This window comes from Malus domestica, chromosome 08 (assembly GCF_042453785.1).
Source record: "Malus domestica chromosome 08, GDT2T_hap1".
NCBI lineage: Eukaryota > Viridiplantae > Streptophyta > Magnoliopsida > Rosales > Rosaceae > Malus > Malus domestica.
In genome coordinates this window covers 4,212,510-4,347,527 of record NC_091668.1, presented here as the reverse complement: position 1 = coordinate 4,347,527, position 135,018 = coordinate 4,212,510, and the positions used below count along the sequence as shown (strand labels likewise).

Sequence of the window (135,018 nt, the reverse complement as noted above, 5' to 3'; positions counted from 1 at the left end):
TGACTCCAAGCATTACGACGTTTTATTTAGGTACTAACCCCTTCGAGCGCTTTTTCACTTATGTCGATTGGTTTTATCAAGTTGTCTCTTATGTAAATTGTAATCGTTTTTGTTCAATTATTTAAATGTTAGTAATTTACTCTTTTATGTGACTTTTTATTGATTATTAAATTATATTAAATTTACCTTTTATTATATCGAATTCCGCTTCTAAATTTTTTGAAGTTTCACCAAAATTTTATAAGTATATAATATGTATCTTGGTCTTAAAAAAATGATGTCCACCAACCTTCCATAACTTATTTAAATAGGATGGTACCTCAAATTTCAAAACTTTGTCATATGTATGATTCAAAGTTGTCGTATATATAACCTACATAGCCAATCTATACAAATGGTTGCAATCTTTGTATACAAAGACTATGGTGTTTTCAATGTGCTTATGAGTTCTAATTAATCATTGGATCATACAATAATTATGGTGAGAGCGAGTCATGGCGCAGCAGAAATGTTACTTTTTTGTGACCGAAAAATCACAGATTCGAGTCGTGAAGACACTTTTTTTGCAAAATAAGGATAAGCCGTGTACGGTAGACGTTCCCTCTTCTCAAACTCTCGCAAAGCGAGAAACCTTGTTAGTTTAGAATCATCATTTTTTATGCGATAATCAAGGTCTAAAGACTTCAAGATAGTTAAAGCAAAAGAAAGACTTGTAATTTTTCCATGGTTTTCTTCCACGTTGTAATGTCATACAAAAACAGTAATATATAGGATGATTGCATCAATACTATTCGACTTTTCATCTCTTCCTCCCTCTACCAAACGCTATAAGATCACGATGAGGATCGCCACACGGATATTATTCATCTAATAACCTATAATATTATATTATCAACTTGAAATATAGGACTACAAAGACTAACACACAGTAGCAGAAAAAAAAAATTCGAAAAGCAATAACATTAGTGTGGATGTAAATTTCTTCCTCTTGTTTTTTAACAAAATTACACCTACAAAACAAATAACACCTTAGGTCAAGGCCAATAGCCTCACGCGCCCACGATGAATGTGTGGGGGGGGGGGGGGAGGGGGGGCTTTGGCCGAAGAACCTCCGATGCCAAAGTTAGAATTTTGAAGGAAAAGTGTTTGGAGAATTTTGAGTATTTGGCAAGAGTGTAGACCTAGGTTTTTAGAGAAAATGGGGTAGTATATATAGGGCATGGCGGGCCTCCTTGGGGGAGAAGGTGGCCGGCCCTTTGTGGTGTTTTTGAGTGTATTTTGTAGTTAATTGGTAATTTAATTAGCCATTAATAGATTAATTAGGTAATAAATCTATTAATTAGCTAATTAACATAATTTAAAAGGAATGTTTTGGGGGTTACCTTGTGGAGAAGATGGATGAAATAGGTTTTGAATAAATACCTATTTTGGGCACTTTTGACTTGATTGTGGGATGATTGTCCATTGCTCGCGCATGGGAATTCTGGTGCTCATCAAGGGTAATTTTATCTTTTCTACCCAAAAATTCACGTGTCGTCTCTTGATTATTTTTGGCTCCACAAATGCCCCCACACCTGCTGGGCTGCTCGCGGGAAAGGGCAGCAAGTGTAGAGATCTCCAATTTTGATGCAGATTCTCTCTTGGACTTGGAATTAGATTCTTCTAGGAAAGGGAAATAAATCGCCTCCAAAGCCTATTTAAGCCTACCTTAAGTAGGGGATTAAATCAACTTCGGAGGGCAATTACTTATCCCTACAAGAAAGAAAGAAAACTAGAGGATATTTGTTCCCCCTCTCCTAGCACTCTTCTTTGCTTGCCCGTGCAAATAACTGTCTTCTGTTGATTTCTTTGTCTTCTTCGTGCCGCACCGATGTAAGAAAAACTTAATTCTCCTTGTCTTCTTCTTGGGAGATGCCGCCACGGGGCAGCCGTTGGGGTGGTGCAGCACGTCGGCTGGCAGGGGCTAGGAGTCGGCTTGGCATGAGCCAAGAAGGTGGTGTGTCAAGGGCCATTGCTTGTGCTGCTCGGCTTGATTAAAGCCAATGATTGGCTCGGCATGGGATGAGGAAGTGGCGTGGAATGGGCAACGGTATGGGCTGCTTGCCAAAAATAAGGAGCTTGAGTTTGATTTCTCAGCTGCCGTAGATGGGGCAGTCAATGGTGGAGCTGCCAAGATCGAAGCTGTTGAAGATGAAGTGTCAGATGAGCGAACTGTTAAGTGCAAAAGTGACTGTTGCCCTATAACCATTTGCTGCCTGGTTGATCTTTAAACATTCGATCTTTTGAGCTATGTGGCATTCTCACACTGGAAAGCTTACCTAGATGGGTGTTGGGGAATTAGTTTACCCTCTCACACTGGAGAGCAATTAGTTTACCCTCTCGCACTAAAGAGCAATTAGTTTACCCTCTCGCACTAAAGAGCAATTAGTTTACCCTCTCGCACTAGAGAGCAATTAGTTTATCCTCTCGCACCGGAGAGCAAACCCATATAGGTGTCGGGGAATTAGTTCTCGCACTGGAGAACAATTAGTTTATCCTCTCGCACTGGATAGCAAACCCATATGGGTGTCGGGGAATTGGTTTACCCTCTCGCACTGGAAAACAATTAGTTATCCTCTTGCACTGGAGAGCAAACCTATATGGGTGTCGGGAAATTTATTTACTTTCTCGCACTGGAGAACAATTAGTTTATCCTATCGCACTGGATAGCAGACCCATATGGGTGTCGGGGGAATTGGTTTACCCTCTCGCACTGGAAAGCAATTAGTTTATCCTCTCGCAATGGATAGCAGACCTATATGGGTGTTGGGGAATTGGTTTACCCTCTCGCACTGGAGAGCAATTAGTTTATCATCTCGCACTGGAGAGCATACCAATAAATGGTTTTGAGCAGCTGTTGTGGACAGCAGTTGAGGAAAGCGGACAACTGAAATAATCCTCAGCCTGCGAGGTCTTGTTTGGGGAACTGCTTGAGACTTCGAACTGTTTGTGGAACCCACGTAAGGGTGTAAGTGCAGCGAGCTGCTTCCAGAATTATTGTGCCATCATTAGGTGTTTCATTGTGTGTGTTTTTGAGACTTGGTTGACACAAGCAACATGGCAAAATCAGCACGGGTGGGAGTCGTGGTGCAAGATTAGCACATTTATGAGCCATGGTAATAGGTCAATGGCTGCCGGGAGCCGTGGAGCAGGTAGGCACGGTTGTGAAAGCAGGGCTTGGGCCAGGTTGTGCGCAGCAGAAGGAATTGGACCACTAGGTCTGTGATGCTCGGCTACTTATGATGTTCTGCTTCAGTATTTAATCATTTGGAGTGTTGAGAACAAGGCCTGCCCCCAGTTCTTGGTAGTTGGGCTGGTGTGTCATTCTGGTACTTGTTTGCCCCCGGTGTGCCATTAGGCTGAGCTGTTGCGTTTGTCGGAACAGAATTAGTCTTTGTATCCGGCAATCTATATGGGGTAGTGTTGTCTGCTCGATCTGTCATTGAAAGATAACTCGCTTATGTTGGTCATGTCTCATCAGAGCACCTTGTCAATAGCTTCGTTGCGTGGGAAATCACGCAATCGCTCAGTCATGAGCCTTTCTACTTCTTCATGAATTTTCCTTTGTTGGGGATGCCAAGTTCTCGGCCGCCCCCAGTCGTGACCTGCTGGTTTAGGCTGCTCATCCATGTGTTTAGCTCATCTACGACTCGGCTGCGGTGCATGTGGTATGTTTCTAACAGACGAGCAGGTAACTTGCAGGCTGCTGGTTGAACTTAAGCCGAATTGAGTGATTGCTTCTCTTCATCCGATGTGCTGCCTACTTTGATGTGAGGTGGATGTTGCTCTTTGCAGGCCTTGCCGCGAATGAACACTTCTCCTGGAATGTTGCTCATGTTGATTATTGAAGTGTGGCCCCAACCATGAGTGTATGTTTGTCTGTGGGCCTAACTGAGAATGCACGCTCCTCCACGCGTTAAAACGAGAGTATACGTTATCTCGGGGGCCCAATCAGGAGTATAATTCGTTAGAACGCTCAGTTCGTGACTGGTCAAGTGGCTGCTTGCTGGGATGTTGCTGGAAAGATTCTTTGTCTACCCTTGTCCTATTTCGAGACACCTCGTCAAGGGCACATTGCATCTCGGTGTGCTGCAAGAGTTGATTCACCAAGGTCGTCTGCTATGCGAGGGTGCTCGTCAACTCTATAACTTGTCAAGACAAGTGTTGTTCTCCATTTGGGTTGGAAGAGCTTGGAAGGAATGTATCTCATTGAGCAGTGGAAGTGTGGTAGACTCCGAGCGTGAGATTTGAGTTGGGAAATGTCAAATCGATGGTAGTGGGCTGCTCGGCGGAAGCAGGCTGCTCCGCGAGAGTGGGCTGTTCGGCGGAAGCAGGCTGGGCCGTGAGAGTCGGCTGCTCGGTAGGAGCAGGCTGGGCCACGGGAGCAGGCTGGGATGCAAGAGCAGGTTGGGTTCAGCTTGACAACGCGTTGGGCATATAGTGACTTGGCTTGGGCCGTGACCTTGGTGTCGTTGGCCTTGGATGGCACAGCTCAGGCCATGGTAGTGACACCATGAACCTCGTCGCTGGTGGCTACCGTGGTGGTGCCGTTTCACTTATTATCATATTTAGCCTCATGGATCGCCACGGTCCCATCTCTTGAATATTGGAATTTTCACTTTTTGAATTTTCTAAATTTCTAGCCATTGTACTTCTTTTTTACATTTTATCAAATAATTTTTGCAAATAAAAAATTCTAATAATAAAAACGTACAAAAAGTCTACAAATGGACAAGAAAAATAGAAAAACCTTGGATGCGAGAGTCTTCTACGAGTGTGGGACTCAACTCTCAATGAAAGTACCAATTTGTGGATGCAAATTTCTTCCTCCTTGTTCTTGGACAAAATTGCACCTACAAAACAAATAACACCTTAGGTCAAGGCCAATAGCCTCACACACCCACGATGAATGGGGGGAGGGGGGGCTTTGGCCGAAGAACCTCCGATGCCAAAGTTAGAATTTTGAGGGCAAAGTGTTTGGAGAATTTTGAGTATTTGGTAAGAGTGTAGACCTAGGTTTTTGCAGAAAATTGGGTAGTATATAAAGGGCATAAAGGGCATGGCAGGCCTCCTTGGGGGAGAAGGTGGCCGGCCCTTTGTGGTGTTTTTGAGTGTATTTTGTAGTTAATTGGTAATTTAATTAGCCATTAATAGATTAATTAGGTAATAAATCTATTAATTAGCTAATTAACATACGTTAAAAGGAATGTTTTGGGGGTTACCTTGTGGAGAAGATGGATGAAATAGGTTTTGAGTAAATACCTATTTTGGGCACTTTTGACTTGATTGTGGGATGTTTGTCTACTACTCGTGCGTGGGAATTATGGTGCTCCTCAAGGGTAATTTTGTTATTTATGCCTAAAAATCCACATGCCGTCTCTTAATTATTTTTTACTCCACAACTAGGTGGCCGACAAACACACTACCACACAACTTGGGTTCATGTACACTTCTTTGCTTTATAGGACATAAATATTTCCGTTCTTCTTTATTCGTCACTTTTAAGTAGTTTGTAGCTAATGTAAGAAAGCACAAATAGCTTTTACATATTCGTATACTTTGAGAAAAATCATGTGGTTATATGTAACTTTTGCTGGTTAAATACTCTTGAGTTAGGTCACCAATAGCAGGTGAGCCACTACACATTACCTATCTTGACTTATAGTTTTTGACCCAAAAAAATCTTGGCTAAGTGGACTCATCAACTTATTAGAACATGAATTTGGGCCTTGGTACGGAGTGATTTTTCAGTGTACCTATAATACGGTCCAGTACAATATAATACAGTTGATTAGAAATTTGAAAAAGAAAATTCCAACAAATTATATTATGATACTTGGTATACATGGTCATGTTTTCAACATATTGAAATTTTTTTCCTCGGTGTGGATACATCACACCCCTCATCTTGATCATATTCAATACAAGTTGGGGAGTAACTAAAAGGGACTTGGCTTTTCTGCCCTCCCACTTCCCATACACTTCCATCCCCTCATATTTGTGCGGTCACAGTTAAGTCATGTCAACATTTTATATTACTATTACTTTTTGTCTTATTATCTCTATAAAAAATTAATATAAAATGTTGACGTGACTTAACTGTGACCACACAAAATAGAAGAGGATGAGAGTGTATGGGAAGTGGAAAGACAGGGACAAGGACTGTCTGCTCTCCACTTCCAGTGCCCTCCCCGTACTCTCCTGTTTTGTGTGGTCACGGTTAAGCCACGTCAACATTTTATATTGTTTTTTTATAGATATAATAAGACAAAAATAAATAGTAATATAAAATATTGCGTGGCTTAACCGTGACCACACAAACAAGAGAGCACGAAGAGGGCACCGAAAATGAAGGGTAGACAATCCTTGTCCGAAAGACAGAGAAGCCGGGTCAAACTAAAAGTCCAGTGGAGATCATTGTAAGCATGTTCGATTACAAAGAATGGAGTGACAAGACGTGTCATTCTTATTTATTTGTTTATTAACAACTAAAAACATGAAAAATTGTAGGAGTCCTATAGAATTTGGGTATGACGTATCTAAAAAATTGGAGTATGGCTTGTTCATCTCATACCTATTTTTTCATACTTACTCTTCCTTGTCTCCATACCATGTATAGAGCTCTTCTATACATTTTGGATGCGCTTGTTGTACATGATTTTTTTTGAATTGGACTAGCTTTAAGAATTAAGTTGGATTGACTTGGTATGAACTCACTTCAGAGACTAAATCATTAAAAAAAGAGTCCAACCACCAACTCACGAGGACATGAGCTGTCAACATTTTCAGTTTCTGGCAACCTAATTTTGTCAACCAGTTCACACTTGAATGCATGTAATGTATATTTACCCCGATTTCAAGTCATGGTCGAGTTGGGTCAAATATTGATATATCTTTTTCAGAAATGTAGATATATCCAAAAATATCGAGGCAAACTTTATTAATTATTGACTTTATGGATTTATCAAAAGCTATATGTAATTAACTACATAAAATTTGACCTTTCCAAGATATTGATATATCTTTTTCAGAAATGTACATATCCAAAAATATCAAGGCAAACTTTATTAATTATTGACTTTACGGATTTTATCAAAAGCCATATGTAATTAACTACATAAAAATTGACCTTTCCAAGTTATTAATTAATTAATTACAGTATTGTCACAGTTGAAGACATTTTCACACTTGCAAGTATCAAATGGATTTTCCTGCATTTCACACTGGGGGGTTAATTTCAATTAGTCATAAACCTTGTCCAAAAATTAATTTGCAAATATAAAAACACGATAAAATATATATGATTTATTTTTAGCTATGCTCATATACTCGCACAAAATCTCACTTGCTTCTTTGTATTTTATTAACTTTTTAGTCAAAATGATTTGTAAAATTAGCATAACTCAGGTGAATGATATGAATATCGTGGGGGGAGGATGGTATTTATCATGGTGAAATATTTATGTCTTCTTAAAAAAATATAGGACCATGTAATGGTGAAATGGTGACCGCGTCTTAGATTGATATAGTTATATTTTTGAACTTATTATTATAATTATATTGAAATGTAATTTTTAGTTGAATAAAATATTTTAATTTTAACTTTTTTGTAATGGGGCGGGGCAGGGAATCCGTTCTCCATTGGGGACGGGGATGGAGATCCCCTCATTTAAAAATTACGGGGTTGAACAATCAATATTATCTACACTAAAATAAGAATGTGAGTTTAACCCTACAATGAGGTAATGTGGTTCAAATTCGTCTTTGACGAGAATCGAACTTAAGACCTCTCACTTACCAGAGAAGAGGAATATAACTAAATTGTAATACTAAGTCACATGAAGGGGGAATACTTAACGAGGGCATATATTGTAATGGCATACTCATTGCTGCTTCAACACATTGCCATCAGAGGCGAATATGATGAAGGGTAAGGGGACATGTGACCTAGCTCTCAGTTTTTTTAGGTAAAGTTTATACTTTAAAGTTCATCATTTTCTCTTAAAACAATAGGTCTTGGACTCGAATCTCGTGGATAATGAATTTGATACCAAATTAGGTTGTCCATTGTGTGGCTTAGCCAAACTCCCCCTCCCCTTAGTGTAAAATTATATCAATATACTAAAATAAATAAATAAATAAAAGGCTAACCCTCTCCTTCCAATCATTTTATAATTTTGAGCTTTCGGCCCTATATATATATATATTACCCTTTGTTTGACCTATAACAATATTGACCTAAGGAATGCTAGGGAAACCATCTTTTATAAATCATGTGGCAGTTGATGGTTGGACTCATTTTTAATGATTTAAAGAAGAAGTACAACCATCGATCACCATATCATGTGGTTTACAGAATATGATTTGAAAATTTGGTCTCTCTAGCATCACCCTTAACCTAAAGACAAATTTATAAGAGCACTAAAAAAAAGGATGTACATTAAGGGTACGTTTATTGCATCGAACTATCTCAGACTAAACTTGTCACATCCCGGTCCGGGCCGCCACCACATCCAGGGCTCGACTCCGTTATAGCACGATATTGTCCGTTTTGGGCCCCGACCATGCCCTCACGGTTTTGTTTATGGGAACTCACACGAGAACTTCCCAATAACAAAACCGTGAGGGCGTGGTCAGGGCCCAAAGCGGACAATATCGTGTTAAGGCGGAGTCGAGCCCGGAATGTGGTGGGGGCCCGGGCCAGGATCTGACAATTTGGTATCAAAGCTAATCCCTGGTCGGAAGTGTGCCGAAGAGAACGTCGAGCCCCGAAGGGGGGTGGATTGTAAAATCACATCGCCCAAGGGTGAGGATCCTAATATGTATATTCTCATCTTTACTTAGCACGATGCCTTTTGGGAGCTCACCGACTTCGAGTTCCATCAGAACTCTGAAATTAAGCGAGTTCGTGCGAGAGCAATCCTAGGATGGGTGACCCATTGGGAAGTTCTGCTCGCGTGAGTTTCCAGAAATAAAACTATAAGGGCGTGGTCGGGGCCTAAAACGGACAATATCGTGCTACGGCGAAGTCGAGCCCGGGATGCGGTGGGGGCCCGGGCCGGGATGTGACAAAACTAGCTTTAAAGACTAAGCTAGACTGGCTTAGAATATATTAAGTTGGACTGACTTAATGAAGCGCTTGGTAAGTATTGAACTAAAAAATAGGATAATAAATTATTTTTTTTTAATAACAATTGATACTATATACACTAAGGGGGTGGGGGATGGGGCTATGGCTCACAATGGGCTATCGCTAATATGGTTCAAATTCGCCTTTGACAAGAATTAATATCTCTCACTTACAATAAAAAATGAATACCACTATACCATAGTTTTAAGATAATAAAAATGATTTCAATGAAAATGCCTTCAACAATTTCGTCACAATTCCTCAACTAATTATACGGCTTCACTTAGAAAAGATTATAAATTCAATGAAAACACCTTCAACAATTTCCTCCCACAATGACAAAATCCCATATGTGCAAACACAAGCCACTGCATCATCGTATTCCGGTGGAACCCAATCAATTTTCACAATTCCAGCATCCTCATGCACCTAAAGAAAAAAAAAAATTACACACTTGAAGAGGGCCGATCTGTGCCCACAACCAAACATAAATATATAAAAAAATGAGTAAACGGAGAATACAAGGACAAAAGGACCGAGAATCTGACGAGAATGTTAGCTTAATGATCATTGCAGAAAATAGTGCAGTTACCTGGCGCTTGTGGCTTGACATTTCTAAGTTGAACCGTCTGAGTCGTTGACGTGTGCTCGGGCGGCGAACTCGAAATGATACCATCGCCCAGCCTCGCTCATCTCGATGACCAATTCCATCCACTCATCTTTGGCCCGATCGGAACTCAAATGACGAGTCGCTTCTAAGGAATATTTTTCAATCAACCCCTCAATCGTCTTGTCCCTTATTTCTCGTCGATAAGTTGTGGTTCAAACGCTTCATTGTATGGAGCCAAAGGAAGCTCGTCATACAATACCTTTGGCTGGAGTAGTTCCAAGAAGAAGGCCGATATGTGCCCATGATGGTTAGATGCAATGGAGGTATATGGGTCTTGTCGGAGATGGAAGAGGCAAAAGATGGTAGAGAAGGAAGACGAAATAGGCAAAAAGGGGTTTGAGACTTAAACTAGGCGGAATAAGGTAGCGAAGTAAGACAGAAGAGGTAGAAGAAGGTCTGGGACTTAGACGAGGTAGAAGTAGGGCTGGGCATGGGCCGGGCTGGGCCCAAATTTGGAGGAATCAGACCTACCCGTTTTAAAATGTAACGGGGTGGGCTGGGCCGGGTAGAAGGATTTTAAGTTTGGAAACCAAACCTAACCCAACTTGTTTCAAACGAGCCGGTTCGGGATGGGTCCACGGGTCCAATTACTTCTTTTTTTTCGGTTTTGATACAGAGCTCTAGAACGTTCCAGATTGCTCCTACAGCCGCAACAGTTCTTCCCAATCAACCAAAACTGATTTCCCAAATCAACGCCACAACTCCCACCAAGCAGCACCGTAAAGATGAAATGAAGTGATACCCCGTCTCCCAGCCATGAACACCACACCAGTCTCGGCTAGAAATTGAAAGAAGCATGTGGAGTTCAGTGAATGTCTGAGGTGACGAAGGTGAATCGATGATAGTTTGAGTTTGGTGACGTCGTCGAGGAGAGATAGGAAATTAAGAAACATGATAGGAGTGGGAAAAGATGAGTCGGCGATGGTGATGGTCGTGACAGCAGTGATATGGTGAATCGGTGGTGGTCTGCGTTTGGTGATGTCAGCAATGAGAAATAGGAGTGGGAATAGATGAGTTGAGTGGGAAAGGTAGTGGTCCCCGTCTCTCTTGCTCATCTCTCCCAATCCCAAATCAAGTTCTCTGTCTCTCGACTCTGATAATGCCTAAACCAGAGATCTCGATGCCGGTGATGGGGTAGTCGTCATTGTTGCGGTGGCGATGGGTTGAAGATGGATTAGTCTTTTGGGTTTTCGGTGATATCGTCGAGGGAGATAGATAATAGTGGGAAAGATGAGATGAGTGTCGGTACTATAGGACTCAGGATGGAGAGAGATTGGGAGAAGGATAATCAAGAAGATGGGTCATCGTGGTGGTCGCCAGACTTGCTACGGCGATGATGTTCTGGATGGTGGAGAAGGTGACTGACGGAGACTGTGGGTGGAAGGGAGGGGACGCAAGAAAAAGTAGAGTTTGAAACCAGAAAGACTTGGGTTTGATTGAGACCTAGAGTAAAAACTGACGTTTAAGATTGGATGATATTATCTTCTTCAATCTCATATGTCCATTGCAATTACAAACGAGCCAGTCTGGGACCCCGTTTTTCTATACATCTGGAATCGCCCCGCCTCTAAAATTTCATTGCCCCGCCCTACCCCTTTTCTCTTATTAAAAATTGGAACTGACCCGTACCTGCCTTGAACCTTGATTACCCGCCCCAACCCACAGTTCTTATACTCGTTTGCCCACCCCTAGGTGGAAGTGGAGAGATTTTTTAGTGTGACCAGTATACGAGGTGGTACACCATGTGTCACTATACAAATGGTGGGATATGTGTGTTAAAAGTTAACAACTTAAAAAATAAAATTTCCCACCACTTATATAAAAACACGTGGTGTACCCCCGTGTTCCAGTCAATGAAAAATTTCTCGTGGAAATTCGTTCTTAGCAATCCCTTTCTTTTCGAGGGCTCTCGCTAAGAATTTCTAGCGAGTGCCTTTTAATTTCATTAAATTTAGTTCCAATATGAAACAAACACTGGACTGCACTAGTAGGTAGTCCAGTCTAATCCAGTGAGAGTTAATGAGGCCTAAAAACACACCCTAAGTATATAATGGTATGGGTCGACCAAGTGCTCGACGAAATGCTTCATCGAAAACATTGAATTTTTTTTTTGGCACTACATGTGCTATTGTTTAATGGAACAAGGTAATCCTGTATCTGCCATTGCTTAGTTGTGCCCTCAGTGAATTTGCTATTTAGCTTTGCCATGATTGTCATCCCTAATGAAAATAATCATCTAGCAATAAACCATTGTTCCATAACTGCAATAAACTTTGTATGCCGACAAATATACAAATGGTTAATCTTCCTAAAGGGGGCACCTAGAAATTAATTCAAAAGCTGTGGTCCGTGAAGATATGAACAGATAAAAAGTCCAAGGTTTGTTGAAAGTTGGAAGGAGCTAAGCAAGCACACAAGTTGACAACGTAATTTCAAAACCGTGTTGCGCCGTACAGCGTGTGTAAGCTGTGCCTTTCTCGAATCTAGATCTTCGGTCAATGTTGACAGACAAGAACAAACCAAAGCTAAGTAATCATCTTTATAAAAAGGAATTGTTATTAGCATTTTAAAATTTTCATTTTATATTTCTCACAAGTGTATTTTTTTTTTATAATTATAGAAAATTTGAAGTGCTGAATAAGATTTTTAAAGTGTTAATAATAATTTTCTTATAAAAACCTAACTACTCTAAGAGTAACTCTTTATTTTAGTCATAATTCGGTTACATGACATTATTTTTAACTGAAATTGTGTTATATAATTTTTGTTTGTATTTAATTATATTACTTATTTTTTTAATATAATACATAAAATAATATATTACGTAATTTGTGTTGTAAATAGATATAAAACTTCTCCTCATCTGCAACTACCTACAAGGAGTGCCAAACATGCCTACTTATATATAATTAATATCTTATCTAGCAAAGTCGGAGCCTTGACCTTGACCATCAGGAATTTCAAGGCCGACATGGCTTTTAGCCTTCCTCCTCCATAGTCCATCCCCATATATCTCTCGCTACATGTATAAAATAACAATTTCTAGATAGATGAAGATAAATCATGAGACGTGACAATCTTAAGAAAATACCTTGAATATCTGCTCTCTCCCATCGTGCTATTTCCTCGCACTTTCCTTCCCGGTATATTCCTTATTATTTGTCTTCGCTCTCCTTATAGCTATATATGCATTGGGCAGCTCCCGAGTCCTGAGAAGTTTTACTTTCAATACTGAAACTTCACAAAGATTATTAATTTCTGCAAATTGCAAGCCTTTTGTTCTTGATCAACAATGGACTCAACGTGGGTGAACACTTCTCTCGGCCTTAATCTTGTTCCGTTTTGCCGTGCCAATGATAGTCGAGCTCCTGCCACTGTGAGTAGTTTTATAATTCAAGCTTTTTGTTGTTGTTGTTGTTAATATCATTCTTTGATGCCTTGTTTCTTCTGGGTTTGACCTTATTTTCTTGGTAATTAAGTTATACACATTGGAACATCTACTTAATCTCCTAAATAATCTACTTTGAAATCAGATGCAACAAGAGTTTGAAGGGGGTTATGCTCAACTCCAAGGCAATGCATTGGTGAAAGAAGAGGTGAGTTAATTTTGTTCAACATGGTAATGAAACTATGGGTATATATTTTTGCACGTTGTTTTTTCACCTTCTGCACGTCCTTCTTAGTTTTGGCCATTAATTTCGCTTTGATTTGTCACCTTGTGTACATCCTTCTTAATTTTGGCCATTAATTTGGCTTTAATTTGTTTAATCCAATGATTGAAAAAGAGAGAGTGCAACAGGTGAAAAACCGTGTGCATAAATTATCTTTCTGAAACTATTTGTCACCTATAATTTTTTAATGAAACTTATTAACTTGGTCTTCTTAATTTGATTTTAACGGATAGCAGGCAGCTAGTCATCATGATGTGTTGGCTGAAGAGTTGAATAGGGTAAGTGTGGAGAACAAGAAGCTGACTGAGATGCTAACTGCCCTCTGCGAGAATTACAACACTTTGCAATCCCAAGTGGGGGAATTGATGACCACCCAGCAGCAGCAAAACAAAACATCTGATATTTATAGGAAGCGAAAGGCAGACAGTGAAGATTACAACAACGTGATTGGATTAATTAGTACCGGGACTAATACTGACACCAGTTCCATCAGTGATGATAAAGAGTATTCATGCAAGAGGCTAAAGGAGAACACCAACTTAAAGATTTCCAGGGTTTATGTTCACACCGATGCATCCGATACAGGCCTCGTAAGTCCTATTCATCAATTTAACCCTATAGCCCACTGCATCTGTTGAGATTTCTAGGGATTTTTTTCTTCATAAACTATGAACTTCCATTAGTAATTTATTTGATTCTAATTTAATGCAGATTGTGAATGATGGATACCAATGGAGGAAATATGGTCAGAAGGTCACAAGAGATAACCCATCTCCTAGGGCTTACTACAAGTGCTCCTTTGCCCCAAGTTGCCCTGTTAAAAAGAAGGTATTAATTACGTGAACCCAATCTCCTTCTTACCAACATGAAATTCCAGAAAAATAGAAAAGAGAAGTGAGAGTTTTTTTATACAACTATATTGTATTGGGGGTGTGGGGTTTGGTGACCCGATCTATGATTAGGTATCAAACTCATGGAAGTTGGATTTCAGATTTTTCACTTACAAAATAAAAAGAAATACTACTAGATAGTATTGGGGGTGTGAGATTATGTACTGACATTCTTACTAAAATTCTCAGGTGCAAAAAAGTGCTGAAAATCCATGCCTACTGGTGGCTACATATGAAGGAGAACACAACCACATGTATCCTGAGAAGCGAGCTGAAGTTACACTAATAGCCCCGGTATCTCCAAAACAGAACCAGCAGCTTATTACTAGTCCAATTTCCGTTTTACCATCCGTGGCAAAGATATCTCCGGCTCCAACTTTTTTAAGTGACGATAATCGAATAAGTCCCAATAGTGCCATGTGCCCCCCAGAAACTCAAGCTCCGACGTTCCAACAGTTTTTGGTACAACAAATGGCTTCTTCCCTGACCAAAGATCCCAATTTCACATCTGCTCTTGCTGCTGCCATTTCAGGAAGAATTTCAGGCCACACTATGGCCCGAAATGGTGAAAAGTGAAAACCCTAATTAGAGCTACCTTGTTATCACTTAGAGAGAGAGAGACTGAATTTGCAAACTAAATGATGTGTCACTAATAGGAATGAACATGTTTATCAACGCTTAAGTAATATACCAATTATCAACTTCCAAGTCATTTAGTTTCCAAAATTTAGTCTACAAATTGAGTAGGCATTATCCTTTCTTTTCTTATTTACATTACATATGATTTGAGAGTTGTAATTAAAGTGTAGGGATGTAAATAGAATTTGAAATCGATGAACCAAAATCTTGTTGTTCTTTGTTACCATTTATTCACTCATATATATAATATTTATGTGACTTGTGTAAGAATCTGAACTTACCACATATTGAGAAGTTAACGAATCTTGTTTATAACCCATTTCCAATTGGTTTTAAGATTGAACCTTAACTTTTTTATGGTACTGGGCGTGCTTCATCTCTACTAATTATCTCGACTAATTAATAAAACACTTATTGTCAACCAAAATCCTATGAAATTACCAGTTTAACCCTCTAATTAAAACAAAACATGAACAAGAAATATGAGGCAGAAATGTAATTTCACACAATCAAATTTTACTGTTTTTTTTTCAAAGCCTCACCTACATGTAATCTTAACATATCTCTAATTAAAAAAAAAATTAAAAAAAAACTTATCACTCCCACATTCTTTATCACTCTCTTCGTCTCTCCTTTTATTTCAAAAACAAAAATTAAAAAAAAATTCTCACACACTTTGTGTGTGCCCATATGCTAGTATATATTAAAGGCAACTCCCCACATACGACAATTGATTTTTGAAAACCTCAACTTCCTTCAGAGCTCTAATAAGGATATTGTTAGGTAGACTAATTTTTTAGACTAAATTTGTAAACCATGTGATGTGTCACTAATAGGAAATAAGCACGTTAATCAATACTTAAGTAATTATCAAGTCATCAAGAACCACGTCATATAATTTACAACATATGTTTTAAATAGAAGGTCTCCCTAACATCAAGGGGTTCACTTGTGGGAATAATTAATAGAAAACTAGATTTTAATCCTCAAATAAGATGAAGTCTAGAAAAATATCTTATACAAGATTAAAATTTGATTTTAGTCTCTAAACTCTATTTAATACCAACATATGTATTCAATTTCTCTCTTTTTTATTTATAATTTCATAAATTAAATTTTATGAAAATATTATACATTTTAATTCTCATTATGGTAAGTATCTTATATAAGAAAATATTTTCGTAGAGATTTTTCGGTACACTTATGTTTTTGTATATTTTCTTATGTGCCACTAATTTATTACAATATATTTAGGTACGAACATTTCGGTACACTACATAGTATAATAAGTTTAGGTACGGACATTTCGGTACACTAGTTTAATATAATATATTTAGGTACCAACATTTCAGTACACTAGTTTAGTATCATATATTTGGGTACGGAATTTCCGGTACATTTATATTTTTACATATTTTCTTATGTGCCACTAATTCACTACAATATATTTAGGTATGGATATTTCAGTACACTAATTTAGTAAAATATATTATGATATGGACGTTTAGGTACACTAATTAGAGTAAGTTCAATAAAATTAATGAATTAAAATGTGTATAATAAATTAAAATTTAATGTTATGACATTAAATAAAATATCTATTTTTGTTTTATAATATGAATTTGAATTAAGTACAAGGACTAAAATTAATATTCAATCTAACATCAGATTTTTATTCAATTTTAATCTTCTCAAGATTAAAGTTGAAAAACTCCAATAATTAATCTCATAAACACAACTATTTTTGTCGCTTAGAAAGATCAACAGAAATAAAAATTGAATTTCAAGGAAATATACAGAAACCCAACTAATAAGACTTTATACGGAACGACTTGAAGGTGCGGGTCGTGTCAGGAAAAAAAAAAGAGTCCAATAATATTAAGGCCGGAATGTTGGACAAAACGAATTGGAAGCAACTATATTAATAAGTTCATCACATCACTTGGAGTAGCTTATAAGGCATAAGAAAGCAGCTGCATGATCAACATCATGGACAGGACAGGATGGAAAATTGACAAGAAAATAATGCCCTTCAAAAATTTAACTAGTGGAACGTATAGTCGTGATGCAGCCGTATAAATTGACTAATTAAATAACTACTAGTGCATACTCTTCAATTTATTTTTTCAACAAACTAAAATCCTATATATATATATATATATATATATATATATGGAATTTTAGTCTAAGAAGGGCCTAAATGTGTCAATCTGAAATGCTCTCCTAATCTTACAAAAAATCTCTACCGTATGTTGAGCAACTAACCAATGCCATTTGGTTTGGTATGGTGCTGTCCTCATCACCCTCTTCCTTAAACCTAAACCCCAAGACTCTTTGACTTTCTTCCTCTCTCTTTCTCCCTCCACTGAACATCAGACCAAAGCCCTCTTCAAAGCTCATAAATAATGGATTGCCTGAACTCGCATAAGAGTCACCAACATCAAATTAAACTCGATGAAAAAAAATTAAAGTAAATAAGTCGGATTGGACCCTATGCACTGTTCTAAAAATCGGCCTAGGTGAGTGTCTAGGTTGCGCATAGGAGCTAAGCGGTTGAGGACCGATGCGATTTAGGTCAAAACGTAGAGGAAAATCAAGTAGGGACTATGCGGTCTAAGCGGTCTAGCCAGACTAGGCGGACTAGATGAGCTAGGCGGCTTAGGCGGTTCAAGGTTTAGGATTCCATTATTATTATTATTATTTTTAAAAGTACCCATATTATTTCTTTCGCTGTTTCGTGTTTCTCTTCTCCCTATCTCTCCGCACAGACGCTTTCTCTCTCTTTGTGTCTGCACAGACGAGTGTGATGATGTTAGTGCCATAATGGCTTAAGCTTTAACCTTCCCAAATTCTCAATACAAGTATATTTTTTTTAGAATGTAAGTAAGCATAACTTTAAAAATCATAAACATAACACTAAATTTTCGTATATGAAAAGAATTCAGAATGGACCTGAGACTATCTTGGTCCCTTCATAACTCGGCTTGGGACCACGGTCCCACCAATGTACAACTGGTGCTACAGGCCCATTTGCACTCTCGCTAATGAGTTAAGAAATTGAATTATAAGGGACAATCATTCAATTAAGTCTTGGAATGTGACTATTGATATGTGTCGCGTATTGGCTTCTAGGTCTTCTTTCTTTATGACCAGAGAAAGTCTTCCCGCGTGAAAACGACTTATAGTTTGTTAGTGGAGCTTTTTAGTAGTACATGGGGACAAGTCGTAGCTAGTACGTGCTAACTATTAGTACATACTAACTATTGTCCCGCTAGTATGTGATATTTTTTTACTTACAAGACTTGTGAGTAGACCTGTAAACGGATCGGGTTTATTGGGTTTGGGTCGGGTTCAACCCGACCCGTTAAGTTAACGGGTCATCCGAACCCAACCCGTTAAGCTAACAGGTCACCCGAACCCGACCCGTTAAGCTAACGGGTCACCCGTTAAGCTAACGGGTCACCCGTTTCACCCATTATCACCCGTTAACAATTATTATTATTATTTTTTTGCATAAAGTTTATTTTTTGTTATCAAGACTTTACTAAAATTACTAAAATATCCTCAACTAACGGGTGTTAACGGGTCCTAACGGGTCTAACGGGTCCTAACGGGTCTAACGGGTTGACCCAAAGTGACCCGTTATTTAACGGGTTGTTAACGGGTTCACCCGTTAGCGACCCGACCCGTTAAGCATCCACCCAAATACAAATATTAACGGGTTGGGTCGGGCCGGGTTAACGGGTTGGGTCCAAAATGCCAGGCCTACTTGTGAGTCTCATGATCAGTATGCTTGGTGAAATTCTGGAATATGGATGACCTTGAATATGTGATCTTTTGAAATTTAAAGGCATTTTTTTTTAAATCAAACTCTGGAATTTAGCTTAAACATATAGTATATACAGCAATGCAGATACATATATGTATACGATTTCCACTAATTAACATAACTTGTTAATTACTTTTTTACTTGGACTTTAACTGAAAAGTTTTTTTAGTTTTTATTTTGTCAAATAGAGAAAGATTAGGCGAGATTAGGTCTTTGGCAATTGTCACGTGCGAGACACCTACCATCTTCCAAATAGATGAGGACCATTACATACACCCAGAAACCCTCCGCCCTTTCCTCATCCACCAATTGTTGATAATTATTTTCAGTCGCACAAAGATGTAACTTTCATAGCATTACTCTTATTTATGTGGAAAAAATATAACGTTGGCATAAGCTTTAATGTAAAGAAAATGATTTTGTTACTGCACACTCTTGCTCAATTGTGAGTAACGTGTCAATTTACTCTAGCTATTTCATGATTTAATTTGTTTATTTCAATTCAAAAAATAAAAATAAACATATAACATTGTAAAAATAAAAAATAAAAAGTATCGTGTGAAAAACACTTTTTAAAATGTAGTACTAAATTAGTAATAGAGTTAGTGATCTATAAATATAATACCAGAATTAATTATAGGCAAAAGTATATGAGAAGTTTTCAAAATACCCAATATTCAAACAGATACTTCAGATATCATAAAATAAATAACGAAACACGAAAAAATAAATTATGTCCGTTACTTATATTATAATATGTGAAGTACTCCTTGAATACATGATACTTAAAATAATCTCTCATGATATATCACAAAGGAAGAGTGAAGCGAGTCATGTGATGAAGTGGGCGCTGGTGGGGAGGTTTCGTGCATGGACTGATCAGCATCTCCTTGTTGGTTAGTCAATTGTCACTTTGTATGTGGACATTTTTTAGCCCTTACATAATTGACTTCAACGACGACCTCTGAATATGAAAAAAAATGGACAAAGATTATCTGCCCTCCCACTTTTGGTACCCTCCCGTGTCCTTCTGTTTGTGTGGTCACAGTTAAATCACATCAACATTTTATATTACTATTCATTTTTGTCTTATTATATCTATAAAAAAAACAATATAAAATGTTGACATGCCTTAACCGTGACGACACAAAACAGGAAGGCACGGAAGGGCACCGGAAGTGGGAGGGCAGACAATCCTTGTCCGAAAAAAATACAAAGATTTTTTGGTTAGGTGGCTTTGCCGTACGCTTACATTCTTTATTTGTTCACTATTTCGCGGAGAAATGATCAGTGTGCCCAGAATATGAGACGAAGAACCACATATTATGGAGGGACACTTAAAAAGAATTATTTTTTTGTCAAATAAGTCCCTAAATTCATTAAAATTGCTAATTTCATCCTACTATATATTCAATATTATTTTATCCAACTTTTCGTCAACTTAAGTCACTTGACACACTTTAGAGTGTATTACCATCATTTTCTCGCCTATAAGCCCTTAGCATTTCATATAGGTTGCGAATCTAACGTCTAATTTACCCTCCAAAGTTAACTCCATACGCTATTTGTTTATGAAAAATTACCAATCTATCCTCCAATGTGTATCATATGCAAGTAACGTGACTTAAATTGACGAAAAATTGAATATAATAGCTTCGAATATAATATTAAAGATGTAATAGGTAGATTTTTATAATTCAATGACTGATTTTTTTGAAGAAAAAAAATTATTTAGGGACCTAATTTTCACTTACATAATAATTCAGAGACTAAAATTGGTAGTTCACCCTTTTTTTAATTTTTATTTTCATAGGTATTAGTGAGTTAAATTGGTTATGAGAATTGAACTCACACCAAAGTGCATAAACATTATTGTTTTCCATCACTGCAGCAAATCGCCATCTTCTTCAATTCCATCTTTGATTACCACAATAAGTAGCTAGCCATATGAAAGTAAAGGTTAATTACTCAGGGTAAATAATTAGGGGCTTAATTAGAGAGAAGACTCGTCTATAATTATAAGCTGTTAACATTGTGAAAACTATTTTCCAATACGTTTTATGTAGTGTTAAGTTGAAATATACATAATCAAAGATGTTTATGTACCAACTGGCAGGGACAGAGCACCAGAGCGGCTTGACATGGCCCTTACAACCTACACCATATTGTTAGAGAACAATTCATAAAATAAATAAAATAACAGAAATTGAAATACTAATTCTTTATTAATGAAATATACTTGCAATACAAAATTAAATAACAAAAATAAATACAGAAATTAAATTGATACTAACTTGATTGAATCACAGATAGAGGCTAGCGCAAAAGCTATGTCATTCGAACAGTATTTCTGTCCCACTCTTGTGCTTGTGGTTCTACGACGTCTCTGCTCGACCAGGATACAACTGTCTAATTCTACAACCCGCGCTAGATTATAGAATTTTGGCGAATTGCTTTGAGTGTTTATTCTCTGTAAGGTTTTGTATGGGAGAAATGGGAAAAAGAAAAGATAATATACAATAGAACTAAGACTTCAATTATATAGACTTTTTCATACCGCTTCAAATACATTTTGGATGTATCTAAAACCACACAACTCTTTTTAAACATTTATGTCTATTAATCAAAACGTTTTTAATTAATTTAATTAAAAACTTAATTCAAAATTGAAATTAAAATTAATTAATTTAATTAAAAACTTAATTCAAAATTGAAATTAAAATTAATTACTTAGGCCCCAAGCGCCCTTTGGACTTTGTCTTGATTAATTAATATTAATATTATAGTATAATCATCAAGCTTAATTCACACAATTAATGAAAACCTCAATCCTCATTTCAAATGGTACAATACCTCACTAGTACAAAAACATGTTTGCGCGACGGAAACTTGCGCGACGCAGACAATTGCGTCGCGCAAAGTATGTTTGCGCGACGAAATGCACAAGACGTTGCGCAAGTAGTCTTTGCACGACGGCACTTTGCGCGACGAAGCAGTGAGTCGCGCAAAGATATTTTGCGCGACGAAGGTACAACTACGTCGCGCAAAGCTGTTTTGCGCGACGCACTCCTTCGTCGCGCAAAGTGCCGTCGTGCAAAGACTACTTGCGCAACGTCTTGTGCGTCGCGCAAGAGTTTGGCGCCAAACCACGTTTATTTACCGCTTTTTTCCAACTTTGCGCGACGCCTGCGTTCGTCGCGCAAAGAAAAAATTGATAAGTTTCTATCTATAAATATCAAAAAGTTCAGCCACATATTTGCTATAAATATTGGAATGGCACACTATTACAACCAGTCTTGTAACTAGTTTAGTTCGATATATGAAACAAGAAGGGTAGACAAACAGGACACTCTTCGGAAATTTATGAACAATCCTTTCATCTTTACAGTTTATAACATATCATATCATGCTCTCTATGAAGATTTACTGAATCTATTAATGGTGCAAAGGAGCTTTTAATCCTCATGGATAGGAATTTTTTAAAATTAGCATAAAAAATAAAAGCAAAATTTTAAGGAAGATTGTAAAATTAGTATTTTTTCTTTTCTTTCATTACCTTTTTCTTTTTTAAGTAAGATGTGTTAAGCTCGACTATTGTAGATGACCAATTGGAACTTTTTCACGTCATTGAAATGTTACTCTTTCAAGTAGCGTCATCTCAAATCTTAGCCTCTCCTCTATTTCCTCCCTGAAGAGGTTCTTATTCCATACCTTTGTTTGATCGGCCTTCACAAACCTCCTGACATTCCACTCCAATCACCAAACAGTATTATTGTAATAACGAAAACTTGAATCGGATACACTACTAATTAAGGCAATCTCCAACTATGGAGGGCTACATAGGCCTAAAAAAATTATAATTTTTTAAGGAATAATAACAAACTAAATTTATATATTTTCAAACACAAAATATATTCAACATAAAGTATATAACACAAAATCTTCAAAAACAAAATAAAGTATTTATTTTGTACACTCATAAGCCCAAAAAAAAAAAAAAAAAAAAAAACTTTGCGCGACGTAGGTACATGCGTCGCGCGAAGCTATTTTGCGCAACGCAGGTGCATCTACGTTTTTGAAGATATTTTGCGCGACGGATGTACCTACGTCGCGCAAGTTTTTTTTTTTTTTTTTTTTTTTTTTGGCTTATGAGTACAAAATAAATACTTTATTTTGTTTTTGAAGATTTTGTGTTATATAATTTATGTTGAATTTATTCTGGTATATGAAATCTACTTGCAAATATTTGTTTTAAGTAAGATGTGTTAAGCTCGACTCTTGTAGATAACCAATTGGAACTTTTTCACGTCATCGAAATGTTACTATTTCAAGTAGCATCATCTCAAATCTCTTAGCCTCTCCTCTATTTCCTCCTTCAAGAGGTTCTTATTCCATACCTTTGTTTGACCGGCCTTCACAAACCTCCTGACATTCTACTCCAACCACTATACAGTATTACTAATAACGAAAACTTGAATCGGATACACTACTAATTAAGGCAATCTCCAACTATGGAGTGCTACATAGGCCTAAAAAAAATATAATTTTTTAAGGAATAATAACAAACTAAATTTATATATTTTCAAACACAAAATATATTCAACATAAAGTAAATAACACAAAATCTTCAAAAACAAAATAAAGTATTTATTTTGTACTCATAAGCCCAAAAAAAAAAAAAAAAAAAAAAAACTGTGCGCGACGTAGGTACATGCGTCGCGCGAAGCTATTTTGCGCAACGCAGGTGCATCTACGTTGCGCAAGTTTTTTTTTTTTTTTTGGCTTATGAGTACAAAATAAATACTTTATTTTGTTTTTGAAGATTTTGTGTTATATACTTTATGTTGAATTAGTTTATGGACGATCGAATTAGTTTATTGTATTCATATAGGATTAAGGAGTGTAGCTATAAAAAATCATCAAAATCGGAGTTAAATTAACCGTTAAATCGTGCTTTTTCGTTTATAATCGTCGAAAAGTTTTGTCCCGTTACTTGATCTCTATATGTTTTTTTTTTGAGATTTTTGGCGTACATGATCTCGAAGCATATACAAACAACTTTGACGGTTGGATCATTGAAACTAGTTTCGTACAATGCGTATCACATCAAAACATTAGATTCACTAAATTTGAAGTTTATTTATATTGTCATTAAGTATAACATAAGATATTGTGGTATCCACTTGTGTCAATATTTTAAATTGACGATCGAATTAGTTTATTATATTCATATAGGATTAAGGAGTGTAGCTGTAAAAAATCATCAAAATCGGAGTTAAATTAACCGTTAAATCGTGCTTTTTTGTTTATAATCGTCGAAAACTTTTGTCCCGTTACTTGATCTCTATATGTTTTTTTTTTGCGATTTTTGGCGTACATGATCTCGAAGCATATACAAACAACTTTGACGGTTGGATCGTTGAAACTAGTTTCGTACAATGCGTATCACATCAAAACATTAGATTCACTAAATTTGAAGTTTATTTATATTGTCATTAAGTATAACATAAGATATTGTGGTATCCACTTGTGTCAATATTTTAAATTGACGATCGAATTAGTTTATTGTATTCATATAGGATTAAGGAGTGTAGCTGTAAAAAATCATCAAAATCGGAGTTAAATTAACCGTTAAATCGTGCTTTTTCGTTTATAATCGTCGAAAAGTTTTGTCCCGTTACTTGATCGCTATATGTTTTTTTTTGCGATTTTTGGCGTACATGATCTCGAAGCATATACAAACAACTTTGACGGTTGGATCGTTGAAACTAGTTTCGTACAATGCGTATCACATCAAAACATTAGATTCACTAAATTTGAAGTTTATTTATATTGTCATTAAGTATAACATAAGATATTGTGGTATCCACTTGTGTCAATATTTTAAATTGACGATCGAATTAGTTTATTGTATTCATATAGGATTAAGGAGTGTAGCTGTAAAAAATCATCAAAATCGGAGTTAAATTAACCGTTAAATCGTGCTTTTTCGTTTATAATCGTCAAAAAGTTTTGTCCCGTTACTTGATCTCTATATGTTTTTCTTGTGATTTTTGGCGTACATGATCTCGAAGCATATACAAACAACTTTGACGGTTGGATCGTTGAAACTAGTTTCGTACAATGCGTATCACATCAAAACATTAGATTCACTAAATTTGAAGTTTATTTATATTGTCATTAAGTATAACATAAGATATTGTGGTATCCACTTGTGTCAATATTTTAAATTGACGATCGAATTAGTTTATTGTATTCATATAGGATTAAGGAGTGTAGCTGTAAAAAATCATCAAAATCGGAGTTAAATTAACCGTTAAATCGTGTTTTTTCGTTTATAATCGTCGAAAAGTTTTGTCCCGTTACTTGATCTCTATATGTTTTTTTTTGCAATTTTTGGCGTACATGATCTCGAAGCATATACAAACAACTTTGACGGTTGGATCGTTGAAACTAGTTTCGTACAATGCGTATCACATCAAAACATTAGATTCACTAACATTTGAAGTTTATTTATATTGTCATTAAGTATAACATAAGATATTGTGGTATCCACTTGTGTCAATATTTTAAATTGACGATCGAATTAGTTTATTGTATTCATATAGGATTAAGGAGTGTAGCTGTAAAAAATAATCAAAATCGGAGTTAAATTAACCGTTAAATCGTGTTTTTTCGTTTATATTCGTCGAAAAGTTTTGTCCCGTTACTTGATCTCTATATGTTTGTTTTTTGCGATTTTTGGCTGATGCGATCTCAAAGCATATACAAACAAGTTTGACGGTTGGATCTTTGAAACTAGTTAATTTCATACGATGCTTTTCCCATGAAGTTCAACGGTATATATATTTACTAAGTATATTTTAATTTATTTATTTCGTACTTATAATACTTAAGAAATTGACTGATAAATATGAAAAAAATAATTTATTGTGGGTTTTTGTTAGAAAAATATATTATTGTGGGGGATGTTAAAAAAATTTGAATTTGAAAGGAGGAAAGTCACATTTTCAGTAATTTTTATAATAATTGTTTTTTCCAAATAAATACTTTGCGTGACGCCTTAGTAAGATCGTCGTGCAAAACCACTTTGCGCGACGTCTAATTATACACCTACGTCGCGCAAGGTCTGATAATTTTGGCGGTACAATAATGAAAAATAGGCACTTTTTTTTCAATTTTTCCAAATTTTTTCAGTTTGCCGTTCTTCATCTTTCTCTTGAACACAGAAACCTCCTACTTCTATTCGAACCTAACCCAACCGTCCCTCTTTATCTTCCTCTCTCCTCTTCACAAATCTTGAACCCCAAATCTTTTCTCTTCACAATCTCGAACCCAAACGACAGACCTTCACGCAAATCTCGAAGCCGACGCGAATCAAGTCCCAAAATCAAGGTAAGGGTTTCTAACTTTCGATGGGTTTTTGTTATTTAGGGTTTAGGCTCAAATTGCATGTTGATTTTTGAGTATTTTGATGATGTATGTGTGTTTTGTGATTCTCTTCCTCCGCTGACAAGTTTGTGAAATCGCACGGGTTGGAACGCCGCTATTGGTGTTTAGGGTTTAGGGCCGCTGAGAAGTTGATTCTCTTCCTCCATATAAAGATTATCAGTGATCAATTTCTGTCATGGAAATGTTATAACTGCTACTTTTGTTCATCGATGCACCAAATTGTTTTCAATGTATATTGTGTGTTGATATGCAAATGCTTTGCAAGTGATTTGGCCTCGATCGTTGGGTTTCACATTGTTTTATTTAGTCGGAGGGCTGAATACTGAATCACGGATTCAGCTTGTGCTCCATATCTATCTTTATTTAAGAGAGTAAGGTTTTTAGTTTGCATACAGGGAGCTTTTGTAGTTGAATCTGGAATTTCCCTTGTGTAGCGATAACCCTTTGGTATTATGAGCGAGTGTTCTGATGATTAGAATTGGATCATGTGTTGTAGTTGATTGCATTTGAGTTCTGTAGATTTCATTCTCTCTTTGCACGCCGATATCTTAAGCTGCTCTGTACGAAGTGTATGGTGCTGATTAACGTTGTGTGTTGTCATTTTCGTCTATCCTTAACATACTGCACTTGCGATCCTTGTTACTCGGGCAAGTACCGGAATAAATCTTGCAACCTTTGTGTAGGAATGTCTCTCAAATTGCATTGGATTGGCATCTTGTTCTTGATGAATTCAGGTTTTCTGTTTCTGTTAAAGAGCTTTGAGATTTACAGGCAACTGCGATACAATATTTTGTTTGCAGATTTTATGGTTTCGTTGCGACAGTCCTTCCTGCATGTAACTAATCATTTGCCGGATTTATGTGTTTACCTACTTGCTGGTGGGTTTTAGATCTCTTCGTAAATTTAGAGTAATTTAGGATATCGTTGTACCAAAAAATAAATGTCCTTCCATTCAATCAATCTCTCTCTGTGGTGTTTCGTGTGTGAGGACACATGCTTATTCTCAGTGGTATTCTAATTTGTTTAGTTGGCTATAGAATAAGTTCTTTTTTAATCAATTATCCTGAAATTAACTGTCCAACAAGTGATGTATGAAAAGAATTGGTGTATTATTTTATATGGAATGACATGAAGACTGAATTGGAGTTATGTAATTTGTGATTTTTGTTGTTCGTCTTGCTGAGATTTTTGTTAATTTTGTACCACTCTGTGTTGCAGCGGTATCACGATTGCCACCCAACAGACCCAATTGGCTGTAATTCAATTACTGTTCTTGGAAGGAGGTAAAGCTATTATCTTTTTGTACAAAGTGTTGGTTTTTTTTATTTGGCTGATATATTTTGTGTTTTTATATCTGTTGGTTTAGCCTATGTCGAATTCCGCTATGTCTTAATGTTCACGTATGCCTTATAAGTGGTGATTTGTTCAGTGTGACTGTCTATAACATTACATGGTGTTCACACGCCATCATTTTGTTATTGGTATTGTGTATTCGTTGTTGGGTTTCATTCCGCTTTGATAGTGTTTAATAGATAACACTAAAATTCTGCCAATTATGTTGGTTCACCATAAGTTCTATGCTTTACAATAAACTGAACACTTGCAGTAAAAATGTTGATTATCTTACATAATTGTAGTGGATTCATGGGTATGCATTGTGTGTGTTCAATACAGAGAGTTTGTTTCTTTTTTGTTTTTCTTTGAGGCACAAAAAAGGCAATCTGCTTTGCCTTTTTTTTTCTTTTTTCTTTTCTCTTTCACTTTTTATTGGTTCAAATAATAAAGTTACGATTGAAAATACCTTATTTTGATTATTCTTCATCAAACTTAACCATGTCAACCCCTCTATTGCTTTTACAATATAAGGTACGTTAGTAGAAGGAGTTTTGCCCTCTTTTCTCATTTTTAAACACGTAAGAAGATAATGTCTTTGTGTTTTTTCTTTTTTTCATTAGCTTTGCACTGAATGGTGTATTTTCTTTTTTTTACTTTGTTTTGCACTCAAAGGAAAAGAGTGGCTCAGTGATTTGGTTAGCGTTTGAACGCTTATAGGGATCAAATATAGAGTCAAGGGATTTCAATGCAGTGTTTTGGTTTGCTATTAGGTTTAGTTGAAATAGTATTTCTCTTTATCACTGCTGTTTTCTCATTTAGCTACCAGTCTGTTTCTGTTTATCCCAATTTTAATATGTATTTAGAATTGTTGGATTAAAAGGGGTTTCTGATTTGTTAAAAAACATGAATCAAATGACTCCAATTTGTTAAAGTTTTCTGGTTTTGGTTTCTATTGAAAACATGAAAAACTGAGAGGGAAATTTCGATATAAAGTATTAAGTTTAATTGTGATTTAAATTTTTTTTTATGCTGTTGGTGGATGAACCCATGTGTTGGTCGAATTGATGGATGTAAAAAATAAATATGGCAAGGTGTAAATAGTTGAGGTCATGGCCTACTTAGAAGGGACCTTAGCAAGCCGGTACAAAAATTGGAAGAACAATTTTCACAATCATTTTAAGATATGAGATAATCTGGAGATTGCTCGCTTACATGTTCCAAGCGAATTGAATGACCGGCCAGAGGATTGGGAGTGGTTCTGCAAGCATTTTACGAACCCAGACTTTGTGGTATGTGCATAATATTTTAATAAAAATTTATTATTGTTTTAGTAATTTTTAAAGCTTTTTTTATTAATTTATTTCAAATAGTTGCACTAACATGTATATTGTGTGTTTAACAGAAGAAATCTGTTGCTGGCCAGATAGCTCGAGAGTCAAAGACACTTCTCCACCATTCTGGTTCGAAGCCCTTTTCGTCAGGTAATACTATATTAACTTTGAAATTTTATACAATTTATTTATTATTATTAATAAAATTTTCTTAATGTTTTTTTTCTTCAGGAGGGTTCTAAGTTCCCAGAGATCGACATGTTCAAGGACGTTTACGTTCGACCTGGTAATGAAATCGCTGGGCAGTTTTATGTAAGTATATGTAATTATTATTATTCTTATATGTATGAATCATTCAAATATTATTTATATTTTGTTATTAAACATTATATGTTTTTTCTTTATTATTACAGGATACTATGGTGGAAAAGAGCACTGCTGTTCTCCAAGAAGCAGCATCGCAGCTTCCCCCGGAGACTTCGATCGAGGATGTCATGGTACCAGAGGATGTAGGTTTTCAGATCATGACTGAAGTCCTGGATGAGAACCTTGGTTGTCGTCATGGCCAGGTTGTTCGGGGTATGGGGAAATCACGGGTTCGTGAGACGGGTGCCTCTTTTTCCAGATTGAACACATCATTGATGGATGAAGTGACAACCTTAAGGGGTAAGCTTGCGATCCAGGAAGAGCAGATGAGGGTCCAGGGCGAGCAGATGAAGGAGGAGATGAGGGCCCAGGGCGAGCAGATGGAAGCGCAGCTGAGGGTCCAGAGCGAGGAGGTGAGGACCTATGCTGAAACGGTGAGAGACCTTGTACGAGCCATACAGACGGCCGGCCTACAAGTCTCGCTACCAGCACCTCATCTTGATCCACCTTCGATCTCAGAGCCACCTCACCCTCCCGATACTCAGTAGCTTGATGTTTTAAACCTAGTTCACTTGTACTTTTTTCTTTTTTGTTTGGACATCTTGTATGTATACATTTTTATATATTTTATAATTAAATACTTTTGCTTGGTTAATTAATTATTCTTTACAATATTTATCAAAAATTAAAAAAAAAAAAATTAGTTTTGACCAAAACATTTAGAAAAAAAAAAAAAGGGTTTGCGCGACGTAGGTCGCGTCCCGCAAGGAAACTTTGCACGACATAGGCCCTGAGTTGCGCAAGGCCACTTTGCTCGACGTAGGCCCTGCGTCGTGCAAAGTTGCCTTGCGCGACGCAGGACCTACGTCGAGCAAAGTTGCCTTGCGCAACTCAGGGCCTATGTCGTGCAAAGTTTCCTTGCGGGACGCGACCTACGTCGTGCAAAGTTGCCTTGCGCGACGCAGGACCTACGTCGAGCAAAGTGGCCTTGCGCGACGCAGGACCTACGTCGTGTAAAGTTTCCTTGCGTGACGCAGGTTATACCTTGGTCGAGCAAACTCTAGCGTTACCGACTTGGCGCGACGGGTTTTGCACGACGAAGGTACGTCGTGCAAACCCTTGCGCAACGACTTTGGACTTTGCACGACGAAGGTACCTACGTCGCGCAAAGTGTTTTTTCTACTAGTGCCTGTTCACCGATATGGGTGACTAACCCTAAATAAAGGCCTCTAGGGAACTTGAGTTCCCTGATGTGGGACTAAAGGAGGCACAAAACTCCTACACATATGAGATCTCCCTGAGATGGAAAAGCTCTTGCCTTCTGCCTCCAACGTCGAAAAGAGAAGCCATAGCTGATTGCTTATAGCCTAAGGCGAGGAAGAAAACTTCATGCCTACATATTTAAATATTTTTTTTCTCTTTTTAAATTGATTTAAATACAACCACTACTCCTAAGGAAAGAAAATTCTAAATATAACATTCACCAAATTTTTGGTTTGTAACCTTTTCCTATAGGGTTCGTGTTCGGCCCGTTCTTCTCGAAGTTCTTGGTTTCGTCATTGCCGGTTAGCTTTTAGTTTGGTTGTCTTTTTTTTTTTTTTTTTTTCTGATGGTGACAAGATTCTTCGTTTGAATCTTGAATCCTATTGTTCAAAAAAAGTTGTTAGGTGATGAATATATATACATAATGGATACTTAAGTAATGGAATAAATTTTTTTTGTCCAATTCGATTATTAGTTCCCATAGTGATAGAAAGGTCGAAAGAAAGATGTTGTGCATAAAAAAAATTAGGTTTTAAATCTATGTGGTGAAGTCTATAAGGATTTAGCTCTAAAATTATAAATTTCGTCAACTCGTTATTAATTGCTAGCATGTGAGCCACACATTTGCTATTAAAACGGAATTCTGCATTAATTGTTAGCATGTGAATCTTACGTGCTAACGATTAACGAAGAGTTGACGGAACTTTTAATTTTGGGTCTAAATTTTAACAGATTTCATTATGGGAATTTAAATCCAATTTGTTTTACGACAAGAACAATCTTCTGACTACCTTATCACTACGGAACTATTATTCTAATTAAGTTTTTTTATGTAATAATTAGGTACTTACAACAACAATAACGTTTCAAATACACCCTAAAAGCAAATCCCAACAAGCCACGTTTCGTTTTCTTTCTTTGCTTTTATACAATCTTAGAAAATTAAAAGGCAAAAGAGTGAAACAAAGTGACGTGTCGAAGACCATAACATAAGCAAGCGTCAAGATTCAAAAGGCTCCTCGAACAAACATGTCGGACTAATACTAAACTTACGTCGTTTCCCATGATGACGTGCATGTGGTGACGTCGTTGCATGTTACGTGTAATCAGAGCGTCACTAGTGGTCATATCATATATTTCTCCAACACGTTCCTTATATTACCCAATATTTCAATGCAAATTCTCAGCCATGCCAGGAATCAAAGCCACTAAACATTCGTTGAATCAATTGTGAAAGTTCCTTGAATTTGACAGCAAGATTCAAGACCCCCAACAAATACCCTAAACCTATAGCTATATATATGCGTGCGTCTGTGTGTGTGTATATATATATTGCTACTTCATCGGATTATATATTGTTCTTCTCCCTAGCTTGTTAACATTATAGTTATATCAGCAATCTGCAGGTTCTTGAATCTTTACATCAACTTATCCGAATCTATAAACATGGATGCTCATACCCTTAACAAGCAAAAGGTACTGAATTTGATCTATAAACGCGATTTTGATTTATGGGTTTAACGGAGGGAATTAAACTCTGAACTTAGCATAATCCTTACGCATTTCTACACGCACTCTCACCACTTTCCTTGGACGTAGCATAATCCTATCTCATTTCTGCATGCACCATCACCGCTTGAGTTAACCCCCACGGACTCTTCATGACCTAGGGTTGAATAATTTATGAGATTGTTTGATGATTTTTCTTTTGTATTATGGTTGATGATCGTGACCAGGTTGTAGACAGTGTTCCAGAAGACTTGCAACGTTTGAGGAAAGAGAATGAAACCCTAAGATTCCTGCTTCAAGTTATGACCGCCAAGTGCTCAACACTTGAGCAGCAGCAACTGCGCCAAATGCATATCCAACAACAACCGTGTGATCATCGACATATCATGACCACGAATATCAACAGTGCGATTATGAGCAAGAGACAGAGAACTGATGAGCATCGCTATCAGTTTCCGGCATCCCACGATAAGACATCACAGTTCCTAGTGAAAACCGATTCTAAAGACAACAGCCTTGTAAGTCAAGTCCTCCCTTATAATGTAGAAAATTAGATATAAACCTAAAAGCATTAGGTTTATTTATTAATATTAATTGTGAATTTAATTGAACGAAATTAATTAGATTGTGAAAGATGGATATCAATGGAGGAAATATGGACAGAAGGTCACCAAAGACAACCCTTCATCCCCTCGAGCTTATTTCAGGTGTTCCTTCGCTCCTCGATGCCCTGTCAAAAAGAAGGTACGTATAAATGAACCATTTGCCCAAAGAAATTAAGTTTTTTTTTATTAATTTGCAAATGAATTCAACTAATATTTTTTCTTTTAGCTAAACTTGTTTATCCTGTGTTTTCCGCTGCCTGAATTTTAGGTACAGAGGTGCATAGAGGATGATTCCATCCTCGTGGCGACATACGAAGGAGAGCACAACCACGACGCCATCAATGATTCTGCACTATTTGGACAATTTTCATGTTCACATAAGAACATAATTGTGCCCGTTAATTTTCCTTCAAGTGGTATCGGGACTAATAATGACGTGATTAATATAAGTCCCTCTCCGCCGGAGCCTGTAACGCTCGATCTCAGTCTCTCGGGATCCAGTAATCAAGAAAATGGAGGATTGGGAAGCCCTCAAAGCATGGTTAGCTCCAGAAGAGTTGAGGATTACGTTGCTTCGTTAACCAAGGATCCTGATTTCACACAAACTTTAGTTGCTGCAGTTGCACGTTCGATTGCAAGACCTGCAAATAGACCAAATTCATAGATTGGAGCGGATAACTCCTTATAGTCAAGATACGTAGGAGAAAGAAATGAAGCAAATTTGTCAAACTTGACGGTCGAAGACGGATAACACATTAAGAAAGCTTATCATTCAAAATTCCCACGAAATGATGAGTTTCCTTCGTGTCTTATCCCCTTCGATCACCACAAAATGAAAAATCATTCACCTTTACTTTTCAACATACATTGTATTTTGTAAGTTATCCGCTGCAATTCAACATAATTATTAGATAAATGAGTAGTATTAATATTCAAAAGCTTGCAATTTAAGTGGTTGAGTATTTATTCATTCATCCGAAATCATGTCTTCAATTCCGCACTTTCCCGAGAGTCTCAAACTTGAACACGTGTGCCCAAAGTGACATGAGAGTGGTTGGTGCTATACGTCATGGAAATTTTGACTAGGGATTTGATTATGTCACATGACTAACCATTTTCACCATGTCATTATCCATTTAGTTGAATAATAATACCAACCCAAAGTTGTAGACAATAAGCACAACTGACTAGAGCTTCAAGACAAAGACCAAAACCTACCAAAAAATCATAGCTCCGGTCTTTGTCCTTTCCTCTATACCAAGAGCCCTTGGGAGGGAGAGCAAATAGTTGGTTTTCTGCATCCCATTAAATTGTCTTTGTCGTATGAGATTTTCTAGGATGTTTCGGTGTATCCTATTCATTGAAATTTTAGTCGTTAAATCTAATGGTAAAAATCCTAACATTATAAGATACGTCAGGGCATATACTACGATGTTCGTCATTCTTATGGCCCATTCTCAAAAAAAATAGATTATATTGCCTTTTTCTATTCCCTTGTATCAAAGATTTACATCCCTACAACTAAAATTAGGGATGGGAAAAGCCGAAAAGGAAACCTAAAAAGCTAGCTACTGTGTATATTTATACAACAAAATTCTTCATTCGTATGGTACAAGTCGCTTGTTGAACCGGACTCCGTATACACTCCAGCATCTCTGCTCCAGAAAACATTAAACTGAATTAACGAAAACAACAAAGAATCACAAGAGACGGATCAGAAGTTCCGAAAACAAAATGAGAGGATGAAATGGGCTTACTACTTAAGGTGACCTCTTCCTTCTGTATACCACCACCGGCTTTACTTTAAAATGAAGACGAAAACGTTCTTCTGCACGTCACCAGAATTGGATGTCTCAGCTGTATTTGTGTTCACGATCCTCTGAACCTTTCGACGAACTTCATCCACGGAGTGAAAAAATATATCCACCGGAGAACAGCTTTGGTTGTGAAAGGGAACAACGGTGATATATATCATTACGACTTAATGCTGGCACTCATACTGATTCTGTATCAAGAGCTCGGAGTCTTTTTTGGAAAGATTTCCCGCTTTCATCTTCCCATTTTCCGCCTCCTTGAGTGCTTTCTTCTTTTCAAATTCAAGCTGCTTACAGTTTTCCTCATGCGCTCGGACAAACAACTTCACAAAGTTGAACAGAGTAGATACAACTGCACGACAAATTTCAAAAATCAATACGAAAATACGATAATGCAGTTAAAGAGTAAATATTGTCCGTGAAATCACATTACTTCATTCTTAGCATCTAGTAAGAGGATCAATAAACAGTTTGCATGTTCCTAAGAATGCGCAACACTCAACGCAGAGGGTATAGACCAAGACTACTTCTGAATCGTCACAGAATATTTATGGATGAAAAGAATTACCCATGGTTCATAGAAAATCAGAAACACAACAAAGTTAGAAAAAATGTACCTTGCTCAAACGGGCAACGAGCAGGATCTTCCCCAAAATAAAGAGCTAATGCATCTGCATTTCTCCCCTGAAGACAACCACGATGAAGGTAAGTTTAACAATGTTTCTCTTAAGATGTCACAAGCAAACCCAACAGCTTAAAAAAATTGAGACATACCACAGTAGAATAAAGTGATGCCAGCGACCTCACTTCGGCTTCAGCATGACCGAGAAACTCCTTTAGCGTCTGAACATTTATCAGTAGATAAATTAAATTAGCATCAAAATAGATATGCCAAAAACAGGATGAAATCACAAGCACATTATGATCTTTGTATAACAACTTGAATGAGAGGCAGTTGTTGAACTTTGCTATTGGTGATCAAGTGTTTATTATGATGGTCTTTAAGTTTTATATGTGAGCCAATTGCGTCATCTAATATAGTTTCTGCAAGCCAAATGTGCCAAATAGTTTATGCATGTCACCTTGCAAAACGTTTCTGACACAGGACCATCATTTTCGGAGGCAGTCAACTCTTGCACAACCTTCTCTAGCCCTTTACTAATGGCTTGCATTTCCTCTGCCAAATATTTCAATTGTACCTACATCGTAATTAAAATTTAGCTCAGTCTGCACCCAATGTATAAAAGTTCACTTTACCTACAAGAATTAGGGGAGAAAAAAAAAAAGGGAGACATAATACCTTTGTTGAAGCCTCCAAACTAACTAGGTCTTTCGGAAAATCAAGAAGTTCTGGCAGCTTCTCTGCAAGCACCTGTGGTTTGTTGGAGAGGAATTTTATAGAATTGTCAAAGTTAAAAATTATACACTAATAGAACAACTCCATCAATAAGATCAGTTTGGGACGTAACCAAATAAACGTTTTCTATATGCTTAAACTTCTCCAGATCAATATGCACCAAGTGAAGGAGAAAAGTTCCACAAAAGATTAAAAGAATGGACTAAAAGGCTTTAAAGAAATCACCTTACAGAGGTAATGCATGAGAGTCATCTTGTTATTACGGGCTCGTGTATCAGTGAGCTTAAGGAGACTATCCAATCGAAATCCAATAGCAGAACCTACAGGTATAATTAAAAAGACTACGAACAAAATTAATCAATGCAAAACAAGGACAAATTAGCTTATTTACAACATTTTGCAACAATTACAAATCTGCCCAACCCTAACTTGCAACTTTGTTTCATTTTTATCACACCATAGTCAATGTATGCAGTGATTCACCATGTGTTCAAACCATATACATCATGATGATGTATTAACACAAAATGGTAACCAACAAAATCCACTCACCTCTTGCAGTCCCATGATTCAAGGCATTACCCAAAGAAAGAATGGTTTGCATGATCCTTTTCAGCTTTTCCGAACTTCTGATCTGATAAGCACGTTAGTGGAAATAGATTAAGAGGTGAACTTATCAATGACAAATGAAAACATAAGTACTCAAAAATGAAAAGTTGCTTGCCTCATCAGCCACTGAATTGACGGTGTTCAAATTCCTTCTGAGGTCGAAAACCTGACAAATTGCAACACCATGGACAAGTGAATAACATGAAGCACAACAGAAACAGAACGCATTGGGAATAATACAGTCCCCTCACCTGGGTATGGAATTGTATTTTAAATGAGAAAACTCTGAGCTTGGGCTCTACCCGTGGAACTTTCATTAGTTCAAGGAAAAACTGTCATAAAATGCACAAAGCAATTAATTAAAGCATAAAATGTAGAGAGAGACACTGGGAGAAGGGAGTTAAGATTCTTATCAATGTGATTTCTCCCAAAGAGTTCGGTACTAAAACAAAACTAAGACTAAATTCAAGAGCATCTAGAGTTATACAGTTGACACCAAAATATATTTTATTCAGCCGAACGGCAAGCAACAAGAAGCTAGCATATAATTAAAATGCGCAGAATTATAAAGTCAGCACTTGCCTTGCTGTCAACAAAATGAATTCTCAATTGAAAAGAAAGGAGAGGTAAGGGAAAGAGGGAAAACGAAAAATCCACTCACCTGTTCACATTTTCCCAAGTTTTCCTTGTCTCCATTGTAACCCTGAGCACCAAAGCATGATTTGTTACTCAGAAAACAGAAGCCTTGTATACTCATTGTAAGCAATTTAAAATAAAAATAACAAGGGAATATTTCTAGAAGCTCTCACAGTGGCATGAAGCAGAAGATTACAACGAGATAAAAGTACCTTGAGTAATTCCATCTCTTCTTTTGTTGGACAAAATTTTATGAGGTTCTCAACCTGATCAATATCTAATGCAGAATCGTCCAAGGCAAGCACTGAACTCTGAAAGATGTCAGTAGGAAAGAAAAGGAACAAATTAGACAAGCTATCGTTAATGTAGGAACTTTTCTGTACCAAGATCATTGCACCCAACATCCAAAAATCAGAACACAAGTTGATATCATGCATCTTTTCAGCAAAGAAACAGCCACTACTTGCTAGTATTTGAAGTTTTGAAATTGTAACTTAATCAGTATTTAACTCCCATTTCTTTGTTTATAGAACCACAGACTAACTCAAACTGTTGAGGATATACAAGAAAACTTGTCCATTTAGGTTTAGCTTACCATCAAATCAGGCAAAGGGATTTTTACTTTAGTAAGCATTATTTCGCAATTATATGCCCGTCTTAGCTCAATCTGCAAGAGCCAGTAAATTTCTCATTAGAATTGAGGTGGCAAAGGAAGACTATATTCAATTAATTCAATACAACAACAAAAAGGTAAAACCAAAAACACGCTAGACAGATCCTCATTTCAAGCCAGTTAACTAGCAATAACACATTTACCAGATTTTTCCAATATGCAAAAAAAGGAGAGCTCGTGCAAGAAATAATAGACTCTATGACCAAGCACAATTGCTATTGGTTCTGTGGAAAAAAAAAAAAGGAGAGTGCTAACTTTATAATTCTGCGCACTTTAATTCATTGCTAGCTTGTTGTTGCTTACCTGACCTAGTATATTGCATACTGATGTATACTGGGTCAGGTAAGCCCACCCTGTATTACAGATCGACACAACTCTAGTTACCCACAAATGAAGTAAAACCAGTATGCAATGCAAATTACCAGCTGAACTTTTTCAGATTTAGGTCCTTTGGCATGGCCACCAGATTTTCCAACTGTATTCCCATTGTCTGAATTTGGAGCAGCCGCAGAAAAAAGACTCTCGAGTTCTTTCATGTCAAACTCTGGAGGCCTGGAGCAGAGCAACAGATTCAGAATAATAGGGAGCCAATTGTATGAATTTATAAAAACTAATAAATTATTTACAAAAATGGCATACTTGGTTGCTTCATCAGCTTTTTGTGCTTCAGCCCATAAGCTTCCGTGCATCGCTCTTGTTAATTTTAGCCAATGATATGGCTTTAGATTGGCCTTTTTAGGTTGAGGCTGATTTCTAGAACTTGGACGCGTTAGGCCCCGTCCCTTCAGACTAAATGGAACACCAGAAGGTGGTCCAGGAATTGAAGGAATATTACCATTACTATCCCTGGAGTTGGATGTGGGGGAACCACCAGATTTTGATACCCCATTGGGAAGAGGAGGAGGTGGTACAGGTGGCACATGTGCAGCATTCTGGGATAAGGACTCCTTCGGTGCCAAAGCTGGAGGAGGGGGCGGTGGTGGTGCAGAAGGTGTTACAGTTGAAGTTGAGGCAGGGCCTAAACGTGGAGGAGGTGGAGGAGGTGGAGTGGGGCTAGACGTGACTGCGGAAGAAGCAGAACCAAGGGGTGGAGGGGGAGGGGGAGCTTCAGTGGAGGGGTTCTTGACTGTGGATGACGGTGGCCTTCCTGAAAATGGAGGTGGAGGAGGGGGAGGTGGGGTTGAAACTGAGATCTTGACAGAGGATGACATTCCCTGGAAGGAAGGGGGAGGTGGAGGGGGAGTGGGGGGTGAGACTGATTTCTTGACAGAGGATGATGTTCCTAGAAAGGATGAAGGAGGGGGAGGAGCAAGGGGAGCTGAACTTGAGTGCTTGAGAGAGGATGATGGAGATTCCTCCAAGGATGAAGGGAGCAGAGGAGGAGGAGGGGGCGATGAAATTAAATTCTTGACAGAGAGAGATGGAGATGACCCTGAAAAAGATGGGGGTGGAGGTGGGGGAGGGGGAGCTGAAATTGAGTTCTTGACAGGGGAAGATGGAGATGCCCCTGAAAAATGAGGAGGTGCAGGGGGAGGGGGAATTGAAACTGAGCCCTTGCTGTCAGAGGATGAAGATGTCACTGACTGACTACGATGTGGAGGTGGAGGTGGAGGTGGAGGGGGAAGAGGAACAGATGCTAACTGACCTTTACCCTGTAATGTAGTTTTAGTGTGCTCGTTAAGCAAAGACTCTGGGGAATTTGAAGTTTGTTGTAGAAGTTCTAGTGGCAGAGGAGAAGGTGGAGTAGCAACAGAAACCTTTTCTACAGTTGCAAGCCCAGAAAACTGCAACGAAGAAGGTGGTGGTGCGGGAAAATACAACTTACCAGGTTGGACAGATTTAGGTAGAGACCGTAGAGTTAAATCAGGAGCTAATGTGGCATGCAATGGGGGAGATACAGTTTCAGGCTGTCGGATTTGGTCTTCCCTATTATATGTAGCATGATCCTGCAACAGAGCTGTAATGCCAAGAGCTGAGGGTGCACTTTGATATCTTGATATCGGCACAGGCGATCCTTGCAAGGAATTACAAAATGAAACTGGTGCAGATAGGGAACCTTGACGTGCTCTCTGAGATATGATTTTAGAATGGGTAGGGTGTAGGAGAGCAGCTTGTAGGTCTTGGGGTTCAATCTTTTTTCTGATTAAACCGCTGTCTAGAGACGGTTGAATGTTGGTGATAGATAGTTTCCCAAGAGCCATATATGGAGGACTCTTGATACTATTTTCTGATGCCCTTGGTTCTGTTTTGCGGCATTCGGGAAGTGATTCTACCAACACGTTGGCTGTCTCTGTAGCATGAGCAGAAGCACTATCATGTCTCCCCTGAGCCATAGATGTGGTACTCTTGATATCAGTTGCTGATGAGTTCACTTCTGATTTATTAACATTTTCTGATGCCTTTGGTTCTGATTTAACTTTTCCATGAAGTGATTCTAACAGTAAGTTGCCTGTCTCTGTGGTATGAGCAGAAGCACCATCATGCGTTCCCTGAGCCACAGATGTGAGACTCCTGACATCATTTTCTATTGATTTATCTTCTGAATGAAGTTTTTCAGGAATTGATTCAAGCGAAAACCTCCCTGTCTCTGTAGTATAACCAGAAGCACTATCATGTTTCCCCTGAGCCATGAATGTGGGACTATTGATATCATTTTCTGATGACTTCACTTCTGATTTAAGTTTTTCAGGAGTTGAGTCCAGCAACAAGCTGCCCGTTTCTACATTATGCAAAGAAGCACTATCCAGTTTATGAAGAACGCCTGACGAGGCAATCTTCTGGAGCACATGCGTTACATCTGCCTTTGGATCTAGCCAATCTACGTTGCTAAAAATCTCCTGAACTTTTGCAAAAGCTTCCACAGGAAGGCCATCTTTCTCCTCCATACCAGGCAAATCAATAGATATAAGAGAAGAAGCAGCATCCATCTCCGAGAAAAGAACCTTCATCCAGATAAAATTATTAACAGTAGTGATAATGACTACCATGTGCTCCTAAACATGAAGTTGAAATTTCACTAAACAAAAAGGAGAACACAAAGGGTAGATGAGTACCTCTGCTCTGAAATTCTTGGGAAATTGATCCTTAACATTCCATAAGATGTCTATGTCCTCACGATTAAGCATCAAAATATTGGACCTTATAAAGGCCGTATTGAACATTATCCGAAACATCATCTCTTCGCGTTCCAGATCACTATCCAGACTAATACACTCTAGAACCACATCACCTTGGATATGGCAATGTATATCAATTTTAACTAGTTCACAATCTGCCTGCACCAAGAAGTTAAGAATTAAAATGAAGTTCAAAGCAAAGCATCAACATATAGATAAAAGAAACCATGACATGCAACTATCCAACTTAAGATAATAGCACATGAGAACAGATTTCCAAAAACTTCCAATAGGGCAGTTAAGAACTTAAGAGTACAGTTGGAAGGGTAACAATCCAAGCACATGAGAACAAATTACCAACAAAAAGCTCTTCCTTGTTCAGGAAGAGAAAAATGCAATCTACAATTACCAAAAGAAAAAACATATAAATGAGAGTAAAATGACTTCAACCACCTGCTTGTAATGTCGTACTAATTTGCTCCTTTTTGGAGTTGAGAACAAAACTTTAGGAGTTCGATCAGCAGCCATAAAAGGGTCCTGTCCATATATTCTAAATATTGGACGGCAACCTCCCTCTCCATCCATATTAGGAATAAATCTAATGATGATGCAGTCCAACGTAAGCGCCCTATCCAGTGGAGGCCATTCTGATCCCACATTTCTTCTTGTTATATACTGCAAATACCTCAGTTGCGAAGGCATGGGATTCAACGGTGACATTAACTGCAAAAGTTCCCTAGGTGCTTGCTTGTAAATCATGTCCAACGTCTTGTGCTCCTCAGTGTACTGCTTCCTGTAAATCAAGAGTGCAGCCAGCATGAATGCCAATACCAACCAACCACCTCGTTCACAATGCATCAAGAGCACATTATGTTGCCCAAGTGAAAGCCAGCTTTCACTTGACCTCAGGAAGTGGTGGATCGCTTCCATTGTGAGTAGTGCGCAACCTTCGTAGTGGCGAGGATAGTCCATTATTGTCATGTCATACTCAGACAATATGCTGCAAAGCAGGCTTTGGTTTTCTCCATCTCGAAAGTTAAAGACCATGAATGACGCATCAGGAAACTGATCACGCAGTTGTCCTGCTATGCCTCCTATGTAGACTTTATATTCATCTTCTTCCAAAACGTCGGTGGTAAAACAGCAATCAAAAACTACACGTGTATAGAAAATAATTACCAACAAGTAAATATACATAATTTAGATTCTTCTGCAGCGTAAGGGCATAACCATACACAGAACACGTGAACAAGCCAGCAAATACAAAACAAATTGTTTCCTTCTGAAACATTCATCAGCGTTCAACTGTTGAAGGATATACATATTAGGAAGTACATAAAGAACACACAAAAATTGATAAATTCCACATTCATGCGTACTTTGTATCTGTGCGAAATTTGTATATCACCACACCAAAATAAAGTTTCACAATAAGTAGCGACTTTAGTTTCTTTTCTTCTTTCAACTTTAGAACACAATAGTTAATTGCCAGATAAAAAATTCTAGGGCTATACGGGAACTTTAAACTTGTCCGGCGTGTGCCCACAAATCAAGCCTAAACCCTATTCCCAGGACATATTAAACAGAGCCTCCCCAATGTCTGTATCGGTCAAACTAATGCAGTTCCATTCATGCAGATTCTGTCCAACTAATGCAGTTCACTTCATTCTTAGGAACGCCAGAAGGCACAGTAAATATGCATCTCCAAATATAGACATCTTCCCAAATTGCAAACAAGCAGCACTTAGTTGAGTTTCTAACAACGCACGAAAAAAAAGGAACAAAAAGAAGGAAAAATACCAGTAACACAACCCACATTCAAGCGATTGCCCAAATTTAACAAACATCATCTTCAATAAACCAAATTTGAAAGAAAATAAAGCCCAGAAAAGCATACCATAAACCCTCTCAGATATCTCCAAAAGCCCATCCGGCGGCTTCCGGTAGAAGAACTTCCTAAACAACGCCATTGTTTCTCAAGATCCAAAAACGATACCTAAAACCCCTCCAATTCAACCCACATTGCTCCGAAACGCAAAACCCATCTCAGCTCGAATGCCCAAATCACAGAATCCCCAGAGGAATTAAATAACCAAGCCCCGCGAGAGAGAGAGAGAGAGAGTGAATGTTGAGGAACCAGAAGGAATGGATTTTGCTGGGTTTCTACGGAAAGTGCTTCTGAGAGACTTAGCTTTCACTTTCAAACTTACACTTTCACACTTATTTGTTGTGTGCATCAGAGGGAGAGAGAGAGGGAGAGATAGAAAGACTTAGCTTTCAATCAACAATGGGGTATCTTCTTCTTCCTACATTGTATCAGAAAAATGTAGAGAGAGAAAGAGGGCCGAAGAGAGGAGAGGAGAGAGAAAGAAGTCGGATATGGCGTTAATTTTTTTTGGTTGAGGAAAGAGGGGGATCTGGGTTTTGTGTCTGTCTCTGTCTCTCTGCGCGTCTGCGTCTAACGGGTTTAGGAGAGAGAAAGGACGCGATTACAAAATAATGATGATTATGACTTGTCTGTCTTTGATTTTTATTTCTTTTTATTTTTAAATATTTATTTTGATTGCTTTGATGGCACATCATCGCACGTGTGTTGTCGACACTAGTCACATTGCTCATCGTTGGTCTCTGAATGGTACTTATCTTTGGATTTGGATCCTTTCATGAGCTAATGGAGATGATCCTCCTCGTCAATTATCTTGGACAGTTGGATTTTTATTCAACGGCTATAATTATTATAACTTTAAGGGGACCCTCTCTGTTTGTAGTTGTTAGATAAAAATCAAACAGTCCACGATGATTGGTCAGGAGGATCCTCTACATTAGGCTCAGAAAATGATCCAAATCTCTTATCTTTGTGCACCAAACTCTCAAGTGTCTCAATGGTAACATTTTCAATTTTTTTTTTGCTTTTGAAAATCCAACGGTCCAAATTATTAATGGTCCTCAAAACGCCACGTGTCCAAGCCGTTGGAAATCAAGGGAAGAGCCCACCAAATCTTAGGAATCCGAAGATCCGGACACTTGAAATTTAATCCAACGGGTACAATTATTATAACTTTTAGAGAGACCCCCTGTTTGTAGCTATTGGATCAAATTTCAAAAACCCGAATCTTCGGATCCCTAGGATTTGGTGGGAGAGATCCGGAGATGATCTATTCACGGAAATCATAAGTGGCATGCTGCAACGAAGCCCACCGCTAAATCAATGTATTAATTTCGAACTCTCCTCCCTCTCCTTAAAAAAATGACAAAAAATTAAGTCATTGAACTTTACTAGCATGCCTCTATTTTATTTTGCTAATGAATGAATATCTTATGTTCCTTGATTATGTAGTAATGCAAAGTACTTATAATCGAGGTGTACATTACATGCAATATAGATGAGCATTATCAATTTGGATTGGTTTATTTTCTTATTTCAAATGACAGAAGATGAAAAAAAATGCTAGCAATCTTCTCATTTGAATCTTCTCGACTTTTATTTTATCTTATAATGTTGTTTGATGATCATAATTATCTATTTTCTAGAACATCATTTAAAGATCATTTATACAAAATATTAACTAAATCATAAATCGTTTAGTCATTTAATTGATATCGAATAAATAGACAAACCATGTTTATCATTAAACACTGAAGTTTTGACAATGCTAATTGAACAATTAAAATGATTCTAAGTTGGTTTGTTTTTTGCTTAATTGATCTTTAAAAGGTTATCTAGAAAGTAGACTGTTTAGATTATCAAGCAGCGTTACAAAATGAGTAAGAAAGCCAAGAAGGTAAAACAATAAGTTATGTTTATGCACAAAATCGGGTTGATCTTGAACCAATGTAAATCCGACCATGAATCACACAAATGCACAAGAACACAAAGATATATTGTGGTTCACCTCAAGTTGAGGCTACGTCCACACTGGTGTTGATTCTGTTTCACTATGTAAATGAATGTTGAATATACATGGAGGCTATAGAGGCAATGTTTGCTCTCTCTACTATTCTATTTGCTCTCCTGTTTCCCCTCTGTCTGTTTTCCTTTTCCTCTCGTCGAGTCTCTCTTTTCTTTTCCTCCTTAAGTGAGTGTGAGGGAACCCTTTTATAAAAATAAGGGTTTCTTCCCCTCTTACATGAATCATGGGCTAAGTAATGAAGCACAAATACTGAGGCCCAAATATATGGTATAACATGAGTACATTATTATTAATGGTTTATCACATGACTATTTCCCATAACTCGTGGCATGGTCTGACCAAATTAGGTATCCTCATTATTTGAATGATAATATATTGTATATTTCACTAGTGACCTACATATTTAGGCAATTACTTATGCAATATTTATTCATGGTCTAGTGATATTGTGATTGCATTTAACTATGTCACTTATGCAACATGTGATTTACCAGACAACTTAATAAATTATTTATTTGTAGTAGGCACATGGTACAATATTTTGCCTGACCAAACTTTGTTAATTTGATTTATTCATTATACATTCATACTTATACTGTCATTTATTGTCAGGAATTATTGAGCAGCTAGCTCTATTGATCAACATTGTCACTGATTAAAGAAGTCTACCAACTTATAGACTAATGAGCCATATTCTTATGGTGATAAAGATTTAGTCTGAACAGTAATCTCTTGTCTGACTAGACACCCACTTGCTTAGACACTCGCTTATTTGGACACATATGTGCTTGGACACCCACGAGCTTGGACACCCATTCATTCGGGCACTTACGAGATTGGACATCATTGAGCTCGAACCCCGACTCACGGACCCAATTTATGAACCAAACTCACGGACCTTACGGATAGCCCTAACTCAAAGACCCGACTTATGGACCTAACTCACGGACCCTACGGATGGCCCCAACTCAAAGACCCGACCTATGGACCCAATTCGTGGACCCGCCACATAGATTTAATATGCGAACCCGACAAGTGGACTCGAGTCATGTTGAGAGTTAACTCATATTGAATGCACGCTGACGTTGAGTGCATACTCGCAATGAAGAATGCCACAACAAGCACAGCCTCCAGCCGAGCAACCATCTCGCCACGAGCATTGCCTCTAGTCGAGCAGCCTCGCAACGTGTGCTACCTCTAGTTGAGTATTGTTTCACGTTAAGCATCCTCTCATGTTGAGTACTAGTTCTAGACAACATCTAGTCACTTCGACTTGCACATGGATTGGTTTTGAAGTCTTTAGCCAAAAGATTCACCCGACACATAGACCCATATACAAACCTGACAAGCGGATCCGAGTCATATTGAGAATTAACTCATAATGAGCTCATGCTGACGTCGAGTGCATACTCGCAATGAAAAACGCCACAAGCCGAGCCGCCTTGCAACGAGCACCGCCTCCAGCCGAGCAACTGCTTAGCCGCGAACATTGCCTCTAGCTGAGCAGTCTCGCACGTGTGCTACCTCTAGCTGAGTATTGATTCACGTTAAGCACCGTCTCATGTCGAGTACTAGTTCTGGACAACATCTAGTCACTTCGGCCCGTACATGGATTGGATTTGAAGTATCCAGCTAAAAGACTTTCTTGACTGAAGATTTGGGGGACTCATGTTATACCATATATTGGGCCTCAGTATTTGGGCTTCATTACTTAGCCCATGATTCATGTAAGAGGGGAGGAAACCCTTATTCTATAAAAGGGCTCCCTCACACTCACTTAAGGAGGAAGAGAAAAGAGAGACTCGACGACGAGAGGAAAAGGAAAACAGACAGAGGGGAAACAAGAGAGCAAATAGAATAGCAGATAGAGTAAACACTGCCTCTATAGCCTCCATGTATATTCAACATTCATTTACATAGTGAAACGAAATTAACACCAGTGTAGACGTAGCCTCAACTTGAGGTGAACCACAATATATCTTTATGTTCTTGTGCGTTTGTGTGATTCACGATCGGATTTACGTTAGTCCAAGATCAACCCGATTTTGTGCATGAACAAGTTATAAGTAGAAAATTGCTAGCATTCCTAATGCCGAACAATGAAGATTTTTTATACCATACTTAGGACCTCCGTATTTAGACTTCGTATAAATACTCGGGGGACTTAAATGTAATTATGTAATAAAGGAAGGGGCAAATATGTAATAAGTGAGGAGCCTTCACAATTAGGGAGGCCATTTCTTAGGCCATGGGAAGAGTTTTCTCACCCTCAGAAGCTATCTTCCTCACTCCCCTTACTTCTCAGAGAAATACAATATCAGTGTGGACATAGCCCAAACCTTGGGGCAAACAACTATATATCTTGTGTTATTTACTTTCTTGCAGATTCACGATCGGATTTACGTTGTTCCAAGACCTCCGGTTTTGTGCATCAACATTTGGCGCCGTCTGTGGGAAACGACACAAAAAATCATGTCGGTTCTCTTTCATTTTTTTTCATCTCACCACCGTGAATCGGCAAAAACACCAAACCAAAATCCCAGTCCCATCTTTCTCTCTCTAGAAATCCAAAAATGGGTAAGCAAAACAGACGGTCTTGTTTATACCATATTTAGGGCCTCATATTTATACCTCGTATAAATACTCGAGGAACTTTAATGTAATTATGTAATAAAGGAAAGGATAAATATGTAATTAGGGGAGGAGCCCTTATTCTATAAAAATGGCCTCCTCACCCTCACAAACAAAAAGGTTTTCCTATCTAGAGCAAAGCTTTCACACTCTTTCCCTCACAAATACTCTCAAAGAAATATAATCAGTGTGGACGTAGCACAAACCTTGGGGTGAACCACTATACATCTTGTGTTATTTACATTTCATGCAGATTTACGGTCGGACTTACGTTGTTCCAAGACCTCCGATTTTGTACATCAACATTTGACGCTGTCTATGGGAAACGACACGAAAAGCTATGTCGATTCTCTTTCATTTTTTTTCACTTTCACCGTGAACCTGTAGAAACCCAAGAAATCAAAAGCACCCAACCAGTCAATTTTGAGAAAACCTAATTTCTCTCCATCTCCATCTGCAATTTTCGGCGTCGAAGCCCATCGAGCTGTATCCACCTGGCCAATTAGATCCATCCACCTTGACCGCAAGCTCTCCGTCATCAACGACGATGACTACAACAAGAACAACAACATCAGCAGTAATTATAACAATAATAATAATAAGAGCAACGTCTCCGCAAGGAACTGCTCGTCTTCGCTTCCGGAGTTTGTGGCCAGTGGGGGAGGGACTGTGATCTTCAAAGTCCTGATTCGGGCGACAGTCCATCCGAACCGATCGACGAGGCTGAAAGTGAGGCCCCACCCATCGAGGGAAACTCAGATAAGGTGCTTCTTGCAGACAATGGTGAGCACCGCGTCCCAATCGTGGGTTGGGACGGAGTGCGCCGTTAGGGGTTGGAACTTGAGCGATCTGTACTCGACGGCAGGACAAGGCGAATCAGGGGATGAGGAGGCGGTGCCGTATAGGGAGTCGGTATGCACATCGACTGTGATATGCTTGGTTGGGGATGAGGGGAATAAGGTGGGGTGGAGTGGGCATATGGATGGAATGATCAAGTATTGGAAGATGGATTCGGCTCCTACTCCGACGAATCCGTTTAAGGAGAGCTTATCTTGGCAGGCTCACAGAGGCCCCGTTCTTTCAATTGTCATCTCATGCTATGGGGATCTATGGTCAGGCTTAGAGGGTGGTTCCATCAAGATATGGCCACGGGAAGCTCTTGAAAAAGCTCTCTCCCTAACAGCCGAAGAAAGGCACACGTCTTCTTTGTTGGTCGAGAGATCTTACATTGAACCATGGACCTAAATTGCCGTCAATGGTTTCACTAACATATTAACTTCAGATGTTCGCTACTTATTATCTGATCGTTCTGGAGCCAAGCCCTGGACTGCTGGTTATCTCTCATTTGTATTGTGGCGGAGAGATCAAGAAAAAAAAGTGTTGTCACTTTAAAGAAAAGGAATACAGAAAGCAAAAGCAAGGAGCGGAGAGACAGAAAGGAAAGCAAAAAAGGAAAGAAAAAGCAAAAAGAAAACAAACAAATGACAGCATAACGTGCAACTTCTCGACACTTTGTCACTCTTGGAGTTTAGAGTAGGTGGAGACGGGACCTAAGGTGGTGAAGGGGACCCTGCCGACAGAAAAATCAGAGAATGGGCAAGGGGAGCACATGGGAAACAAAAACAAAAGCAATAAAAGTGCAGTAGAAAAACACAAGCAAAAGCAAGGAATAAACATCCGCACTGCAAAAGTAAGGAATAAACACCCCACCAGAGTGATATGGTTTACTTTTCTTGTTTTTGTATGATATAATTTATTTTTCTTATCTTTCGGAGATATCTGTATAAACCCCATCAGAGGGTTAAAAAAAAAAAAAACGGCAAAGCCCAAAATAAATGTGCAGGCATGGTGTGGAGAGCGAAGGCCCATACGCCTAAAATAGCACCAACCAGGTTATCAAAAGTACGCCCAGTACTCCACAATTATTCGGCAACCTGCCACTATTACCACCAACCAGGTGATCAAAAGTACGCCCAGTACTCCAAAAGTATTCGGCAACCTGCCGCTATTACCACCAACCAGGTGATGAAATGTACAACCCGTACTTTAATATCATTTGGCAACTAACCATTCATGCCACCAACCAGGTGATGAAATGTACAACCCGTACTCTAATATCATTTGGCAACTAGCCATTCATGCTACCAACTCGGTGATGAAATGTACAACCCGTACTCTAATATCATTTGGCAACTTGCCACTCATACCACCAACCTAGTGATAAAATGTACAACCCGTACTCTAATAGCATGAGCACTACTCATGTCAATCATACATAAAACATTCATGAGCATCACTCATATCAATCATACATAAACATTCATGAGCATCACTCATGTCAACATTCATGAGCATCACTCATGACAACATCCATGAGCATCACTCATGTCAATCAACATAAACATTCATGAGCATCACTCATGTCAATCAGCTTCAAAAGTTTCATTTACAAAAGCTCTAGCTTCAAAAACTTCATTTACAGAGCTCCAGCTTCAAAGCTTCACGTGCAAAGCTTCACCTACAAAGCTTCAGTGCAAGGTATACAAATACCACCTCCGAACAACCACCATTTCGGCCCATACATGGATTCAATTTGAAGTTTCCAGCCAACAGACTCTATTGACTGAAGACTTAGTGGACTACATTATGTACCATATATTGGGCCTCAACTGGGCCTCATGAAAAATACTTAGGGGACTCTAGCCTATCATTCATGTATTGAGGAGCGATCCCTTATTTTATAAAAGAGACTCCCTCACTACCATTAGAGAGCATCAACTCTAGCTCATATTTATGTATTGAGGAGCGAACCCTTATTCTATAAAAGGGACTCCCTCACCATCATTAGAGAGCATCTCCGCCTACTGAGCAACCGTCTTGCCGCGAGCATCAACTCTAGCCCATCATTTATGTATTGAGGAGCGAGCCCTTATTCTATAAAAGAGACTCCCTCACCGTCAAACGCCACAAGCCGAGCCAACCAAGGCAACATAAGCCACGAGCTCGCAGCATTTGCTACTTCTAGTTTAGCATCATTTCAGATTGAACACCGCCTCATATCGAACATCAGTTCAAAACAACATCTAGTTACTTTGGCCCACACATGGACTGAATTTCAAGTCTCCAACTAAAAGACTCTCTTGACTGAAGACTTAAGGGACTACTGTTTATACCATATTTAGGGCCTCGTATTTAGACATCGTATAAATACTCGGGGGACTTAAATGTAATTATGTAATAAAGGAATGGGTAAATATGTAATAAGTGAAGAGTCCTTATTCTATAAAAGGACCCATCACCCTCACAATTTGGAGAGGCCAATTCCTAAGGCTCATCACCCCTCTCCAAGCTCTCACTCTCAGAGCTCTCTCTACCTCAGATAAATACATATTCAATGTGGATGTAGCCCAAACCTTGGGGTGAACCACGATACATCTTGTGTTATTTACATTTCATGCAGATTCACGGTCAGATTTACGTTGTTCCAAGACCTCTAGTTTTGTGCATCAACATTTGGCGCCGTCTGTGGGAAAAAGGGCATCATCACCCTCATAAACAAAAAGGCTCTCCTATCTAGAGCAAAGCTCTCACTCTTTCCCTCACAAATACTCTTAGAGAAATATAATTAGTGTGGACGTAACCCAAACCTTGGAGTGAACCACGATACATCTTGTGTTATTTACATTTCATGCAGATTCACGGTCGGATTTACATTGTTCTAAGACCTCCGGTTTTGTGCATCAACAAGTCTTTCTCTATCTAATTACACAGTTCCAAGTTCCAACAGTCCTACCAAATCTCCATATCTTCCCTAAATCCAAAAGCAAAGCTCAAAGATCTGAGCTTTCTGAGCTAATCCAATCCCTCAGCCTGAACCCGGAAACCCATTGCGAAACATCCACCAATTTCCGATGGGTTTCGATGCTAAAACCGTCGACGAAAATTCTGAGGTCAGCCTCCTGCTCCCCACTGTAACCGCCGCCATACCTAATAAAATCCTAAATGACTCATTCCACCTGGCCTATATCATCTACTTCACACTAAGTCTCGGCTACCTCCTCCCATGGAACGCTTTCATCACAGCGTCGATTACTTCGCCTACCTCTACCCAGATGACAACCCAGATGCCAGCGTCAACCATATATTCTCCATTGCGTACATGGTGGTGGGCCTTTTCTGCCTTATCTTGATAATCTTCTACTCTCACAAGTCCGAAGCCCATGTCCGGATCAATGTGGGCCTCGGCCTCTTCATCGTTTCGCTGCTAGTCGTTCCCCTCATGGATGTGTTTTACATCAAGGGTCGGGTCGGGTCTATTCTCCGTCGTTTCGCTGCTACCATTGCTAGTAATGAACACAGTTCTTCGGTGGCTCTGCTAAAGAACATGGCAAGATTTGTGCTCCAAGTGATGGGTGCCAATATCAATTCCCACACTTTCGACGAGAACCCTGATGGGTGTCATGAGGAAATGTCTAGAGGGAGAAGAATCTCAATAACCCAGTTCAAATCAGGAACAGAGGAAGAACAGAGTGTTGCGTCTGTCTCTGCGGGTTGACTCCGTCGCCATCCACAGTGTCCAGGCCGCCGGCGGTGCCAGCAGCGAAGACCCCGAGCTGGCTCTGCTCGCCAAACGGACAGCAACAACTCAAAAATATACTTTTGATCGCCGAGAGCTTCGTCGAGGCCGCTGGGATCAGAGCTATTCAGGTTGTGTCGCGTGCGGCTTATTTCATAGCCATTGAAGAATTCAATTCAAGTACAAACAACACTTGGGAAATCGATTTACAATTACATTGAGATTCTGAAGATACCATCAAAGAATGCGCAAGCGCCTTGGGAAAGCAGGGATTTATTAACTACTTTGGTTTACAACGATTTAGAAGCGGTTATATTCCAACTCACCTAATTGGAGCTTCACTACTCAGATGAAAGTGGAAATCTACTATAAGCATGTTCCGTGATCCAAGAGAAGGGGAAAAGAATGTGATTACAAAGGCACAAGAATATTACAAGGAAACTAATGATATTGATGGGACCTTGAGGAAATTAACGCGACATCTGGTTTCTGAAAGAGCTATATTGCAATGTCTGAAGAAATGTCCTGGATACTACTTGCAGGCGTTGAAAGATATTCCTATAACTTTGAGGATGATGGAATATCAAAGGGGGGATATGGGTTGTCGAATCAGTGAGGACTTTATCAAAAAGTTTTCAAGTCAGAGTCTCTGGCATGACATGTGCTGCTTGCTCGAATTCTGTGGAAGATGCTCTGCACATCATCTTCACTTTTGGCTGAATGATGGGCTAAACGTGGGTCTTGCACATGGGTCCTGCAAGTGAAGGCATGCTTTTCACTAGAGGATGGGCTAAACATGGGCTGAACTATGATGTTGTCGAGAGAATATTTCAAGAAAAGAAAAAAGTAAAAGAAAAGGCAGAAAGCAAAAGGGAGGAAAATTCCTCTGCGATAGCACATGGGGACACCGCAAAAGTAAGGAATAAACACCCCACCATAATGATGTGATTTACTTTCCTTACTTTAAATGATGTAATTTATTTTTCTTATCTTTCGGAGACATCTGTATTAACCCCATCAGAAAGTAATAATAATAATAAAATAAAAAACGACAAAGCCCAAAATAAATGGGCTGGAATGTTGTGTGGAGGGCGAAGGCCCATAAGCCCAAAATAGCACCAACCAGGTGATCAAAAGTACGCCCAGTACTCCAAAATTATTAAGCAACCTGCCGCTATTACCACCAACCAGGTGATCAAAAGTATGCCCAATACTTCAAATTATACATGAGCATTATTCATGTCAATCGTACATTAACATTCATGAGCATTACTCATGTCAATCATACATAAACATTCATGAGCATCACTCATGTCAACATTCATGAGCATCACTTATGTCAACATCCATGAGCATCACTCATGTCAATCAGCTTTAAAAGTTTCATTTACAAAAACTCTAGCTTCAAAGATTTCATTTACAGAGCTCTAGCTTCAAAAGCTTCATTTACAAAAGCTCTAGCTTCAAAAGCTTTATTTACAAAAACTCTAGCTTTAAAAGCTTCATTTACAGAGCTCCAGCTTCAAAAGCTTCATTTACAAAAGCTCTAGCTTCAAAAACTTCATTTACAGAGCTCTAGCTTCAAAAAGTTTCATTTACAAAAGCTCTAGTTTCAAAAGCTTCATTTACAGAGCTCCAGCTTCAAAGCTTCACTTGCAAAGCTTCACATACAAAGCTTCAGTACAGGGTATACAAATACCGCCTCCAAACAAACCGCCACTTTGGCCCATACATGAATTCAATTTGAAGTCTCCAGCCAACAGACTCTATTGACCGAAGACTTGGGGGACTACAATATACACCATATATTGGGCCTCAACTGGGCCTCATAAAAAAATACTTAGAGAACTCTAGCCCATTATTTATGTATTGAGGAGCAAACCCTTATTTTATAAAAGGGACTCTCTCACTATCATTAGAGATCATCAACTCTAGCCCATTATTCATGTATTGAGGAGCGAGCCATTATTCTATACAAAAGACTCCCTCACCATCATTAGAGAGCATCGTCGCCTACTGAGCAACCGCCTCGCCGCGAGCATCAACTCTATCCCATCATTTATGTATCGATGAGCGAGCCCTTATTCTATAAAAAGGACTCCCTCACCTTCAAACGCCATAAGCCAAGCCAACCAAGGTAACATAAGCCACAAGCAGGGCAGCCTCACAACATGTGCTACTTCTAGTTGAGCATCATTTCAGATTGGGCACCGCCTCATATCGAGTATTAGTTCTAGACGACATCTAGTTACTTCGACCCACACATGGACTGAATTTCAAGTCTCCAGCCAAAAGACTCTCTTGACTGAAGACTTGGGGGACTACTGTTTATACCATACTTAGAGCCTTCGTATTTAGACCTCGTATAAATACTTGGGGAACTTAATGTAATTATGTAATAAAGGAATTGGCAAATATGTAATAATTGATGAGCCCTTATTCTATAAAAGGACCCCTCACCCTCACAATTAGAGAGGCCTCACATCCCCTCTCATATTCAGATAAGCTCATCCTCACATAAGGAAGCTCTCTCTCCCTCTCTCCCCGTTCAACATCTCAGAGAAATACAATAATCAGTGTGGACGTAGCCCAAACATTAGGGTGAACCACGATACATCTTGTGTTATTTACATTTCTGCATATTCACGGTCGGATTTACGTTGTTCCAAGGCCCTTCCGGTTTTGTGCATCAACAAAGATCATACATTCTAAATCTGCAATTTGTTTTTTATAACAAAGTATTTATATTAGCTTAATTTCATAGTGAATAGTAATCACATTTTCTAATCGGAGCATATGTATCTTCGTTTTACGTGTCAAAATCATTTTACTCGGTTTCTTTTCGTCTTATCTTCCATTGTGATCAGTCTTACTTTACCTTGAAAATCATTGCCTACCTTAATCATTTTTCTTTTAACTACAACTAATTGTCATTGACCAACAAAAAAAAAACACGAAATTTTTGACGAATAAAAAAAACGGTTTTGGACAATTGGACGTCCACATTCCGATCAGAATCCGTAAATTTGCATATAGATTCTTAGAACTTTACGGTGACCGATTCCAGTGGGAGTTTGTATATTGTCCTTACTGATTGGAATTTAAATAAACAAAACTAAGACAAGTAACCAAATAATAGAGGGGCACTGTTTATTATTTCCATTATTATTGGTTGGTCGTGTGTCGGTATCACGACGAACGGCGCAATAGTCAACCAATTATTTGTATTTTTCAACATGTCGTCATTTGTCACTCAGTACTACGGTATGGTGATATTCTTCTTCACTTGAAAGTGAGAGGTTTTATGTTCGAATTTCGTTGATGGCGAATTTGATACCAAATTAGATCACTTATTGTGTGGCTTAACCAAACTCCTCATCTCCTTAGTGTAAAAATATGTCGATGTACTAAAAAAAAAAACATGTAGTCATTTTCCTTCATTTCTTTTGTTCTAAGTGGTTTATGAGGTGTTATGTCATCAGGTGTGCAGTATATTCACGAAGAAAATACTTATGTGAAACGGGAACGTTGAAGTAACGGTGTCCAAAATGATTCACGTGATGTATTGTGAAAAAATTAAAATATGTGGTGTCGTGTTATTTATCCAATATGCTACATTGGCGGCCCAAAACATAGGTGAATTCTTCTTCTAAACCCTAAATCTAATGTGGTAGATTTTGCACTACTAAACTTTTATTTTAGTTATACTTATTTCCTAATATTTGACACCAACTTGAAACAATTTGACAAAAAAAAAAAAGAAGGATTTTATAGTATTCAGTTTTCAAAATTGAGGATGATTGTTTGAGACTGTTTTTGTAAGCATTGAAAAATGCTTATTGACAATTAAAAGTGTTTATCGCCATGTTTTGTAGAAAAAAAAAATTAAAAGTATTTATGAGTTATAAAAACATATAGAATCACCTAATAATTTCGGGAGCATTTTTGTTCACCACCATTTAGTGTGGTGTATGCTCACCGCCCTAATTATCCCGTTAGATGAGTTTGAATTTCAAGATTCGTGTAGTAAATAAGCACAAATCTCAATATTCAAATTCATTTAACAATGATAAATAGGGTAGTGAGCAAAAATGCACTCAATAATTTCTTGTTCACAAAGTACTTTTATGAAGCACTTAAAACTTTATGGCTCGTTTGAAAGTCCTTATAAAATAAATTAAAGTTTTTTTTTTGTGAAAATATTTTTGAAACAAATTCTTAATAAAAATGTAAGTAAATTTTGGAAAAAACACTTTAAATATTTTTTGAACCCAAATATATTTTCTCTAAAAACGCTTCCAGTCATTTTAAAAGCATTTTCTAACGAATCGACGTGCTTCCACTATTTATATATATATAAAACACTTGTTGAATAGAATTGCTTCTATATCAAGAAAGTATCGTGATTGAGACGTGGATGAATTGGTTGTGGAGGCTGTATCATATGGTTAATTAACTAAATGTTTCCAATCATGAGGTGGATTTTGTACTTTTGGAATTGTTTTCAAAGGAAAGGGATTATCTTCGGATCCTTTCCTCATAATCCACTAAATCAGTGTATTAGTGTCATTGAAATTTGATCAAACAGTTGAAGTTGTTATAACTTTTAAAGTAGACCATATTTGTTATAATCGTTAGATCAAATTTTAATAGTACGGATTCACTGATTTTGTGGATTAAGAGGAAGAGATCCGAGAGAATCATTTCTGATTTCAAACGTGGGAAGCATCATTTCATGTTGTTTAATCACAATAATTCCAATTAACTTCAAAAAAAAAAAAGCACAATTCAAATTTCAGTTTCCCAATTTCATAATTCCCGAAATTACCAATTTTATTATCGGAATTGGAAATTTCATAAACCCTAGGGATTTGTGCAGCCTCCTGACGCTCCCAGGCGCCATTGATGAGCTTCCCTCCCTTTTTTCCCACAATTTGAATCTCTCTCTCTCTCTCTCTCTCTCTCTCTCTCTCTCCTCACTTTCTCTCTCTACACACTGTCACCGGCTCATCACATTTAACTCCGATGAGGAAGAAGAAGAAGGACGATCGCGATCCCTTCTTTAAAACACTAAACATTCTCTCCCCTTTCCGTTGCTCCAAGGCCCGCCACATCCGCATCGCCGACATACTCGTTGATGAAGAATTGGGATCCGAAACCGACGGCTACGATTGCTCCGGAGACTTCAATATGGAGAGAGACCCACACCGCCTCCCCGAGGACGACGGATTCATGGCCTTACAGTGCTCGTCCCCGCTTTATATTATTTCCCGATGGTTGTCGACTCTGAAACGAGGCAAACGGAGGCGATGCGGCGTCGTACGGAGCCAGAAGAGACCGAAAGAGGTCGCGAAGACGGAGAGGGAGACTGGCGACGACGAGTCAACGCACGCCACCGGTTCGACGAAGGGATTGAACGGCGGTGGCGGGGAAACAGAATCAAGTAAGCAAATCAAAAAATCGAATCTCTTGAATTAAATTATCGAATTTTTGAAGATTTTTGTACTAATTATTGAATTTTGTAAAATCCAGGACAGATTGTGAAGGATACGAGCTCATTCAATTTGGGAGTTGCGTGCGGTTTGGTGTATCTGATCGTCGCCGGTAAAAATGAACTTGCAAAGACGGCGGAGTTGCGGGCGGAGATGGAGCAGTTGCTTCAAAATGCAAAAGAGGAACTGCAGAGCAAGAATTCGCGTTTCGGTTCCAGGCCGGTGGAGTCGAATGAGATGAATTTTGCTTCTTCCACCACCGATCTCCAACAGGCTTCGAGTTCGAGCTCTGAGAGCCGGTTTTCACTTCAATCTGGCCTGGTCCGTGAAGTGTGCTCGGAATTTGTTAGAAATGGAAGAGGACAAGGAGAAAGGGATGAATGCGTGGAGGGAATGGATCAACTCGAGGCGGAGCTTGAATCGGAGTTGGAACGATTGCAGCTGCATTTGGAATTGGATTCGGAAAATCATTCATCCAATTCTAACTACACGCAGCAGCAAAGATTAAACGTATGGAGAGGTTTTAATTTTAATTTTGTTTAAACTCATGTTTTGATTGATTAATCTTGTGAAATGAACACTTGAATGTGAAAAATGGCAGGCTGTCCAAGACACAGCTCATGGGACAGGCGACGATACCTCAGATTTTGGAGAAGAAATCGACGCACATGGAGCAGAACCAGCAGATTATAACGAAATCCCCTGCGACTACGGAGTTCCTGCACTCGAACTGGAGAGAAGGCTGCACGAACTGCTGGAAGCGAGGCAGGAAGAACGGATAAAGGAGCTTGAAGTTGCATTGGAGTACACGAAGCGCAAGCTTCATGAGAAGGAAATGGAGGTTTCGTGGTGGAGACAAAATGCGTCTGCAGCACTCACATCGCACCGCCATCAAGATCCTTCATCCTCCGGTGCTTCCCAGCACAGTTCGGAGAGTACATTTCACTTGTTTAGGTGACAAAACCAAGCTGTACAGTGGCTTCAGACAAGCTTCGTGAATGTAACGTCACTTTTATTTTCTGTGTAATTTGACGGGGTACATTATCTATCTGTGATTAAACCGTAATCCCAATCAATTGCTTCCAGAAACAGTAAGGATATCGAGAGCATTAGTAGCAAAGGGTGAGGTTGAATAAAATGGTTTGTGATTACCATTACATGTGAGTCTTCTTAGCGACAGCGGAAACACCAAATGGTGATTTGAGGCTTACCACGGATGAAGAATCGCTCAGCCAGGTGAGACCAAGAGGCTGTGTTTAGATTTAGTTCCTGAAAGTCTTCATTTGGCCCGAAAACTACTTTTTCTCGGCACATTTCTTCGGACACAAGCAATCGACTTTGTGCTTTTTGTGTGATTCTGTTAAAGATGGGTTTGCAGAGGACATGGGGCTATACCTCTTCTCTACTTGCTGCTTCAGCAGGCATCAGTCCTCCTTTGAAGTAGTTGCTTGGGCTGCAAGTGTTCTAAAAGTCTCCCCCTAGCGCTGCTTAGGGCTCGCCTGGGGGGTGTCTAGACCTGCTTAGGCTCTCGCCTAGATTGCGTAGATCCGTTGAGGTTGCGACGCTCAACTAGAGAGAAAATAAATAACTTCCATATTGCATTTCATTTTTTCAATAAATTGTAAGAGATTTGTTGAATACTTTGATGAACAATTATTATATGTTTGTTTCTTATATTTTGAATATGTTCTAATACTTTATGGGCGTGTTTGATTGGCTTCTCTTAGTTTCATTGGACTGGCTAGGATACTTAGCCCATGTTTAGTGCAAGCAGGGATTGTGTTTAATGAGACTAAGCCAGACTTGCTGGGATTAAGTGCTTCGCTATGAGGCCTTAGCGAGACCCCCCGAAAAGAAGAGGGTTGCTAATCCAGTCTTCTACACTTGCTTTGCTTTATCTCAGGCTCGTCCAGGACTCCAGTATGCTTTGCAATGTCCTCGTAGCCGTCCAACGATCGACGACGGACCTGCATCGTTGTCGAAACCTAAATCCCTAAAAGACGAGATATTTGAAAGAACGATGCCGGAGGAGCACTGCTGCAAGCGAAACGAGGGCCAAAAGTGTCCCCAATCCCCGCTTTAATGACGGTGCTGCAAGCACAAACCACCAATTCAATGAGGTTAGACCCAAAATCGAACAGATCTATGCCAACCAAGCTCGCCCATTCAGGATTTCATGCCCACCGAACAAAAACATGAAAAACCAAGCTCAATTCTTCGTTTTGCAGAAGAAATTTTTTTTGGCAATTAATCGGAAAAAAGAGGGAAGGGAATGAGAGCATGGGATGAAGAGAATGAGGGAGATAAAAGGGAGAAAAAAGATGGACTGATGGAGGCTTCCAGAGGGAGGGAGAGTCTTTTTAAAATAAAAAATGTAGAATTAATTAATTTAATATTATTATATATGAATTAAAATAATATAATATTATAGTTTGGTATTATCCTTCTTTTTAGTCCGACACTGTACCAAATGCTTCATTAAGTCAATCCAACTTAGTGTAGTCTAAACCAGTCTAGCTTAGTCCCTGAAGTTAGTCCAATCCGAGATAGTCCGGTGCAACAAACGCAGTCTATAATTTATATGTCATTCTATTTTGCAATTATGTATCCCAATAAAATTTTGTATTTTTTTAAGTATAAATAGACACTTGTTTAAATGATATATAACAAAATTAATTAAAACTAAAAAAACTGCCTAGGCTCTGGGCCCTTCCGGCCTCCTGGTTAGCGCTTGTACCTTTTTTAACCTTAATTTTATGTATATGCGCTCTTAATTATTTAAGCTACAAATTCTTGCGAACACAATATAATATTAGAACCAGGATTTCTCCAATGAGTAATCAATTTTACTGGATATGAGTAGTCAATGGATCGTACAACCGGTTAACAAATCACTCACATCACGTAACTCTGAAGATTTATCTCGCATTGAAGAATTTGTATATTCGAAACACTAGAAGGTCATTTGAAAAAAATTAAAAAATTAGAGCCCACTTGATGTCATATATGCCATGACATAGACTTAGTCTTTGTTTATCTCGGATTCACATTAGAGAACCTTTAGCAGTTGGAAGAACATGGATTTAAAATGTGACTTAGCACATAAGCAAACGACACATGTTCGTAACACTTTCCCTATCTAATATTAAGTTTATGGTGGTACAATAATTGGATGATTTCCTTTAGAAGCTTCTCCATATAGCTATTTTATTATATAAAAAATGGATTAGCTCGTGGCGAAGTCACAATAGTCCACTATTTAGGAGGCCGAGAAGACTCACAGAGGCATTTCAACCTCTCTTTAGCCACCGTCGTATTATTCACTAACACCAGGAATCAAACCTAAGATGAGCCGTGTAGAATATGGATCTGATTTCATCCCAACAACTGAGTCATCCTGTGGTGATTTCCTCATATAGGCTATAGCTATTAGGTTTTATCAATAATTATTTTTGATAAGATTCGAATTCAGAAGTTGTCTGAAAGATAATGACTTTTATGGCATTTTTATACCGCTATTTTAGCGTCTCGTACAATGGTACATTTTTATATAAGGAAAACTAATGAAAATGACTTGAAAATTTTGAATTTTAATGATAATGACAAAATAAATGGTAAAGTGAATAGTACAAGGATTGACTTTTTAGTGTAAAAATATGATTTTTCATTAAAGTAAACAGTACCGGGAATTTTTCGTTAAAGTTCTCTTTTATATAGGGAAATGTTATTGACACTCCAAAAATCTCATTATACAATTCTCACAAGTGTATTTTTCTTTCCAAATATAGAAAGTTTGGAGTGTAGAATGTGATTTTTAAGTGCCAATAACAATTCCCTATATATATATAGGGAATATTACTGACACAAGCCATTATTACGATATACATGTTATGTAAATTGCTCTCCGCCCTGAACACTAACAGAGCCACGCTAAGGGCTGCCATGGGCTATAGCCCAAGTAGTTTTCAATGAAAAATAAAATTTTACATGTAATTTTTATTGATTTTCGAATGTAAATCACCATATATTTAGTCACTAATTTAAATTCTCTTAGTTTAATTATATAAAATTATATAATACAATTTATAAACCATTTCTTTTTCTTACATCATTTTTCTCACCGCTTCTTGTACATGTACAAGGTTGGATTTGTTTGAGTTTTAACACGTATTTGTTTAATAAAGAAAATTTTTGGCTCACCTTATGAAATTTTTTTAAGCTAGTTGATACTTTGAAAATACAATATTAAGTTTCTTTATTTATAAAAATTAAAATTTTTAGGGTAGCCCACCCAGCAAAAAATTCTTTACTCCACTAGACTTTTTTTTTATGACCGGAATATAAATGATACATCACGTATTTTTATATAAATGTTGACAAATTTTATTTGGCCCTGAAACAATCATTGTGTTCCTGTTTTTATTTTATATTGACTATTCAGATTTCTTGTTAACTCTACATATTCAATGGCTATGAGAGACGGACCGTGTCTTGACGTAGACGGTTAAAATTAGACGAACCCCGCCGAAATATGGATAGAATTTTTGCTCATCACGTGGTGTATATTTATCATTATTTATTATCATCGTTAGATGAGTTTGAATTTTAAAACTCGTGTAGTAAATAAATTTAAATATACACCACCAACAAAAATGCACTCTTAAATATGCTGGTCCCCACTCACGAAAAGCCGCCGTGTAATCTTGTCGACACACGCACACACGTCACCGTGTGCCACGTGGACCCACACCCCCTGCTGCTCTGTTTTATCCGTCCGCTTATAAAACCCCCCACCACCGTCCCCCTCCCATTCCCACCAAGCAAAGAATCCAGTTCTTCCTTCCTTCCCACTCTTTCTAACTTTCTGTTTGTTTCCCGAGAAAATCACCAGAGAAAACAAAAAAATAGGGGGCAGTCCTCAATTTCCTTACGTTTTATACACATACATTGAAATGGCAGCGGATGCGAACTCCAAGAGCGATACTTTGACGCTTGAGAAAGTGAGAGAGGCGTTGATTAAACAAGAAGATGCCATAATTTACCGGCTGATTCAGAGAGCAAACTTCCCTTTGAATTCTCCGGCGTACGACGAGAAAACGTTTCCATCGTTTTCTGGTTCTCTGCTTCAATTCTTTGTTAAGGAAACCGAAGCCCTCCAATCCAAGGTAACTATACTTATTAATAACCAGTAATTGGTAATTGCATTTCGATAATCTTTTTCTCGAGATGAATTTTCGAGGAACTTGGGATGTTACTGTGACGGTATTCCAATTCTATCGGCATGTCGTGTGATAAAACTAGCAATGGTGCGTGATTGGATGAAATATCGTTACTTTGACTTGACATTCAAGTTGTATGTCTCTAACATTGTCTGTTGATTAACAGGTTGGTAGGTATGAAAATCCCGAAGAACTTCCGTTTTCCCCGGAAAGTTTACCGCCTTCATTGCTGCCGCCACCGGAAAATCCACCGGTAATTGGTTGGATTTACCCAGAAAGTTTTAACTCTTTCCTTTTGAATTTGTCACTAGAAAAATTTTGAACTCTTTATTTTTTTGGAAAATAATTGGTTAAATTTTGTATAGGTATTGCATCCTGCTGCAGCTTCGATCAACATAAACGGAAAGATATGGGATTTCTATTTCGACGAATTGCTTCCTCTGTTTGCAGCCCCCGGTGACGATGGAAGCTATGCGTCAACTGCTTCTAATGATCTTGATTGCTTGCAGGTGAAGTTAACTTTTAATTATTTTATTTTTTTTGGTCATTACTATTGCGGTTGGTGGAAGTGTTCATGCCGCCAGTAAAAGAACTTTCGTTAAAAGTACTTTATTATAAATATGCCTTAAGTCCTTGTCCATTGTAATCCAAAAACACGCTTGTACTTTATCCGCCAAACTCATAAGCGCTTTTGTAAAAGCATTTTTCAAACTCTTATGTTACTTATTGTGAGATGTGTTTAAGAAGGCATCTAGAAAGAAGCACTTGTTGCTTCAAGTTATCAATTTAGATGAATTGATCGCTCATGTATTCCCGTTGAACTGAATGTTGTTTCATCTACAGGCCATCTCTAAACGGATTCATTACGGATATTATGTTGCCGAGGTTAAGTTTAAGGATTCCCCTCAAGACTACGAGCCTGCAATTCGCGCTCAGGTTCGTGATTACCATTTTCCTTGTAATTCCATTTGGGGAAGTCTGGTTGATCAGAAAATTAATGAAATTAGGGTTTGAATTTTTCAGGATAGGGAGGGTCTGATGAAATTGTTGACTTTTGTGGACGTAGAAGAGAAGGTGAAGAAAAGAGTTGAGAAGAAGGCAATGGTGTTTGGGCAAGAAGTGAGCCTGGTTGACAATGCCAACACTAAAATTGACCAACACAATGTAAGTGAACCATACAAGGTTGATCCGTTGATAGTTTCTCGCCTCTACGGAGAATGGATAATGCCGCTCACGAAGCTTGTTCAGGTTGAGTATCTCCTTCGCCGACTTGACTAGATTCACGTCGGCCTAAATTTTCCGTGTTCAAAATTCTTGTAGTGACGAAAGGTTCACATTTGAACCGTTTATTGTTTACAACGTCATTCAGCTTCGAAATTGATGATGCGATTAGATAATTATACTAAAGTTGTTAAATGTATTCTTGTATGTTTGGAGATGTGTATTTACCATTCTGGCTAGCGGGAATTTTGTTACAATTGAGAGAATCAAATTCGTACTTTACCAATTATACTAATCCATCGGTACTCTGCGAGAAAGCTAAGTATTAATGTGGAAGGAAATACAAGTAATGACTCATCTCTTTTCCATCATATCTTTTGCCAAAAACGAGCGCATTTTTCCATCTATACAAGGCACTATTGTACCTAATTTTCCATCTATACAAGGCATTGTTGTACCTAATTATTTTTGTCTCTCCTTATATTATATAAAAAAAAAAAATTCGATACACCGTTTTTCTCATTTTGTATAACCTATTTATTTGTATACTTAAGTTTTTCTCGATTTATTCAATCTCTAAGCCAAAGATAATTAGAGATAGAGGTGGGCATAAAAATCGGTAGTGGGCGTAAAAATGGCCGCAATGAAAAACCTAATTGAATCGTTTAAAAAATCATAAAAAACCGTGTTGATCGAAAAATTCAAAACCGGTCCAAAAAACAAACCGCACCGGTCTGTTCCAGTTTCCTTTCTTACTTCTAAAAAAAAACTGGTTAAAACTGAACCGGACAGACTTAAACCGGCTTAAAATTAAATTACTTGACAGGGTTGGCATTTGCTTTTGTAAATCTTAGGTTGCTACTCCCAACTTCTAACTAGCCCATTTTCCACAGCCTGTTATTACAAAGCCCAAAGCCCAAACCATTTCCAACAGAACAAATACGACGTCGTAATTGCCAAAAAAGAAAATACTACAATTACCATAAATAACGATCTGATACAGGAATTTTTTTTATTGTGACCGAAATACGTGTGATATACCACTTATTTTTATATCAGTGGTGAAATTTTTTATTTCTAAAGTTATTAATTCTTTAACACACATATCCCACAATTTATATAATGACACGTAATGCACCTGTATTTCGTTTACACTAAAAATAAACGTCTCTCGCGAGGAGATGCTCACTTGAACGAGAAGATATCTTCTCTGGATCTCTTCTACTAAGGTCATAGGATCAAGTGATCTAGGTCTTTGAAATTTTCAATGGTCCATTTGTTTTGACATTTTAAAATTATAATAATTTTTAACAGTTTGATGAAATTTTAAAAGTTAGGATCACTTAACGCGCGGCTTGGGGGAAGAGATCCGGAGAATCTCTTCTCGACTGGAACGTCACAATCCAAAAGTCCTCTCTCCTTCTCTCTCTCTCTCTCCCTCAAAAGCTACGGCCCATTTTTCTCTTCTCAACGCAGTGAGAGTGAGGACCGAAAAAATCCCCTAAAATCTCACATGCATTGCTTGTAAACCCTAATTTCGGAGGTTTCGAAGCCAACATTTCTACGGTCTGGGATTTTAGGGTTCCTTTTTCACTCCGATCGAGCTCACTGTAAGTCTGTATTCATCTATCTGTTTTTATAATTTTTATTTATTTATGTATTAATTTTTTTTTTCGCCCATGTGTTTCTTTTAGGAGCAGAGCTTTTTTGATGATAAATTTGTAAACTTTTCTGTTTTATTTTTTGATTTCGAAATTTTATGGAGGGATTCTGGTTTTAAATGTGTTTGTTTAGGTAGGGTTTTAGCTTTGGGTTGGAAGTGTTTTTAATTTTCCTGATTTTTCTGTGAAATAGGTGCTGGAAAATTGTGTTTATGTAAAATATTGTGTTTCCTTATACTGTGTAGTGGAGAAGGGAAAGAGTAGTTCAAACCAAACTGGAAAAACCCTAATGGAAATATGTGATATTCCAGAATAAATGAGGGTTGAGTTTGAAATTTGAATACCAAAGCATTTAATTAAGGTGTATATGAAATTATGAATACACAATTTCCGCATTGTTGCGGGTGGTGTTTTCCAACTCAAAGTTGGAAGTGCCATTAAGAAATATGAAGATTTGCATAGAAAGTGTGACATGTATACGGGGGCATTGCTATACTTATTTCTTTTGTTGTTGTTTTTGAAACAAAATTGATAATCGGTATCTGCACAATTGAATTCGAGGCTTTTTAGACAACAAAAATGGGTTGCTGAATAAGATAGTTCATATCTAACATGTATATCTTGTTCTATTAAGGTTAACATTTAAGAGTTTAAGAAGTTGCGCTTTATATGTTGTCTTCAAAGAATTGATTGTCCTTCTTCTATGTTGATTTTGCCGTGTTCTTATTAAATAGTGCTAATGTTGTTTGGGATCAAGAGATGTAAAATTCATTCCCATTTTCTTTTACTATTGGTTTTTCTGCAACCAACTGTGGTAATATTTTAATAATTGGATGGCTAATTTGATATTATATTTGTTGTTTATCTTCTTATCCTTTGCTTAATTGACAGATTTTGAATCCAATGGGGGCATCATCGGATGCCAAGGGAGATATCGGTATGAGCAGCAAGGGAGAAAGTTTTACAAATGGTGTTGACATGGACATCGACGATAGTGATTATGATGATGAGTATGATTACTCAACTAGCTTGCAAGATCTTGGGGAAGGATTTCTGAAGAATTTCTGTAAGGAGGCGGCAACATCATTCTTCAACGAGTATGGCCTCATTAGTCATCAAATCAACTCATATAATGACTTCATACAAAATGGCATACAAAGAGTCTTCAGTTCTTTTGGCGAGATTATAGTGGAGCCTGGCTATGACCCGTCAAAGAAGGGAGACAATGAATGGCGCTATGCTTTAGTGAAGTTTGGGAAGGTTACTCTTGGTAGGCCAAGTTTTTGGGGTGGTTCTGACAATGATAAGGAATATAATATGTTGCCTAGGCATGCTCGACTTCAGAACATGACATACTGCGCTAAGATGAAAGTGAATATCACTGTTGAGGTAAATGAATTTGATAATTAAGTTCAGTAGATGCATGAAATTTTAGTGCAGTTCTGCTGTCTCATTTTGACATTTTTTTTATGCTGTAGATAGTCCGACTTATCTAGTTATGATTTTCAAGATCTAATTCGCAAAAGCATTCAACATATATTTATTTGACATGATTCTTTAGTAGTACTGCTATAGTTACAAATCATGATACCGTAGTTTGATTTATAATCCAGCTATATCATATATGGTGGGTGTCTTGTTTGTGTAGTTTCTATGTTGGTTGACAACCAATTTGGACGATAATAATCTTTAAATATTTCTTTTTATCTCCCCATTACATAATGTCTTATAATATGTGGATATTTGTAATCTGCCAGGTATATAATCAACGACTTGTCAGCAGCGATAAGTTTAAGACTGGAAAAGAACGGTTCCTTGACAAGGAAATTTTAAGTACGGATACCAGAGACATTACGATTGGTAGTGTCCCTGTAATGGTGAAGTCTGATTTATGCTGGATGAGGGACGTTGAGAAAGGTGACTGTGATTTTGACCATGGAGGCTATTTTATTATCAAGGGTGCAGAGAAGGTGAGCCCAAAACTTAATTTAATTTCTGACATGCAGATAACTCATTATTATGATTGCAAATGAAGTTTGCAGATGATCGATGTGTAGAAATGTCAGTTTATCACTTTTCTAGATTTTTGTTTGTTCAAACCTACTTGATGCCTTTAAAATTGTTTAACGGGACTCTGCCATGCAATGTAACGTTTCTTTTCCCATGCAGTTCTAATGACATTTGTATAATGTATAATGCAGACATTTATTGCACAAGAACAGAGCTGTCTGAAGAAACTTCTCATTACAAATAATCAGGGTCTGACAGTAGCATATAGGTCAGAGGTGAAGAGGCATAGGTTAATAATTAGACTAGTTGGGATTTCTAAACTTGAAAACATTGAAGGAGTAGAGAAAGTCCTTACCGTTTACTTCATGTCGACAGAAATCCCTGTGTGGGTATGGTTTTTTGCCCTTGGTGTTTCATCGGATAAAGAAGTTATTGATCTGATTGATTATGGCAGTGAAGATGCCAGCATTTTGAACATACTTTTTGCCTCAATTCGCGATGCCGATAAAGCTACTGAAAAAGTGGATGGAGGCTTCCGTAGGGGGAAGAATGCCCTCAAATATGTGGATGATGTGATAAAGAAAACTGCATTTCCACCTGGGGAAAGCATGGAAGAGTGCATCAGCTTGTATCTTTTCCCCAATCTCAGAGGTCTAAAGCAAAAGGCTCGCTTTCTTGGGTATATGGTGAAGTCCCTGTTACAAGCCTCTGCTGGTCGCAGGAAATGTGACAATAGGGATGATTTTAGGAACAAGAGGTTGGACTTGGCGGGTGAGCTTCTCGAACGAGAGCTTAAGGCGCATATTGGACATGCAAGGCGGCGCATGGCAAAGGCCTTGCAGAGAGACCTTTATGGTGATCGGGTTGTGCGTCCAATTGAACACTACCTAGATGCCTCCATAGTTACTAATGGCATTTCAAGAGCATTCTCAACTGGAGCATGGTGTCATCCCTTCAAGAAAATGGAGAGGATGTCTGGTGTAGTGGCAACAGTTGGGCGAGCAAATCCGCTGCAGACAATGATTGATATGCGGAAGACAAGGCAGCAGGTTCAATATACAGGGAAGGTTGGAGATGCCAGATACCCGTGAGTAAATTTTAACTTATTTCAACTTATGTTTCCTGCTGTCGTGCAATAGCTTTATCCTAGTCGGTGGTTCAAAGAATATAGCTTTAGCTTAAAAATGCTTTGCTCTTAGATATTTCTTGTTTTTTTTTTTTTCAGTTGAAAGTTCTTCCTTACACTATTAGAACCTTTGTCATCTCATTCCATATATCAACACCAAAAACACAATAAATTAGTTTCAGTTGTAAATGAGTTTAGGTTTCATTGGAATGAATTATGTACTGTAAGTTGTTTGCCATTCTCTTACTAACTGCATGCTCTATAAAATATCTGCTGCATTAAATCCTTTGGGTTTTTACTGTTTTTTATTTGTGAGATATTTGGACAAATTGAAAGTGTGGCTTACAGAACCTTGTGGATGCAGGCATCCTTCCCACTGGGGCAAAGTATGTTTTCTCTCAACTCCGGATGGTGAGAATTGTGGGCTTGTAAAAAATTTGGCTACCACTACAATAGTAAGTACAAATATATTGGAGTCTCTACTACCTGAATTGTCACTCTGTGGAATGGAAAAATTGGTGGATGATACTTCTACCTCACTGCAAGGGAAGTTCAAAGTTTTTCTGAATGGGGATTGGGTTGGAGTTTGTGAAGATTCCCTCTCATTTGTCTCAGAACTCAGGAGGATGCGACGTAGGAAAAAGTTGCCACCTCAGGTTTTCTATTGTTCAATCCCATTGATGAGTTTCAAATTTCAAATTGCTTTGGTCTTGTTATGATGGCCATAATTTCTTTGTGCTTCAGTTTAGGGAGACATTTTGAATTACGATGCGTAAAGATTAATCTTATATTACAGCTTTAGGAGCATTGTTTATCACAGTATTTCGTGTTCTAGTATAACCTTTTTCTTTTTTAGTTGGTCTCTTGATTTCCATGGGTATACTTCATAATTCTATATTATTTGATTCCCAAGAAGCTAGCTATTGTTGGATGCTTTCCTGATCTATTTACATTTGCTTTATTGAGTTGGTTTTTCTTTCCTGCCTGTTTGATGCTTCTGTCTTTTAATTAGGGATTCTAATTTGCTCATTCTTTGCTTATAAGCAATCAACCTTTATGTAGTCCTCAAAGTTTTAATTTACCTGCTAATTCTATAATATTTTTCATTAGTAGTAAGTAAATAGATGATGGACGTCTGCATTGCTTGGAAAAATTTAGGTCAACTGCTCTTCATACAATGGTTTTCTAGTAAGCCAGTAGCATGTACTTATGATGCATATCTCAGTTATTAGAATCAGTTCATATCACCTGCTATTTATACAGTTATTTTCCTTCACTAATAAGCAATTAGCTTGCATTTTTATGATGGATACCTAATTATGGTCTATTTTCTCTTAGGTGGAAATCAAAAGAGATGAAAAGCAAGGAGAAGTACGAGTATATTCTGATGCTGGAAGGATCCTACGCCCTCTCTTGGTGGTTGAGAATTTGAACAAGATAAAAGCATTGAAAGGGGAAAAGCATCCATTCAAGTATTTGCTTAACAAAGGAATAATCGAGCTTATTGGAGCTGAAGAAGAGGAAGACTGTAGTACTGCATGGGGCATTAAATATCTGTTCATGGAAGAAAAGGGAAAATCAGCTGTAAAGTACACACATTGTGAGCTGGACATGTCATTCCTGTTGGGTTTGAGCTGTAGCATTATCCCATTTGCGAATCATGACCATGCAAGGAGGGTCCTCTACCAAGCACAGAAGCACTCGTCGCAGGCTATTGGGTTTTCTACCACAAATCCTAACCTTCGAGTGGATACACTGTCTCACCAACTGCACTACCCCCAGAGGTCACTTTTTCAGACAATGACGTCTGACTGCCTTGGCAAACCAGGACACCAACTGGGTAAAAACAGAGTTTTGCCGAAGCCCGAATTGTACAATGGTCAGAACGCGATTGTGGCAGTCAATGTTCACTTGGGGTTCAACCAAGAAGATAGCATAGTAATGAATCGGGCATCACTGGAACGTGGTATGTTCCGATCTGAACATATCAGAAGTTACAAGGCTGAGGTTGACAACAAGCACTCCCTGGAGAAAAGGCGGAAGCCTGATGATTGTGTCAATTTTGGCAAGATGCAGAGCAAGTTTGGTCGGGTTGACAATCTCGATGAAGACGGCTTTCCCTACGTTGGTGCAAACTTGCAGAGTGGTGATATCATCATTGGGAGGTGCAGTGAATCAGGAGCTGATCATAGCATCAAACTGAAGCACACCGAAAGGGGAATGGTTCAGAAGGTTGTGCTTTCTTCTAATGATGATGGAAAGAACTTTGCTGTTGTTTCTATGAGACAGGTAAATCTGACTGAAATAATATTTTTTAAAGGCATGCCTATTGTTTTTAATAAGTCCAGTTTAAGAATTTCCATTCACTAATTACATTTGTCACTTTTTGAATAGGTTCGCTCACCGTGTCTTGGAGACAAGTTCTCCAGCATGCATGGGCAAAAGGGTGTTCTAGGTTTTCTGGAGTCTCAAGAGAACTTCCCTTTCACAGTACAGGGGATAGTTCCAGATATTGTGATAAATCCCCATGCATTTCCGTCAAGACAAACTCCTGGTCAACTCTTAGAAGCTGCTTTAGGAAAGGGAATCGCCTCTGGTGGTTCAAAGAAATATGCCACCCCGTTCTCTACTCTCTCTGTCGATGACATCGCAGAACAACTGCATAGGTAACTCTGTCATTCTAATTCATGGCCTGTATACTTCAACTTGCACTGCCGTAAAACAGTCCATTTTAATTTCACATTCCACCCTGGCATAATTTTACTTCTCAGACTCTCAGCCATGGCATTTTCTATTGAAATTTCTCTCTGGATATTCAACATGCAATTTGATACGCGGCTTGTTAAATTAGTCTGAATTTTTACTGAATGTTTGTTGCTATATAAAAGAATGGTAAAAGCTTTCTTCACTGTGTTGTCCTGAGTATGTGCCATGGTACCCTGCATAAATTCACCGCGTATAACCGAATGTGGTTTTTTTCCCTTGAAGGTTTCTGAGCACAATCATTTTGACCTTCGCTTCGGTTCCTTTACAACTTAGATGTTATTAGTTAGTAGACTGCATAAAACTTTTAAAGCGGAAGTCACATGTCTGAATTGTTCTGGCATATAAGCAGATGTTCTTTTCTATTTCCCCCGTTGAATGAATTAGAGTTTTCATGTATCGTTTAATATGCATCTCAGGGCTGGATTTTCAAGATGCGGAAAAGAGAGAGTATACAATGGTGGAACCGGTAAAATGGCTCGTTCCCTCATATTCATGGGCCCAACCTTTTACCAGCGCCTGATTCACATGTCTGAAGACAAAGTAAAGTTCAGGAACACCGGGCCAGTCCACCCTCTCACCCGTCAACCAGTGGCAGATCGGAAGCGATTTGGAGGGATCAAGTTTGGAGAAATGGAACGTGACTGCCTAATAGCCCACGGAGCTTCTGCAAACTTACATGAGCGCCTTTTCACTCTCAGCGACTCCTCCCAGGTGTATATCTGCCAGAAATGCGAACATGTAGCTAATGTGATCCAACGCTCAGTTGAAGGTGGACGCAAGATCAGGGGTCCTTACTGCCGGAATTGCAATTCTGCAGATGATCTTGTCAAGGCAAACGTCCCGTACGGAGCGAAGTTACTGTGCCAGGAGCTGTTCAGCATGGGCATCAGTTTGAAGTTCGAGACTCGGTTCGCTTAGAGTGAAGGAATAGTTGTGGAATGGGGGAACCCTTAATCTGACTTATGAATATTTTGTTTAGTACCAATCTGCAGCTTTTGTATATTTTCTTGCTACGACTTGTTATTAGGACATCTAACTTGTTGTGTACCACTTATGTTTCCCTTCATAAGATTGTAGGTCTGACGAGGATAGTGTGCCCGCCCTCTTGCATCCAGATTCAAATCTCTCGCCCCATAAATTTAAGGTTTCACTTGTTTGTTTGGATCACTTTACATTTGTTTTTAAACAATCCAAACTGCGTCGTTTTTAGCTCTCAAAAATCATCTTTACGAAAAATCACCAAAACTGATAGTTATATGATCGTTGAATTAAATGGTGATTATTTAGAGTTAATGCCGTAATGATTCTAGATTTGTTTAATTTCTTGCAAGTTTGATCTATGATGATTTAAAATATAAGCGGTTTGAATCGTAGAAAAAAATTCGGGCCTTGCATATAATTTCTTAAGAAGAAAAAAAGAAGTAAAACATATAACTCATCTGGATGTGAACCAAAAACCACACAAGGACAAGTTCATGGTTGTCTGAGAAAGTGAAGACAAAGCTTTATATGCATTCTTTGACCAACAAAAAATAACAAGTCCTCCAGAAGCCATTAGCAACTAAAAGCCTCTACCTTCAGATGATACAACTCTATTACAAACGAACTCTAACTACTCTCGACGAAACAGGCGACGAAACAGGCGTTGCAGAAGCTCCGAATCATTTTTTGGGTGAATCCGTCTCTTGCATAAATGGCTCTCGCAATGCTGTCGGCAGCTTCAGCTCCGGCTCAACTTCAGGAAGTGGTGAAAAATAGCAATCAACCATGTCTTTGGAAACATCTTTGAAACTAGGGGGGTTCCACTGCAGAATTGGGATGGAAATCAATCATACGATCGCAGCTTGAGAAAAGATTTATGAAAAAATTGTAGTTTTCTCAGGACTAACCTTGGGCGCGAAGTCCTTGTCTACCAATCTTGCTCGAACGCCCTACAGATGGATAGAAATGGGCCAATGTAATAGCGGATTAACGACGTTCACTCCATTGTTAACCCAAAAACAAAAAAGACATTCACTCCGTTAAACTTTGAGAACCACATACCTCAGAGAAGTCACTAGAGACCCGGTTGGAAATTGCAGCAAGAGATATACGATATTCACGAGCCAGACACTGATCCAGAGATTGAAATCTACCCTCGCGTATCTGAATGAAAAAATGAAAGTCAGGTAGAGAGTATAAAGCAATACAGGTCCAACTCCATAACGTGCTAGGGAGTGGTAACTCACCGATCGTAAAGAAACTATCAAACTCAAAGGGGAGGCTTCTTTTATTTTCTTGAGGACTGTTTTGCACCATTCATCATAAGAGTCAGCAGCTTCCTTCTCCTGTACAATTTATTTCCTTTTCAAAGTTATTCGCTAAAGCATTTGACAAAATCATAGTATATTCGAAAACATTTGGTTATGCTTATCTTGGCTAGCATTTTCGTGTTATCTTTTCTATCCAGGCCTTCCAAAAAGACTTTTCTTCACATTCCTAGACCCCCTTCAACACATTCCTAGACCTAACACTAATAGGCTACTGACGAATAATGGTATTATTAAGTCGATGAACAGATGGTACTATAAGTTCTTTTTGGTTTAGAACAATTATCTCATACTTACCAATGCATCAGTAATTTCCTCAATTGTGTCATGGCTGAAACATCTATCAATAATGTCGAGCCTGAGTTGACATAAGAAAATGGAGATAAATCAAGTCAGACAGACAAATCGATGATACTAGAACTAAATTCTATGGAACTGATAAATCTTAGTATTACCGAGAAATATGTGATAGAAAATTACTTAGAAAGTATACTCCTCCTGTCTAGATAAACAAGGTCACCATATTGTGCAAGAGCTGTTTCTATTACAGAAGGTTCATCAGTAACTAAATTTCCGAGGCGTTCTTCAACCATAGCAAGTCTCTGGCAGGATGAGTTTTGATGACTATTAGAAGCAGATTAATGATAAATTACAGAAGCAAGAATAAATATGTGCAGTGCAAACAAACCGCATTTAACGCATAGTGCGTAGCAAGGCGACAGGCAATCATCTCCACACCATTAAGCTTGTCTCCTGTAAGAGCTAAGTATTCTCCTACAAAAAAAGAAAAAAAAATGAAAACATAATTCTTTTAGATATATGTAGAACTTGAAATTGTGATAAAGGCTGGACATCTTAAATTTACGCAGGTAATGTTACCTAGGTAGCCAGGTAGACGAGACAGATAAAAGGAAGCCCCTGCATCAGGATGGAAACCTATCTGGGCCTCTGGATTGGAAAATATCTGCAAAAATCCAGCACAGTTGAAAAGAATACAAATTCTGCACTTCATTTAAGACAGAGTCACACAGGTAGAAAAGAAAAAGGAAGAGTTATTTTCTTTTTCAGAAGACTGGAAGATGCATCACTCAAAGTGTAAACAAGCAATAATTTATCTTCAAACTTGAAAATGATTCCAGAGTAAAAAAACATTTACATTTTCTTGTATAGCAATAATTTATCTTGATTGACAAAATATGTTGCACTATGCATGCATTATAAAACTTGCACTTTAGAATGTTCAGCATTTTAAACTCTCGAGTATATCTGAACCAATCAAGCATCTCCTCCTCCCCCCATAGACATATCTTCAACAAGGTTGAATGTTTTAATTTCAAGTCGCACAAGACAAGGTTTGGGGTAAAAATCTTATTCGTTTATGATGTTAGGAGATAAATCAGCCTTCAAACAAAAAACACAAGACCAAAATCTGGTGAAACCAATTGGTAAGTAAGCAGCAGCCACATACAGTCTTATCAGTCACCACACGAAACATTCCTGGGATTGAAATTCCAGCCCCAGCTCCCATGGTGATACCATCCATGATAGCTACCTGCACAAATATGATAAAGCGATCATCAAAGCCACATTTATATTTTGACAAGGACTTGAAAGCACATTTCTATGCATAAACAGATCTTTATACTTTAGGAAATCAAAACGTATGTACAACTGTAGTCTGCCACATGCCTACAACCCTACTCAGGTTGTGCAATAGAAGCAGTGCTAGTTTATTAAAATTATATCATACAATTATAGTATAAAGCACATAGGTATAGAAAAGGTAAATACTCACATGTGGCTTCAAGTACGTTCCTTGAATATACACAAACTTATACAATGTCTCGAAAAACTTTTTACATTCATCAAGATTCCCTGCACATTATTAAAGAATTTGAAAAGAAAACAAACAATGCCATGTGAGTATCCAACAGTTAAGACTAGAAAAAGAAAACGGCAGCAAACAGGCGCGGAAATGTGCACTAAAAGTGTCACAAGCAAAACCTCAAGGAGGTATGTCTAATCACAATGATGTATCTAAAATCAGCATAAAAGATAAACAAGTAACACTGAAGAAAAGATTCAATACGAGAAAGTACAAATGGCATTCCCAAACAGTTGGATCGCCGGCGATCAAATTTTCAAGTACATCATTATGTGTACCAAAAGTACAATATTGAAGAATTTGTTCTCATTATGTTAATGAAGATGGAAAAAAATTAGATGCACACGGTTATAAAACAAAATTAGTCTTGAGTTTATAACCGATACCTTGAACTAAACAACGTGTAAAAAAAATTAGCAAAACAAAATGATTGGGTTACCTTCATTCACTAGTTGATAAAGGCTAATAGCATCTGCACCGGCGCAGAAAGCCCTCCCACTACCCTTCAAACAGCAGAAAATCAAATAGCACCTCAGACAAAGTCTTTCAAAATAGTTCTCAGCACATTGCAAAAAGTTAAAAAATCCGATAAACGAAACAAAGCATGATGCCATTAAACCCGAAGACTGTTTTCTCATGGGAACAACGCAATACCTTCATCAAGACAAATCCAATGTCCGGGTTATCCTCCCATGATTCATACAGTCTCTTCAGTCGAGCTGCCTATAAAACCCAACAACGAAAACATCAAAAGATCCGAAATTTATCCGAATTAAGCAACACCACCATAACAAAAACTCTAAGGAAGCAACACAAATGAAGAAACAGCAACAGCACAAACCATGGAACTGTTGAGAGCATTGAGTGCAGATGGCCTGTTGAGAATTGCCGCTCTCGATTTGGCTCTTCCCTCCACCGTAACCTGAGTTTTTTACGTTCACAAACAAATGAATCAATGCAGAAAAAAACCCAAAAACCCAAATCGAATTAATAAAAAAAAGAAAGATTGGTGCTTCTCTAGAAATGAAATGGTTAGAGAGAGAGAGAGAGAGAGAGACCAGGTCCTGGACGTCGTCGTATTGGGCATAGCTTGGTTGGGCAGAAAAGGCTCTGTGATGAGAGAGAGAGCTGCTTCTTCCTCTCTGAACCGCACACCTCCTCAGAGCTTCAATGGCTTTTGCTCTCTGCATCTCTCTCTGCTATTCTTCCAGCGCTCTCACAAGCAGTCTCCAGTCTCAGCTAACTAGGGACTAAAGCTAAAACCCTGGTACAATACGCACCGTTTCAACGTAAATGCATCAATCATACTCCCTCAGCCGTTGGATTGTCTATGATTAAGGTTCTTTGATCAATGACTTCTATTGGGTCGGGGCTTTGTGATTGGGTCCAACTTGAACTGGATCGACTCACTGAGAGCCCAAGGAGCACTCGGGCCCAGAGGATCATAACTCAACTTTCACGATACCATACCTCAAGGTGGAGAAATTTTTAACGGATGAATCACGTCACTAATCCGGCCATATTCACAAAAAAGGGGATCTCTTGTGTGAATCTCACAAACTTATTTCACACCAATACAAGAGATCTCACCTTGACATAGTACGTAGCCCTTTTGGATAAAACCGTAGCAAAACCGATCATAAATAAAATTTCAAATGCTTAACTAATCAAAATTAAATAACGGTGAAGTGCGGAAAAGGAAAGCGATTAGATATCGATGACATACAAGAAGTAGCACTTAACCAGAAACGCAGATCATTTTTCAAGTGGAACCAAAAGATGTTAGACAAGGCACCCAGATAAAACGGATTACATTTTAGCTACATTTTAACTACAGTAAACTCCTTTTGAGATAATATGATCACCAGCTACAACAAATTCTACTCCTTTGTACACTTGCAGTGGAATTCTCCAAACTCGTTCAATTCCGGTCAGCCCTGAAACCCCGATTTAGGAGATGGAATGCCTCCGGTGTCTTGAAACCGACTTTGAATCGCCAGGAACATTCGAAGTTGGACTATGAGAACTCCCGGATGTCTCCGAGCTCTTGTTCTCTACATGTCCCTTCCCCACAGACCACAATTTGTCGAAGATTCTCCTTGACCTAGATGGCAGCAACTGCGAACCACTTGCGCTGTTTTTGCTGCTCTTCTTGCCAAGTTTCACGTTCTTCTGGAACTCTTCTGTTACCTTCATTTGGCTCATCTGTTTTCCCGGAGGCTTGCAGTTTTCTTCTGCTGTCTTGTCGTGTTCTTCGTCCAAATTTGTCGTGGAAAGTGAAGTGTCGCTGGGATGGTTGTTAAGGGCTCGAACGCTAGCTGCAGACCTAACCTGCTCAAAGAAGAGAACTTGAACAACAACTCGGAGTGGGAGCTGCTCGTTCTGTGCAGCATCCATGGATGCCTCCACTGTAAGTTTCTTGACATCCATCAATCCGCATATTCTTTTCCTTTCAGCCTTTGTTAAACTAGGGTGCTCCTGGAGAAACGGAACTAATCATCACTCAAATCTCAGAAACATGACAAGGCAACTGTAATGAGAAGCAAAAACCATGAAGGAGTAAAATCAAAAGAAAAAATAAACCAAGCGGACATGGCTTAAACGCATACCTTCAGGTAGATGTCGATGGCCTTGTACAACCCATCGTGAATTGGCCTTGCTGACTCGGGAATTGATTGTGACAACTCTACGAAACTACTGAGGTTAAGATTTGGGTCATGTGCAATTTCTGCAATATACCCATCAACCAGTCTACCAACACTCAACAACGTAAAAGTCTCAGTCCCCTTTTCATTCTTCTCGACAACATCCAAATCCCACTTATACTTTTCATGCATCACATACTGATTCACAACAGACTGAACCAACTCAACATCATATATAGTAATTTGAGGAGATCGAGCGGGGATCAATAAGTCATCGACACAAGCTTCATGCAACTTCAAACTGATCCTCTTCACCAGCTCCTCCCTCAACGACTCGTCTGCTCCCACCAAAATAGAAACTTTCAAAAGTTTCAGCAAGAAACTTGATGAACAACCCATGCCTTTGTCAGACGGCAATAAGCAAATAATTGTTTCTACCAGAGATTTGTTCCTCAAAGCGTGTTCATCTGAAACCAGTGCATCAACAGAATCTGGCAACCATCTAACTGCATAAGTCTTCAGAGCCTCCCCAATAACAGTGCCGTCCATTCTTCCCTTCGATTTCACAGCAATCATAACTCGCTTGTAGAGATCAATATCCAACTCACATATGTCTTCAACCCACCAATCCCTTGGAACTTTTTCAATTTTGTCTCGATAATTCATCCCTTCTTCAATAATTTTATCAGGCTCTGCTAGTTTTCGGTTATACGTATAGGACCAGGTGATGTTAGTAGGGTCTACAGACGTTTTAGATGCAATTGAATCTATGCATCTTCCGACGATCTTCAGATCATCAGACCATGACAGAAGAGATTTGGTGGTTTGTAGAACAATAATGGAATCCTTCCAGCTGCGGAAGATGCTTGAGTTAAGGAACACCTCAATTTTGTATATTAGGTTACTGCGATCAACATCCTCGGTCATCTCCAGATACTCAGCAGCACAACGAGCAGCCACAACATTGTAAGCGTTCAGAGTAACAGTCATTCCATAGCAAAATTTTGCACAAATTTCAAAGGATTTTGGCCCACCAGGAAAATCAACCATGTCAACTTCTTCAGAATCATCGTTGGGTTTAGATACTAGTTTTTGCAGGCGATTGCTCTTGGACAAGAGAGGGAACTAGAAAAACAGATATAATCAACAATATGAAACAGAGCTCGCTTCAGCAGAGAAAGTAGCAGTAATTCTAGTAACAAATGTACCACTCAATAATAATCACCAACATTTCAGATTCACCGCTATTTTATGTTCATCGGAACATAAATCGCAAAAAACATTCATATGCACATATGAACACGAAACAAATCAATGCTATTATAGTAAAAAAATTATGTAAATTGATGAAAACGGGTGGCAAGGAAAAAAATACCTTGTGAAGGTAAAACTTCACTTCCCCAACATTAATAACGACATCTGTTTGCAAGTCAGATGACACATATCTGCATGAACATACGAAAACCAGTTAAATCGCCTAGACACGAGGATCATAGAAACTACAAGAAGGCACGCATTTACAAAATATTTGGATCCGTACGAGGCAAACAGTTACAAAAAAAAATTCAAATATAAAAAATCGGGCTTAAGCACTATGAGAAGGTGGTTTGCGGAAAACTCCACAACCGATGTCAGATTATAGACTTCAAATTCGAGCTGTAGTTGAAACTAAAATGTCATAAGGAAACTAGACATGCAAGAATTAAGCGAGTTTCAATCAGTTTCATATTTATTCAGATGACGGCAAAACAATCCACAGGAAGAAAGACACATCCGCTAATTTGTTTAAAGACTAAAAAAATTGCAGATGAGAGAAAATCAGTTAAGGTGGTTTGGACAAGTGAACCGACCTACAAATGCTCTGGTTAGAACATGCGAATACGAGATAGAGGCTTAAAGAAAAAGAGGTAGAGGAAGACCTGGAAAAAGACTCTAAGAAAAGACATAAGAGTACTTAGAGCAAACGGAATACTTTATGCAAAACTGGAGTAGTGGCGTTCTAGGATTCATACTGCCGACCCCACTTAATAGGATAAGACTTTGTTGTTATCGTTGATTGATTGAACCGATGTCATCGTTCACCGGAAGAATTTCACAGGTGTGATGATTACAGATCTTGGGGCTACTCCATATGACTTCTACCACATTTGGACCACAAAACTCGATAAAATAGTGACATTCCAAATGCAGGACCACATCCTGAAAGACAACTGCCACACCACAACTCCCTATAACCCTACACTCTCCTAAATTTAAATAGGCAATACTTTTAAGGGGAGAAAGAATAACAATGATACGAACAGCACAAAACGCCCATGTGCTTTCTTCCTTCCCCTACCTTTGTTTTCTTGTTTATTTATCTCCTCAAAAGTTTCTTGTAATATCCTATCCCAAAAATAAAGGGTTTTGTTCTGGAGAGGTGGTAGCTAATCTTTCACGTTTTTTTCAGTATTTTAAGGTAAATAATTCACCACCTAGTAGTAAATTAGTAATTTCACCCTTTTCTTTCACCATTCAACGGCAGCATTTCACCAGCTCTGTACAGAAACAGAGCATACTTGCAGAAAGAAAGAATAACTCAAAAACATGTTTTTTGTCAAGCAAAAGTTAACAATTTTAATTCTAGAGAGAGAAAAGGGACCCCATTTACTTAAAATTTCACGATTCTAGAGAGAGAAGAAAACCCAAAATTCAGAATCTAAGAGAAGTTCATCAAGTTCATAGCATTGACAGGAGAGGCAAAGAAAATTTAAAAAAAAAACCAACACTGGAAAATATAAAAAGGGAATTTAGGATTTTTGAGAGAACAAATGAAAAGCATTTTACCTGATAGACTTGCCATCGGCCTGAAATGCATCAGGCTTGGACCCCAGCTTCATAAACTTCATTTTTGTGCCAAAATACCCTTCTTAGCCACCAGAAATTACAGCACCAAACACCTACAAACGAAGTCCAACTCCTCAGATTATAGACTCCGTTCCGTTTCTGCTCAAGCTGCGTCAATGCCAACTTTCTCTCTCCTCCCTCTCTCTCAAATGGCGGGTCCTGAGGAACTCTCAGCCGAACAGAGAGACAAAACCCCTCTCCTTCCCTCTCCCTCCTGTCCCTCTCTCCAAGACACGCAACCAGCAGACCATAAACGTTTTGGAACGAGACAAGCACTGTCCCTGCCCTTATCGCAAAAGCCTCGACCTTTACGCCCTCCCCATTCGTTTCCCAACCCTTTGTGATGACACTGATGACGCTTCTTACACAAAACCCACAACTATTTCCGCCCAATCGCAAAAACCCACAACCCAAAAAATTAAAAAAAATGGACAAAGTATTGAATTTTCAGAGGATTTTATGAATAAACCATGCGCTGTCTCTCTTGTTTTTCTCTCTAACCCACAACCCGAAAAATCCAAAAATGCAGAAAGAATCGATTTTTCAGAGGATTTTAATGAATAAACCAAACCCCACCCTCTCTCTCCTCCCTCTCCTCCCTCTTCTCCCTCTCTCTGCTTTCTCTCTCTAACAGTCTGCAAGCACAGAGGGAATAATAAATTGTCGCCGCCTTTGCTTTAAATCACTTCCTGATACAGATCTTCCCCTCTCGTCGTTTCTTAATGATTTTTTTTCCCACGGCGCGAATCTCGACGACGACCCGATGATGTTTGATATGTAATCTGACGCGGCTGTCTCCTCCTCCCTCTGAAATTTGCAGCGAAAGAGAAAAAAAATGGAGAGAGAGGGGGGGAAAGTTAGAGAGAGAAAGTGGTGGTGGTGGAGTGAGGTTCGGGTCTAGTGAGAGAGTGCGTGGGTGTGTATAGAGAGTAGGGGACTGTTTAACAGAGTATCTCAGAGGACTTTTAAGAAGCTTTTATGCCGTTAAAGCACGCCACCCTTTCATGGACGCTTTTGCCCTCGGTATTTGGTGTTTTATGCCCGATGTGTCCCTTCTCGTCGTCTTTGCTTCGCGGGAGATCTTGTGTTACGCGCCGGGGAAGGAGAGTGGGCGGGGTTGGTGGGGCCTCGTGCCGGGTGGATGTTCCTGGCGTTTGACGCGTAGCTAAGACGAGGAACTTTTGACTTTGGACGTCTCAGTCTATATTTAACTTAAGAACATTAGCGTTAAAAAAGAAAACTTAAGAACATTGTTCTAAAAATCCATGCCTAATGCCGCCTAGGTCCAACCTAGTCTCATCTAGGCCTCGTTTAGGGGTTAGGCCGGCTACCGTTTTAATTAATGTCTAAACGTTTGAAAATTAATAAATGACGCTTATACCTGCAAAGGTACCCGCTTAGGTCGTGACTCATTTAAACAAAAAAATAGATAACTTTCATTTTGCATTTTATTTTTTTTAATAAATTATAAGAGATTTGTTGCATACTTAAATGAACACACATTATATCATTGTTCCTCATGTTTTCATTATGTTCCAACACTTCATAATATATATGTTATTCTATTTTGTAGTTTATGATGAAATTATATATATTTAAATTATATGCAAACACTTATTTACATGAAATATAATAGATTTAATGTCTAACTTCTTTTAAAACCTTGCTTAAGAATGAGAATTGGATAAAGATTGTTCGTCTAGGAAAATAAATTATATGACACGGATATACTGACATTATAACTTTATGTTAAAACAAGGCAAATGACTTGTATCACTTATCAAGTAGGATTTTCTTCCCTTTAAATTTCTTTATTCTCCTTCTCTTTTATAGAGCAAATTGTAACATGAATATGATGACACTATAACATTCATGTTAAAGGGGCTCAATCGTGACCTTTCAAATAGAAAGAGATTGAAAAAAGATAATTTGAAAAGGAAGATAATCAAAATTATACATTACAATAGAGAAGGCCGAAATAAAACTTATCGTAATCTTAATTCATTAGTTCACTTTCTTGAAGTACATTGATAATCACTGAGATCATGTCACGACTCATAAACCTAGAATGTAAGATCAATACATAAGCTCCAATCTTACAGCTTAAGCGAATTTGTAACTGTTACATTAAAAAATCACTCATTGATTAAGTAAAACAAGTGTTTACATATTTATGATCAATTCTTCAGCTGATGAGTTTATCGACATCCCTATTGTAATTTTCAAAATAATTTGTTCAAACTATTATATAATCTATGCACAGTGCATTCAACTTAAAGTTAATTGGATTGAGATCCTTTCAGGATAAAAGACTTCAAAATCTAAGCCGTCTAAGAGAAATAAAGAGATTCGTACATTTTAAGTTTTTGAGATTCTATGGAATGGGCCAGTAGAATGAGTCAATGAAGATTGCAGGATTGAAACTAAGTTGGCTAAGATTCGGAGTCCAAACACCGAAATCCAGAGTGCATATGACAATATGAATCCAAGTTAATCCACCAACTATTACCCTTTCACATTTATTATTATCCATGGCAGGAACCAAATCTATTTTATGCAGTAAATTCAAAAACAACATGCAATCAATTGGTCAAACAGACCAAATTTCAAACACCTAATTTTTCCTTTTCCTTCGTTTAATTTAAATCTTTTTTTTTTGTTTCTTTTAATAATACAGCCCTAAAGCTTCGGTTTTAAGCTTCAAACTTCATGCACATGGTTGTACGTGTGTGACATTTAGGATCCTAGGCAATGGTTCATTTTGGCAAACGTGGAAATTTGACCATCCACTCTTTGACTTTTACCAGCCCGATTTAGACTCCAGAGTTTAGTTCATACTCGTTAAATGATTCTAGTTCATACTCAATAATTTTATTATATTTTCGCATGAATGTAGGATTGAATATGCGACTAAAGATTCAATAATCAAGATCAAACAGATGAATAATTCTGGTATATATTATTTACCAGTGCATATTAAAAAGCCGCTTATGTACTTTGCTTCAAGTCAAAAGCCAGTAGAGTAGGCAGTACTTAATTTAACGAGTAAAAAAATATTACTTGAATTGCCCAACTTCCATTAGAAAAGACTATTATAGTCAATTACAGAATGCTCCTTTGGGCAATACGATTTTCGTGAGTAATATGCGAAGCAGCTGAGCGATAGGTCTCTTTGATCGTTATATTCTTGCAATAGCAAAGACATAGTTCATTCTTTAAGAGAGAGTAGATGCGAAAATTCGGATCGAAAATCTTCACTTGGGCTGTCTCGTGAAGTTTGGCACTCGAAGGCTTGAGGAGCAGTTGAATTGCCTAACCTCCACTACATTAGACTATTATAGTCAATTAGAGAAACCTCTTACATGCATGAAACGTATGTGATAATTAGTTCAATGGTTGTCGGACGCTAATTCAACGTAGTCCTGATTATTTGAACAGTATTTATCAGTTAGTACAAGGTAGTTAAACTAGAAAATGAATGTATAATCTTTGACAAAACCAACCAAGAAAACTACTACTTCGTAAGTGAACGTAATTAGGGTTCGAATCTAAATTAGGGCTTATGTCGGCTTCACATGCAGTATGATTGAGTTTACTGTTACGTGGTTTTTTACTTTAATAATATAATATCGTATGGTGAAATTTTTTAATAGAATATTATATTACTTGATCAGAACATCACAATAGCGGTAAATTTATTTCATAAACAAAATTTTCCTTGTAGGGAGAGAGGAACAATATTTGGCTACTCAAGAATGAGTATGAATTTCTATTCAAAACTTTTAGTGTTCGAATCACATAATTTTGTGCTTATGATAAGAACCGATCATATTATGAATCACTCTGTAAATATCATCTATGCAAAATATGAATTAAAACTAAGGTCGTTTAGTCAATCTATATTGTAGTAAATACATAGACGGTTCGTGATGCTTTTACCAATTCCGTTCATTTGTTTTTATACAGTTCAATGACGAAACGACCTTAGTTTTAATTGATTTATTTCCAGAAACGATCTTTACGTAGTGATTTATCATATGAATGATTATGATCATAAACACGATTCTTTATGAACCGGCAATGAACATTTTGAGTTGAAACTCCTACTCATTCTTTAAGTAACCAAGTATTATTCGAGATAGAAATGACAAGCAACTGTGCAGGACGAGTGAGAAATATGTGTGTTGGTGAAGTTGAACCATGTTTTCCCGGTCGACTTAATATCAGGTGGTCCAATAATATTAATAGTTAGCTGAGCTACTATTGGTACCTTGAGGCATAGAGCCTCAGGGTTTATTCAAGAAAGAAATGACAAGCAACTATGCAGGACAAGTGAGATGTATGTGTGTTGATGAAGTTGGACCATGATTTCCCTGTCAACTTAATATCAATTGGTCCAATAATTTTAATAGTTAGCAGAGCTACGATTGGTCCCTTGAGCCATAGGGCCTCAGGGTTATGTACAAAGTGTAATCGATCCCCTTAAATGTTTGCTTATTTTCTTGGGCAAGAGAACCTTTCAGAGTACAAGTCCCCCCATTTCTCTCACATCTTTACAGCTGCAATTCATCATTCTACCTTTCCTCAACTACTTCTGCTACTTTATCCTTTAATGTCTTCATATCAAAGCATTTCTTCTTTTAGATGAAAAAAAAAAAATCAATAAAGGGAGTAGGAAGAATCAAGCTCACGTACCAATTGAGTGAGCTTGATTCTTCTTCCTAAGAGCGTTTTCAGTCCATCCCAATTAGTAGGGTAATTGGGAAAAAATCACCCAAAAGAAGGAAAAATAAGTGATCTAGCCCACACCCAAAAGTCAAGCAATTTAGCTACCTAACCCAACCCGACCACTAAATTTGGGGATTATTGCCTAACCTTGTGCTCAAGTGATATGACTTCAGCCATGACCAAAACAGAGGGGATGGAGAAGGATTATCGCCTAACCTTGAGCCCAGGTCTCCATCTCCTTCCTCTTTGACAACCTTGGCCGCATCAACGATTTCTAGGTTGTCGTCACTTTGACGATTTCTGGGTTGGATTTTAGTGTGTTAAACCTAACACGGGTCAGATTTTACTGAAGTATGTATAATGCTCACACGCGATTGCTTAAACTATTTAAGATAGTGAATGAGTTACATATCATAAATGCACCAACGATCACACACATAAATGTACGACTGACTCTAACACAACTCAAACAGTGTACACACTATTTCCAATATTGATTCACATGTTTAAGGCACATACATTTGTTCATGATGTAAACTCGTGGCTCTCCTCTAAAGTAGAAATTAGTAATAGGCGTGAGCCTACCATCACAAAGTAATGATATATAATATGATAGAAAGGAAGAAAAAAAATATGAGGGTCCCAAGCCAATAAAACTTTATAGAGAGGAGGAGGGGTTTGATCTTTGATGTGCTTTTTTGCTTGGCAAATAGGGCAATGTGGGGGACCATATATGCCTTGGTGAAGAATATAAGTTTGCACGTTTTGGGTTTGATTGGTGGTGTTTGTATTACACATTGGAAGATTCTGTCCATGTTTTATGCTCTTAAAGCTCGACATTTACTTACCCATATATCACCTCTGCTTCCCCTGCCCCCCGCTCCTCTCTCACGTACACACACACAATAGCGTGAGATGAAATTTGGCTCGTGTCCTAAACCCTATGTAACCGCAATCCGAAATCATATGTGGGGGTGACCATCAGGTTGTGTTCGTGTTACTTATTTATATTTGTGTTGTGTTTGTGTCAAGTATGTGTTGATCAATACGCAGACGGATATGAAAATCATAATAGAACAATAGAATAATTCATATTACTCGTTGAAAAAGAAGAAAAGTTGTGTTAATTATGTCTCGTCACGTCATATATTTGTGCACGTTTTGAGTCTTTTTTTATGTGTCTTATGTGGAATTTCTTTGATAAATTGAAATGATATTATGCTTATGAGTCATAACCATGTCATTTAAACCGGCTTGGGAAGGTTCAATAGGACCACTTTCAACAAATTACTTGTTCATAAAATATGTACTTTTTACATTAATTGATATTTTAGGTTTGGTTTGGTGGTTGCCTTGGTTGAGCAATTTTTTTTTCACCCACCCCTATTTATGAGAATTCAAACTTAGATATCGACTGAGTGTACAACTCATTTTATACTTACATATACGCTATTTACAACCCATTTCATACTCACATATACGCTATTTACAACCCATTTCATACTCACCTAAATTGAAGATCGATCGACCACCACATAATGCAAGTGGCAATGTAGGGTTACCACAAAGAAACCACAACCAGAAAATTCAACTTCAAAATATACCTATATTTATGAGGTAGTGCAAATCTTAAAAAGGAAGGAAACCAAGTTGGCTCTCTCTCACTCTCTCTTTCTTTGTCCATCCATCAAGTAGTGAGAGTGATTTGTTTTTTTGCTTGTTTTGGTACAAGTAGATGAAGATGATGCACGTCCACTTCAAGTCATTACTTCAAAAGAATATTGGACAAGTAAACGATACTAATCCTCCCCTCCTTTTGTTCAAGGGATGCCTTCTCCATTGAAAGAACAAAGAACCTCCTTGACTTGGAGAGGGGGGGAGGATTAGATAACAAATTGACATTTATGCAGCTTATAAGCCAATGAGAAACAAATACAATGAAGCACGGTATAATAATGTTAAAGTTTCAGAGAGAGGACGCGGTCTACCATTAATAGCGTCGATATTGTCCTCACTTAATCACCTGTGCAATTATTAAGTTTGGAGTTTCTATGCAAAAGGCCTCCATACAATTAAAAATGGAACCATCTGATATTAGTTATGATTTGTTTGTACAATAGTCTATGCGAAACTTTGTACTTTATTCAACACGTTCACTCACGTTTGATCATTTTGGAGCTTCATTGGTCATGTTTATAAGTGAACCCAATAATTATATAGTTATATGAAACCCTAATATAAAGTCAACTAGGAGACTATACATGGCAGTTTCATTCAATTATTTTTAACATTTTTTTTGAGAATATATACTTACTTATCCGTTAGACTTGATTGAATAAATTTCACCTTTCAACCAAAAAAACTAGGAGACTCAATTGGGTTTGGGTTGCTAACTCTCACGGAACGGATAAGAAGTGGACATTTTTTAATTACTTTTATACTTTTTAAATTTTTGAAAATCCATTAGGCTCGCAAATTAAGAAATTTTGAGTTTTCACAAATTGCAGAACCCCCCACTCTCGTATTCGAGCACCATAGTCCGAACATGACCAACATTTTTTCTTTTACAAATGATTAATTCATTTAAACTAAATGTAATGAGAGTTAAAATTAAGAGCCATTAGGTTAAGGAGGAAGACATTATTCACCGTTTACACCATGCGCCGACGATAACATTATTCACCATTTGTTGGGTTTTCTTGTATTTTGGGCTGTTTGCCCAACCTCAATATCAATAGGCCTAGAAAACTCGGGCACCAACTAAAGGCCCAACCCTAGTGCATAGGTTAGCAGCAAAACCAATCTTTCGACACATCACCGACCCACAACGAGTGTTTTAGCCGTCAGTGTTCTTATCTCTACTTTCTTTTTCTTGTCATGGCAAAATCATTTGTTTTAGGGAAATTTAATGAAAAGCTTCTGACACTGTTCACTTTAACGAAAAATCACATTTTTACACTAAAAAGTCAATACTGGTATTATTCACTTTACTCTTTACTTTATCATTTTCGTTCAAACTCAAAATTTTCGAGCATTTTTCATTAGTTTTCTTTTTGTTTTATGGCTTAAGACTTGATATCATTGGAGTTGTGTTAAATTCCAATCCTGTTGAGTCTTACAACTATAGAACATAAATTATACTTATATAAAAAAGTATAATTTATCTTAATGACATGATTTGTCATTAAGATAAATTATATTTAAATAAAACCTATGATTTGTCATTACTTATATTAATGTCATTTTTTTACATACGGTACATTTTACATACAAAAAGTTGGTGCATTTTTTACCAAAAAGGTGGTACATTTTATATAAAAAAGAATGGGTACATTTTATATACAAACTAAAACTAAAAAGAAAATTGGTACAATTTAAAAAAAGGGTTGCAAATTAAAATGGGTACAAATTAAAAATAAAAAAATAAGATGCAAAATTTAGCCATATATATATATATATATATATATATCAAATGTAATGTTTCTAACACTAAATGAATATATTTAGAAGTAAAATTTAATTATCTTGACATGTAAAACAATCATAAGCTCGATCACGAGGGTCCAAATCAGGGTAGGAGCCCAACTTCCCTCTTTGCTTTGCGACCTCATCACTTCAATTCAAGCGCAAACCAATTTCTTTCTTAGTCACCGGGCGGGAGGTGAAGGCCATAAGAGAAGATTGCCCTCCCGGTAAGGTAGTTTACTTGCTTACTTTGGTTAACATAAACTTCTTCCTCTGAGGCTAGCTCGAGGACAAGCGGAGGTGGTTCTTTCTCCTCTGGGGTTAAGTCTTTGAAGGGGCTGCCTGGTCTTGACTTCCTCGATCTCCATTTCCCATTATGACAGTGAAACGATAAAAAAAAAATGCCCAATACAACCACAACCTAACTTGCACGAGATTCAACAACCAAAACTACTGGTAGTTTATTATTGAAATAATTAATGACGTTTATTAAAACCAAGGGACCTTGATGAAAAATTGAAAAGGAATAAGGTTTCGATCAATGGAGTTGAAAAAAGAGGGATAAGAACCAAATTTCTCCTTGAATTAATTTAGTCTCTACTGGTTTGAGCTATAAAAACCAAGTCATTTCAAATCGCGATGAGTTGAATTTAATTGCAAATATAGCACAAAATTGATGGGAATGGTGGGATCTAAACTCAACTTGTTGGGCAATGGAGCTCAAGAATTTCAAAGATTCATACATTTGTTACACATTTTAACGCCAAATGCCAAATTCTAGAAATCAATTTCAAATTTCGGAAAGTTTGTGATCAATGTGATGTATTTTTTGAATACAAATGATATTTAAAGTGGGACATCTTATAAAATTAGTGTGGAACTAATGGAAGTGGATTTTTAAAATCCAAATTTGATTCACACTTTAAAATTTAAGGAAAATTAATAAAAAAAGATTTGAAAACTTTGAGTTTTAACGATAAGGACAAAATAAAGAGTAAAGTGAATAATACCAGAATTGACTTTTTAGTGTAAAATGTGGTTTTTCGTTAAAGTGAACAATACCGGAAGTTTTTCGTTAAAATTCTCTAAAATTTATTGCGAGTGTCTTAAAGAAAAAAATATTGTGTAAAAATAATTTCTCGTGTTTAAACGGATTTTTCTTTATTCGAATCACACAAGATAGGACAGACAAAATTCTTGATGAATGATGGCATGTCAAATATTTGCTATGCCATGATTGAAATACACTCTATTTGAGACCAAATCGATTCCCTCCGATGTGAGTGTGTTTTCCCTCCGTTGTGAGGTTTCCAGATCGACCAACCTTTCCTGTAGAAACTCTACTCCCCTGTCAACTCCTTTTGCTTCCACTGTTCTTTGTCAATCTTCAAAAGGGACTGCGAAGTGGGAATATACCAAAGAAAAAACAGCGCTACTCGAACAACAGTCTACCTCAACCATACTTCTGTACAAGTGCCCTACACACCACGTAGCATCAGTGCACACATGGCGCAGCCGGAGGTGGAGGAGTTGGTGGTACATCTGGAAAAGTCTATGGATCTGGGGACCATGGAGCATGGGGTCGAGTTGGTGGGTGCTGCCCTGTTCCACAGAACCTTGAATAAGTGGGGGGTCAGGAATATGCTAAGGTCTTCATGGAAAGAGATGAGTGAAATTGAAGTGAAATGGTTCCGGGATACAACATTCATCATTACGGCACAAGATGAAAGCACTGCAGTAAAGATTCTTGAACAAGTCCCCAGGGCTGTCATGAAGCAGAATTTTTCTGTCAAGTGATGGCCGCCTGAGCTTGCACTTGAGGAGATCCAGATGGAGCTGGTCCCCTTCTGGGTACAAATAAGGGGTGTTCCGCTGTGCCTGAGTACGGATACCAATGTTCGACGCCTGGCCAAGGAAGTTGGTTCCAAGGCGCGTGGGTTCTTACGAGTGACAGTCACTGTTAATACTCAAAACCCATTGACGACGGGATGTTGGTGATAGGCTAGGGATAAAAACACTTAAAAATATTTACTAGAGAATAAGGTAATTGTAGTATAACAGATCAAGCAAGGTTGTTCTTTATAGGGATTGAATGAATAATTTATGAAAAAATTAAATCTTAATTAATTATTTGAAACAAGATTTGAAAAAGATTGTTTTTATGATTTAAAATATTAAGAACGAATTTAATTAAAAACAATTAAATAAATTGGCAAAGTAAAGAAAACAAAAGAAAATAGTTTTGAAAATAAATTTAAGCACTAGGGTTCTATCGTCACCATTAACAGTTCTATGCAATTTTACTAATTACTTATGAATTTCTACATACATGCTTTGAAGATTAGGCATTCCTAATACATATTTTCCTCGTGATGTTCAAGCGAAAACGTATATCTAACATGCAATTCGTCTGTGATGTTTAGATCAAATATAAACATGCAAGACTCATTAAGCCTTGTGAAAACCCTTTGAAAAACCCTGCAACCCTTAAGAGCGTGATGTTCGGTCTAAGTGAACTTAGAATTACTAATCACAAGAAACCCTCTTCAATTTCAAGGTGATGTTTCAACAGAAATTGCATCAAATTACTTGTCTAAAAACCCTAATGGTCGCGAATCACTAAGACAATTAGATAGTTTAATCGCGGTGATTAATAATTCAAAGCAAGCATGCATCCATTCATAAGAAAATTAAGCAAATTAATCAAATCAGATATTCATGCTAAGGCTTGTGGCTTCACCCTAGCAAAATGACTAGTTACGAACAATCATATTAAAAACTAAAGAAAATATATTAACTAGAAAAAAGATTGAAAACACCTTGTAGGTAAAATGTCTGAAGTTCTCCAAAATAATGCTACGTTCTCTATTGGCTAAATAGCCTTATTTATACTACTACAAATAAAATCCTTACTAGAAAATGTCTTCTAAAAACTAGGAAACATAATAGAATAAAATAACTAGAAAATAAAAGGTTTCCTATTTAAACTAAAATTTGGACTTCTCAGAAAATCCATCTTTTGACCGACCAAATCAACTCCAATTTGGTCCCAAAATGTCCCTTTTTAAAGCTTGAGACATCCCTAACAAATCCTTAGAAGGAATCTTCCTAAAAATATGCCAGATTGACCTCCAAAATACCTAAAACGTAAAGAAACATCAATTTGGAAAGCTGCGCGCTGTGTCTTCTTTTCTTCGCCATGGTCAAACGGCTTGGTAGAAAAATCTAGAATTTTGACATAATCATCTTGAAAGACTCACGAACATCCTTGCCATTTAATCACTTTTTGCCCTAGAGGAAGTCGAATGTCCTACATTGAAAATATATAACAAAGTATCAAAATTCTACCAAAATAACCAATAAACTATAACTAAGAATAGGGTAAAATTTATGGTATAAGACATGTAAAACCCCGTCCCGAATTGTGTATTTTTTCGTATTTACGAAAGTATAAAATGACCATTTTGCCCCCTATCACTTACCCAATCATGTTTCCCTTTTTGGATTTCCTCCAAATTCTCATCCTTTCTTTGCCTGCCACGTGGCAATCTCCCATCTCTCTTCCTCTTCTTCTCTCTTCTTTCCCCAAGACACACTCTTTCTCGGACCTTTATCCCTTTTCCTTTCTCGGCAACACACACACTTACCCGTACACCCAAAGGACCACGACACCACCACCATCATTGAGTAGACCTTTTTTCTCTCTCTCTCTCCCCCTCTTCCTCTGTGGAGCACTGAGACACATAAAGGCCACCCCATTCTTTATGTGAGTCTGACAACTTCAAGCCAACTTTCCGGCCACGACGAGGGACCACGAAGGTATGAAACTCTCCATCTCGTCTCTATCTTCATTTTGGTAGTTGGATCGTACCCTAGGGTTGTCAATCGGCGTCGATCGAAGCTCGGGAAGCTCCGGTCTCTCTCTCTGGAAAAAATGAGTCATACCCGACCTAAGGCCCTAACCAGGTCCTCTAGCCCAGAGCATCGGGCTAGGCTTCCAAACCTAAAGCCTTTTTGAACGAAGGCCCTTGGGTCATGTAACCATGGGTCTTTGGCTCGTTGAACTTAAACCCAAAACCCTAGGGTGCCCAACTTATTTCTTTAACCCAAAACCCTATGGAACCCTGACCTTTGGGCCATGGAACTTGGTCAATTAGCCAAGCTCAAACCTAATAGGCCCAAGTCCAGACCCAGACCCAGCCCAACCCAATTGGATCCCAGGAACTTAGGCCGCATGTGGGCCTGCGCATGGGACTGCGTGAAGGGTTGCCGGTGCTAGCGCGTGGAGCACACGCTCTGCCATCCACGGCGGGGTCGACGACTTTTCCAGCCAACTTTCAACGACCCACGGCGATGCGTGGGGGTACTCGAGGTCCTTTTTTATGTTTTTCGACGTTCTGAATCCATTTATGATGTCCATTTCCTGAAATTCAATTGTTATGATAGAGTTTTATTAATTGGACTCTTTATGTTCTTAGGTACGACTATTAGCGACGATTCCGTCCTTCCTATTTCGCACAGTTCATCCACGACGAAGTATTTGTGAGTGGACCCCTTCTAAAATGCATGTTTTAATAGTAGAAATGCATACATGAAAGCATGACTTAATGGTTACATTTTATGAGTAAATTAGATTTACACTTTATGATTTATCATGCTTTAATGAGAATATTTTTGAATACATACTTTATTGAATTTATGTTATTTGTAGTATATATGATGGATGTCTATATACTATTTATGAACATGTTTTTACATGCTTTTGTAGTATATATGATGGATGACTATATACTATGAAGATGCTTTGAGATATATGTACTTATGTTGGAAAGATTATATTCAATGATTTTGTGCTTATCTAGTGGTCTCTATTTATGCCTTCGGGTGGGTGTTGTAGGAGCTTACGGGTGATTGATATGTGAAGTGTTATGAATAAAGGCCTTCGGGCGAATGAAGAGTTCTATATGCCTTCGGGCAATACTGATACCACTATTTAGCACAATATATACGATATATGTTTTACGAAGATTTTATGGCATACTAGGGTTTTCGGAAAACGTATTATATATTACGCTATATGAGTTTTATGGCATACTAGGGTTTTCACTTCCTCTTTTACAGTGGTGCCTCCTCTCCTTTGAAGAAAGCTTGCAAATTCATTTATCAAATCTATGAGATTTGCAATGAAGTTTGGAAAACCACCAGTCAAAGAGCTAGTTGAATGGAGAGCCTTTGGAAAAATTCCCTTGCCTTCTTTGATCATTCTTCCTTCCTTATCAAACTTTGGCTTTAACTCCGGATGTAAGATCCAGCATTTTTCCCTTATGTGCCCCTTCATGTTGCAATAGGTACATTTCCAATCTGCCTTCTTTCCAGTAAATTTTTTTTTCACCAGTGTGTTTATGATTGCTGGTGAAAACCCTTGCCTCAGAGTTGGACTTGGGTTCAATGTGCATGACTTTTCTTCGAGTTTCCTCCCGTTGGACAGCTTGACAAACACTATTAAATGAGGGCAGATCTGCAGTCATCAGCAAGTGACTTCAAAGATCTTCATATTCTGCTCCAAGACTTGCCAAAAGTTGAAACACTTTGTCTTCATCGGCTCTTTTGAGGAGTGCAGCGGAATCAGTTGTATGTGGACGATACATGTCAAGTTTGTTCCACATGGACTTCATGCTCCCAAGGTGTTGCACGAAGGATTGATCACCTTGCCTTAGCCCAGTGAGATTCTTCTTGAGTTGAAATATACGAGCAGCATTGTTCTGGCTGCCATAAATCTCTTTGATAGATTCCCACAAAACATGAGAAGATTATGAGTAACTGAAGAGTTCAGACAACTTAGGTTCCATAGAGTTAAGTATCCAGGACATAACAAGCTGACGTTTGCATGCCATGCACCATACGATGTAGAGGGTGGTTCAGGTGCGTTAGTGATTCCATTGACATACCCTAGCTTCAATCTTCCACCTAGGGCAAAAGAGATGGCATGAGACCACGGTAGGTAATTAAACTCGTTTAATAACACTGAGCACAGGCGCAGATTTGGATTGATCTCACCATGAATCACACTGGAAGGTGAAGTGTTTGACGAGCTTGCTGCCTCTCGGCTTAAAGTTTGATCTTCTGCCATGACAGTGAACGAATAGCAGAAGACACCAAGAAAGAAGAAAAAAAAATTTAGAATGGAATGGATTGAACAACAGAGACAGGACCCTATGGTTCCTGCTCTGATACCATGTTGATTTTTGAGTTCAACAAAGTGTGTATATTTTTCATAAGAGAGAAATACAAGAGAGAGGTCTCATATATGGAGACCGAGCAAGGAAGGGAAAACCTACCCAATAAACAAATGCTAACAGCTACAAAGAAGTAACTAGAGAGAAAAAGGCTAGCCCTAGATACAACTTACAAGAAATCTACTAGAAGATATAAACCCTAGAATTAAGGAAGAACACAAAGTGACGGTTTAGTGGCAGCTACAACTCTACCCGAAAATAAGGAAAGAGTTGCAGTCACAACTTGACCTTGATGTGCCACGGACAGACATCAACCCATGCTCCTAACCCATCAGTTTCAATACCCTTAATAAAGAAAATATATTTTGAATGATTTTATTCATAACACAAAGGCTTATATTTATACAACGTATATGCTTGATGTACAAGTAAGAATCACATCCTATACTGGTACAATCAGAATCAAATTACAATATTAATTCCTATTCTTAAGAGTTACAGTTGACTTTGGCAAGATTCCTTCTCTAACACCTAAGTCTTCCTCCCACATTTTATAAATAGGACAGTCAATTTTCATCGAAAACCTTTGCCACTTAGCACAGGAAATTAAAATTGAATAAAATTGAAATATAAAATTTCATATTTTCTCCTGGTTTAAATAAAAATGATATATTGTACAGCATTTTACGTTAATTTTTTTCTATTTTTTTTATAGTTTTCTTTTTAGATGAGACTAGAAGAAATTGATTACGTTCATCCATAATACACATTTATGCAAAAAACAATATGAAATTCTTTCCGTGTTAAAATTTTCATCGGGCGGTCCGTCCAATCCGGATGAGGATCCTCTCCGGATCATCTTTGTGGGGATCTGGAGAATCAATCAATTGTGTCCGCTCATCGTATATCGTGCGGTCAGTTTTCGTTAGTTAATATTTATATTTAATTTTAAATAAAAAATTTAAAATAATTTCTAATCGCATAATGTAGATGAACGGATATAATTGATTGATTCTAAAGACCCCACATAAAGAATCCGACTAGAATACTAATCCGTCCAATCCCACATATGAATCTCTCATTGGGATTGCACCCTCCCACAAACCGCGCCGTTTTGTTTAGTACTTTTTTAAAATCCCAAGCCCAAACCACGTCGTTTGGCCTGGGTATCTTCTTAAAAAAATTATAACGTGCACCAGCACCAGCAGCGCAGCGCCGTGCCGCACAACTAGAACCGACGATTTCCGGCGAGAGGTCTTGTGTAGCTTCTCCACTGTTTGTGACCTAGTGTTGGGTTTCGTCTGTTTGGTTGCCGAGAAAATGGAGGAAAATAGAAGGATTAGGTTATCGTGAATTCGATTGGTTGCTACTTTGCTATTGAAATGATCGTCGAATTAGGGTTAGTTGACCTTAGTTCAGATATAGTGAGAGTAATTCGCGGCGCATCAATTCTTGGTTGGTCCGACATCGATCTGTATATGCCCTAACTCCTAAGCAAGTACCCTAAGAAGATCGTCATTTAGTTTCACTGCATTACAAATGCTGTCTGTGGAATTTGAATTACTTCTCGTAAATTAGATTTGAAATTCCGTCGTTTTACTTCACTTGACTGAGAAGCAAAGTGCTTTGCCTCGCGGAATTGGAATTATTGCAGGGAGATCGTTTGAAGGTTAAAGTGAACACACAGACTTCTACAAAGACTCAGCTTCCTTACTCATATTACTCTCTCCCTTACTGCCAACCTGAGAGAATCGTCAACAGTATAGAGAATCTTGGGGAAGTGCTCCGTGGTGACAGGATCGCGAGCTCCCCCTATGTGGTTAGTGTTGCTGCATTTGTACAACTCTAAGAACTCTAAGCCTACTTGTTTCTCCTATGTTCATAAACTTACAATCGGACTTGTGCAGTTTCGTATGCAGGAGCCTCAGATGTGCAACATTGTCTGCCGGATAACACCTAATGCCAACATTGTAAAGGAGTTTAAGGAGAAGATAGATGACGAGTATCGAGTGAACATGTATTTAATTTTTTCTGACAATTTAAATGATTTATCCTAGTATATTTGAGGAGCCAAAACGAAGTCGCATATCTTATTAAGACTTTTTTTTTTATGACAGGATACTTGATAATCTACCTCTAGTCGTTCCCATTCAAAGGCTATATCAAAAAGATCGTACTGTTTATCAGCTTGGATTCCATGTTGGGTTCAAAGGGGATTAAGCTGGGGTATGTCCAGTATTTGTTGGCACCAAATACCTTTCTTATTCGGGGATGATTATGTTTTTCTCGTTCTTACACTATGTTATTGTGCTCAGACCAAAGAAGAGGAATACTTCATCCACAACCATCTGTCATTTACTGTGAAGTACCATAAAGATCCGCGAACTGGAACAGCAAGAATTGTGGGATTTGAGGTTAAACCATTCAGGTCAGTATTTTTCAGGACGTTCCTTTTCTCCTGCATGATTCCTTTTTGGTGAATCTTCTTTCTAAATTATCAGTTGGTAATATGGTTTGTTTGACTGTTGAATGTCCACAGTGTTAAACATGAATATGAAGGGAAATGGAATGATAGGACTCGTTTAACTACCTGTTGTTAATTCTAACTCTCCTCAAGAAGTTGCCGAGAATCAAGAAATCGTATTTACCTATGATGTTGAATTCCAGGTGAGCTCTGTAATTTAAAATTTTACTCGGTATTTTTTCGTAGGAGAATTATAACTCATAATTTACTGTCTACTCTTTACTTATTTTTTCTTTACTCGGTAATTTACTGTCTACTCTTTACTTATTACAGCATCATTTATTTGTGTCATGAACTACTATCGTATGTCTATTGCCCTAATATTTCTGATGTAATGGTGCTGAACATATGAGGAACTAGTCATCTCATAGGATACTTCTTTTCATGTCTACCTGTTCAGGAGAGTGATGTGAAGTCGGCTTCTAGATGGGATGCTTATATCTGGATGAGTGACGACCAAATCCATTGGTTTTCAATTGTCAACTCATTGATTATTGTCCTCTTCCTTTCGTGTATGGTAGCGATGATTATGCTAAGAACACTCTACCGTGATATCTCCAAGTATAATGAACTTGAGACCCAGGAAGAAGCGCAAGAAGAAACAGGATGGAAAGTTGTCCACGGGGATGTCTTCAGGCCTCCAAATAACTCTGAATTGCTCTGTGTATATGTTGGAACTGGTGTTCAATTGTTTGGAATGATACCGGTGACAATGATATTTGCTGTCCTTGGCTTCCTCTCCCCATCTAACCGGGGCGGTCTTATGACCACAATGCTCTTGCTCTTTGGTCTTTCATGGGACTTTTCGCCCGTTATACCTCTGTTCGCTTGTACAAGACGTTTCAGGGTACAGAATGGATGAAAATTGCATTTGGGACTGCGGGCCGGCCTTGAGTAAGTGCGAGGAGTGCGATCTTACAGATCTTACAAGGCCCTGATTTTCTGGGGCCCCCATATTCTAAAATCCTTCTTAATATTCTATATATAAAAAAGCTGGGAAGCGTTGGTTCCTTCATGTGGTAGTGCACGGGTTCGACACCTTAGTTTGTCATATTTGATGTTTTTGATTTTTTTTTTCTTCCAGCCATGTTTCTTTCATATAGTGCATGTGCGGGGTAACTATTTTGGGATTTTTGAGCTACACTATTTTTTCTATTTTTAAATATTTGGAGTTTAATTTCTTTCATTATACAAGATAATTTTGCTAATAAATTTGTAGTTAGGAATATCATAATAAATTAAAACTCTTAAATTTGATATAATTTTTTAAAAGCCTCCATTCCTTATATGATATCATTTAATTGAATACATTTCATAATTAGAATAATTTATTCTTTTGGTCACCGTTTAAAAGTCATCTATTTTTCATTCCATTTGAAGACTATTGAGTCATCCATATCAAAAAGAAAATTATAGTACAACTACACCTATATTGTTAGATTAAGTTGGTTTAATTGTTTAAGACATGAATCTCAAAATTTTAACTAATCTAATGGCAATCAACGGGAGGGGGGGGGAGTGAGAATCATCCTCACTTTAGGGCATGACAAAAAATGCAATGAAAAAAAGTTCATTATAAGATGCTACTAATATCATAACTAATGATTCGTTTAACACATAAATTTGTTTTAGATGAACTCTAGATGATAAGAAGAGCATGAATGATTTTGATTATGGTATTTGTACGGTGATATAATAAGTACACAGTCATATCACCAAGATTTTTGTATTTAAAAAGTATGGATATTCTAATAAAAAACATAGAGAATGCAGATAGGTACATGACCACCACACTATGCTTCATTTTTCTTTATTTATTTATTTATTTTCTTTTGCATTATATCAATTTACACACAATAAAAATATAAAATATAAAAAAAAAATATAGCAACCAAAAGTTTAGACCATGCAAGGACCTCCAAAATCTCAGGACCGGCCTGGACCTCACCATCGTCGGCCGGCAGTCGCCCAGCCTCTCCCTCCTCGGCGAGTCCAGAGTCCGCCACAACAGCTGTTTCATCGTCGATGTCAGATCCTCCGTCGGGTTCGCGGGAGGACTCGACATCGGAAACTCCTCGCAGAAGCGGACGTGCCGCTTCAGCGCCTCCTCCGTGCTAATCTTCCTCGGCGACCTCGAGTTCTGGTCCTTGATCACCTCAGTGCAGAGTCCGCAAATCCACCGGCCCTGGTGCCTCTCCTTCACCGTCGCTACGTACACCGGTGTGCACTTCTCTTTCAAACCGCAGCAGTAGCACTTCATCACCACCTCCTCCTCTGGCTCTAAAATCCTCTTCGCCTCCGCCGACTCCATAACAAAACCTCTCGAGGAAAAACGAAACTTTGAAGCATCCCTGACGCAATTTTTTACGTTACGGCGAAATTATGGCAGAGACTTCAAAATCTTCACTGTGAATTTGCAGAGGGGCTTGATTTGCTTTGTATTACTGTTGTATTTATTGGAAAACTAACCAAAACACCCTCAAAATTTTACTTTTAATCATAAGGACAGATTTTTTCAAAAATGCCAATCCTACCCTTCACACATATGTACAAGATTGGGTCAGTTTTCTGCAAAGTTCAAGTGGATACTTCCAAAAGAAGAAAAAAGAGATTGACATTTTCAGAAAACATTTGCATGCAAAAGAATATGTGGCAAACATGCAACAACCAAGACAATACAAATTCACATGCAAAAGAAAATGTGGCAAATAGTGTAGCAACCAAGACAACATAAATTCACATGACATTCAAGCAAAGACAAGATAGCCAGCTTTCAGAAACAGTGCTGACAGTTTTTAGAAACAGTGTGCTGTCACTATTCAGAAAATTGTAAATAGATGAAATGTTATTTTTGAAGAATTAGATTTTATATATAAGGGAGCTTTTCCTCCCATACAAAAGACACATTTTTCTCAACATCTGAAAACATCATAGTCACTTCATACACTCAAGCATTCGTAGCCTTCATAGCATCCTTGTAAACACTTCTTTGTAATCACTTTCTTGTAAACAACCATCTCTGTAAACATTCCATATATCAATAAAAATTCAAGTGTACATATTCAAGCAATCTCCAAGTCTTAAGTAAGTTTTCTTTTCCTTCTTTAGTGTGTTTGTTTAATTAGACTTCTAGTCCAAAACAGGAAAACACTATTGTGGTTATATTATTAACCTGTTAAACTGACGATCATACTTTGTTCGAGCACTCTGTTATAGTTGAATGTTTGCCATACAAATAACTGGACATCAACTAGGGTACCTCTGAGTTCTTCGTACCTCTGAGTTCAGCCGTTAAGGCCTTATACTTGTATTGTGAGTGACCGTCATGCTGAAACATGTCGAGTTCCATGTGCAAGGTTCTATGTCTAGTTGTTATAATGGTCATCCGACTATTTAACCGAGCATGCGTTACGAATTTGGTATCAGAGCCTAGTTTAACATTTTAATAGTATAATTATAATAGTAAAGTACCTTGATGATAGAAGTCGTAGATACAACTGATATCATATTTGTTTATTGTATATGAACAACATATATTATTGTCCCTGTAGACCCTGTCAACCACAATTACCAGGTATTTATTGTCCCAGACATCCAACTATAACTAGCATAAAGAGAAAATTAGCATATATATCCAAAAAGAATTATTAGTACTTTGAAGAAGCAAAAATTTTATCTTGGATATCTTGAACATCCTTCATTTATTCGTAAATATAATAACACAGAATTGCAGCATAAAGTTTTAGAAGCAAAAAGAACAACAAATCAAGTTTTAGAGACATTGAGAGAAGAAAGAGAGTTTTTAAGAAACCAGTTAGCCGTAACCCTAGAGAAAGGTAGACTATAGTTTATGATAGATTATCTTAATTTAGAAATTAGTGAACCTCAAAAAAGAAAACTAATTTTAGACCAAAATAGTTTAGTTTGTTATTTTTCATCAAGAAAGCATAATCATATTTTGCACAGTGAAGAAAATTCACAAGCCAATACTATTGTAGATCTTATTATTAGTCAAGCAGAAAAAATAAAATTAGAAAATAATAAGTATAATCATTTGTTAAACCAGTTGTTAGAACATTTCCAGAAAAACTCTATAAAAATAATTAGACAAAATTTAGACTATATTACATCTCAGTTAGAAGATAATAGTAGAAATATTCAAAGGTTTCCTAGCAAAAGAGAGATAAAAGAGCTTGTTGATCTTATAGATAGTAAGCCGAAGCAAGTAAAACTTAGATCATTAGAAATAGTTGAACAGCTAAAATCAGAAGTTCAAAAAATTCAATTAGTACAAAAAGAGTTAAGTGAACAAGTAGATAAGTTGCATAATAAAATAGATAAATTATTAGTTTAATGACAGGAGAGTATAAAGGTAAAGTGTCTGTTAGATATATTAAAGTGAGCATAAGAACAAAAAATTATAATATGAAAGGAGAGTATAAAAATTTGTGTATTAACTTAATGTATATAGGTAAAGTGTCTGATAGATATAATCATAAGTTTAATTTAGAGTTTCAAAATTTAGTTCAAACATTTGGCAGTAAACATGTAAATATGATAGAAGCAAAACTCGTAGATAATAGCTTTTTAGAAGGAACTCAGTGGACATTACCTAATTTACAAGTAGCACCAAATAGACAACCAGATAAAGTACAAATATATGAAACTAGTACAGGTCAAGTAACAATTAGGTTTAGTAATTATAAGCAACTAGAAAAAATAGAAGAGGATGAGAGTGAAATTGAAAATGAGAGTATACATATGGCTTTTGATAATTTAGATATTAATTTAGTTGAACAAAATTTTGATCATATTGTAGATAAACTTATAGAAGATATTGATCATTTAGATGAAGAACAATATTTGGAAAAATATAAGACATATGATTTAGGACTACATAAAATTTCAGACGAAGAAATGAAAATTTTAATCTTAAAAATAGGAGTAGAACACATTTTAGGATCAAAAGAATATAATAATTTATTAGAATTGAAAGCAGAATGTAATCCAGCAGAAGAAAGTAGTACATCAGGAGTAGAAAATCCAGGACATACAAGCAGAACCGATCAACAATTTTTAAGACCAACAAATGAACAATATAATGAAAAAGCAAAAGTAGACTATATGGAAGAAAGTATGATAAAACCTAGAAAAAATAGGATTCCATATTTGAGAGGGTTAGAACAAATTAATATAGCTGGTAATATATTAAATTTAGATAATGTAGATCCACAAGATTGGGAAAGAACGATTGAGAGATGGGAAAAAGGCCGCGTACATGCAGCATTAATGTTAGATTTTAGTAATTCACAAAACATGTTAGATTACTTTGAACATACTTTGGATGGTTTAGTTTTTTATTATTTCCAGTCATGGAAAGTTCAAAATTCAGAACAACATCAGGCAGCTAAAACACATTTTAATATTGATGGTTTTGTTACTTTGATTAAACAAGAGTTTTTTAGATCATACTAGGTTAGATGGCAGAAGTGAACAAGAACAAATAAGAGCAATCAGAAATTTAGAACAATTACAAATTTACGATTTACAGTATATAGCTGAGTATACCACAGATTTCTTTAAATATTTAGGAAGAACAAGTAGAATTAGTGATATTAATTTATTAGATACTTATATGACAAAAATAAAAGGACCAATAGGTGAAAAGATTTGGAATGAATGGCAAAAGCATTCGAAGAAAAATGATATTGCTATAGGACCTAGAATTCAACATGTATATGATATACTTAGACAAGAGTGTAGTCAAATAAAGGCTAAGAGACAAATTAGGAAGCAATTTTACATGAGTTGTAAAAATATAGATTTACCACAACAGTATGGTTGTCATAAGAAAAATAAGCATAAAAAAATATACAAAAAGAAATATAAGTCATATAAACCCTACAAACAACATAAGAATTTCAATATAAGACATTCAAGAACATATAAGAAAAGAAAATATATTCCAAAACAATTTAGAAAAAGAAGTGGCAGACCTTGGATTAGGAAATATAAAGCACCAAAAGATAAGAGTAGTTGTAAATGTTATTCATGTGGAGAAGCTGGACATATTAGACCTAAATGTCCAAAATTAGGTAAACAGTCGAAAGAAAAAGTACATTTGATGGAGTTGTTTAAGTTAGAAGAAGATGAGGATATTCAGTCAATATACAGTTTAGATAATTTAAGTGATAATGAGAGTATTTATAGTATAGAGAGTATTAACATGATAGATTCAGACTTGGAAGATTCAAGTAGCACAAATAGTGATCTAGAAGAATATATGTGTGCATTCATAGAAGAACAGCATGAAGAAGAATATAAATACATTAATTTAGGTTAGCCAGAAAAATGTCATAAGTGTAATAAATTAGTTGCAAATAAATACTACAATACATACTCAATATTATGTGAAAAATGTTATAGTAATAGGTTATTAGAAGTTAATTCAGCAGAATCTGAAATATTAGGAAATATTGTTCATAGTATAGAAAAACCAAAAAATAGTTCTTTAATCACTATAACTTGCGAAATAGAATTAGCAAAAGAACATAAGATACAAACCATAGATATGATAGATACAGGGAGTACAAAGATTGTCATAAGAGAAGAGTTAGTACCAGAAAAATATAGACAAAAATTAGCAAAACCAGTAAGAATAACACAATTTGATGAGAGACCAGTTTACTTAACACATTGTATAAATAATGAGTTTATTAAAGTAGAAAAACAACAATTTAATTTACTATTAACATTTGTTTCACTAGTAGGATCATATCCATTTATTTTAGGATTAAACTTTTTGAAAAGTTTGCAAGGTTTTTGATTTATGAACCCTAACATAACATTTTTCAAAAGAGGCATTACAATAACTGATCAAAGTAATATTGTAGAAGCATACAAAAACATAAATATAGAAGAGACTAGTGGCCAAGATAGTTATCATTTAGAAAACTCAAAAGAAAATGATGAGCATAATAACGTAGAAGAGTTTGATGAAGACATTTTTGAACATGAATACCCGATTTTAGAAGAAGGAACCTGTATAGAAATATTACAGTTAGATAGACCAAAGAGTTTAGAAGAATTGTTACAATTAGCAGAACAAACTAGGATTATAGGAGAAGACCCACAGTTACATTGGAGCAAAAATAAAATACTAGCAAAATTAGATATAATTAACCCAGATTTAACCATTAAGACGGCTGATATGCCTTGTAATCTAATAGATAAACAAGAGTTTGAGCAGCAAATAAAAGAGTTGTTAAATTTAAAAGTAATTAGACCATCTAAGTCTAGACATAGATCAGCAGCATTTATTGTAAGAAAACATTCGGAATTAAAAAGAGGTAAGGCTAGAATATTTTATAATTATAAGAGATTAAATGATAATACATACGAAGATAGTTATGAATTACCAAATAAGGATGAGCTTATAAACAAAATTCAAGAGAGTAAATATTTTAGCAAATTTGATTGTAAATCAGGTTTTTGGCAAATAAGATTAGCAGAAGAATCAATTGAGTGGACAACCTTTACTTGTCCAGAAGGACATTTTGAGTGGCTCGTTATGCCATTTGGACTTAAAAATGCTCCATCAATCTTTCAAAGAAAGATGGACCAAATTTTCAAGAAATATGATAATTTTTGTAGTGTTTATGTAGATGATATTTTAGTAGTAAAAATAAAAATGAATATATGAAGCATTTAGAGATAGTATTACAAGAATTTATCAATAATGGAATTGTAATTAGCAAAAATAAAATAGCATTAGAAAAGCAAGATATAGAATTTTTAGAAATGTATATCAAGTCAGGTACAATCCAATTACAAGATCATATAGCTCAAAAGGTCTTAGAATTTCCAGATAAATTAGAAGATAAGAAACAGTTACAGGCATTTTTAGGATTGCTAAATTATGCAAGAAATTTTATCCCTGATTTAGGAAGAAAAATAGCAGTATTGCATAGTAAAACTAGCAAAACTGGACAAAAATATTTTAATAGTGAAGATATTAAATTAGTTCAAAAAATAAAAGAAGAAATTACTAAACTTAAGCCATTAACATTACCATTAGATGATAGTTACAAGATAGTCGAAAAAGATGCTTCATCATTAGGATGTGCATGTATATTATACCAGAAAAGGCATAGGGAATCTCCAAAGTCTGACGAACAAGTTTGTAGATATTCCTCAAGAAAGTTTAGTGATGTACAATCAAGATTACCATCAACAGATTTAGAAATTTTAGGGATAATTAATTCACTTGAAGCATTTTCTTTATTTTTACATAATGAAGTATTTACGATTAGAACAGATTGTCAAAATATAGTTTCTCATTATAACAAGATACATGCTAATAAACAGGCAGCCCGAAGATGGGTTAATTTTGTTGATTCAATTACAGGAAATGGTTTTAAACCAAATTTTGAACATATAAAAGGTAATGACAATACATTAGCTGATATCTTATCAAGATTAATTTGTTGAACAGGTATGGAATATCGTGGATCATCATCAGCAAATAGCACAAGGCCGCAAGGCAGAAGATTTTCTTTTAATGGCATGATGATGCACCATCAACCTCCACCATTCAGTGGATTTCAAAATAGCATGAGCAGACCAGCATCACCATCAGTACCCACGTTCAACTTTAATGGCAATATTGTTGAAGGAATCAGAAATCCAACTCTGAGATACAGGTCAAAGGTACCAGGGCTTTCTAATAGGCAGCAGGTTCTCTTAGATAATTTTTGGAATATCCAAATTAAGCAGCCAAGCATGAGGTTAGGTTATGAAAAATTAATTAGAGCTTTAGAACAAGAGTTTGATAACTTTAATTTTAATTTCCACCAAAACCAGCAGCATATTCATTCTCTTGAGCACAACCTTCAAGTCATCTCTAGGGACCATGAGTCATTACTTGGTAAGTTTACCAAAATGAACCAAGAACTCCAATATCTTAGAATGCAGCAAAAGGCAAGTGACACCTTGAAAAGAGAATTAAAAATAGGTTTAGAAATTGATCAGCATAAGAATAAAGGAAAAGAGGTTATTGAACCCATAGAACAAGAGGCTAATGAGCCCATAGAAGAAATTAAGATTGAGCTCTTAGAAGAAGACGTTGAAATGGAGCAACATCAAAGTAATGAGCAGCATCAGGTTCTGAGTGACAAAGAAAAACAAGAAAAATATGAAAGTTTTCTTAGGAATATATCTTCAGACTTAATATTAGACGATGTTTTATTAGAAGAAATTTCAAAGGCAAAACTAAGAATAATGCCAACAGATATGCAAAATGAGATCCTGAGCAGAGCATCACAGTCCATGAAAGAGTTACAATTACAATTACAATGCGCCTTGTATCAGTCTATCTTTGATCCAAAACCAGGGATGAATATTATTACAAAGATGTATCCTCCATGTCTTTGTGATAGTACAGAGAATTGTATTTGTAAACCAGAGGTTAGCATTGCTATGGCCAGGATTGACATGAGAAATTTAAATCATGGCATTTTAGTTATGAGCATCAGAAAAAGCATAATGAGGTAGAAGTTACCCCTGCCTTACTATTAGAGTTTGGTTATCTCGATAAAATATTTATTAACCGTATTTCTCAACTAGAATCATTTCCTGAAAAACTTATTAAAGTAGCAAAAGATTATCTAGAAAGGTGGAAAGAAATTTGCATAAGTTTTATTAATAGTCCTCCAGATTGGTATGTACACATGCATAAGGAGAAAGCTAGGCATATAGCCATGATCAATGAAGAGTCCTTTAGACTAAACCCTATCTCCTCACATAGGTGGACTCCTTCATACAAAGATATTTTAAAATTTAGAGGGATCCAAATGTTTGCTTTAGATGAGTTTGAAGATTTTAGGTATGATATGGTACTAGTAGCAGAAGAAGAAGAGATGTATATTTACAGCAAGACAAGAATCAGTCATCAGCCTTATTGGAAGCCCCAAAATTTCAAAGAAGAAACAGCGGAAATATATTACAAGGTGAAAGAAGATAGAGAAAGAGATGCGGGGCTAGTAGAAGGCGATGAACAGTATTGGAATAATTTGTCTGAAGAAGAGCTGTATAACATCGACAACATGATGGAAGCCTGAAAAACTAGCTGTAAATTAGCATAAGATGAATAGCATCATAATGTATTTCCAGACAGAAATGTCAACATCATTGTGGTCCGCATGTAATGGCATAAGAGTAAATAAAAAGAAGAGTTTGATCTATTATAAACTTTTCATACATAAAATGTCCTTATGGTTAAGAATGAATAGTACCAAGCCCTTTTCGTTAAAACTACCTTTATTTATAGTGAACTGTTTCAGAGCCGAAATAGAACACTTCTCGGATTCGGATTTGGATTCCCGATTCCCGAAGGAGTTACGCATTTGGGGGCGCGGTAATTTTGTTACTGGATTTGGATTTCGGGATGAGTTTCGATATGTTTCGTCAATTTGTTACTACTTTAGGTTTCGGAGTAAATATCTGGGAAGTTTTGCTACTTAGATTTTGTTTTGGATGTTTCCACGTGTGTCCTTGCGATTGGGGGGGAATCGATTGCTTTTGTGCTGCGCTGAGTACGATCGAAGCTCTCTAAATTTTATTGCCCGATTTCGTTGTGATTTTGCCACGTGGAGCGTTGTGATTCGGGGGAGGATTGCATTCTTTGGCTTGCTGGGTAGGGGATCATAACTTTCAGATTCTGTACAAGCATATATGTGTTTCGAGTTCTCCAAGCCAAACATGATATTCAAGGAAGTAACCACGCGGTATTTCTTTACGCGTGCGCGTCTGTGCAAGGTTGAGTCATCGTGGACATGGCATGTAGGCCCATTTTTTATGAAAAGGATGCGAGGATCCCTTTCTTAGAGATGTTATGAATCCCATGATCGTGATCATTTATCGTACATCGTGTGATAAAAAATAATTTTAAAATTCAATTTAAAAATTAAATATAAATAGTACTTAACGAAAATTGACCGTACGATATTGATGAATGATTATGATTGCGGAATCCCTAAAATTCATAGGAAAAGAGACATGCGAGGATCATTTTCCCATTTTTATGCTAGGTGGGGTCCGATTACTTGCGGATGGGTCCCAAGAAACTGTATTTTAGCAAATCACGTGTTTCGTGTGAGATTAAGTTGTACCTTATGACCCCTAAATGGGTAAATTAAAGTTTAGTTTTTTGTTTCTAGAATATAAAATCTCTAAATAATAATATATTTTAAAATTGTTATTGACATTTTAAAATTTTCGTTAATACTTTTCACAACTATACTTTTATTTTAAATATTGAAATTGCAGAGTATACAATGAGAATTTTTTAGTATCAACAATTGGGTTTCAATCATATTTGAGCCATGTTTATCTCTTTCGTTATGTGATTATTTTTGTTAGGTAAATTCTACGACAATCGTACACTCCAATTATATTCAGATATTGCATATGTAAGTATGATATATATTATATGTACGTGCTTCAATCCACCGAAAACTCTCGCCTTATATTGGTGCAGTGTCGGAACTAGCTATGAATGTAGGGGCTAGGATTCTTATATTGGTGCAGTGTCGGATTTTGTACAGGCATATATGTGTTTTTAGTTCTCCAGGCCGGATCATTTTTGTGGGAATCCTAAAGATCAAGCAATCATGTCTGTTCATCGTAAATCGTGCAATCAATTTTTGTTAGACACTATTTATATTCAATTTTAAATTTTGAATGATTTTTTATCGCACAATGTACGATAAACGAACATAATTACTTGATCCTGAATCACCACAAAGAGGATTGGGGATCATTTTCCCTCCAAGCCAAACGTGATATTTAAGGAAGTAACCACGTGGTATTTTTTCGGGCGTGCGCGTTTGTGGAAGGTTGAGTCATCATGGACATGGTGTGTGGGCCCATTTTTTATGCTAGGCGGGGTCCGGTTACGTGCATATGGGTCCCAAGAAATTGTATTTTAGCAAATCACGTGTTTCGCGTGCGATTAAATTGTACCTTATGACCCCTAAATAGGTAAATTAAAGTTTAAGATTTTTGTTTTTTGAATAATCAAATCTCTAAATAATAATATATTTTAGAACTGTTATTAACAGTTCAAAAATTTCGTTAGTACTTTTCAAAACTATACTTTTATTTTAAATATTGAAATTACGGAGTATACAATGAGAATTTTTTAGTGTCAATAATAATTCTTTTTATTTTGGGTTTCAATCATTCCCTTCCTTGAATTTGAGCCATGTTTATCTCTTGCATTACGTGATTGCTTTTGTCAGGTAAATTCTACGACAATCATTCACTCCAATTATATTCAGCTATTGCATACGTAATTATGACTAGCATAGAGCACACACTTTGTGTGTGTGAACAACCGTCCACCTCCTCCCACGTTCTCTTCAAGCGAAACCGCTTAAGTTCATTCAAACTATCCAAAAAACATCATAATTTTCAGTTACCAGTATGAAAAAATGATGGTGTGACAATTTCTCTTAATAAGTGCATATTTTTATCTTATGTATTTTGATACAAAATTACTATTTTGCCCTCCTCATGTCAACATTGTGTCTCAAAAGTGAGGGAGAAAATTGGAAGAAAAGGGGGTAAAAAGTTGACAAGCCCTCTTCTCTTAATAATATATATATATATATATGTAAATATTTTGATACAAAATTACTATTTTGCCCTCCTAATGGCAACATTGTGTATCAAAAGTGAGGGGCAAAATTGGAAGAAAAGGGAGTAAAAAGTTGACAAGCCCTCTTTTCTTAATATAGATATAGATATAGATAGATACTAGCACTCATGCCCGCGCGATGCTGCGGGTTCATCAATAATGACATCATTTTTTCAGGACATAACATTTTAATTACATAATAGAAAATCATAGAAGACAGAAATTGTAAAAAGGAAGTTGATCAAAAGATTAACAACAATAAACCACTCATTCTTCGAAATAAACATGAAAGTTGTCATTCACATGATCCAAAATGGTAGCTAATGCAGAGGACAAAACAGAAGGAAACAAATATTATAAGCAGCATCAGTTGAATAATTGCAGCAAGCAAACAAATAGAAGACTAAAAAACTGGAAATGAAAGCAGATAACATTGAGTTTTAATAACCGAATAGGGAACTCGTTTAAGCAGTTCCACAGCAGCATTTATACTTGGATGATTTTTTTATTTTTTTATTTTTTTTATTTTTTTTTTTAATCTAGTGTCTCCGGGTCTTTGACCCGACTACTCACTAGGCCACCCGCCTGACCCCACAACATTTGGTAGGCAAGAAACTCTAGCAATTGCTAGGTGGGTACCTTGAGAGGTGTCGAACCCCAGACCTCTTGGTAACAAACCAAGGGCCTGACCATTAGACTAAACACTCTTAGAGCTGCAAAAACAGAAAAGAAAACACAAATTTAACTAAAAATATAGAATTTAACACCAATCCAAGGATTAAATATCAAATATAAAGTCATTAGGATTAGAAATGCAAGCAATAAGCTAATCACAATACCAATTTCGTTTTATATGAGAAGAATGAATATGTATAAATTGAATATCAATCATGCATATATAGACTAACCTAAATAGAAAGAGTCAAATTACAAATTAAGATCAAAAGACCGATCACACACTCTATTCATCTAAATAAACCTAAGGGTTTATTCAGCATGGAAAAAAAAAATGATAGAACAAAGTGTTATTTCTAGCGTTATTTACCCTTGTTACCAGTTTTAATTAATACAAATGAATAACAACTGCTCACCATTTCATCGAGTAACACAGAGTGCATAGCTGTGTATGTTTGAACAGCTCCTGGAATCGACGGTTTCCATATCCTGCAATTTCGGACTCTTATCTTCGCCACCTTTATATAATTTATCGATAGGAGTCGGGCACTGTAGATCACCAGTGTCCCGACAGATTTGCCCTCGGTTATTATTCCCTATTTTCTCTACTCTAATTTAAACACCAGATTCATCCAAAAACAGATTTTTTTTAATCATTTTTCCTTATTTTCTGCGCTCTAAGTTAAACACCATATATACCCAAGAACAGAAAATAAGTGGAAAAAAAAAGAAGAATGACATACCTGAAGTAGAACCAGCGTGAAAATGGCAACACAACACCTGGGAAAAATGAACACCGTTTCCTGAAAACACAAAACATAACTAAATCATGCACCCACAATAACAATGACGACACACAAACGAAAGAAAGACGACGCACCGTTTGCTAAAACGCGAAAGAAAGAAACAGAAAAAGCATAGGAAAAAGTGGGGAAAGAAAGAGATGAAAATGAAAGAAAAAAGGGAGAAACCCTCTCTACAGAAAGCCCCTCGATGATCAACACGTGGAAGACAAAAGGTAGAGCAAAACCATCAAATAAAGTAACCAAAGAAAAATGGGAGACAGGCTGGCTTTTCACAATTTTTAATAATTGTTTTTTCATGGATCAAATTTTTTTATAATTTTTTATTGTGTTATGTCCCACAAAACATGTGGCCTGGTTTAACTTACTTTTAAATTATTTTTTTTTGTTCTGTCATCAATTTTTTAATTGTTATTTTATCTTTCTCTGTGCCACATGTTGCAGAAGACTCGGCGTGGAAGACAAAACCGAAAAATAAAATAACTAAACGGCTAAGCAATGGGAGACAGGTGGGCTTCTCACAATTTTTAATAATTGTTTTGTCCATGTATCCAATTTTTTTATAAATTTTTAATGTAAACATCCAAAATTAAAAGAAAAATTAATGAAAAATGTTTGAAACTTTGAGTTTTAACACACAATATAAAAAATAAAGTAAATAGTAATTTTTTAGTGTAAAAATATAACTTTTTGTTAAAATAAACAGCATAAAGAAAGTAAGAAACAATATTAAGCCTTTCATAACTCTTTTTTGCCCAACCTCACCGTCAGTTCTGATACAATCAAATTAATCTCCTACCTACCAACTTATTTGTCAAATTCTATACATTGGAAAAAACCACCTGCCTCTCTCATTAAATCAAAACTCCCAAACCCAATTCAATCCCTTATCACAACTCACAACATAAGCTAATTAAAAATTTAAGGCCAAAAAAATGTTCAAATGTTAACATTTTAAAATTGAAAAAAAAAAACTAAACCCCGCAAATATAAATCATTATGTAAATCTCACCCTCAAATGTTTTAAAATCACAGAAGCTATCCAAGATGTTGTGGTTAGGGATGGGCAAAATATCCATGGGTATGGGTAACCGCGGTTACCCGCCCATTTAAAGTTGATGGTTATGGTTATGGGTAACCGTTTAAACAAATAAACGGTTATGGGTATAACCGTTTATCCATGAAATTTAAATGAGCGGTTATGGATATTATCCGTGGTTATAACGGGTATCCATCGGTTATGGTTAATATTTATGGGTATAACGGGTATCTATTTACCTATTACCGTGACATTTTAATTTAATAGGAGAGAAGAAGTGATTGAGGTGACTTTAGAAAACTGTCGAGCAGAGAGCACCGAAGTTGCATGCATCAAAAGCAGGTTTCACTGACTTCTTCACCCAAAGCTGCTTTTTTCAATCTGCTTCTGTTTCGCTTGCGCAACTGACATGAAGACCCCATACTTTTGTTTGAGGACAATCCACTTTAAATTGTGGAAAGACAGACATGCCCATGTAGTTCTGATGTATAACTGATAACACTAGTTGTTTGAAGGGTATTATTGACTGTTCACAACATTAATTGATTGAGTAGATTGGTTACTGAATTGGGTAGCAAGCAATTGTGTTTTGTTGAGCTGAGGACGCTTATGGTGGCTACTGATTGGGCTGATGCTCGAGCTATGGGGGAGTTGGCTATTGCTGGACATGTAAGTGCTTCTGCTTAAAAGTGCTTAAGAATGCCTAATATTTTAAAATTGACGTGTTGGTGATATCAAGTTCAGGTTTGATCAGAAACTCAAAAAATAAAGAACAAAAGTTGAAATTTTTATTGAAAATGCTTCTTGGAAAAGCAGTTGGAAGTGCTTTTCATTTTTTGATTAACTATCGTTAAAAAAATAAAGTAGACGGGAGAAAAAAAAAGGTAAATGGGTAAAAAAAAGGATAAACGGGCGAAAAAATGGGTAAACGGGTAAATGATTATGATTATGATTAAATGGGTAAATGGGTACACGGTTATGGGTATGGATAACCGTTTATAAACGGTTATGGTTATGGATATAACCATTTATGTAATTATCCAACAGGTAAACGGTTATGCGGGTATGAACATAAACGGTTATGGGTAAAATAACCGCGGTTACCCGCCCGCATAACCATTGCCCATCCCTAGTTGTGGTCCCTCACTGCAAATGCAACTTGCAAACAAATCACACAACAACAAAACCAAACGTTAAATAATAAAGCTAAAAAACCAAAGCACAAAAACCGTAAATTGTTCATGTTAAAATCGAAAGTTGAAATACCAACACCAAGATCTGGATGGAGAAACTTCATAAACATCACGCACAAAAATTAAAAAATTCATTGCGAAAAAGGGTCAATTTGTGCAAATTATAAAAACCCAGAAAAATTACTACAATTTTCTATAGCGACATCCGCAGACTGTCCATCATCCAAGCTTCCCAGATATATTATAAAAATTCAAAAATTAGATGGACTCAAATTTTCTTCTATCTCACTGCATAAAAAACCCAACAAATGAGAATATGCATGTTTGTTTATGGATGTATACATCTGTTTATACATGTACTGGTACTATAGAGAAAGATACCCATTAGCTGCTGAACAGTAAACATATCTCTTCTGGGTTCTTCCTTTACCTGCACAAAAAATAAATAAAAAATTAAAAACCCACAAACCAAAAACTAAAAAAAATAAAAATAAACTGTCAATTCACTCAACGAACTCAAGTATAGGTAGAAAGATCGTCAGGAGAGGATCAACTTTCTCTCTTTGGCCGAGACCGAATTCCGGGGGCATTGGGCGGAATCAGCAAAACTCCGCCAAAAAATCGTCACTGTTCTAGGCTCCAATCTTTGAGCACGATTGATTTTGAGGTGTGGGTGTCATATCAGATGGAAGAGGGCTCTGATACGAATCTATAGGCTCGGACCTTGCGCGATTTCGTTGCCGTATGAAAAAATTATGATGAAATGAAGTTTTTGGAGTGGAAGAATTAAGGAGGAGGAGAGGAAGAACAACAGTGCAGTTGCTGATCTGCACGCAGGGAGTAAAAGGGCAAAGCAGAAATCAGGGAAAGCAAACCGACAGAGAAAAGCTTGGGTTATGGTGAAGGAGGAGATAGAGGAATTTTAGAGAGAGAGAGAGAGGAAGTCAGAAGAGAAAAAGGAAACAGATACCTAGAATCAAAAGGGCAAAACGGTCATATTACTGTAAAAACTCACCATCAAAACGGAGAGGAAGAAAAACTGAGGGGCATTTCCGCCATTTCACTGTTCACGAACAGTGAAAAACAGTGCCACCCGAGTTTGGGTTTTAGTATATGTATAATATGTACGTGCTTTGATCCACCGAAAACTCTCGCCTTATATTGATGCAGTGTCGAAACTAGCTATGAATGTGTGTTCGACTGGGCTTGAACAAGTTTTACACTATAACATGGGTTGGGATAAATAAATAGTAGGGGAAGATGGAGCGGTCCGAGTAAATGTTTTGATTCAAGAAGGCCCAATCCAAGGCCCAATAAAAAAAATTTGGTCCAAAAAATAAACATTTTCTTTACAAAATAGTCCACATATCTCAATGGTGGCAATGGCAATAAATAATGTGGGACGGCGTTGACATATTAGCCACACGAAATTGAGAGTTATTGCAATTTAGTTTGTTAAAAATCATAAAAACCAGATGGTCCAGCTCCAACAATCTGACACGTGTATGTTCCAATCTTGGAATATTCCAAAGCTTTTCAAGTATTCTTCTGTGCAGTTAAATTCTATAAATAGATAAACTCTTTTTTCATTTTGCTTTCCATATTGGAATATTCCAAAGCTTTCCAATGTGGATATCATGTTTACCTATCAAGAATGGACATCCTAATTATTCTAAATTAGGGTTTTGAGTTTTTTTAGTTATAGTCCACTACTAATTTAAGGTCACTTCATAACGAGTAGCTTAGGCCATCTCCAACCGAATAAGGGCCAGAATGCTCGTTTTAGCAATCTGGCCTTCCAAGAAATTAATATTTTAATGAACAATGCATGACCATATTTCTTACCATATCCAACCGTGGGGCCAGAGGTCCATAGACCAAACATAGTCCTGTGACAAAAAACCATCTCCAATCAAGGGCCAAAGGGCTATAGTATGGAATGTGAAGAATTGAAATAAAATGAGGTAAGATAGTATGAAATGGTGAAAAATATGTGAGAAATGGTGGAGGGAAAAAATTAGAAATTAAAAAAAAAATCCAAAAAAAGTGGGCTGGGCAAATGGAAAATAACAAAAAAAATCAGGCTGGCTGGTTGGAGATGGCTAGCCCACTAGCCTGATTGCCTGGTTTTGGCCGAGTGAGACCCACAAGCCTTTTGGCCTAACCCTCGGTTTGAGACAGTTTTCAGGCTATTAGCAATACAACAAAAGAAAGAGGGTCCGTCCGAATTTTCAAATTCAAGCTATGTACAATCTCTAAAATTGTTCAGATTTATAAGTATTTCAATTTGCAACTAAATTATAATAACTTTAGACTGACAGCCTATATTCAACAAATTTGGACCCTCACCAGTTTTTGAATTTGATTAACAATGGCTGAATTATCAATGAAGTTTTAAAAAGAGAGAGAGTAGTTCCATGGCTGCTTCTCCAAGTCCTCATCCGAAAAATTAAATTGGATAAAAATTATAACACATATAACAGTTGCTAATAATGATCTGAAGAGGGTTTATTTCTTTGTGCATTAATGTGTTTGTCTTACCGTTTATTCTTAGTGTAATATGTTTATTATCAATACTAAAAAAAAATTAAAGATTTGATGTTTGATGTCACAACTGTCCAACCAAGGCTTCAATTCCACGGTGAAGACTCCAACATTAGTTTTTGACAGCATAAGTTTCTCCACCCGGTACGCTAAAGCTGAGTCGAAATTCGGCATCAAGCTCTTGGCATCAACACTCTCAAATACTTTATTTTGATTTTTTAAATATTTTTCACTACTTCGAAAACAATTTGTTTATTTTTTATTGATTTGAGCCCCATCAAAAAGTAAACATAACATACTTTATACATGTTTTTTGTTTTCATTCGGCTTTAGTATATATAAATTTTATTTTATTTCTACGCAATAGTAAATACGAATCGAACTATTAAACACCAACCAATAAACTAACTCCTCCTTCGCCTCCTTTCCAGACCTATACAGGCCTCCTCTTCTCTCTCTCAGCCGGAGGCCATGGCATCTCGTAAATCCCCGGCAGTCCTGGCAATCTTTGCGATCTTCTTACTTCTCGTCCATGGCGCCCACTCCTTCTACCTCCCTGGCGTCGCTTCGCAGGACTTCTTGAAGGTCAGCTCTTAATCGCCGACAAATATAATCCATAATTTCATTTAATTTCGATTGTTTGTATTGTATGTGTTTGTGTATTAAATGAGTGATATGTGTGTTCCTTTTCGAAATTGTGACCAGTGACGAAACCAGGAATTATTGGGGGGGGGTGGAGGGGCGACATTCAAAACCCTTTTACATAATAGACTATATCAATGTTGTTCATAGTTTATCAATATAAACAAGTTCCAATTGCTACTGACAAGGTTCCATATAAAAAAAAACATGGTATAGTACTTACGTAAAAAAATCTGAGGTCACCATAAGTTCAAGGTCATGAAGATCAACCATGGTATAGTACCCATGTAAAAAATCATTGTGATTAGCCCTTAATCCCTTAATTATATATCTTTAGGCATGACACCACAACTATCTTGTAATGCATTGTTAGCTTCCATTGAATTTCTTCACAAAAAAACTCAGCTTAGAATTTATCTTTCAATTGACACTCGTCTAACCCCTAATAAAGAAAATATATTCTGAATGATTTTATTCATAACACAAAGGCTTATACAGTGTTCTAAAAAATGCCCTAGGCGGCGCCTAGCAACCGAGGCGTTTTTGGGCAAATCGGGTGGAAAAATCGGGTTGGGCCTAGGCGGGCTGGGCGCTTGGCGGGCTAGGTGGTCCTAGGCTGCCCTAGGAGGTTTTTTTATTATTTATTTTTATTAATTGTGTGTTTTTTTCTTTTTTGGTTTCATGGTGGTATACTTATGAAAATGGTGTATCTAATTTGCAAATGATGGATTTACTACAAGTTCATCCAATACTTATGGAAATAGTGTACTTAATTTTCATTTTATCATTATTATATTATCCATAAAAGTATAGTTTTTTTTTTAGGTGTCAATATGCACTTATTTACAAGATATACAAGAAATTTACCTAAATCCGCTTAGGCCGCCTAGGCGCTAGGCACTAGCCCGCCGCCCGACTAGCGCCTAGCGTTTTTTAGAACCTTGGGCTTATATTTATACAACGTACAAGTAAGAATCTCATCCTATTCTAGTACAATCAGAATCGAATTACAGTATTAATTCATATCCTTAAGAGTTATAGTTGACTTTGGCAAGATTCATTCTCTAACCTAAGTCTTCCTCCCACATTTTATAAATAGGACAATCAACTTTCATAAAAAACCTTTGCCACTTAGCACAGGAAATTAAAATTGAATAAAATTGAAATATAAAATTTCATATTTTCTCCTGGTTTAAATAAAAATGATATATTTGTTGTAGGCCTATTTGATTGAGCGATCTAAGGTTTAGAGAGAGAGAGGGAGGCCGGCCACTTTAGAGAGAAGATAGATTGATTTAATTGTGAGGTGTGTTTGATTCACCCCATTGTGCCTTTATTTATAGTAGTTGGAAGGGTAAATACCTTTCCCTTTATGATTACAACATTTAATAGGTAATCTAATCCTAATAGGAATATATAATATTTTCCTATATTCTCTAGGATTTACACAATCACATTCCTATTCTAAATAGAACTGCAACACTCCCTTTTGAGTGTGTAAATACTCAACAAACTATCGCATCGGATCTTCAGCAGAGAAGGTAGAATAGTTGATGAAGTCATCGGCACAACGGGTCATCGCGAGTCTCAAATTTAATTTGAAGTATGCATTTGTAAAAACTCACAAAACCTCGCTATGGTAAAACCCAAGGAATGGGAAAAACCCCATAGACTAAGGAGAAAAGTAAGAAAATATGCGTAATGTCTAAAACAATCGTCAAACTGGACGAATGTAGTGAACTCAACGGAGTATGATCATCCCAGAACGGGTGCCTCGTTAAAACCTAGTTAGGTAGCAAAAACCCAGTGGGAAAAATGCTCCTAATCGTAGGGAAAAATAGTACATTAAGATCATGTGAGTATGCTTCTAGATACTCCCCCTGAGTTAGACATAACTTATTAAATAAGAGAACTACAAGCGATTTAATTTTGATAATTTACGCATACCGATTCCTTGGACGAGCTTCTGAAATGTAGATTTTGGCAATGACTTGGTGAAGAGATCGGCCAGGTTGTCCTGGGAACGGATTTGCTTGACTTCAATGTTCTGATGCTGCTGCTGCTGGTGTTAGTAAAAAAACTTCGGCGCTATGTGCTTGGTGTTGTCTCCCTTGATGTATCCCTTCTTTAACTGCTCGATACATGTTGCATTGTCTTCAAAGATTGTCGTAGGAAGGTCAACGACTGATGTAAGACCACTAGTGCTTCGAATATGTCCCCATCACTTCTCTCAGCCAAAAGCATTCACGCGATGCTTCATGCAGGGCGAGAATCTCAACATAGTTAGACGAAGTCGTAACTAGCGTTTGCTTGGTAGACCTTCAAGATATAACGGTGTCTCCAAAGGTAAAGACATAACCCGTTTGAGAACGTGCTCTATGTGGGTCAGACAGATATCCAGTATCTGCGTAACCAACAAGGCGAGAATCAATCCTAGATCCATAGGGGGCGGTAACATTAGGAGATTTGTGGGTATAGAACAAGCCCAAATCCGTAGTACCCTTGAGGTAGCGGAAAATGCCTTTGACACCATTCCAGTGCTTGCGTGTAGGCGCATTGCTATATCTAGCCAATAGATTCACAACGAATGAGATGTCGAGTCTAGTGCACTGAGCCAAGTACAATAAAGCACCAATTGCACTTAGGTAAGGAACTTCGGGTTCCAAAATCTCTTCCTCATCCTCCTTTGGACGGAAGGGATCTCATTAGCATCTAGAGTCCGAACGATCATGGGTGTGCTCGAAGGCTTCGCTTTATCCTCATTAAAGCGACGTAACACTTTTTGGGTGTAGTTCGATTGATGTACTAGGATTCGATCTGAACAATGCTCGATCTCTAGGTCGAGGCAATATCGAGTTTTCCTAAGATCCTTCATCTCAAATTCCGATTCAAGTTTACAGCAATTTCCTCAAGCTCTTCGGGAGTACCAATGAGGTTCATGTCATCGACATAAACTGCAACAATTACAAATCCGGAATGTGACTTCTTTATGAACACGCATGAGCATAGTTCGTTGTTCATATAACCCTGACTTATCAAATATTCACTCAGACGGTTATACCACATTCGCCTGGATTGTTTCAATCCGTAGAGTGACCTCCTCAACCTAATTGAGAGAATGTTCCGTGGTCTAGAATTATTTGAGCCAGTCAATGGAAGTCTTTCTGGAACTTTCATGTATATTTCCGTATCTAGATCCCCATAGAGATACGCAGTTACCACGTCCATAAGCTGCATATTCAGTTTTTCAGAAACTACCAAACTGATAAGGTAGCGGAACGTTATAACGTCCATTACGGGGGAATATGTTTCCTCGTAATCAATTCCAGGGCGTTGAGAGAAGCCTTGCGCTATGAGGCGTGTTTTGTATCGTACTATTTCATTCTTCTCATTACGCTTCCTCACGAAAACCCACTTGTAGCCAACAGGCTTCACGCGTGGTGGTGTAGGGACGACAGGTCCAAACACTTTACGTTTCGTGAGTGAATCAAGTTCGACCTGGATTGCTTGTTTCCAGTTTGACCAATCGGTTCTACGTCGGCATTCATCGACGGAACGTGGTTCAATGTCATCGCTATGCATGATGTCAGTAGCTACTGAGTACGAGAATACATCGTCGACTATCATCTCATACCTATTCCAAACCTCATCCAATACTGTGTAATGGACCAAAATCTCGCGATTCTCGGGAGGCCGGCATGTTCTATTTGAAGCATCACCGTAATCTAGAATAACCTCATGCGTTGGAACGGATAAGTCAACGGTCGTCGGATTCAAACTAGGGTCACTAGTTGGTGCCATTTTCCTCTTCCAGGGTTGTGAATCCTTTGAACCAGGGGGTCTGCCACGCTTCAGGGTCGAAGCAGATGATTGGCTAGCTGCCAATGTACCATACCGTGTAGAGGGTGCGGCCTCCCCACCTTTAGGGATGGCTCGGCCTTCCCAGACGGGCTGTTGATGTACACGGGGTACATCTATCCTTGCAGGTGTGTTTGCAGCGGGTATATGTGATCTTGTCACCTTTGCTAGATCATTAAAAGCATCCGGCATGCTTTGAGCAATGCTCTGAAGATCTATAATTTGTCGCACCTTAGTTTCAGATTGGGCAGTGCGGGGATTTAAATGAGACATAGTGGGAGCATACCACGACAATTCGCGGCGTTCTACAGGAACGTTAGCATGCTTATCTCCCCCTAATGACGGGAATACTATCTCATCAAAGTGACAATCCGCAAAACGTGCGGTAAAGAGATCTCCTGTCAAGGGTTCTAAGTATTGAACAATTGATGGCGAATCATAACCGACATAGATTCCCATTTTTCTCTGAGGACCCATTTTGGTATGTAGCGGCGGCGCTATCGGTACATAAATGGCGCTCCCAAACACCTGTAAATGCGAGACGTCAGGCTCGTATCCAGTGACCAACTGTAACGGTGAATGTGGTTGGGTAGCGATGGGCCTCAGACGGACCAACATCGATGCGTGCAATATTGCATAGCCCCAGACAGATACCGGCAGTTTGGTTCTCATAACCAAAGTCCGAGCTATCAATTGAATGCGCTTTATGAAAGCTTCTGCCAGGCCGTTTTGGGTGTGAACATGGGGCACATGATGTTCCACATTAATCCCTACTGACATGCAATAATCATCAAAAGTCTGTGACGTAAACTCTCCAACATTATCCAGTTGAATCGACTTAATCGGATAATCATGGTGGTGAGCCCTTAGCTTAATGATTTGAGCTAGGAGTTTAGCAAACGCGACATTGGTGTGGACAACAAGCAAACATGTGACCATCTTGTCGATGCATCAACCAACACCATAAAGTATCTAAATGGTCCGCAGGTTGGTTGGATAGGTTCACAAATGTCCCCTTGAATCCTCTAAAGAAATTTAGGAGGGTCTTGATTAATCTTTGTATGGGAGGGTTGATTATTCAACTTCCCTAAAGAACACGTTATGCATGGCGGGACTCCAACGTGTGGATGTAACTTATGCCCGTGTGAAGATTTGAGGATACGGCGCATCATGTCACATCCAGGATGTCCCAAACGGTCATGCCAAAGCAACAAAGTGTCCTAGAACTCAGGCATAGGGCCAGCCACACTGTGGGCCTCTATGCTGCGAATGGTTGTGATGTACAACCCACTCGGCAGACGTTCCAACTTCTCGTGAATATGCTTCTGGCCATATTCGTATGAAGTGATACAAAGAAATTCAGAACCATGATCTTCAGTGGTTTCAAGATGATATTTATTATCTCGAATATCTCTAAAAACTTAGCAACGTTCTTCCGAAACGTGGAGAATAAAGTGCCTCCTTAATGATCAAGATTGTACCATTAAATAACATGATACGTGCCTTTCCGTATCCTTCAATCAGGTTGGATGAGCCTGAGAGAGTTGTCAAATGAGCTTTCTTGGGTATGAAGTTAGTAAAATAGTGTCGTTCACACAAAATGGTGTGCGTAGTTGCACTATCTGCCAGACAACTAACTTCCCCACTATACATACCTAGAAATAAATTGATTGAATTGGTCACATGCATAAATATAAGTTCATTCATTCAATTAAGCAATTCGAGAAAATAATATCCATTCCAATAACAATCCATAATTCAAAACAAACCAAAACTAAACAAATGATTCCAAATACATAGAAAAATTGTTCAAAATTAAACCATAAACCTAGCAAAATAGGGGGTAGGGGCCGACCACTCCTAGTGGGTTCGGCCACTAGGGGCTAATGTCCTAAAACATGTCTAATTTAGTCTTCCATAGGTGCTGATGCCTCCTGGAAGTCTGATATCTCCATTGATGTGGTTGCATCGTCCGGATGATCCACATGTGCAAAGTTAGACTCACGACGGGAATGATACTTGGCAATAGCCTCAGGGGAAGCTCGGCATACGCGTGACCAATGATCATTTGATTCACAGTGATAACACATATCTAGTTCAGTAGAAGCGGCATGAACGGGAGCTTTGCCATTGTTCTTGAAGTTTGGGACCTTAGGTGCAAGTGGTGGACGCTGCTGGGTCGCAATTCTTTCCTTAGGTGTGGCACTCTTTTGACCTTGGGCCCGTGGTTGGGCTTGCCGCCCATTTCCACGGCCACGACGGTTCTTTCGTTGTTTATGGCTGCTAAAATTGGTCGCATACGCTTCAGGCGTAGCGTTCGAGCCAGTGGGTCGAGCTTGATGATTCCTCATCAAAAGCTGGTTCTGCTTTTCAGCAAGAAGTAAAACAGAGATCAAATCCAAAAACTTGGTGAATTTTTATGCCCTATATTGTTGCTGCAGGACAATATTGGTGGCATGGAAGGTCGAATAGGTCTTCTCCAGGAGATCTGATTCGGTTAGTTCCACTTTGCAGAATTTCAACAAAGAACGGATTCTACAAACTTTAGAGTTGTATTCATTCACGGACTTAAAGTCTTGGAAGCGAAGATGCTGTCAGTCGTGTCTTGCTTCAGGCAAGTATATGTCTTTCTGGTGATCAAAACGGTCAGCCAAAGCAAGCTAAAGGGTGCGTGGGTCTTCCTCAGCGAGATACTCAGTCTGCAATGCATCATGGATGTGTCTTCGAATGAAGATCATTGCAGTAGCCTTTTGAGCTTCGTCGACAGGTTTGTCGGCAATAGGTGTCTCGATGGTGGCTCTAATACCTTTTGCAGTGAGATGGAGCTTCACGTCTTGAACCCATTTCAGATAGTTTCTTCCAGAGACTTCAAGAGCGGAGAAATCGAGCTTGTTCAAGTTCGACATGTCCCTAAAACAGATGGAAAAACGTGATTAGTCATATGGTAAGCCATAGACATGTATTAGTTTAATTTATGCATGAAAACTTCAGGTTTCATGTGGTATGTTTTGAATGAAAACTTCAGGCTTCAAAGGCACTAATTTTGAAACTACAGGTTCAAATTAGTTTTATGAACGATTAGTTCATAATGAGAGGTTCCTGCAAGAAACACATAATGCAATATACTAACTAAGTGTAGTGGATTTGAGTTGGCTTCGGGAACTCAAGTGTGAGACTACGAAAGTATGTGACGGTTCAAAGTATAAAAATAAATTATTGAATCGTTAATGTCCAAAAGTGATCTTCAGGTCAATAATTTTGGATTTATTATCAGATTAGTGGACTGCAGGTCACTTTTAATTAATTCAATAAATCGGGCCATACAGGGTCGATTGTAGAAGCAAAATAATATTAACATACTGGTTAAATTATTTAAAATGCTAAAATAATAGCTTGTGGGTGGAAAAATGCCCCAAAATTATTTGGGCATGGGTGCCGTGGGTAAGGGAAGGCACGGGGTGCCTTGAGTAAAAACGGCAGGGCCTGACAGGGCCTAGGGTATGGCTGCAGGCCACGGGAGGGACAAAACCCCCAGCCGTAGCTGGTTTAGGTGTTTTGGTCCAAGGGGTCACGGGGGCAAGCCCAAGGCTTGCGGGTTGGTCACGCAGGGAGCCCAGCGAAGCTGGGGCCTTGATTTTGTGGCGCAAAAGGCCCAGCCCGAGGGCTGGCTTTGTGTGCCGTGTGTGCATAAGGCGCCCAGCCGAGGGCTGGTAGGTTTTTTATGCAGGCCGAGAGAGGCCATGGGCTACAGGCCCAGCAAAGAAACCAAAATCAGGCCGAAGCCTGTTTTCCTTTTTGGCACAGGGATGGTGCGATGCACCAAATCCCATTCCCTTTTTTTTTTTTTTTTCAATTCCCTTTAGGTTTTAGGAAAAACCCAATATGCTTCTAATTTAATTTTATACATTAAATCACAAATTCCACATAACAATTTAATTATGCGATGCATGAAACAAATATATATAGTGACAAATATATGAACATATACAATATATATATATATATATATATTGGAAGGGAAATATAAACATAGGGGGTTCATGCATCATGAGGAATGTTTTCATGCTTCATGGGTCGTTTCAAATATCTTCCTTTATTTTAAGCGTACCTGAGCAGCAGAAAACGAATTAGCCTTTGAATGTGGTGGATGATAGCCTCCTCATACGATGTTTCAGTTCCTCAGCTTCTGGCAAGAGCGTGCTGATAACGTTTTATAGGCCTATTTGATTGAGCGATCTAAGGTTTAGGGAGAGAGAGAGAGGCCTGCCACTTTAGAGAGAAGAGAGATTGATTTAATTGTGTGTGTTTGATTCACCCAATTGTGCCTTTATTTATAGTAGTTGGAAGGGTAAATACATTTCCCTTTATAATTACAACATTTAATAGGTAATCTAATCCTAATAGGAATATATAATACTTTCTCATATTCTCTAGAATTTACACAATCACATTCCTATTCTAAATAGAACTGCAACAATATTGTAGTATTGTACAACATTTTACGTTAATTTTTTATATTTATTTTATTATAGTTTTCTTTTTAGATGAGACTAGAAGAAAAAATTGATTACGTTCATCCATAAATTCATAATACAAGTTGTTTATGCAAAAAACAATATGAAATTCTTTCCGTGTTAAAATTTTCATCAGGCGGTCCTTCCAATCCGGATGAGGATCCTCTCCAAATCATCTTTGTGGAGATCTGGAGGATCAATCAATTGTGTCCGCTCATTGTATATCATACGGTCAGTTTTCATTAGTTACTATTTATATTTAATTTTAAATATTTTTTTACAAATAGTTTCGAATCGCACGATGTAGATGAACGGACATAATTGATTGATTCTAAAGACCCCACATAAAGAATCCTAATCCGTCCAATCCCACGTATGAATCTCTGATTGGGATCGCACCCTCCCACAAACCGCGCCGTTTTGTTTAGCACTTTTTTTAAATCCCAAGCCCAAACCACGTCGTTTGGCCTGGGTATCTTCTAAAAAAAATTATAACGTGCAGCAGCACCAGCAGCGCAGCGCCGTGCAGCACAACTAGAACCGACGATTTCCGGCGAGAGGAGGGGCGCCCCTCCTTGCTCCTGTGTAGCTTCTCCACTGTTTGTGACCTAGTGTTAGGTTTCGTCTGTTTGGTTGCCGAGAAAATGGAGGAAAATAGAAGGATTGGAGAGTAGGTTATCGTGAATTCGATTGGTTGCTACTTTGCTATTGAAATGATCGGCGAATTAGGGTTAGTTGACCTTTGTTCAAATATAGTGAGTGTAATTCGCGGCGCATCAGTTCTTGGTTGGTCCGACATCGATCCGTATATGCCCTAACTCCTAAGCAAGTACTCTAAGAAGATCGTCATTTAGTTTCACTGGATTACAAATGCTGTCTGTGGAATTTGAATTACTTCTTGTAAATTAGATTTGAAATTCCGTCGTTGTTTTACTTCACTTGACTGAGAAGCAAAGTGCTTTGCCTCGCGGAATTTGAATTATTGCAGGGAGATCGTTTGAAGGTTAAAGTGAACGCACTGACTTCCACAAAGACTCAGCTTCCTTACTCATATTACTCTCTCCCTTACTGCCAACCTGAGAGAATCGTCGACAGTATAGAGAATCTTGGGGAAGTGCTCCGTGGTGACAGGATCGAGAGCTCCCCCTATGTGGTTAGTGTTATTGCATTTGTACAACTCTAAGAACCCTAAGCCTACTTGTTTCTCCTATGTTCATAAACTTACAATCGGACTTGTGCAGTTTAGTATGCGGGAGTCTCAGATGTGCAAAATTGTCAGCCGGATTATGCCTAATGCCAAAATCGTAAACGAGTTTAAGGAGATGATAGATGACGAGTATCGAGTGAACATGTATTTTTCCGACACTTCAAATGATTTATCCTAGTACATTAGAGGAACTAAAACGAAGTCGCATCTCTTATTAAGACCTTTTTTTTTCTAAGCAAAACTAACGAAAAGTCCTTAAAAACTTTAGTTTTAATCACAAAGACAAAATAAAGGTGTAAGTAAATAGTACCAGCAATGACTTTTCAGGGTACAAATGTTCTTAAGGTTAAAAGTGAACACTACCATGAGTGTTTCATTAAGATTCCTTTTTTTCTATGACAGGATCCTTGATAATGTACCTCTAGTCGTTCCCATTCAAAGGCTACAGCAAAAAACTCGTACTGTTTATCAGCTTGGATTCCACATTGGGTTCAAAGGCCATTATGCTGGGGTATGTCCATTATTTGTTGGCACCAAATACCTTTCTTATGCAGGGATGGTTATGTTTTTCTCGTTCTTACAGTATGTTATTGTGCTCAGAGCAAAGAAGAGGAATACTTCATCCACAACCATCTGGCATTTACTGTAAAGTACCATAAAGATCCGCGAACTGGAACAGCAAGAATTGTGGGATTTGAGGTTAAACCATTCAGGTCAGTATTTTTCAGGGCGTTCCTTTTCTCCTGCATGTTTCCTTCTTGCTGAATCTTCTTTCTAAATTATCAGTTGGTAATATGGTTTGTTTGACTGTTGAATGTCCACAGTGTTAAACATGAGTATGAAGGGAAATGGAATGATAGGACTCGTTTTACTAACTGTAACCCCCATTCGAAACATACTGTTGTTAATTCTAACTCTCCTCAAGAGGTTGCCGAGAAGCAAGAAATCGTATTTACCTATGATGTTGAATTCCAGGTAAGCTCCGTAATTTAAAATTTTACTTGGTATTTTCTCGTAGGAGAATTATAACTCATAATTTACTGTCTACTCTATACTTATTACAGCATCATTTATTTGTGTCATGAACTACTATCGTATGTCTATTGCCCTAATATTTCTGATGTAATGGTGTTGAACATACTTTGTCATTTGTGATAAGATACTTCTTTTCATGTCTACCTGTTTAGGAGAGTGATGTGAAGTCGGCTTCTAGATGGGATGCTTATCTACGGATGAGTAACCAAATCCGTTGGTTTTCAATTGTCAACTCATGGATGGTTGTCTTCTTCCTTTCGGGTATGGTAGCGATGATTATGCTAAGAACACTCTACCGTGATATCTCCAAGTATAATGAACTTGAGACCCAGGAAGAAGCGCAAGAAGAACCAGGATGGAAACTTATCCACGGGGATGTCTTCAGGGCTCCAAATAATTCTGAATTGCTCTGTGTGTATGTTGGAACTGGTGTTCAATTGTTTGGAATGATACTGGTGACAATGATATTTGCTGTCCTAGGCTTCCTCTCGCCATCTAACCGGGGCGGTCTTATGACCACAATGCTCTTTCCTTTTGTCTTCATGGGACTTTTCGCCGGTTATGCCTCAGTTCGCTTGTACAAGACGTTTCAGGGTACAGAATGGATGAAAATCGCATTCAGGACTGCAGTCATGTTCCCAGCAATTATCTCTGCCATTGTCATTGTCTTGTACACTGTGATTTGGGGCCAGAACTCATCTGGAGCTGTGACAATTGGCACAATGTTGACCCTGGTCTTTTTTTGGTTCGGAATCTCAGTCCCACTCGTATTTGTGGGAGGCTATGTTGGGTTCAGGAAGCCAGCACTTGAGGATCCAGTAAAGACAAACAAAGTCCCAAGACAGATCCCAGAACAGGCCTGGTACATGAACCCAGTTTTCTCAATTCTAATCGGAGGGATCCTCCCATTCGGAGCAGTTTTCGTCGAACTATACTTCATCCTCCCTTCGATATGGCTGAACCAGTTCTACTACATGTTAAGTTTCCTCTTCTTGGTCTTCATCATCCTCATCATCACATGCGCCGAGATCACCATCGTCCTCTGCTACTTCCAGTTGTGCAGCGAGGATTACTTGTGGTGGTGGAGATCATACCTCACATCCGGCTCATCGGCTCTGTACGTCTTCCTCTACGCCACATTCTACTTCTTCACAAAGCTCGAAATCACAAAGCTGGTCTCGGTCCTCTTATACTTCGGGTGCATGCTCATTGCTTCTTATGCATTCTTTGTTGTCACCGGAACAATCGGCTTCTACGCTTGCTTTTGGTTCACGAGGCTCATCTACTCATCGTAATCCAAATTCTTCACTTTGTTGGACCACATTGCTGATCATTCAGATCACGTCATAAATCTAGTATGTAAAACCAATAAATAAACTCGTAGTTACAGCTTATGCGAATTTGTAATTGTCACACCAAAAAATCACTCAAGAAGTGGATAATCAAGAGCATTGAAACATGTGATTGCATATTTATGATTGATATTCTTCAGCTGATGAGTTTATCGACGTCCCCTATTGTGATTTTCAGTTTAATTTTTTCGAACTATTATATAAAATGCCCACAGCGCAGTCGGATTAAAGTTAATCAGCTTGAGATTCTCTCAGAATTAAAGCTCCAAAATCCAGATCGTCTAAGAGAAAGAAAGAGATCTGGTCAAGGTCCAGAGAATATAAGTTTTTGAGGTACTATGAGGTGGACCAATGAAATAGAAAGGACTGGAAATCATATTTACTACAATGTTATATTTGAATGAGGGAAATAATCTTGGAATTTAACAAAAGTCAGAATTTATAAATTGACTTGCAATAATAGAATACTTCATAGTACTCGTTGAAAAAGGAGAAAAGTTGTGTTAATCATGTCTCGTCGTATCATATGCTCATGTGGGTTTTGAGTCGTTTTAATTTGTTTTGTGCGGAATTTCTTAGGTAAATTGAAATGGTATTACGCTTATGAGTCATAATCATGTGATTTAAACCTAAGTCGGTAAGGTTCAATTGGAACGCTTCCAACAAATTAAATGTTCATAAAATATGTACTTTTTATCATTAATTGATATTTACCGTTTGGTTTGGTGGTTGGTTTGGTTGAACGGTTTTTCTGCCCACCCCTTTTTATGAGAATTCAAACTTAGATATCGACCGAGTTTACAACTTATTTCATATATATATGCTATTTACAACTTATTTCAAATTCCAATATCGAGCCCCACATTGCAAGTAGCTATGTAGGGTTACCACAAAGAAACCACAACCAGAAACTTCAACTTCAAAATATAACTATATTTATGAGGTGGTGAAAATCATAAAAAGGAAGGAAACCAAGTTGGGTCTCTCTCACTCTCTCTTTCTTTGTCCATCCATCGAGTTGTGTTGTGAGATTGATTTTCTGTGGGTTTTTTTTGCTTGTTTTGGTACAAGTAGATGAAGATGATGCATGTCCACTTCAAGTCATTACTCCGAAAGGATATTGGACATGCAAACGATGCTTATCCTTCCTCTCCTTTTGTTCAAGCGGATGCCTTCTCCATTCAAAGAACAAGAACCTCCTTGACTCGGGGAGGAGGGGATTAGAGAACAAATTGACAATTGTGAAGCTTATAAACCATTGAAAAACCAATCCTATGAAGCATGGTACGATAATGTCAAAGTTTCAGAGAGATGGTCATGGTACACTACTAATAGCATCGATACTATCTTTACTTAATCACCTGTGCAACCAATAGGTGTGATGTTTCTATGCAAAAGGTCTCAATACAATTAGAAGTGGAAACATTTGATATAAGTTGTGATTTTTTTGGTAAGATAGCCGATGTGAAACCTTTTACTTTATTCAACACGCCCCTCACGTAGGACCACTTTGGAGTGGGTTAGACGTGGAGCTACATTGGTAATGTTTATAAGTAAACCCAATAATTTGACAACAGATTTGAAAACCCACTCTGTTACCATGTCAAAATTTTGAGAATTTTTGTGTATTATTCTAATCCGTTATGAAGGCAAATACATGTAATATACAAGAGACTATACATGGTAATTATACGGCAGTCAACTAGGAGACCATACATGGCAACTTTCATTCAATTTGTAGGGCGAACCTTTATATGAGATTGTATAGGTCCCGATTTTCTTTTCAACATTCTTGCTGAGGATATAAACTTATCAATTATAATTGATTGAATAAATTGTACCTTTCAACAAAAAATACTAGGAGACTCAATTGGGTTGGGTTGCTAATGCTCATGTTAACAGATAAGAAGTGGACATTTTTTAATTAGTTTTATACTTTTTTAATTTTTGAATCCATTCTGCTCTCAAATTGAGAAATTTTGAGTTTTTACGAATTGCAGAACCCTCCACTCTCGTATTCGCGCACCATAATCCTAACTTGACCAATATTTTTTCTTTTACAAGTGATTGGATAACGTAAACTAATTCATCTAAACTAATGGAATGAAAGTTAAAATTAAAGACCTATTGTGTTAAAGAGGAAGACATTATTCACTGTGTTTGCGTCGAGAATATTCCACGCTATATCAAGGGCGGTTTGTCCACCTCTAAATCAAGGGTCTAACCCTAGTTCCTAGGTTGGCAGCAAAACAAAACTTTCGGGACCTGGCTTCTCTACCCTCCCACTTCCCATACACTTTCATCCCCTCCTATTTGTGTGGTCACGGTTAAACCACGTCAACATTTTATATTACTATTGATTTTTGTCTTATTATCTCAATAAAAAAAATCAATATAAAATGTTGACGTGGCTTAACCGTGACCGCACATAATAGGAAGGGATGGGAGTGCATGGGAAGTGAGAGGGCAGAGAAGCCGGGTCCAAACTTTCGACACATCACCTACCGAAAACATAGTGTTGTAGCCTGTAGCCGTCGGTGTTCTTTTCTATCTCTACTTTTTCTTCTTGAGTCATGGCAAAATCATTTGCTTTATGGTAAAGACTTCAGACTCTTTTGAAAGTACTTTTAAAATTATTGAAACGTTTTTAGAAAAAATATTTTTAGGTTTTTGAAGCACTTCAAGTGCTGACACATAATTGGTGTTTTTTTTTTAGAAAATACTTAAAAGTGTTTTTTTAGTATTCACTTCATTTTTATTAAAGATTGGTTCGAAATCATTTTTACTAGAAACGTTTTTAATCATTTTAAAAACAATTCAAAACAAGCTCTTTATATAATTAGAGTTGTTTTTATTTTTTATGAAGAGCAACGATAGAGCATTTCATTAGATCAAAAGAAGGCTGATAACAACCATTACATCTGAGGGAGGGGAGCAAGAAACAGCCCCTCTCAATAACTATCAACCATTACAATCCAACACAAAATGATCAGTTAACACATCTAGAGGTTCCTCGAACTAAGACCGGAGAACCTCACAATGAAGGGCAAGCTTAGTGAGTTGGTAGGCCATTTCATTAGCCTGTCGTCGAACATGGGTAGAAGAACCTCCAGCGATCGAAGACAAAAATAGCTTTAGCATCCTCGATAGCAGGACCGATGAAGAACCTATTAACCGAAGGCTTACATAAAGCCGTCACGATATGGAGGGTATCACTTTCTAAAATGAAATTTTGATAGCCCCTTTCAACAAGGAACACACACAACGACAGACCTTCCCTCACCGCCAAAGCCTCAATATGAGCCGGGGAGAAACACACTCTCGAAACGAGCAACCCGCGCAGCAACAAAATCACCATGGAAATTCCTCGCAATGATGCCTACACCACTACGATTAGAAATCTCATTCCAAGAACCGTCTACGTTCACCTTGATGTGTCCTGGGGGCGGGGGCACCCGACAATCTGGGGACGGGCAGAACCACCAACAACAGGCAATTGGGCCTTCAAGAACTCCGCCAACCCTAAACCAATCCTTTTGAGTCACACAATTACAGATGAGACTTGTAAGACATAATAATATATTGGATCATTGTCCAATTTGAAAAATCTTGTCTTAGCGTATACAAGTTCACTAAACATAAGTGTTGATACTAGATTAAATCTAAAATAGTTCAATCTAAGTCAAGCCACCAAATGAGGACGATAACAAGATATGATTTTGCTTGAAAAACTTAAGGGTTTTAGTTGTGCCTTCTCGAGTCAGGTTTGTGATAAGAACATATTTCTTTAACACATCAGCATAAGTGTCAAATTGCGAAGCACGATTAACATGATAATATATAATATACATTTATATTTTGTCATTAAATTGAATACATTAGAATAAAAGGATTAAGTACCATTCCAAATTGGTATAAACCTTTTTAAACACTCCAAACAAGTACTCAACCTATTGACAATGTCGCATCCATTAAGTCACAGTTAACTTTTCCGTTAAATGTACATGTGGCAATAATAGGTTCCACTTATTTGCTTACTTGGACACTAAAATAATAACAAACAAAAAAAATCATAAAAAAAAGACATGAAAATGAAAAAAAAATAAAAAAAATAAACAAATTCACGAATTAAATGAAAAAAATGAAGACTGGGAAATCTTCTAACAAGGAAGAGGGTTAAGAATTCATATAGGGTTTCAATGAGCTTGTTTATGCTCATGTGAATTCCTCATTTGTCGATCTCTAGCTAGTAAAGTTTCGAGTTCTTCTTTGTGGGCGGTGAAGATGGTGGCAGCTGCATCATGACAGTTCATACCATTTCAGCAACCTCCATGACCTTCTTCTCGATTTTGGTAGCTTGAGTTGTAGGGTGAAGTTTGTGGTTGTATGCAGGGTTTGGAGGTTATGGCCTAAAAGGGGTGGTAGTGACCATTAATTAGTGGAGGCCATGCTTTCATGATATTCTTATTGATGTTAGAGACAAAGTATGCCTTAGTTAATCTAACAAAAATTTCAATGAGGCTTAACGAATGTGACATTTTCAATAAGTTGAGTACTTGCTTGGAATGTTTAAAAAGGTTGAGACCAATTTAGAATTACACTAAAAAGTTGGAGAATTTTAGGTACTTAATCCTAAAAAAAATCAAGCTAGGGAATAAGATAGAATGTGTGAATGCGAAACCGAAACCCTAAATTCTAATATTAAGTTTAGATTTCAGTTAAGGTTTCTTCCTTTTTTTTAATTTTAGTTTTAATTTTCCAGATTTTTTTTTTTCAGTTTTTTTTTAATCTTTAATATTAGTTAAAATCCACATAAGCATTTATGTCATTTAATGAATAAATAAGAATCATTGGATGTCATGTCATCAAAAGGCTTAAAAATAGTGTAAAAATATTTGTCCCTTGATCCTATCCCTATATATATATATATATATATATAGAAGAAGAAACCAAGCAAAACAAATATGATGATAGCCACAATTGATGCAACGTAACTTCTAAATAATATAAAGCTCGGATATTACCGGGAGATGACAATGGTAGACTTGGCTTGCTTCTCACTCATCAGTTCCTTGCCCTGCTACAAATCAGACTTCTTATGTACGATGTTTGGGATGTGAGAAATCTTGGGCCACTCGTCTCCACTGCCTTGTTCAAAGCGCTCTGAAACTATCGGACAATCCTCAATGATAAGATCCTGCATTGGAAACCATCGGACAATCCTCAATGAGAAA

General features: G+C 37.6%; 11 protein-coding genes, 2 long non-coding RNA genes and 1 pseudogene across 20 annotated transcripts; 7 read left to right on the top strand and 7 right to left on the bottom strand.

Annotated features, from left to right (window-relative positions):
* Nucleotides 1-12,771: 12,771 nt before the first annotated feature.
* Nucleotides 12,772-15,262, top strand: LOC103421017 (probable WRKY transcription factor 40). 2 transcript variants are annotated; one of them, XM_070825870.1, is made up of 5 exons: nt 12,772-13,215; nt 13,373-13,435; nt 13,744-14,100; nt 14,222-14,338; nt 14,590-15,262. In XM_070825870.1, the coding sequence occupies exons 1-5, from the start codon at nt 13,132-13,134 to the stop codon at nt 14,974-14,976; spliced, it is 1,008 nt and encodes a 335-aa protein (XP_070681971.1). In that variant the 5' UTR covers nt 12,772-13,131; the 3' UTR covers nt 14,977-15,262.
* A 5,599-nt stretch (nt 15,263-20,861) lies between these two features.
* LOC139198429 (uncharacterized) lies at nt 20,862-30,738 on the bottom strand. The gene is made up of 3 exons (XR_011583901.1): nt 30,542-30,738; nt 21,163-21,721; nt 20,862-21,023 (listed from the first exon to the last, which is right to left on the bottom strand). It is a non-coding gene; the product is annotated as an uncharacterized lncRNA (long non-coding RNA).
* Nucleotides 30,739-31,800: 1,062 nt separating this feature from the next.
* LOC103410585 (probable WRKY transcription factor 40) lies at nt 31,801-33,680 on the top strand. The gene is made up of 4 exons (XM_008349270.4): nt 31,801-32,091; nt 32,352-32,642; nt 32,749-32,868; nt 32,998-33,680. The coding sequence occupies exons 1-4, from the start codon at nt 32,062-32,064 to the stop codon at nt 33,391-33,393; spliced, it is 837 nt and encodes a 278-aa protein (XP_008347492.3). The 5' UTR covers nt 31,801-32,061; the 3' UTR covers nt 33,394-33,680.
* Nucleotides 33,681-34,183: 503 nt separating this feature from the next.
* Nucleotides 34,184-43,392, bottom strand: LOC103421015 (formin-like protein 18). 5 transcript variants are annotated; one of them, XM_070826643.1, is made up of 18 exons: nt 42,832-43,392; nt 41,388-42,088; nt 40,872-41,093; nt 38,458-40,760; nt 38,122-38,370; nt 37,741-37,812; nt 37,358-37,456; nt 37,171-37,212; nt 36,761-36,841; nt 36,625-36,675; nt 36,453-36,534; nt 36,126-36,241; nt 35,844-35,915; nt 35,626-35,742; nt 35,318-35,386; nt 35,161-35,227; nt 34,487-34,895; nt 34,184-34,384 (listed from the first exon to the last, which is right to left on the bottom strand). In XM_070826643.1, exons 1-5 carry the CDS (start codon nt 42,902-42,904, stop codon nt 38,199-38,201), a joined length of 3,471 nt encoding a protein of 1,156 aa, XP_070682744.1. In that variant the 5' UTR covers nt 42,905-43,392; the 3' UTR covers nt 34,184-34,384; nt 34,487-34,895; nt 35,161-35,227; nt 35,318-35,386; nt 35,626-35,742; nt 35,844-35,915; nt 36,126-36,241; nt 36,453-36,534; nt 36,625-36,675; nt 36,761-36,841; nt 37,171-37,212; nt 37,358-37,456; nt 37,741-37,812; nt 38,122-38,198. The 5 variants fall into 5 exon arrangements, with proteins under 5 accessions (XP_070682744.1, XP_070682741.1, XP_008357271.3 ...); XM_070826640.1 differs by having other exon boundaries at nt 38,241-38,370; XM_008359049.4 differs by having other exon boundaries at nt 36,126-36,220; nt 38,241-38,370.
* A 13,432-nt stretch (nt 43,393-56,824) lies between these two features.
* On the top strand, nt 56,825-59,220 carry LOC103421013 (protein POLAR-like 1). Its single transcript, XM_008359047.4, has 4 exons — nt 56,825-57,495; nt 57,585-58,054; nt 58,146-58,498; nt 58,631-59,220. The coding sequence occupies exons 1-4, from the start codon at nt 57,078-57,080 to the stop codon at nt 58,668-58,670; spliced, it is 1,281 nt and encodes a 426-aa protein (XP_008357269.3). The 5' UTR covers nt 56,825-57,077; the 3' UTR covers nt 58,671-59,220.
* A 3,122-nt stretch (nt 59,221-62,342) lies between these two features.
* Nucleotides 62,343-64,273, top strand: LOC103421012 (chorismate mutase 2-like). Its single transcript, XM_008359046.4, has 5 exons — nt 62,343-62,709; nt 62,930-63,016; nt 63,129-63,272; nt 63,607-63,699; nt 63,787-64,273. Exons 1-5 carry the CDS (start codon nt 62,497-62,499, stop codon nt 64,039-64,041), a joined length of 792 nt encoding a protein of 263 aa, XP_008357268.1. The 5' UTR covers nt 62,343-62,496; the 3' UTR covers nt 64,042-64,273.
* An 858-nt stretch (nt 64,274-65,131) lies between these two features.
* LOC103421011 (DNA-directed RNA polymerases IV and V subunit 2-like) lies at nt 65,132-72,714 on the top strand. The gene is made up of 8 exons (XM_008359045.4): nt 65,132-65,594; nt 66,537-67,034; nt 67,403-67,615; nt 67,847-68,742; nt 69,146-69,437; nt 70,120-71,070; nt 71,176-71,447; nt 71,964-72,714. Exons 2-8 carry the CDS (start codon nt 66,549-66,551, stop codon nt 72,463-72,465), a joined length of 3,612 nt encoding a protein of 1,203 aa, XP_008357267.3. The 5' UTR covers nt 65,132-65,594; nt 66,537-66,548; the 3' UTR covers nt 72,466-72,714.
* Nucleotides 72,715-73,026: 312 nt separating this feature from the next.
* Nucleotides 73,027-77,007, bottom strand: LOC103421010 (small ribosomal subunit protein mS47). Its single transcript, XM_008359044.4, has 14 exons — nt 76,800-77,007; nt 76,583-76,663; nt 76,396-76,464; nt 76,181-76,244; nt 75,652-75,731; nt 75,325-75,408; nt 74,736-74,820; nt 74,545-74,630; nt 74,337-74,458; nt 74,154-74,214; nt 73,776-73,874; nt 73,591-73,692; nt 73,437-73,478; nt 73,027-73,352 (listed from the first exon to the last, which is right to left on the bottom strand). The coding sequence occupies exons 1-14, from the start codon at nt 76,929-76,931 to the stop codon at nt 73,209-73,211; spliced, it is 1,251 nt and encodes a 416-aa protein (XP_008357266.3). The 5' UTR covers nt 76,932-77,007; the 3' UTR covers nt 73,027-73,208.
* Nucleotides 77,008-77,479: 472 nt separating this feature from the next.
* On the bottom strand, nt 77,480-82,220 carry LOC103428718 (phototropic-responsive NPH3 family protein NPY1-like). The gene is made up of 4 exons (XM_029106748.2): nt 81,213-82,220; nt 79,762-79,831; nt 78,351-79,511; nt 77,480-78,219 (listed from the first exon to the last, which is right to left on the bottom strand). The coding sequence occupies exons 1-4, from the start codon at nt 81,272-81,274 to the stop codon at nt 77,692-77,694; spliced, it is 1,821 nt and encodes a 606-aa protein (XP_028962581.2). The 5' UTR covers nt 81,275-82,220; the 3' UTR covers nt 77,480-77,691.
* Nucleotides 82,221-97,929: 15,709 nt separating this feature from the next.
* Nucleotides 97,930-99,119, top strand: LOC139187578 (transmembrane 9 superfamily member 9-like; annotated as a pseudogene).
* Nucleotides 99,120-99,579: 460 nt separating this feature from the next.
* Nucleotides 99,580-100,536, bottom strand: LOC139198303 (uncharacterized). The gene is made up of 2 exons (XM_070826803.1): nt 100,174-100,536; nt 99,580-99,606 (listed from the first exon to the last, which is right to left on the bottom strand). The coding sequence occupies exons 1-2, from the start codon at nt 100,534-100,536 to the stop codon at nt 99,580-99,582; spliced, it is 390 nt and encodes a 129-aa protein (XP_070682904.1).
* Nucleotides 100,537-111,145: 10,609 nt separating this feature from the next.
* LOC139187610 (uncharacterized) lies at nt 111,146-112,930 on the bottom strand. 2 transcript variants are annotated; one of them, XM_070826774.1, is made up of 4 exons: nt 112,478-112,930; nt 112,341-112,400; nt 112,014-112,086; nt 111,146-111,635 (listed from the first exon to the last, which is right to left on the bottom strand). In XM_070826774.1, exons 1-4 carry the CDS (start codon nt 112,698-112,700, stop codon nt 111,620-111,622), a joined length of 372 nt encoding a protein of 123 aa, XP_070682875.1. In that variant the 5' UTR covers nt 112,701-112,930; the 3' UTR covers nt 111,146-111,619. The 2 variants fall into 2 exon arrangements, with proteins under 2 accessions (XP_070682875.1, XP_070682876.1); XM_070826775.1 differs by lacking the exon at nt 112,014-112,086 and having other exon boundaries at nt 112,478-112,907.
* A 1,811-nt stretch (nt 112,931-114,741) lies between these two features.
* LOC139198423 (uncharacterized) lies at nt 114,742-115,734 on the bottom strand. Of its 2 annotated transcripts, none has more exons than XR_011583885.1 (2): nt 115,145-115,734; nt 114,742-115,062 (listed from the first exon to the last, which is right to left on the bottom strand). It is a non-coding gene; the product is annotated as an uncharacterized lncRNA (long non-coding RNA). The 2 variants fall into 2 exon arrangements; XR_011583884.1 differs by having other exon boundaries at nt 115,149-115,734.
* A 1,840-nt stretch (nt 115,735-117,574) lies between these two features.
* Nucleotides 117,575-129,940, top strand: LOC103440848 (transmembrane 9 superfamily member 8-like). Its single transcript, XM_070827211.1, has 7 exons — nt 117,575-117,761; nt 127,179-127,343; nt 127,432-127,541; nt 127,800-127,908; nt 127,998-128,110; nt 128,222-128,372; nt 128,585-129,940. Exons 1-7 carry the CDS (start codon nt 117,648-117,650, stop codon nt 129,725-129,727), a joined length of 1,905 nt encoding a protein of 634 aa, XP_070683312.1. The 5' UTR covers nt 117,575-117,647; the 3' UTR covers nt 129,728-129,940.
* The last annotated feature ends 5,078 nt before the right edge of the window (nt 129,941-135,018 follow it).

Excerpts from the sequence above, each read along its gene's own strand:
- LOC103421017 (XM_070825870.1), top strand. The coding sequence starts at position 13,132 with ATGGACTCAACGTGGGTGAACACTTCTCTCGGCCTTAATCTTGTTCCG. Across the intron at positions 14,101-14,221 it reads ATGCATCCGATACAGGCCTC|ATTGTGAATGATGGATACCA; the intron begins GTAAGTCCTATT and ends AATTTAATGCAG. Across the intron at positions 14,339-14,589 it reads GTTGCCCTGTTAAAAAGAAG|GTGCAAAAAAGTGCTGAAAA; the intron begins GTATTAATTACG and ends TAAAATTCTCAG.
- LOC103410585 (XM_008349270.4), top strand. The coding sequence starts at position 32,062 with ATGGATGCTCATACCCTTAACAAGCAAAAG. Across the intron at positions 32,643-32,748 it reads ATTCTAAAGACAACAGCCTT|ATTGTGAAAGATGGATATCA; the intron begins GTAAGTCAAGTC and ends GAAATTAATTAG. Across the intron at positions 32,869-32,997 it reads GATGCCCTGTCAAAAAGAAG|GTACAGAGGTGCATAGAGGA; the intron begins GTACGTATAAAT and ends CCTGAATTTTAG.
- LOC103421015 (XM_070826640.1), bottom strand. The coding sequence starts at position 42,904 with ATGGCGTTGTTTAGGAAGTTCTTCTACCGGAAGCCGCCGGATGGGCTT. Across the intron at positions 36,535-36,624 it reads TCAATTCAGTGGCTGATGAG|ATCAGAAGTTCGGAAAAGCT; the intron begins GCAAGCAACTTT and ends CGTGCTTATCAG. Across the intron at positions 35,916-36,125 it reads TCATGCATTACCTCTGTAAG|GTGCTTGCAGAGAAGCTGCC; the intron begins GTGATTTCTTTA and ends AACAAACCACAG.
- LOC103421013 (XM_008359047.4), top strand. The coding sequence starts at position 57,078 with ATGAGGAAGAAGAAGAAGGACGATCGCGATCCCTTCTTTAAAACACTA. Across the intron at positions 57,496-57,584 it reads TGGCGGGGAAACAGAATCAA|GACAGATTGTGAAGGATACG; the intron begins GTAAGCAAATCA and ends TGTAAAATCCAG. Across the intron at positions 58,055-58,145 it reads CGCAGCAGCAAAGATTAAAC|GCTGTCCAAGACACAGCTCA; the intron begins GTATGGAGAGGT and ends GAAAAATGGCAG.
- LOC103421012 (XM_008359046.4), top strand. The coding sequence starts at position 62,497 with ATGGCAGCGGATGCGAACTCCAAGAGCGATACTTTGACGCTTGAGAAA. Across the intron at positions 62,710-62,929 it reads CCGAAGCCCTCCAATCCAAG|GTTGGTAGGTATGAAAATCC; the intron begins GTAACTATACTT and ends GTTGATTAACAG. Across the intron at positions 63,273-63,606 it reads ATGATCTTGATTGCTTGCAG|GCCATCTCTAAACGGATTCA; the intron begins GTGAAGTTAACT and ends TTTCATCTACAG.
- LOC103421011 (XM_008359045.4), top strand. The coding sequence starts at position 66,549 with ATGGGGGCATCATCGGATGCCAAGGGAGATATCGGTATGAGCAGCAAG. Across the intron at positions 67,616-67,846 it reads TTATCAAGGGTGCAGAGAAG|ACATTTATTGCACAAGAACA; the intron begins GTGAGCCCAAAA and ends TGTATAATGCAG. Across the intron at positions 68,743-69,145 it reads GTTGGAGATGCCAGATACCC|GCATCCTTCCCACTGGGGCA; the intron begins GTGAGTAAATTT and ends TTGTGGATGCAG.
- LOC103421010 (XM_008359044.4), bottom strand. The coding sequence starts at position 76,931 with ATGCAGAGAGCAAAAGCCATTGAAGCTCTGAGGAGGTGTGCGGTTCAG. Across the intron at positions 73,693-73,775 it reads TGATAGTTTCTTTACGATCG|ATACGCGAGGGTAGATTTCA; the intron begins GTGAGTTACCAC and ends TTTTTCATTCAG. Across the intron at positions 73,353-73,436 it reads ACAAGGACTTCGCGCCCAAG|TGGAACCCCCCTAGTTTCAA; the intron begins GTTAGTCCTGAG and ends CCAATTCTGCAG.
- LOC103428718 (XM_029106748.2), bottom strand. The coding sequence starts at position 81,274 with ATGAAGTTTATGAAGCTGGGGTCCAAGCCTGATGCATTTCAGGCCGAT. Across the intron at positions 79,832-81,212 it reads GCCGATGGCAAGTCTATCAG|ATATGTGTCATCTGACTTGC; the intron begins GTAAAATGCTTT and ends ATGTTCATGCAG. Across the intron at positions 78,220-78,350 it reads CCATCGACATCTACCTGAAG|GAGCACCCTAGTTTAACAAA; the intron begins GTATGCGTTTAA and ends CCGTTTCTCCAG.
- LOC139198303 (XM_070826803.1), bottom strand. The coding sequence starts at position 100,536 with ATGGAGTCGGCGGAGGCGAAGAGGATTTTAGAGCCAGAGGAGGAGGTG. Across the intron at positions 99,607-100,173 it reads GCGACTGCCGGCCGACGATG|TCTTCAAATGGAATGAAAAA; the intron begins GTGAGGTCCAGG and ends ATGACTCAATAG.
- LOC139187610 (XM_070826774.1), bottom strand. The coding sequence starts at position 112,700 with ATGAAAAAACAATTATTAAAAATTGTGAAAAGCCAGCCTGTCTCCCAT. Across the intron at positions 112,401-112,477 it reads CTTTCGCGTTTTAGCAAACG|GAAACGGTGTTCATTTTTCC; the intron begins GTGCGTCGTCTT and ends TTGTGTTTTCAG. Across the intron at positions 112,087-112,340 it reads TCACGCTGGTTCTACTTCAG|GATATGGAAACCGTCGATTC; the intron begins GTATGTCATTCT and ends CCGAAATTGCAG.
- LOC103440848 (XM_070827211.1), top strand. The coding sequence starts at position 117,648 with ATGGCATCTCGTAAATCCCCGGCAGTCCTGGCAATCTTTGCGATCTTC. Across the intron at positions 127,909-127,997 it reads TCAAAGGCCATTATGCTGGG|AGCAAAGAAGAGGAATACTT; the intron begins GTATGTCCATTA and ends TATTGTGCTCAG. Across the intron at positions 128,373-128,584 it reads CCTATGATGTTGAATTCCAG|GAGAGTGATGTGAAGTCGGC; the intron begins GTAAGCTCCGTA and ends CTACCTGTTTAG.